Below are 144,179 nucleotides of genomic sequence, written 5' to 3'. Positions count from 1 at the left end.
TATCTATCAGATCTATTCCCTTAAAGCTATTTCTCACTTCCACTATATAATCATAAGGAATTTGATTTAGGGCATACCTGAATGGTCTAGCGGTTTTCCCTGCTTTCTTCAATTTAAGTCTGAATTTTGGTAATAAGGAGTTCATGATCTGAGCCACAGTCAGCTCCTGGTCTTGTTTTTGTTGATTGTATAGAGCTTCTCCATCTTTGGCTGCAAAGAATATAATCAATGTGATTTCGGTGTTGACCATCTGGTGATATCCATGTGTAGAGCCTTCTCTTGTGTTGTTGGAAGAGGGTGTTTGCTATGACCAGTGCATTTTCTTGGCAAAACTCTATTAGTCTTTGCCATGCTTCATTCCGCATTCCAAGGCCAAATTTGCCTGTTACTCCAGGTGTTTCTTGACTTCCTACTTTTGCATTCCAGTCCCCTATAATGAAAAGGACATCTTTTTCAGGTGTTAGTCCTAAAAGGTCTTGTAGGTCTTCATAGAACCATTCAACTTCAGCTTCTTCAGCATTACTGCTTGGGGCATAGACTTGGATTACCACGATACTGAATGGTTTGCCTTGGAGATGAACAGAGATCATTCTGTTGTTTTTGAGATCGCATCCAAGTACTGCATTTCGGACTCTTCTGTTGACCATGATGGCTACTCCGTTTCTTCTGAGGGATTCCTGCCCACAGTAGTAGATATAATGGTCATCTGAGTTAAATTCACCCATTCTAGTCTATTTTAGTTTGCTGATTCCTGGAATGTCGACGTTCACTCTTGCCATCTCTTGTTTGACCACTTCCAATTTGCCTTGATTCATGGACCTGACATTCCAGGTTCCTGTGCAATATTTCTCTTTACAGCATCTGACCTTGTTTCTATCACCAGTCACATCCACAGCTGGGTATTGTTTTTGCTTTGGCTCCATCCCTTCATTCTTTCTGGATTATGTCTCCACTGATCTCCAGCAGCATATTGGGCACCTACTGACCTGGGGAGTTCCTCTTTCAGTATCCTATCATTTTGCCTTTTCATACTGTTCATGGGGTTCTCAAGAATACTGAAGTGGCTTGCCATTCCCTTCTCCAGAGGACCACATTTTGTCAGACCTCTCCACCATGACCCGCCCATCTTGGGTTGCCCCGCAGGCATGACTTAGTTTCATTGAGTTAGACAAGGCTGTGGTCCTAGTGTGATTAGACTGACTAGTTTTCTGTGAGTATGGTTTCACTGTGTCAATACAGATAAACGATACAGATCCCTTAATACAATACAATACAATACAATATCCCTTAATACAATACAATCAATACAGATCCCTTAACCCTGTGTGTCCTCCCATTTCCTACTTCCTCTTGTCAGCCAACCCTTAGAATAGAGAAGTCCTTGCTTATCATCTTATCTGTTCCTTCACTTACATTTTATTATCTTTTATTTTACCTTCTTATGTCTCTCTTAAAACTGCTGTTATGGTGCTCACCCTTCACTTGAACTATCCAAAGAACTCTCCTCTCTCTGCTGCATAATTTACTGTTGACCCCTGGCTCCTTTCTTAAAGCCTCCTCTTGCTTTGTTTCCATGTCCCTGATGTTATGCTCTTGTTTATTCTGGGTCAGTTCTTGCTTTTTTTCATAGACTCTTCGGATGTTCACCAATGGGGTAAGAAAATTGGTTTACGATACATCCAGTGACATTCTTAAAGGAAAGGGGTGAACTCATCTTCACCGCTTCCCTTTAGGGAGAGCACAGTTGAAATGTCTGGAGATCAAGGAGAAGATGTGCTGTCTGGAAATCTTGGCCACTGAGGTTGGTCCACATGTTGAGAACGTAGCAATAGTAAGATACAAGGAATCAACGATAGTAATATAATTGCTCAACCAGCCCTTGTATTAATCATCTTTATTTTATGGTGTTTTGGTGTCTCAGGGCAGCAGGGGTGGATGGGTGGACTTGCTGACTGAGGACGCTGCCCCTCTCAAGGTGAGCTATTAATCATTCCTATTGTCATTCAATCACCTTTGTAAATTAAGACCCAGACACTAATTAGTCCTGAACTCTTTCGTCTCTGAACTTTATTGATATATGATGTCTGTTCAAATCACTGTTATTTTCAAGTATTTACATATTTATGCTTATTCTAACACAAACAAATATCACTGGTATATGTGTGGTGTCCTGAGGACAAAAGAACAGGATGAACCCACACCGACTCAGAATACTGGGACAGAAAGCACCAGACCCTTATCTTTGCCTTCCTGTCATGTTGCAACCCTTGCAGAATTCTTGAGCCCTCCTAAGTAGCATGGCCTATCCCCGCCATCCCATATAAGGAAAGGAATTCATCCTGTCCTTCTCCCTTCCCTTCTAAGGAAAGTATACATACCTCACCCAATCAGTATACATACCTTACTCTGTTTCTTTTTTCTTTATCTATAAAAGCAGACAAATGACCTATGCTCATTATGGGCTCTCCCTGACTGTTGGGAAGCCAGACCACTATTCTAGCAGTGACCCCCACTCTAATAAACTCTACTTTTAATCCATTCCCATGTCTGAAAATTCTTTTCAAACCTGCACAGTTTAGTATAGTTTAGTATAGTATAGTATTCGACCACAACAGTATAGTCCCTTCAAATATAGCATGTTCAAATCTTGTTCATCATTCTGTCCCTTCCAAACCTGCTCTTACTCCTATTATTTTTCTTCTCCAGACATTATTATGATGTAAGCAGAATTAACCAAGGCAGAAACCCAAGAATCATCCTAGAATGATTCTCTATCTTTATATCCCAAATCCAAGTAATATCCAAGGCTTTTACACTTTACCCAATCCCCTAAATACTTCTTAACTATATCTTTACCTTTCTTTGCATATTAACTGCCTCTGCACTGCAGTACTGTCCTCTGCTAATAAAGAGCACTTAAAATACATGTTACCTAAGAAAATACATGTTACCTAATACATCTTATTATGTATTAGGTATGTTACCTAATACATCTTATTATGGCCTGAGAACCCCTGTGGCCTCATCTTACTCTTCTACCTTTACTTTACCCTGCCTATTATTTTATTCTCTCCTTACCCCCAAGGCACAGGCCCGCTTTTCTGTCTCTTGAATAACTGATCGTATTTCCATTTTGGAGCCTTTAATTGGTTGTTCAGTCTGCTTGGAGGACCAGTTCTTTCCCCAGGCCACTCACGCAGAGGTACTCATACATCTATCACAATACTATGCTAATTTTCCTTATAGCAGTTATCACATCTGGAAGGACTTTTTGCATATTCTTTACTTGTTTGTTGTCTGTCTCACTTTTTGCTTCCTTGTTCATTTTTGTTTGTTTGTTTGGCTCCACTGGGTCTTTGTTGCTGTGCAGACTACTCTCTAGTTGTGATGTGCAGGCTTTTCACTGCAGTGGCTTCTCTTATTGCAGAGCACGGCCTTTAGGCCTGTGGGTTTCAGTGGTTGCAGCTCGTGGGCTCAGTAGTTTCAGTTCCCAGGCTCTACTGCACAGGCTCAATTGTTGTGGTGCATGGGTTTAGTTGCTCTGAGGCATGTGGGGTCTTCCCAGATCAGGGATTGAACCCATGTCTCCTGAATTGGCAGGTGGATTCTTCTACCACTGAGCCACCAGAGAAGCCCCTGTTTCCCTCACTTCTGCATAAGAGGTGTTCAAATATTTGTTGAATAAATCCCCCTCTTCAGACCTAGCCTCCCCTCAGAATGATCTAAACAGAATCTAACTATGAAATGATATTAATATAAACTTTGCAAGGTTCCACTCCACTGGGCATTCCTAACTTTCAGTGTACAAGCTAGGAAACACCTTGACGGTTTCAATCAAGGCATGGATTCCCAGACCCACTCTCAAGAGATCATGATTTGATATACCTAGGTAAAGTTCTGAGAAAACTCATTAAATGTATTTCTCAACAAGCACTTCAAGTGATTCTAAGGCAGATGACCCATGAAACATGCAGAATAAAAATTCACATTCCTTAACCTGGCTGGCAAGGTCTTCTATAACCTGGCCTTTAAATGGGAAATGGGGAGTTACGGTGCAGAGTTTCATTTGAGGTGATAAAAGCTTTATGGACGTGGACAGTGGTGATGCTGCACCACAATGGGAAGCTACTTAATGACACCAAAGGTACACTTTAGCTTAGCTCAGATGGTAAATTTTGCTTTATATATATGTTACCAACCTAAAAAAGGAAGCAATCCAAAACTATAATCCTTATAATTATCAACGCCCCCATAACAGGTATATATAACCACGTGATATTCAGTATGCTTTTGTTTATCTCATTGAATATTGTTACAATAGCTGCTTTAAACGAAGAAGGCAATGGCACCCCACTCCAGTACTCTTGCCTGGAAACTCCCATGGACGGAGGAGCCTGGTGGGCTGCAGTCCAAGGGATCGCTAAGAGTTGGACTTGACTGAGCAAATTCACTTTCACTTTTCACTTTCATGCATTGGGGAAGGAAATGGCAACACACTCCAGTGTTCTTGCCTGGAGAATCTCAGGGACAGCTGAGCCCAATGGGCTGCCGTCTGTGGGGTCACACAGAGTCGGACATGACTGAAGTGACTTGGCAGCAGCTGCTGCTTTAAAATCGCCTTGCAACACTGAGTCATCTCATGGTTGGTGTATGTGTTCTGTTTTTCCCCTGGGAATTGGTCACATTTCCCTGAATCTTTTGCATTGTGATTTTGGATTATATTCTAGACAAATTGCATGTTGCGCAAGTCCTAGGTTCTGTTATAAATCCTCTGGAGAATGCTGATGTCACTATTTTGGAAGGCATTTAACATGCTTAGGTTCATATCTTGAAGTCTCTCTGCCTCTGTGGGGGTAGTTCACATTTCTATTTAGTTATTTAAACCTTTGCTGCATTGACTTTGAGTCTGTCTCATATATGTGTTAGGCAGGAGAATTGTTCAGATGACTGAAGTTTCTGTTAAGCTCCCGAAACCTTGCTAGAGTTCTTTGGTTGTATATCATGCATAACTAAGTGGTTAACCTGAGACTATTTCAGGTTAGCACACAGAATTAGGAGAACTGTTTCAGGCACTCTTCCTCCCAGGATTTCTCCCAACCTCTCTGACCAGCTCACACTCCCTTTTCTGATTCTTCTATCTGAAGAGAAAGAATTTATCTCAGTCTTAGCTGCTTGCACCAGTGCACAACTCCATGGATTGGCCCTGCCCTGAGGGTAAAATTATAAGGAGGGTGAAAATAGTAAGTCTCTCTCCCAGCACTTGACTTCTCCAAGTTGCAACACACCTCCACAATCCTGTGCTTTGGTTTACTTTTCAGAATTTTCATGTTGACAGTGTTCATTCATTTGTTCTGAGTTTTTAAGTGTTATCAGCAGGTGAATCTGGTCAGACTCAGGTAACACCATCCTATATCAGAACCGGATGCTCCTCCCACCTGTTTTTTTCTATTTGTGGATGTTAGTAAGGTCTAGCCAGGAAGTAAAAACTGCTTCAGCTTTTTTCAAACCCAAGGACTTTAAACATAATTGATTGGTTTCACAGGTAATGGAAGGTCTGAGACATTTGAATGGTGATAACCCTGGTGGCTCAGATGGTAAAGTGTCTGCCTGCAATGTGGGAGACCCAGGTTCGATCCCTGGATCAGGAAGATCCCCTGGAGAAGGAAATGGCAACGCACTCCAGTATTCTTGCCTGGAAAATTCCATAGACTGAGGAGACTGGTAGGCTACAGTCCATGGGGTTGCAAAGAGTTGGACATGACTGATAAAGTCATCCTCAACCTAGAATATGTAGTGGCTCTATATTCATGAGATATTGAAGTTCCCCCATTCAGATTTTTCTTTTTTTCCCTATGCTACAGCCAATTTGCTTCCAAAGTCATTTTTAAGTATCAGTTTTTTGTGTAGCTAATTTCAGCTAAGAGTCTATTTTTCTGAAAAAAGAAATGAAAATGGAAATGCCATGATAGGTTTTGTATTTTCATTATATCCTCTTCATATCCTTTAATGTGAATGTTGTAAATCAGCCTATACATAGGGTCCTCAGCTAACACCTTATTGCTTAGAGCCAAGAGCCAAAGGGCTTAAGGGCCTCCCTGGTGGTTCAGCTGGTAAAGGATGCCCCTGCAGTGCAGGAGACTTGGATTCAATCTCTAAGTTGGGAAAATCCCCTGGAGAAGGGAAAGGCTACCACTCCAGTATTCTGGCCTAGAGAATTCCATGGATTACATAGTCCATGGGGTCACAAAGAGTCAGAAACGGCTGAGCAACTTTCATAAGAGCCATATACATTAACTCATTTACCCATACAAGAATTTTTTATATGAAGTGAAACAAACACAGGAATGAGCCACTATAATTTGTTAGAGGATGAGAATGGAGCCTGACTCTGTTAAAAGTGGTTTAACACAGAAAATATTTCTCTTGAGATAGAATTAGTCTGTGTAATTTTAGACCAGTTAACTGCTGCATAATTAAAGTTTCCAAATATGCCAGTGGTTCTCAAACTCCCCCAGCCCCAGTAGCAGTGATAAGCTACCCACGTGAGATAATTTCATCAGCAGCTGCTGATTTGGTTACACAGCTATAGCAAAATGACAATTCATTCCTTTAGCTTAACATTGCTCTTCATCACAGCTGAGTTCACCACAATCTAAAGAACAGTTTCTTCTCAAAGAACACAATTTCCCTCAGATTCCCCCCCGCCAAAATTTAAAATGATCAAACTGAAAACAATGCATGCATCTTTCTCATACATATGTTTTTAGTGGCACAGATTCACCTGGTGAGCATAAATACTGCAGAAAGCACTCAGAGCTGACATTTTAACATTCCCAGGAATATACATGAACTTGCTTTCATACCTCCACAGAAATAGTACAACCAATATATCGCTTTGCACAGGTGTCATTCGTCAGTCTTACAACACACAAGAAACAGTATTGTCTACTAAAAAATGTTCTCTTTGGATGTAAAACTAACCCAAAAAACCGTGTTAATTACAGTTGAGAAATGTAGGAAGTTAACTGCAATTATTCCAAAAAAATTTCCCTAAGCACACCTGGGGATGGAGGGGGAGAGAATAGAAGAGGTGGGGGATGATGAACTGCAGGGCAGATGGAAGAAAGGAAGTGGGAAGAGAATGTCAACTATGTCTTTTCTTTTTCCCCCACCATCTTACTTTGATTTTATCCTGATAATACCTATGGTTAATTATTTCGCCTAGATTTCACATGGCCCTCATGTAAAAAATGCACAAGACTTTACAACAGAATGTGTTTATGAAGGAAACATCAAGCATATATTTAACGTTGATTATTGGAGAAGGAAATGGCAACCCACTCCAGTGTTCTTGCCTGGAGGATCCCAGGGACGGGGGAGCCTGGTGGGCTGGCATCTATGGGGTCGCACAGAGTCGGACACGACTGAAGCAACTTAGCAGTCACAGTAGTCAAGGATTCCCTGGTGGCTCAGACGGTAAACATCGGCCTGTAATGAAGGAGACCTGGGTTCAATCTGTGGGTTGGAAAGATGCCCTGGAGAAGGGAATGGCTACCTACTCCAGTATTCTTGCCTAGAGAATTCCATGGACAGAGGAGCCTGGAAGGCTACAGTCCATGGGGTCACAGAGTCTGAAACAAGCATAACATCATAAAAGAATCAGTGTCTAATCTCCCCCAGACACTATTACAAGTTAAAGCCCTTGAACATCATTATCAGCATCAGTAAAAATTGATAAAACAGAACTTTAAATTTATCGTTGCTCTGTATCACTCTATAGAAATTTCCCCCATCTTGGGAGAATAGAAATGGCACCATTTAAAAAGATCAAATCAAGCTACATATTCAGGTTAGAGTCTTGCAGAAAACATTTGAGTAGACACTTCACAAAAGAAGATAAGTGAATGGCTAATCAGCATATAGGGAAAAAAACCTCAATATCATTATTCATCAGGGAAATAAAATTAAGATCCCAGTGAGATTCAACTCCAAACCTAGTTGAATAACCAGAATCAAAATGACTGACCATACCAAGGACTTACAAAGATATAAAGCAGTTGGGGGTCTTTTATGCTGATGGTATAAACATTGTAGGAAACACAGCTTAGCCTTTTCATATAAAGTAAAACATTTTTAGCAAGTGAAAGCCAGCAATTCCATTCCATTCCTCTTTGATTTTTTCCAAAGAGAAGGGAAAATGTATTTTACAAAAAAAAAAAAAACTAAAATGTCCATCAACACTTAATTGGGGCGAGGGGGGAAGGCGTAGTATATTCATAAAAGAGAATATTACTTGACAATAAAGGGCATTAAGCAACTGACACACAGTGAGGATGGATTACAAAAACTATGTTGAGTGAAAGATGTCAGACACAGAAGAATCCATAGTGTATGAGATTTATAAGAATCCATAGTGTATGAGATTTATAAGAATCCATAGTGTATGATTCCATTTACATGAGATTCTGAAAAATCTCTGTGAAACCACAGTGTCAGAAAGCAAATCAGCAAGTGCCAGTGGCAAGGGCAAGCTGGTAGACTAACTCCAAGAAAGCTTGTGGGGAACTGGGGGAGATGAAATGTTTATCTGGATGGAGTTAGTGGTTAATGAGTGTATACATTTGTCAAAACATCAGAATGAGAAGATTTGCTTTATTGTATAGAAATGCTAGCCTTAAATTATCTTATTTTCAAATTCTTGTACACCATCTTTAATAATTTTGACTATTTGCTAGCATGTATTGTGCACATAATTTTAGATATATCATCTCATGTAACCCTCCTAAAACACAACCAGATAAGATACTCTTATTGTTACCATCTTAAAGATAACATTTTAAAGATGATAAAATGGGGCTCAAAAATGCTAAGCAAAATTAATCTGAGAGGATGTAGTAAGTTGCTGTAGTATGATGAAACTCGATTCTCTCAGAACCACCATTCCACATTTTCCTCCTATAATTCTTGAGGATTTATTTTAACCAGCACTACTTTCTATGTCAGATTAAAGCTACTGATATTTTATTTTAGAGGTTGATATAAAAGCTCTCACTCATGACTTCCTCTGAAGAAGAAATTAGTGCAATTATCTTTACCCTGATTTTCTTATTACCTATGTATTATCTGCTAATTATTGTCTCTAAACTAGACGTTTTTAACTAATGTAGGTGAAATTAATTCTCTACCAACTATCTGAAAATAAATCTTTTGACTTTGTACCACTTCAATTACCTGTATCCTCCAAATAATATTTTTATCCTGCTTGTGACATCGATTTAGAAATATTCTGAATTTTCTTCTGGTCCCTCACTGATGAACTCATAATACTAGAAATGCCCTTTCACATACATACAGAAAAACATTGATTAGGGCTGGATTCTATTGTCAGGTTTGCACTTGGTTCCCATTAAGTTTATTTTATTTTTTTTATTGAAGGATAATTGCTTTATTTTGTTGTTTTCTGTCAAACCTCAACATGAATCAGCCACAGGTATACATATATCCTCTCCCTTTTGAAACTCCCTCCCATCTCCCACCCTATCCCACCCCTCTAGGTTGATACAAAGTCCATGTTTGAGTTTCCTGAGCCATACAGCAAATTCCCAATGGCTATCTATTTTACATATGGTAGTGTAAGTTTCCATGTTACTCTTTCCATACATCTCATTCTCTCCTCCCCTCTCCCCATGTACATAAGTCTATTCTCTATGCCTGTTTCTCCATTCTGCCCTGCAAATAAAATTCTTCAGTACCATTTTTCTAGATTTTGTATATATGCGTTAGAATATGATATTTATCTTTCTGTTTCTGACTTACTTCACTCTGTGTAATACGTTCTAGGTTCATCCACCCCATCAGAACTGACTCAAATGCATTTCTTTTTATGGCTGAGGAATATTCCATTGTGTATATGGACCACAACTTCTTTATCCATTCATCTGTTAATAGACATCTAGGTTGCTTCCATGTTCTAGCTATTGTAAATAGCGCTGCAATGAACATTGGGATACATGTGTCTTTTTCAATTTTGGTTTCCTCAGCGTATATGCCTAGGAGGGGAATTGCTGGGTCATCAGTTCAGTTCAGTTCAGACACTCAATCGTGTCTGACTCTTTGCGACCCCATGAATTGCAGCACGCCAGGCCTCCCTGTCCATCACCAACTCCTAGAGTTCACTCAAACTCATGTCCACTGAGTCAGTGATGCCATCCAGCCATCTCATCCTCTGTCCCCCCCTTCTCCTCCTGCCCCCAATCCCTCCCAGCATCACCATCTTTTCCAATGAGTCAACTCTTTGCATGAGGTGGCCAGAGTACTGGAGTTTCAGCTTCAGCATCAGTCCCTCCAATGAACACCCAGGACTGATCTCCTTTGGGATGGACTGGTTGGATTTCCTTTCAGACCAAGGGACTCTCAAGAGTCTTCTCTGACACCATAGTTCAAAAGCATCAATTCTTCGATGCTCAGCTTTCTTTATAGTCCAACTCTCACATCCATACATGACCACTGGAAAAACCATAGCCTTGAATAGACGGACCTTTGTCCATATGGTGGTTTTATTCCTAGTTTTTAAGGAATCTCCATACCATCTTCCATAGTGGCTGTATCAATTTATATTCCCACCAACAGTGCAAGAGCATTCCCTTTTCTCCACACCCTTTCCAGCATTTATTGCTTGTAGACTTTTTGATCATGGCCATTCTGACAGGTGTGAGAAGGCAATGGCACCCCACTCCAGTACTCTTGCCTGGAAAATCCCATGGACAGAGGAGCCTGGTAGGCTGCAGTCCATGGGGTCGCTAAGAGTTGGACATGACCGAGCGACTTCACTTTCACTTTTCACTGTCATGCATTGGAGAAGGAAATGGCAACACACTCCAGTGTTCTTGCCTAGAGAATCCCAGGGACTAGGAAGCCTGGTGGGCTGCCATCTATGGGGTCACACAGAGTCGGACACAACTGAAGCGACTTAGCAGCAGTAGCAGCATTCTGACAGGTGTGAGGTGATATCTCATTGTAGTTTTAATTTGCATTTCTCTAATAATGAGTGATGTTAAGCATCTTTTCATGTGTTTGTTAGCCATCTATATGTCTTATTTGAAGAAATGTCTGTTTAAGTCTTTTTCCCACTTTTTGATTGGTTGGTTGTTTTTCTGGCATTGAGTTGTATGAGCTACTTGTATATTTTAGAAATTAATCCTTTGTCAGTTGTTTCATTTGCTATTATTTTCTCCCATTCTGAGGATTGTCTTTTCACCTTGCTTATAGTTTCCTTTGCTGTGCAAAAGCTTTTAAGTTTAATCAAGTCCCACTTGTTTACTTTTGTTTTCATTTCTATTACTCTAGGAGGTAGGTCATAGGGAATCTTGCTTTTATTTATGTTATCAAGTGTTCTGCCTATGTTTTCCTTTAAAAGTTTTACCGTTTCTTGTCTTACATTTAGGTCTTGAATTCATTTTGAGTTTATCTTTCTGTGTGGTGTTAGGAAGTGTTCTAATTTCATTCTTTTACATGTAGCTGTCCAGTTTTCCCACACCATTTTTTAAACAGGCTGCCTTTGCCCCATTGTATATTTTTGCCTCCTTTGTCAAAAGTAAGGTACCCATAGGTGCTTGGGTTTATTTCTGGGCTTTCTATCTTGTTCCATTGGTCTATATTTCTGTTTTTGTGCCAGTACCATACTGTCTTGATGACCATAGCTTTGTAGTCTAATCTGAAGTCAGGAAGGTTGATTCCTCCAGCTCCATTCTTCTTTCTCAAGATTGCTTTGGCTATTTGGGGTCTTCTGTGTTTCCATATGAATTGTGAAATTTTTCTTTCTAGTTCTGTGAAAAATGTCATTGATAATTTGATAGGGGTTGCATTGAATCTGTAGATTGCATTTGGTTGTACAGTCATTTTCACAACATTGATTTTTTCTACCCAAGAACATGGAGCATCTCTCCATCTGTTTTTTGTTGTCTTTGATTTCTTTCATTAGTGTCTTATAATTTTCTGTGTACAGTTCTTCTGTCTCCTTAGTCAAGAAGTCAAAAGAATTTAATTCTTTTTGTTGCAGTAATGAATGGGGTTGAGTCCTTAATTTCTCTTTCTGATTTTTCATTGTTAGTATATAGATATGCATGTGATTTCTGTGTGTTGATTTTGTATCCTGCAACCTTGCTAAATTCACTGATTAGCTTCAGTAATTTTCTGATACTATCTTTAGGGTTTTCTATGTACAGTATCATGTCAACTGCAAACAGTGAGAGCTTTATTTCTTTTCTGATCTGGATTCTTTTTATTTATTCATTTATTTTTCTTCTCTGATTGCTGTAGCTAGGGCTTCCAGAACTATGTTGAATAATATCAGTGAAAGTGAACACCTTTGTCTTGTTCCTGATCTTAGGGAGAATGCTTTCAGTTTTTCACCAATGAGAATAATGTTTGCTATAAGCTTATCATATACGGCCTTAACTATGTTGAGGTAGTTTCCTTCTATGCCCATTTTTTGAAGCGTTTTAATCATAAATGGGCGCTGAATTTTGTTGAAGGCTTTTTCTACATCTGTTGAGATGATCATATTATTTTTATCTTTCAATTTGTTAATATAGTGTATCACATGGATTGATTTGCATATATTAAAGAATACTTGCATTTCTGGAATAAACCCAACTTGATCATGGTATATGAGCTTTTTGATATGTTGCTGAATTCTGTTTGCTAAAATTTTGTTGACTATTTTAGCATCTATGTTCATCAGTGATATTGGCCTGTAGTTTTCTTTTTGTGTGTTGTCTTTGTCTGGTTTTGGTATCAGGGTGATGGTGGCCTTGTAGAATGAGTTTGGAAGGGCTCATTCCTCCGCAATTTTTGAAAGCATTTTAGAAGGATAGGCATTAGCTCTTCCCTAAATGTTTGATAGAATTCTCCCGTGAAGCCATCTGGTCCTGGGCTTTTGTTTTGGGGGAGATTTTTGATCACAGCTTCAATTTCAGTGCTTCTAATTGGGTTGGTCATAATTTCTATTTCCTCCTAGTTCACTCTTGGTAGATTTAACTTTTCTAAGAATCTGTCCATTTCTTCCAGGTTATCCATTTTATTGCCATGTAGTTGTTCATAATAGTCTCTTATAATCCTTTGTATTTCTGCATTGTCTGTTGTAACCTCTCATTTTTTCATTTCTAATTTTGTGAATTTGATTCTTCTCTCTTTTTCTCTTGATGAGCCTGGCTAAGGGTTTGTCAATTTTGTTTATCTTCTCAAAGAACCAGCTTTTAGTTTTATTAACCTGTACTATTGTTTCTCTCATTTCTTTTTCAGTTATTTCTGCTCAGTTCTTTATGATTTCTTTCCTTCCACTAATTTTGGGGATTTTGTTCTTCTTTTTCCAGTTGCTTTAGGTGTAAAGTTAGATTGTCTATTTGATGTTTTTCTTGTTTCTTGAGGTAGGATTGTATTGATATAAACTTTCCTCTTAGAACTGCTTTCACTGCATCCCATAGGTTTTGAGTTGTCGTGTTTTCATTATCATTTGTTTCCTAGAAATTTTTTCTCTTTTGATTTCTTCTGTAACCTGTTAGTTATTTTAGAAACGTGTTGTTTAATCTCCATGTGTTTGTGTTTTTTACAGTTTTTTTCTTGTCATTGATATCTAGTCTCATAGCATTGTGGTCAAAGATGCTTGATATGATTTTAATTTTCTTAAATTTACTGAGGTTTGATTTGTGACCCAAGATGTGGTCTATCGTGGAGAATGTTCCATGTGCACTTGAGAAGAAGGTGTATTCTTCTGCATTTGGATATAATGTCCTGAAGATATTAATGAGATCCATCTCATCTAATGTATCATTTAAGCCTTGTGTTTCCTTATTATTTTTCTGTTTTGATGATCTGTCCATTGGTGTGAGTGGAGTGTTAAAGTCTCCTACTATTATTGTGTTACCGTCAATTTCCCCTTTAATGTCTGTTAGTGTTTGTCATATGTATTGAGGTGCTCCTATATTGGGTGCATAGATATTTACAATTGTTATATCTTTCTCTTGGATTGATCCCTTGATCATTATGTAGTGTCCTTCCTTATCTCTTGTAATCTTTATATTAAGGTCTATTTTGTCTGATATGAGGATTGCTACTCCAGCTTTCTTTTGCTTCCCATTTACGTGGAATATATTTTTCCATCCTCTCATTTTCAGTCTATATGTGTCTTGAGGTCTGAAGTGGGTTTCTTGTAGGCAGCACATATACGGGTCTTGTTTTTGTATCCATTTGTAGCCAGTCTGTGTCTTTTGGTTGGAGAATTTAATCTATTTACATTTAAAGTAATTATTAATATATATATATTCCTATTGCGCTTTCTTAATTGTTTGGGGTTGATTTTGTGGATCTTTTCTCTTGTATTTCTTTACTATATAAGTCCTTAACATTTGTTGTAAAGCTGGTTTGGTGGTACTGAATTCTCTTAACTTTTACTTATCTGAAAAGCTTATTTCTCCATCAATTTTGAATGAGATCCTTAATAATCTCATACAGGGTACAATAATCTAGGTTGTAGATTTTTCATTTTCAGTACTTTAAATATATCCTGCCATTCCCTTTTGGCCTGCAGAGTTTCTGCTGAAAGATAGGCTGTTAAACATATGGTGTTTCCCTTGTATGTTACTTGTTGCTTCTCCTTTGCTGCTTTTAATACTCTTTCTTTGTGCTTAGTCTTTGTTAATTTGATTAGGATGTGTCTTGGCATGTTTCTCCTTGGGTTTATCCTGTATGGGACTCTTTGTTCCTCTTGGACTTGATTGACTATTTCCTTTTCCATGTTTGGGAAATTTTCAACTATAATCTCTTCAAAAATTTTCTCATACCCTTTCTTCTTCTCTTCTTCTTCTGGGACCTCTATAATTTGAATGTTGGTGCATTTGATATTGTCCCAGAGGTCTCTGAGACTATCCTCAGTCTTTTCCACTATCCTCTATCTTTTCATTCTTTTTACTTTATTCTGCTCTTCAGAAGTTATTTCCACCATTTTATCTTCCAGCTCACTGATTCAGTCTTCTGCTTCAGATATTCTGCTATTGATTCCTTCTAGAATATTTTTAATTTCAGTAATTGTGTTGTTTGTCTCTGTGTGTTTATTCTTTAATTCTTCTAGGTCTTTGTTAATTGATTCTTGCAATTTTTCCACTTTGTTTTCAAGGTTTTTGATCATCTTTGCTATCATTATTCTGAATTCTTTTCCAGGTAATTTGCCTATTTCCTCTTCATTTATTTGGACTTCTGTATTTCTAGTTTGTTCCTTCATTTGTGTAGTATGTCTCTGCCTTTTCATTAATTTTTTTAACATTGTGTTTTAGGTCTCCTCTTCCCAGGCTTCAAGGTTGAATTCTTTCTTCCTTTTGGTTTCTGCCCTCCTAAGGCTGGTCCAGTGGTTTGTGTAAGCTTCATATAGGGTGAGATTTGTGCTGAGTTTTTGTTTGTTTGTTTGTTTTTCCTCTGATGGGCAAGGCTGAGTGAGGTGGTAATCCTGTCTGTTGATGATTGGGTTTGTATTTTTGCTTTGTTTGTTGTTTAGATGAGGCATTGTGCTCAGGGTGCTACTGGTGGCTGGGTGATGGCAGGTCTTGTATTCCAGTGATTTCCTTCATGTGAGTTCTCACTATTTGATACTCCCTAGCATTAGTTCTCTGGTTGTCTATGGTCTTGGAGTCAGTGTTCCCATTCCAAGGGCTCAGGGCTTGATTCCTCTCCAAAGACCAGCCTACGTCCAATCTACCAAGAGGAATTTCACCCAAAATGAAAGGCCTTTACTTGAGTTCCAAAAGCCAGTGCACAAGAACACAACAGAGATCTCTGACTCAGCAGAAACTCAGTATTGTCTGCCATGTGGACAGGCCTCCTTGGATTGCAACAGATGACTAGAGGGTCTGTCCTTGGCAGTGATCGCACAACTCTCCCACTAAGTTTTATGTTTAGTCCCCCTAATCGCTCATTTGAAATGCTTTAGTTCACTCCACTTACTAGTACATATCAGCCGATACCTACTAACTTATCAAAGCTCTGTAAAATACTCAACTTAAACTACGGTTTGTTCTAACGAGGCCCACGTTTATTTATATTTTAATTTTCCCAAAAAAAAAAAACCCTTATATCAAAACTTAAAATTTTGCTTATTTATATTTTCAGTTCAGTTCAGTTCAGTTCAGTCGCTCAGTCGTGTCCAACTCTTTGCGACCCCATGAATTGCAGCACGCCAGGCCTCCCTGTCCATCACCAACTCCACGTCCATTGAGTCAGTGATGCCATCCAGCCATCTCATCCTGGGTCGTCCCCTTCTCCTCCTGCCCCCAAATCCCTCCCAGCATCAAAGTCTTTTCCAATGAGTCAACTCTTCACATGAGGTGGCCAAAGTACTGGAGTTTCAGCTTTAGCATCATTCTTTCCAAAGAACACCCAGGGTTGATCTCCTTTAGAATGGACTGGTTGGATCTCCTTGCAGTCCAAGGGACTCTCAAGAGTCTTCTCCAACACCACAGTTCAAAAGCATCAACTCTTCGGTGCTCAGCCTTCTTCACAGTCCAACTCTCACATCCATACATGACTACTGGAAAAACCATAGCCTTGACTAGATGGACCTTAGTCAGCAAAGTAATGTCTCTGCTTTTGAATATGCTATCTAGGTTGGTCATAACTTTTCTTCCAAGGAGTAAGTGTCTTTTAATTTCATGGCTGCAGTCATCATCTGCAGTGATTTTGGAGCCCCAAAAAATAAAGTCTGACACTGTTTCCACTGTTTCCCCATCTATTTCCCATGAGGCGATGGGACCGGATGCCATGATCTTCATTTTCTGAATGTTGAGCTTTAAGCCAACTGTTTCACTCTTTAGTTTTCCTCAAAAAAACCAAAAACAAAAACCTTTAGATCTAAAGCTCTAAAAAGTTCACTTACCAATAAGTTTTTTCAGTTTTTAAAAATGTATAAAAAAATTAGGAGCTGTGTTAAATAACACATATCAAACAAATCGAGTAGGAATCAGAATTTTCAACTTTAAAAGTGGTTCTCTTCCATCGTCTCTTCAACAGACCTTATGTAGAAAACTTAGTTCTAAGTATTTTCAGATTCAATATATGATCTTTGCATAATAAGCTTTAAATAATTACCACATCACAGATAAGTCATTAATGGCTGATTTACTTCACCAAGTTAATTTGAAACCCTTGCCTCAGACAAGGATAAGACCAGTAATAACATGTTCCTTACACTGTAAAATGTATGTGTTATTTTTGTGCTTCTGTCAACACTGGCCAGCAAACGATTCAGTCCATATTTGTCTTGATTTATTTCCTAAGGGAAAGCATATTGCTCCCTCAAAGATGTAATCTCAGGTTGTAGAAGATAAGAAAGCTGAGGGAGATCTTCTAGATCTCTGGGGAAAAAAACACTGTAGCTTAGTCAGAGTTCCAATTATGATGACACCCAAGAAGCCCTTTCCATCCTTTATGGCCTAGCCTCTGGAGAACTTGAGGGTTGCTATTCTTACCACAGATGCAAGAGAATCAGCAGGGTGAAAGATGATAGACCCCCAGTTAAGGAACCTGCTTCAGATACTACAACCAGATAGTCCATCTTCAGATGTTATCTCAGCACTTTAAAGTCAGCAAATGTGTACAACACTTCAACAGTATATCCAAAGCAGACAACTGTATCATGGCCCATGCGTGTGCTTCTCATTCATGAGAACTGTCTCACTCCTTTATACATTTTGGAAAAAGCATCTCTCAGGACACAAGCACATCCTCTCTTGGTCTGAAACCCCCCTGAGTGATTTCCTCTGGAGCCAGAACAAGGTCAGTACAAACTCCAGAACTAACAGAGGAAGCCAAATCAATGATGTTCATCAGATATACATGTCCTCTCGAACATGCTTTAAGCATTTAAGAGTTTTTAAAAGCCAAATTTTCCAAATCCCTGCTTTGAGTAGACAATGAAAATGGGAGCCAACCTACAGCCAAATTATTATCACTGCTGGAGAAGACTCTTGAGAGTCCCTTGGACAGCAAGAAGATCAAACCAGTCAATCCTAAAAGCAATCAACCCTGAATATTCATTGGAAGGACTGATGCTGAAGCTGAAGCTCCAATACTTTGGCCACCTGATACGAAGAGCTGACTCACTGGAAAAGACCCTGATGCTGGGAAAGATTGAGGACAGGAGGTAAAGCAGGTGACAGAGGATGAGACAGTTGGATGGCGTCATTGACTCAATGGACATGAATCTGAGCAAACTCTGGAAGATAGGGACTTGTTTATGCAAGTAGAACATTGTACAGTGTATCACTGGCCTTGAATGACTGGATTTTAGTTCCTTCTTGGTTCCATGATCTAATTATAAATATATTAAACCTCCACTCATGTCCTCTGCACTTAGAACTAGTACCTTTTATCCAGCCCATAATTCTCCCTAGATGTTGGCTATTTTCAGGAGAAATTTAGTCACCCTAATCACATAGTTTCCAAAGTTAATGATTTCCTAAAGCAAGGGAATCATTATAAATGAGTCCATATTGCTTTGCTCTAATATATTTCCTGAGTTGAAATGAGTTTATGTACTAATGAGCATTAAAAGTAAATTTTCAGAAGCATTTTCAGGGCTGGTGTCTGGCTCAGACATTCACATTCTCTTGCAGGAAAGGAGACTGTAAGGAAAGAAGATATTATTTTTTTGAACTGAAGCTCAGTGAACTGATACATTAAATACAAGTGCTGGTGAAGCAATCAATATAATCATATTTAGGCTAATCAGAAAATAGTCAATACAAACCAAATTCCTCTATCATGTTATTTTTATTTTGGCCTTGACATAGCAACATGTAATCTCAGGAGCTTATTTCTTAACTTCAGTGTACAAGCAACAACATAAATACCAACAGGGTAAAATTTTTGGAAGAAAATAAAAATAATATATCCTACATGGATTTACAAAATGGAGCTATCTTCAGGGTGGGGGAGTTTGTTTTTATAAGGGTAGAAAGATACAGCAAAGTTTTCTCAAGCATCACTAATAGAATAAAATGAAACAGAGGATTAGGTATAATTATTTGTTGGATTTCATTTTACTTTTGGGAGCAGTGGGTAGGAGGAGGAGAGCTATCTGAAACTTGTTTCCTTAAGATTTTAAAATATATCTCCAGTGTGAGCAAGTGAATTACTGCACAATTTTCTGGGCCTTTATGAAGACTGTAGGTAATTCTGGCCTCCAAGTGGACATTGAACTAAATGATTTATATTACTTGTACTCATTCTGATGTGTACAAGCTGAGTAAAAATAAAATTTTAGACCTTTTAAAGAAATGTATTAAAGAAGTGACAGAGTTTAAAATTAATTTTTGTGCAGTTTTGCCATGTTATATCAAAATTTAAAGATTTAAGAACAGATTTGAGAATTTCAGAGCAAAATGTGACTCAAATATTCCCTATTCTCTTTGTTCCCTTGACTTTGTGTATTCTTTTAAATGCCTCTGGTGAGAGGAAGTAAGTCAGTTGGTAATAAAAGTGTGAAACAAAAATCAAAGTACATTCCTCGGTGTGTATGCCCAGAAGTGGGATTGCTGGGTCATAAGGTAGTTCTATCCATCAGCAGATGAATGGATAAGAAAGCTGTGGTACATATACACAATGGAGTATTACTCAGCCGTTAAAAAGAATTCATTTGAATCAGTTCTGATGAGATGGATGAAACTGGAGCCGATTATACAGAGTGAAGTAAGCCAGAAAGAAAAACACCAATACAGTATACTAACACATATATATGGAATTTAGGAAGATGGCAATGATGACCCTGTATGCAAGACAGGGAAAGAGACACAGATGTGTATAATGGACTTTTGGACTCAGAGGGAGAGGGAGAGGGTGGGATGATTTGGGAGAATGACATTCTAACATGTATACTATCATGTGAATTGAATCGCCAGTCTATGTCTGACGCAGGATGCAGCATGCTTGGGGCTGGTGCATGGGGATGACCCAGAAAGATGTTCTGGGGAGGGAGGTGGGAGGGGGGTTCATGTTTGGGAATGCATGTAAGAATTAAAGATTTTAAAATTTAAAAAATAAAAAACTAAAAATTAAAAAAAAAAAAAAGAACTTTTAGAAATTTAGAGAATATTTGAGAGAGGGTATAAGTTAGAAATTAAAAAAACAGCTTCATTAAGGTAAACTGCACATATTTAAAGTACATGATTTGATAACTTTTGATATATATGTATACTAAGATGTGAGAATTTAAATTTAACTAATCAAATTAAAATAAAACCCACTAAAATCATATGGAAATTTGGTATAAAATTACCCAACTTGATTTATAGGTAGTAAGATTTATGATAGTACCGATTTGTTGCACAATTCTAGAAGTTTATCTGTTAGGCGAGTTGCATCTCCAACAAACTTTTCTAAGGATTTTTTCATTTCAATAGCTTTATTTAGGATTTCCTTGCATCTGTTTACACGCATGGGATAAGAAGACTGTCATAAAAAAAAAAGTTCAATTGTTAAAAGATTTATAAGAGATAACAAAATCTTTTTTTTAAGATAACAAAACTTTGGTTGACAAAAATCAGCTTAAACAATATGCATGATGAAACTTTACAGTGATACAAATGTCCTGGAAATCAATTTGGCAATACTATCAACAGCCAAAGAAATGCTGCTATCCTGTGACCTGATGAATCCTCTTCTTAGGATCTACCTTGAAGAAATAATCAGAAATGAGAATACAGATGTGTCCAGATGTTTTATAACAGCAAAGAAAGTGAACAACCTTAATAATCCATAAGAACTGAACATAGATGGGTAACCATAATAGAAAATTTAAAAAATTGTTTCTTCAAAGGAATATTTAATAACATGGGAACATGATTATGGTAATAATCTTAAGTGAGAAATATGAAATTATATGCCTATGTAATCCAAATTTAGTGCTAAAATATGAAGAGATAATAAAAATACAAAAATACATCAAAATAAAAAAAAATCAAAGTACAAACCAAGAAAAGATAGTTATGGAGTTTTGTACTGGGAAAAAAAGACTGAAAAGGATAGTCTATGTGAATATACAACATTTTTAACAGAAGTAAGTGAATTATGAAACAAGCTCAGATTCTAATGGTTAAAGATTAGGATTTTAAGGAGAATTCTAAAATCAAACTCTATACTTCAGCTCACATTTCACGACCATAACTCAACCTCACAGTCATACTAGGTGATTAAAGAGGTTGGGAGATGCAGACTATATCAGTTGGCAGTAATTCACTCACTACCAGCCCAAGTTCTATGACAAAGGAGAGAATGGTTATCAGGTGAGAGCTAGCAATGTCTGCCATGTGTCTTCACACAACTCTTCTTGAAACACTCCCCTCGTTTGACTCCTAAATTGCAGTCATAATGCTTTGCTAACATAGCACTTGCTGATTTAGGAGACAATATCTTCCCCATCATCACATTTATCTATATATGACCTTGTAAAATAGACATGATTATTATCTCCCAACTCTACCAATAAGAACCAGAAGGCCCAAGAATTACCATAACTTGTCAAGAGTTAAGACAAGCATGAATGGGTTTTGTTTTTGCTTCTTCTTACTTTCATTCTAGACCCAGTTTGTTCACCATTCTGCCGCAACTTTAGGTTCATCTTCTGCCACTCAGATTATCCTTCTACTGTTTGCTCAGCTAACTTTCAGAACAAAGTAAAATCATAATTCACATTGACATAGCCTCCCACCTTGACCAAACTTGGGCTGAGGATCTCTGAGTCCTTATCTCAACAAGGACTTTGCCCTCACATCTGCCTAGCCCAGTTGTAGGAAGAACCCTGCCAAGCCAGTTTAGAGAGAACTTTTCCACCCTTACTATCTGAACATCCTCGATATCTGCTCAAATTCCTCATCTTTCTCCATCCTCCAAGTGATAGCTGATCGCCATGACCCCTGCCATTAGTAAGAATCCTATTCAGTCAGTTTAATAAGAATTACCCCACTTTCAGTATCTCTTCTCAGTAATTTTCTATTCTCTGACCCCTCTCAAACTGCTCCTTGGCCGTAACTCCCACTTGGCCTTGTTTTCAGAGTTAAATCTGATCTCTCTCCCCTATTACAATGGTCATGACACCTATTACAATAGTCCTGAATAAAATTGTCCTTGCTGTGCTGTGCTTAGTTGTTCAGTCATATCCGACTCCATGTGATCCCATGGACTGCAGCCCACCAGGCTCCTCTGTCCATGGGGATTATCCAGGCAAGAATACTGGAGTGGGTTGCCATCTTCCCAACCCAGGGATCAAACCTGCATCTCACGCACTGGAAGGCAAGTTCTTTACCACTAGCACCACCTGGGAAGCCTCAATATGTATTAAGGGATTTTCTTATTTCATATGATATGAGGGCCCAAGGCAGATGAAATAACAAGATCAAAGGGAAAGTTAAAATAGTACAAATTTATATAAGGGAATGTTGAGACACGCTGGAAATGGAGACAAACTGGTTTTTCCTTAGATGGGGCAGTCTCATGAAAATCACATAACAGATTTACACATCTCTCAGTTATCTACAACATACAAAGGAAGAGCTGTAAAATAGCTCAAAACCAAACAGTCACCAGGACTAGAATCTGATGACCTGAGAGAGTGTACTACAGATAATGAATAGTTTTTCAATGAAACACATTTTCCATGCATCTGTGTGTTATTCCTTAAATCAGTCCATGTATGGAGACTCATCGTTTTTTTTTATTACTCCTTCAGACAAAGCCTTCTATTTTATGAGTTAAATTCTCCTTCCTATACTGATAATGTCAAAATACTTACTGCCATCCTCTGTATGTCTCATCCACAGTAATTTAATGTTATGCTATGTTCACCATGGTACTTCAATTTTATATGTGGCATCTATATTTGAAAGCTCAAACAATATGTAAAACTTCAACTGTTAAAATTAATACTTCTGTGCATCCCATAAAATTAGACCTACTTTTCAACAGACCCACTTCTGCTATTGTCACAACTATTATTCCACTAACCCAGAATTCATCTCTTAGAATCATTCTAAATCTTCTAATTTGTGCTTCACGTCCAATAGTAATTAAGTTCTGCTTGTTTTTTCAACAAAAGATTTCTTAGAGGCGAGTTTCCCACTCCCCTTTATCATTCACTTAGTCCTAAATTGCTTTCTATTCTTTCCTCCCTCATTGCCACATCTATCTTCCATTTGTATGGCTACCAATTAATCTCTATAAACTACTTTCATCATGTAGCATAGATACTCAAGAATACAGTATAAAAACTTAAATAGGTATGGCAGCTGTAATTTTCAAAGGTGGCTTGTAACAATATCTCCATATACCCTTATTATTACATGATATTCTTTTCTGATTGCCTTAACCAAAAGAGTGCAGTGGAGGTGACACTACCAACATCTAATGCTGGGTCTTAAACAGTGAGATAGGTTCTACCCAGCTCTCTCTCTCTCCCTGTCTCTCTCTCTCTGGATGCTTACTTTTGGAACTCAGGCTCCACGCCTTATGGAAGCCCAAACCACATGGACAGGCCACATGAAGATATTCTGGTCAACAGCCTCAGCTGAGGTCCTGCCTACTGATCAGCATTAACCACAGGTCATGGGTGAGGAAATCTCAAAGGTGACTTCAATCCCAGTCATTGTGACAGGCACCACATAAAAGAGCCAAGTGAGAACCGCTTGGCTGAGGCTGGTCAATGACTAGAACTCTGCTGTGTGCGTGCCTGCTCAGTCACTTCAGCTGTGACCAACTCTTTGAGACCCTGTGGACTGTAGCCTGCCAAGCTCCTCTGTCCATGGGATTCTCCAGGCAAGAATACTGGAGTGCGTTAGCACTCCCTTCTCCAGAGGATCTTCCCAACCCAGGGATCAAACCCAGGTCTCTTACATCTCCTGTGTTTTATGCTACTATATCTGGGTGGGCTGTGCAGCAATGGCTAAGCAATACCATAGAGCAGGTATATCATACTGATGGCATCATAACCTAGGTTTTTTAATGTCAAAAAATAGCCAGGGCAGAGGTTGTAAACTGATGAATAGGTGTGGCATTTCTAAAATAGAAAGCTGTTTTGCAATAATAAAATCACAAAGGGAAAGCAACATATTTGACTACCAAAATATTTATAAAATTTTTATGTAAGAAAAATAGAAATAAATGCTAAATAAACAGTTCGAGAAAACATTTGATTATGTATGAAAAACCAAGTATCAGCACCTATATAAAATAAAGAGCTTATGTAAATGCTCCCCAAAACACTCAAGACACCAGACACAATTCATACTAGATGTAAAAAGTTACAGAGATTTTGAAAATATTTTGTCTTGGTTTGATATAGTCAAAGAAATGAAAATTAAAGGACCATTAAGATAAAATTTTATGTCTATTAAAATGAAAATAGTGGCATGAAATTCTGATGATATGGTAAAATTAATGCATTTATATACAACTACAAAATGACAAAATTATGTCCCTGATGTTCCTGGCTGTAAAATGATAATAAGTTTGGAAAGTCATAAAATATTCATAAGTAATTAATTCAGCAGAGAAAGAACAGCTACCCAGGCAAAGATATTCATTACAGTACTATCAAAAATGGTAAAAAACAAAATCAGTAAAATATAGGATGACAGGGAATAGTAAGTAAACCACAGTGCAACATCTAACAGAATACTATGTAGTTATTGATTATATTTGTAGAAAATTAAAAATACTTAATAATGGAATCTTAAAGAAAAGAAATAAAAAAACCATGTAAGTATATTCAGAAAACAAGGACTAAAAAAGAATATTTTGTAAATAGTTGTGTTCAGTTCTTGAAACTGTGAGCTATTATTTCTTTGCAAAATAGACTGTAATGTGAACTAATGGCTTTGTAATAATAACGAAGAAAATAATAGCTCAGTGACTAAACGAATGTAAAAATCTCAAACCCTAAAAATAATCAAGCTTTTAAAGGGTTTGTTTCCTTTATGATTGCTTCAGTCAAATGTTATCAATTAAAACATAATGAAATAAGTCTACCAAGTATATTATCTTGGAGAATGTTAAACTAGTATCTCACATTTTTACCATTTCCAAAAGAATTCAAAACTGATTATTATTCCAAATCAAAAAAAGTTCACAATGTGAACTGACATACCTAAAAGAATAAAAAATTAAAGGAATCATCTTGTCTCTACAATTCAAAAATTCTCATTTATATTGTAGTAAAAGTATATATCATATACCTTTCAGATAAGGATTATGATACAAATGCTTGAAGATGAGATAGAAAGGTAACAAGGTACAAACACCGAAATACGCAGACAGAATGCATACAACAGTTGTAAGCAAATAACCATCAGCAAACGGTAAATTCCTTTTGAGTGACCTTCAGTAAAAGGCACTATATCCCTCTTACAATGCAGATGCCACACAGAAGTCCTATAAGTATCCATCTGAGGAGAATTTAGAGGAGAATAAATAATAGAGAAGTCTATTGGGCTTCTCTGGTGGCTCATACGATAAAGAATCTGCCTGCAATGCGAGAGCCCTGGGTTTGATCTGTGGTTTGGAAAGATCCCCTGGAGAAGGGAACGGCTACCCACTCCAGTATTCTGGCCTGGAGAATTCCATGGACAGAGGAGCCTGGAGGGCTACAGTGCATGGTGTCACAAACAGTTGGGCCTGACTCAACATTCAGAAAATGAAGATCATGGCATCTGGTCCCATCACTTCATGGGAAATAGATGGGGAAACAGTGGAAAGTGTCAGACTTTATTTTTTTGGGCTCCAAAATCACTGCAGATGGTGACTGTAGCCATGAAATTAAAAGACGCTTACTCTTTGGAAGAAAAGTTATGACCAACCTAGATAGCATATTCAAAAGCAGAGACATTACTTTGCCAACTAAGGTCCGTCTAGTCAAGGCTATGGTTTTTCCAGTGGTCATGTATGGATGTGAGAGTTGGACTGTGAAGAAGGCTGAGCATGAAGAATTGATGCTTTTGGACTGTGGTGTTGGAGAAGACTGTTGAGAGTCCCTTGGACTGCAAGGAGATCCAACCAGTCCATTCTAGAGGAGATCAGCCCTGGGTGTTCTTTGGAAGGAATGATGCTAAAGCTGAAACTCCAGTACTTTGGCCACCTCATGCAAAGAGTTGACTCATTGGAAAAGACGGTGATGCTGGGAGGGATTGGGGGCAGGAGGAGAAGGGGACGACAGAGGGTGAGATGGCTGGATGGCATCACCGACCTGATGGATGTGAGTTTGAGTGAACTCCGGCAGTTGGTGATGGACAGGGAGGCCTGGCGTGCTGCGATTCATGGGGTCGCAAAGAGTCGGACATGACTGAGGGACCGAACTGAACTGAGTGACTTTCACTTTCACTTTCATGCTTTCATTTGACACATACACCTCTCATACATAAAAGGGTGGCCTTTTAAAAACACACTAAATGTTCATCTACAAGCTGTTAGGTCACAGATGGAAAGCTGATTTCAAAGACATCTTTCATATGTAAATTCTAAATAATTTACTCAAGAGCATGGCTTGGGCTAGAAAATATTGCCAGTCATGCTTCTGTATACAATTTCATATGCCAAGCCTGACAACCCATCTGTCTGTAGATCCTGTCCTTATGTGCGTGTGTGCTCAATAGCTCAGCTGTGTCCAACTCTGAGACCCCATGGACTATAGTCCACCAGGCTCCCCTGTCCCTGGGATTTCACAGGCAAGAATACTGGAGTGCATTGCCATTCCCTTCTCCAACGGATCTTCTCGACCCAGGGATCAAACCCTGGTCTCTTGCATCAGCAGGCAGATTCTTCACTACTGCCCACTTGGGACTGCCCACCAGTTCCTGCCTTTACCCTACTAAAATTCTATACATCCTTTGAACATAAATATACCCATGGAAAGTGACACAGGCAGAGCGAATCAAGAAAGTCTATTTTTTTCCTCACAGAGTAGAAGTGATTTATAGCCAGCTGAAAAACTAGTAGAGAGACAGAACAAAATATATTCTTTCTCATAGGTCAGTTAGATCAAGGTCTGAAACATGCTGACAAGCTCAATGGCTAATGCAATTAGCCATTAGCACACAGGCACATACCTGTGTGCCATCTGGCCTCCGAGGACTGACACAACCATGCATTTCCTTAGACCTGTGTGGTAACCAAGTTCATTGTAGGTGCAAATCTGCAGGATGTAATAAGCCCAGAGACCTTTAACAATGTCCTCAGAATGTCTAATTTATATTTTATTCAACAGCAAAATATATGAAAACCACAGTTTCTTTAAAAAGAAATCATTTAAACATAGTTCCTGGCACTCTCTGACATTCATTACTACTGAGACATAAGAAATTCAAATAAAGTATTGAGCAAAGCAACAGAAGCAAATTAATTATTTTAATGACTTTATATACCACTGCATGTAACGCCAAGTGTTTGCACATGTTGTCTCAGTTTATCATGATTATATGTTATATGAAGGAAGCAGACAAACAAAACTGCACATATACTAGGATTCCACTTATATAAATATTTAGTTAATGCAAATTCACTGAAAGTGATAAAAAAAACAAATAGTGATTATCTGGAGATGGCACAGAGGACAGGAAAGAGGAGGAATTAAAAAGAGTCAGAGGGAAATTTGAGGGGTGACATAGATCTTCATTATGTTTCATGGTGCACATTGTATCAAAAATTATCAAATGTACACTTTGTATGCAGTTTATTATGTCAATAATATGCCAATAAAACTATGTACAAAAATAAATTAAATGTTATTAAATTATTTTAGAAAGAAAGCTTCCAATAAGGTTGCTGCTAAGCTGCTAAGTCACTTCGGTCGTGTCCAACTCTGTGTGACCCCATAGACAGCCGCTCCCCAGGCTCCCCCTTCCCTGGGATTCTCCAGGCAAGAATACTGGAGTGGGTTGCCATTTCCTTCTCCAATGCATGAAAGTGAAAAGTGAAAGTGAAGTCGCTCAGTCGTGTCCAACTCTTTGAGACCCCATGGACTGCAGCCTACCAGGCTCCCCCATCCATGGGATTTTCCAGGCAAGAGTCCTGGAGTGGGGTGCCATTGCCTTCTCCAGTAAGGTTGCAGAGCATTAAAAACCCTCCCTTTTCTGGACTTGGGGACTTATAGTTTATCAAGGTAACATTCATATTTTTCATCTGATTTTCTCATCTGCCCTATATTGATAATCATAAATTATTTTTCTCTTCTCTTAGCCTCCTCCTGAATTACAGAGAGAACTGTAAACCAGATGCCACAGAAATTATGAAGGTGAGTATTCCTATTAATACTATTAGGATGAATAGCAGACCTTTGACAGTGAATTATTTCCTTTCCTTCTAGAATTGAGGTCTTCAGAGATCATCTCTTATCTTCTTGGCCTTGAAAGTTTGCCAATCTGAAAAAGAATATCTATTTTTTGCATTCTAAAAGTTTCCCTAAGAAGAAACTTCCACCAACAAAGCAATCATTTTTTTGTGTTTAAGAGGTCTTGCTTAGTATTTCCTATGATATATTCCCAAGTAGTAATTCCCAAGACCTAAAATTTTGGACCTGCGCACTTGCTCAGCACATATACAGGGTCATGCTTCTTCCAAATTTGCTAAAGTTCTCTGTGATCACAAATTCCCACTGCATGTAATGAATAACTAGTATAAAAATAGAGCCTCATCAGCTTTAGTCACAATTAAGCCTTTTATTAGATATGCTCTGTCTCCTTTTATTACTTACCACAGAAAACTATTTAATCAAGTACTAGATGTAGAAATGAATGCTATCTTTTCAAATTAGTTTTGACCAAAATCAGACTAATTTAGCTACAGAAGAGTGTTGACTCTACAGGTAATTATCACAAATTTCATTTGAGAAGGATTTCTTCTGCAGTGGTAAACAACTGCTTTCCACTTTAGAAGCAGATAGTATTTTAATAACTGCATGTGCCTGTTCTACTGCCTAGGGAGATTTTAAAGAGTCCTTTAGACAAGATCCATAGTGTCCCAACGTTAATAGATCTGATAGCAAGTAGAATTCTTCCAGGAAGTTAAAAAGTAAAAGCAGGGTTCTTCATATAGCTTTCATTTATTATATCCCAACACCCATTAAGAAATGACTTGGGAATGATTTCTTTGGGACGCACTGAATGATGGCTTTAACTCTCAGAGATAATCGCAGACCTGATATACAGAGTTGTCTCAGAACTCAAAATGTTGATTTCCTTTAGCCTATAAAGAGTGCCAAAGTTCTTAGCAGGGTACAGTCTGACCAAGGGAACTGACTCAGTTTTAATCTTTACTTAAAAGGAAATAAAATCTATGTAGTGATCATCTTGGTCATTTAAGCTGGTACCACTCTCACTTGATATGAACATATACAAATAAAAACAGTAGAAAACAGTTCCAAGAGATACTATAAGAAACAAATGATATCTCTGTAGAACATTGCAGTTTTTTTTAATGTGTTTCATAGTCATTATGTACCCGCCTCAAGACAAATTCAGGCAATATAATGACAACCCACTTCTTATAGAAGACAGAACTGCATTACAGAAGAATTTCTAAGTGACTTGACAGAAGCCACATAAGCCAGTATTTCAACCACAGAACCTCAATTTTCTGGTTTCAAATAGAGCAGTTTTTCTTACTTTTTGTACTATATACCTGATGGTTGCTTTATTCTGATTATAGCAACAAAATATGACCAAGGTAGAAAAATTTGCAAAAGTAAAACAATATAAAGTAGAAAATTAAAATTATCCAAAGTTCCATCAGCCAAACGAAACCTTGGTAAAATCTACATATCTACTGTCTCAAGTCAGATTTTCTAGAACATAAACTCAAATGAAGATTTTGTATGCAGAAGGTTTGGGCTTCCCAGGGAGCACTAGTGGTAAAGAACTCACCTGCCAATGCAGGAGACACAAGAGATGTGGGTTCAGTCCCCGGGTGGGGAAGATCCCCTGGAGGAGGAAATGGCAACCCACTCCAGTACTTTTGCCTGGAGAATCCCATGAACAGAGGAGCCTGATAGGCTATAGTCTGAGGAGGTCACAAAGAGTCAGACATGACTAAAGCAACTCATCTCGCATGCACGTGCAAAAGGTTTAATGGTTTATCCTCTGGAGCAATGCCTACAAGAGTGAGAGAAGCAGGTTGGACCAAGTGAAGAGTATATTTAGATCAAATCATTATTCTATACACCTTAAATATATACAAATTTTATTTAAAAATAAAAAGTGAAATAAATACATAGCATCAATTTCTTGAGGACTTCAGATTTATCTGGTTCTATATTTCCTTTTTAGTAGTTATCAATAACTTATTCTTAAAATATCTAACACCAATGTGAAACTGTGAGCTCACTAACAGAATAAAGACTTGAAAAATTATTCCTCATTGAAATGAACAAAAAAGTATATCTACAATTATTAGTCACTATTAATTATTAATCAAATCATTGATTATGTGTTGCAGATTGAATATTTTAAAATGAACCAGCCCTACTTCAGTTGCTCAAGGATCAAATGTGGGTGACAGATTCTAATTCAATTTGAAACCCACTGATTGAAACATCTGATGCTCATTTCATGCCTTGGAGCACTTATTAATTATTCAGGAAACCATGGGCCTCTGGGGAAAGGTAAGAAATTCAGGGACAATCGCAAGGAAGTGGGGACATTGTTAACAATAGCTTTAACTGTCAACTCTGGTCTAAATATTTGTTGAATTTAAGAAGTTTTTAGTTGTTCTGCAAAATGGCAGTGTATTAATTGACTTGACCATTCTTTTTTTCTCCATCTAGTCATAGTGCTTGGGTTAATATGTCTACAAATGCAGGCTACTTCAGTCAGTCAGTCAGTTCAATCGCTTAGTCATGCCCAGCTCTTTGCAACCCCATGAATTGCAGCACGCCAGGCCTTCCCGTCCATCACCAACTGCCGGAGTTCACTCAAACTCACATCCATCAGGTCGGTGATGCCATCCAGCCATCTCATCCTCTGTCGTCCCCTTCTCCTCCTGCCCACAATCCCTCCCAGCATCAAAGTCTTTTCCAATGAGTCAACTCTTCACATGAAGTGGCCAAAGTACTGGAGTTTCAGCTTTAGCATCATTCCTTCCAAAGAACACCCAGGGCTGATCTCCTCTAGAATGGACTGGTTGGATCTCCTTGCAGTTCAAGGGACTCTCAAGAGTCTTCTCCAACACCACAGTTCAAAAGCATCAATTTCTCGGTGCTCAGCTTTTTTCACAGTCCAACTCTCACATCCATACATGACCACTGAGAGTGCCTATTTACATGGCATACACCAAAAAGTGATCCTAATTTGATGAAAGGCTTGAGCACTCCAGTACTCTTGCCTGGAAAATCCCATGGACAGAGGAGCCTGGTAGGCTGCAGTCCTTGGGGTCGCTAAGAGTCAGACATGACTGAGCGACTTCACTTTCACATTTCACTTTCATGCATTGGAGAAGGAAATGGCAACCCACTCCAGTATTCTTGCCTGGAGAATCCCAGGGACAGAGGAGCCTGGTGGGCTGTCGTCTATGGGGTCGCACAGAGTTAAGACACTACTGACGTGACTTAGCAGCAGCAGCAACAGGCATTTGCCTCACCAGCTGGCACTGGCTGACAGGATGCAGATGCATCTTCATGAGACTCCTAAATGAACAGTAAAATTGGGAGTGGAGTCATCAAGGGTGTCTTTACTCTAAAAACAAGAAAATGACACAGCATACTTATTTGACACACTAAAACAGCCTTGATTCACAAATAGTGCTTGGGCATGCTTCATTGCTCTGCTGCTGCTGCTGCTGCTGCTAAGTCGCTTCAGTTGTGTCCGACTCTTAGTGACCCCATGGACTACAGCCCACCAGGCTCCTCCGTCCATGGGATTTTCCAGGCAAGAGTACTGGAGTGGGGTGCCATTGCCTTTTCCAGCTTCGCTGCTCAGTGGTGTCCAACTCTATGCAACCCCACAGACTGTGGTCCAACAGGTTCCTCTGTCCATGGGATTCTCCCAGCAAGAATACTGGAGTGGGTTGCCATCTCCTTCTCCTGATATATTCCCAACCAAGGGATCAAACCCATGTCTCCTGCGTCTCCTGCATTGCAGGTAGATTCTTTACCCCTAAGCCACCTCTCTGTTTAAAAATCTTAAATGAAACATTAAAAAAGACTGAAAATCTGTCTGGTACAGTCATGATAAAACTTTTTAAGAAGGGAGTTGGGAGGGGGGATGATTCATGTCAATGTATGGCAAAAACCACTACAATATTGTAAAGTAATTAGCCTCCAATTAAAATAAACACATTAATTTTTAAAAAGAAGGAAAAAACTTTTTAACAGAACACTTCAAGGGACAGCAGTATTTTTTTCCCACTTGATTCGTAATCACTCTCATTTTTGCATAAAGCAGAGGGAGATAATATTGTCCTGGGTAGAGAGGCCTAAAGACAACATGGCAGATTCAGAAAACTGGCAAGTGGAGATAAGTAGGTTCAACATGGTTACTTCAGCTAAAAATGCAGCCCTGCCATTTATAGTCCTTATGTTGGAGCATGATACTCATCATATACCACCTTGTAATATAACTATTATATGTAAAATGGGCTTCCCTGGTGGTTCAGTTAGTAAAGAATCTGCCTGCAATGCAGGAGACTTGGTTTGATCCTTGGGTTGAGAAGATTCTCCTGGTGAAGGAAATGGCAACCCACTCCAGTACTCTTGCCTGAGAAATTCCATGGGCAGAGGAGCCTGGTGGGCTGCAGTCCACAGGGTAGCAAGAGTCAGACATGACTTAGTAACTAAACCACCATAGGATATCATTGTTCTTGCTAAAACAGTGTAATAAAAAGATACAGATTTTATAAATGGATCAACCTGATTTGAAATGTAGGTATAATAATTACCATGTGATTGGCCTCAAGCAACTTACTAACTTCTCTGGGCCTCGTTTCTTCATATTAAATAAGGCTGATATTTACATATCAAGGTTGCTAAAAGAATTAAAGGAGATTACATATATATGATATGGTACATTTTATTATTATAGAATATATTATTAATTATTTGTAAATGTTAATCATCTGTAATCATTAATAATTAATGTTATATATTTATATATATTTGTCTGGCACAGGATAGGAATGTAATTAATGACAACTGTCATTTTTATTGTCATAATGTAATTTTGAGATTTACCCAAAGGCTAGCAATTTTGCAGAAAAGATGATAGAATTTCTTTGGAAAGAATAATGGATGAATGAATAAATGAATGAAGACATAAAAATGCCAAGGTTAATAAGGAAATGCAGGCTGTGTGCCATGCTTGTTCAGTGATACGGCAGCAACATTATAGATTACAAAGGAGGCCAAATGCTGAGGTTGTGCTTTGTTAATGAGGAAATAATCATTGTTTGTTTGGTTTAAAATGAAGCTTCCAAATTAATAGCCCTTATTTCTTTTTTTTTTCAAATCTTCTCAGGACGTAAATATACATACAGCAAGATTTTACTCATAGTCATGAAAGTAACCTTTCTACTGTTTGTTCCTTCACAGTGTATCTCAGTTTACAACTATACACTTATTTCTGTGAGCACTTGATTGAAGATGCTTCATTCTACTAAAGGCAAGGATTGGATCTCTGACTTACTTGCATAGTCTTAGTTTTTAGCACATTGACTAGTGTATGGTAGGCTTTCACAATAATTGTTTGAAAAACAAAAGTTCCCCTCTTCATATCCTAAAAACATGTCAAGGGATTGACATGATATATTTGGGTTTCATTTTCTTCATTAAATAACTAGGTTTTTTTTAAAATTGAAGTATAGTTGATTTATAATGTTGTGCCAGTCTCTGCAGTACAGCAAAGTGACTCAGTTATACATATATACACATTCTTTTCTTATGCATTCTTTTCCATTATGGTTTCAACATAAAAAACTAAGCTTTAAAAGAATTGTGTAGAATTGATAATTGATCATTTTAGACGTTTAGGCACTCCATTACTTGCATGTTACAGAGCTTTCAAAATCAAATGTCAGAAATGGAAACCCAAAATAGCATTCTGCTTTCAAGTAGGGGTTCTACAAAGACCGTCTCTGGCTCCAGCATTATTCAGCATAATCTCTTAAGATGCTCTTCGTTGCTCTGGTGGCACAGTGCTTAAGGAAACAGAACTAGAGCTAGTGACAGTCCCTGCTCTGGGCCATAATCTAATATTTTAAATGCAGAAGAAAATGCCAAAAGTAAAATCCCTTTCCTGAATCCATGGACTCAACTAGGTTATCCACTCTTAATGGGTTCTGGTCTCTGATATCAGGATCAGGAACGATACATTAAAACAAAATAAAAAATCAGAACTTGAAAGCAAGAGTATGTGGTATGTTTTCCAAGTAGAATAGCACTTACAGATGCAACTCATCATTAAATGCTACTACACACACACACAATTTATTCTATTCTCAAACAACTCTGAAGAGCCATAATATATAATAATTTCGTATAAAGATACCTACTTTCCATGGCTATTTTAAGGAATAACTGGGATCATATATGTGAAATGCTGAATCAAAACTGGAATCTCTTGGGACTTCCCTTGTGGTCCAGTCCTATCAATGCAGGGGTCCAGGGTTCAATCCCTAGTCGGGGAACTAGATGCCACAACTAAGAGTTCTAGTGCTGCAACAAAGAACCATCACAGTCAAATAAATAGATAAACATTCAAAACACAGAAAACAAAACTGGAATCTCTTGAATGCCCTCCGGAATGCAGGAGTGAGTACTTCATCCACGGGGAGTTAAGGAGATGAGCAGATCACTCAAGAACCATCTCTCATCTCTTTGAGAACTGAAGATTTGTATTCTGTTTGTAAGCCTCTTGTACCTTCATGTATATTCCAGATTCAATCATTTCTCATCACCTCCACCACTCCCACCTAGCGCTGGGAGGTGACTCCCACCATGTCTTTTATTGCCTTCCCACCTTTCCAAATCTGCTTCCTAATTTGGCTATTAACCACTGAGCACCCAAAGTGATCCTTTTACCAAAAAAAAAAAATCTGATCTGGTCATTCCCTTCCTCAAAACCATCCAATAACCTCACAATAAAATCCAAATTCCTTACCACAGCCTGACTACTGACTACCTCTGTAACCACACTTTCTTAAACTTCACAATATCCAATGTTATAGTTTGTATTTATTTATCACTGGTTTGGCCAAAAAGTTTATTCAGGTTTTTCTACAAGATATTATGCAAATTATATAAAAAACCCAAATGAAATTTTTGGACAAACCAATACTTACTTTATCTACTAGAACATAAATTCCACAAGAGCAAGGATGATGTAGTTTTTACTTATTTCATCCCTAATAGCTAGAGCTCAGGCACATAACAAACAATGACTATGTGTTGGATGAAAGAATGCATGGGTCTTCTCATCCATATTAAAAATCAGATGTATTCATGACAGATGAAGTCAGCAGAAAGAGAACGACTAATCATAGTTTCCCTGATGGCTCAGAAAGTGAAAAATCCATCTGTAATGCAGGAGACCTGGGTTCGATCCCTGGGTTGGGAAGATACTCTGGAGGAGGGCATGGCAGCCCTCTCCAGTATTCTTGCCTGGAGAATCCCCAAGGACAAAGGAACCTGGAGGGCTGCAGTCCATGAGGTCACAAAGAGTCAGACATGACTGAGCAACTAAGCACAATCATAGCTGTAAGAAAGACAGAAGACAGTTTTCAACGGCAAAGGAAATCAGTGGAGTCAAAATAGGGGGAAAAAATGAATCTAGAAACTTATACAAAAGCAAAAGTGAATTGTCTATTATTACATAGCAATAAAAACTATAACAACCATTTATCCACTCATAGTTCTGTATATCAGTCTAGGCAGATTTGATTAGTCAGGTCTTACTGGACTGACATTAAGTTGTCAGCCAGGCAACTCTAGGGAAGAATTCACTTCTAAGCTTATTCAGGTCGCTGGCAGAATTTAGTTCCTTGCCATTGTAAGACTGAAGTGTATGTTTTCTTACTAGCTATCATCTGGGGCTACTCTCAGCTCCCAGAGGCTACCCAATTTCTTGCCGCATAGCCCCTCCCTCTTCTAAGGTAGCTAGGCCATGTTTAATCCATCTCATACCTGGAATCTTTCTGACTTCCTCTCCTGCTACCAACCAGAGACAATTCTCTGGTTAGGCAGTCATTGTTTTCTCTGTTTCATGAATGAGGAAATCGGCAATTAAACAATTTGTCTGTAGCCCCATGAGGATTCATTGATAGATTTGGTACTAAAATTCACATTTCTTCATTCCCAGACCAGCATTCTATCTCTTTCGAGACCAAAAGCAGGAATGTCAGTAGACAGAGTCCTCCCCAGAATTTCCCCTCCTGGTCACGATGCACATCTTCACGGCCTGTCTGGATGCCTTGTCTATAGATAGCAGCAGTGTTTTAGATCATCTTGAATTGTTTGGTTAACGCTCTTAGTGCATTTCTGGGCTTTTGCACAGTACAGTGAAGGAAAATACCTTATTCTACAAAAAAAGGAAATACAAGATGAATTGCCTCTTGAATAAGAAAGATATGTCCCAAGTGAAAAAAGGACTCTCTCAGAATGCCATCTCTGACTGCACCAGCAAGGGCAATGGGCAGAAATATTATCAGTATACTTATAACAAAAACATTCAGTAAAAGAATTTGATTACCAAAATCTATTCTCACCCACAATTGATTTTTTTTCAACACAGCTTCCAGACAACTTAAAGATCAAAGAAAGCTGTCTATATACAGAATACTAAGTGACAAAACACAGAGAGCTTAAAAATGCTGACTTTGGGGGCAAAATGATTCAGAAACTGATCCCACTTTCATACCTACCACATATTGACTGTGTTTCTTTGGGAAATGTACTTACTTCTCTAGAATTTAATCTCCTCATCTGTAAATTCAAAATGAAAAAACTGCTTCCTTCAGAGTGTTATTGTGAGGCAGGCTTAAGTCAAATAATGTCTAGCATTTAACTCATCATAAGCACTAATTATATGCTTGCTATTGTTACTACAACTTAGTGTTAAAGAATATGTTTTATGTTTTTTCCAATATTTACTGGCATAAATATCACATATTGGATTAGTGATACTTATTTATCATCGTTAATACAAGGAAGGTGATGTGTGAAAAAAAATTTGTTTAAATTTTTATGTTTTTAAAAACAGTAATTAATTAGTAAGATTTAATCTCAGAAATAATGAACCATCTTGTTAGACAATTATATCCATTTGTAAACATAACTGCCAGAATATATATATGAATATATTTAACTATTATGTATCACCCAAAACAGTTTCTGCAAGAGAAAAGAGTGGGTGGAAGATGTGGCAGAAAATACTCATTTTAAGATTAAGTGTGAAATATGTTGGGAAATCACCATGGAGACATTGTAAACAGTCAAATAACCCCAAATCTAGCCAAAGTTTGGAAATGGAATTCTTCTGGATTTTGTAAAGCAGGACAACCTCATGCCTCAGAGCCTCAACAGTGAATAGAATTTTAAGGGAATTATTCTCCCTCCCTGTGGAGAAGGCAATGGCACCCCACTCCAATACTCTTGCCTGGCAAATCCCATGGACGGAGGAGCCTGGTGGGCTGCCGTCCACGGGGTCGCGAAGAGTCGGACATGACTGAGCGACTTCACTTTCATGTTTCACTTTCATGCATTGGAGAAGGAAATGGCAACCCACTCCAGTGTTCTTGCCTGGAGAATCCCAGGGGCGGCGGAGCCTGGTGGGCTGCCGTCTATGGGGTTGCAAAGAGTCAGACACAACTGAAGCAACTCAGCAGCAGCAGCAGCAGCAGCATTCTCCCTCCCCAAAGGTTGGAATTAAAATCCCACAGTTTGTCTAAATTATCAAATCAGTCATCAGCTGATTCATATCAATGTATGGCAAAAACTACTACAATATTGTAAAGTAATTAGCCTCCAATTAAAATAAATTAATTTTTTAAAAATCAGTCATCAGAAGACGTTTTAGAGAACAAATTTCAAGTCCTACCCTTTAGTAGTTTTAATTTTTAAAAATTGCCTAATTATCCTGGGAGAAAATGTAAGAAAGAGATTACTTTCAAATAAATTTCTCACCTACCTGCCCATCCCCACTCCCAGGCATAAAAGTGGTCAGAGTTGTCAAGATGGGCAATTTTCTCTTAGCTAGAGTTGAGTTCAACTTGAGTATTACCCAGTTTATTCCTAACCACGAACTTACAAAGTATTATTTTTCCATGTTTACAGAAGAGGAAACTGGTCTGAGAACGCCAGTACTTCTGCCCATGGTCACCCAGGCTCATCAGACTCTTAACACTTTAATAGAGCAAGAATCTGACCAAGGTAATGACATAAGAAACAAGGTCTAGTGAGAAGGAAAAGGAGGTGACGAAGGCCACAGGAAGATACAAGCAAGAAAGCACACTCATGGATGAGCCTGCACCGAGAGACAGTATAGCCAGGCCACCAACATTCCTGACCACCTGCTTGAGTTAGGTTTAATACTCTAGTTAGCTCAAACTGCCTGGAGTCCTGAATATTTAGCATTCGAGACTTAGTCTCTCTCCTAACACACTCATTTTCTGGTACAGTGTTTATATTATTTTATTGGTTCATGTTGAATAGTTCTAAAGTCATTTACTCTGAAATATGAAGACAGTCAACACTGTAATTATGGTAAGAGCCAGCGTACATCTTCCATCATTGCTATTGACATGAGTTGGTTAGAACACCCTATGATAGGCTACAGGGGTGTCATCTAATTACATGCTTTTCATGCTTTTGAAGTAGAGCAGGAATTGATCTTGTTTACCACTATGACTGTGAACTTCTTAATGGAATTAACTAAAACTAACATCCCAGATAAAGAAGCTGGATGTAAAATCTATACTCTACTGTCAAGATAAGGAAAGACAAATAAGAAAAGCACCATAACTGCCTTTGTACAGAAAACTCCTCTTGCAAATGAGTCTACTGGCAAAAAAGGAAAAAAAAAATTCTGATGATGCATAAAATATCAATCACAAGCTCCTTCAATATATTCTAAAACATAACTCAGTATTAAAGGAATTGTTTAGTTAGAAACCATGCTAGCAAAATAGAAGTAAATGCAGTTTTGGCTCTTCCAGAAACGAAATCTTGAACCAGTCAGCCAGGAATCTTCTGATTATCACTAGTTAAATCGTCTGCCTAAGAAAGCTTTCCAGCCTCTAATGGAAAGTAACCTCTCAGTAAGCGCTTGGATTCTTTGCCCAATACAACTTCCTTATTCCTGATCCCTTATGCCTTTAAAAGTCTTTTATTTTGTGCAATTCCTCAGAGTTTCTAACTGCTAAATTGGATGCTGCCTGATTCATAAATCTTTAAATAAAGGCACCAAGATTTTAAAATTTAAAAAAATAAAAATATATGCTTCATAAACTTAAAATTAAGATGCTAGAAAAACTTTTCCCCCAGAGACTATTGAATAATGTATTTCTGTAATGCCTAGTCTTAGTGAAGAGAAGAATATTGAAGATAAATGCAAAATGTACACAGCTTGGGCTTTTCCAAGGAATAGTTTAAAACGAAAAAAAAAGAAAGAAAGAAATTATTGCTCCCAGGACTTCCCTGCTGCTCTAGTGATTAAGACTCTGAGGAAACTAAGATCCCTCATCCTGGGTGGCCAAAAATCAATAAATAAATTTTAAAAATTAAAAATCTGCTGTAATATATATATTCCTTTATATTGGATTTCTTTCACTTAATATTTTTTAAATTCTTTCATGCTTTACTTGTATTAGCAGTTTGTTCTGTTTAATTCTGAGTCGTATTCCACTGTATGACTATACCACAGTTTTCCTGTGCATTTTCCTGTTGATGGACACCTAAATGTTTCCAGCTATGTCTGTGTTTCTGAAAAGGGTGGGTTGCTTTGGTACCCATCTGGTTACTCATCTAATATTCTGAAATCCAGCTTGAACCTCCATCGTTTATCAGCAAATAAACTACTGAAAACATGTGGTAAGTAGCGGAAGAGATACAACAGAGGTCAAGTCAAGGTCCAAATGAAGGCAAGTCACACTCAACACCACGCCCCTAGCCATTAGAGTATTTTTTTTTACATGCCAGAGTAAAAAAAGCAGTAAGAGTAGAGAAAAAAACAGATCATTTTCATTATATGGGAGAATGGCATTGAAACGTGTATAATATCATACAAGAAACGAATAGCCAGTCCAGGTTCAATGCAGGATACAGGATGCTCGGGGCTGGTGCACTGGGATGATCCAGACATATGGGGAGGGAGGTGGGAGGGTGGTTCAGAATGGGAAACACATGTACACCCGTGGTGGATTCATGTTGATGTATGGCAAAACCAATACAACATTGTAAAGTAATTAGCCTCCAATTAAAAGAAATAAATTTAAATTTAAAAAAAAAAGCCAAACAAAAAGTTTCTACTTAAAAATAAAACAATTTAGTTTGCTGCAGTACAACACCTATTTCATTGGAGATGATCACAGAAGGACCCAAAGAAGCAGCCATAAAAATATTCTCTACTCATGCAGATGAGTGGGGATTTTGTAAGATAAGAAACACATATTGGGCAATATCATATTTACCATTCTTAAAATATAATTTCCTTGCTCTGAAACTTATAACACCACTGTAATGTTTCAGCCTTATTCACTCAACAAAAAAATAAAGAAAAGTAGTTCCAATATTCTTAAGAAAGCTCCTTAACTTTCTTAATATAAAGTATTAGGTTGACCTAATAAAAGCTAACTAAAGGAAGAAGGAGTGGGAAGCTTAGCCTAACAAATTCTTGAAACTCTAAGAATTTCAAGAAATTCTTGTCATCTAAATTCATTTTATTTTAATTTGTAAAGAGACTACTGTCTCAATAATTCAATAAAATTGTATGTGCAACTGGAGGTACATATACAGTTTAATGTAGGATGTTGTAGATTTTGATGAAGCTAGAAGTATTCCAGTGCAATAGTATTTATATCTAAGGTGCCTCGAGTCTACCATTACTATAATACTTCTAATGGATTTGACATATCAATATAACAAAGTTCCTAGACAAAAATATAATCCTGGGCCTATAAAATTCTCTGAGAATTGGGAAAACAGTCAATCACAAAGGGCTTTTTTCTCTGAGTCACTGTGGCTATCACAAAGGATAACATTTCTCCTAATTCTCATCTTCAGAATATCTACAAATAGCTATAAAATTCAAAATGATAGTTTCTGTGTATACAATAGAGAGTGTATACTGTTCTGAGAACAGACTCTGTCCTCTGCTCTGTCAATCTTACATGCTCTTGAAAGATTCTCAAGAGGCTTGTAACACTTACCAAAAAATAAATCTATACGAGATCCCCAGAAGGATTTTCAAAACAAAATAGAGGAAAAGAGGGATAAAAGTTGGAAAGATTTTTGAAGTCTAGGGAAAAATAAATCAGTGTCATAAAATAAATGACCTGACAAGACTAAAAATTTTATTTCTCTCTGTTGAGTCCCAATGCTAGGTCCACCCCACTCCAGTACTCTTGCCTGGAAAATCCCATGGATGGAGGAGCCTGGTAGGCTGCAGTCCATGGGGTTGCAAAGAGTCAGACATGACTGAGCGACTTCACTTTCACATTTCACTTTCATGCATTGGAGAAGGAAATGGCAACCCACTCCAGTGTTCTTGTCTGGAGAATCCCAGGGACAGGGGAGCCTGGTGCGCTGCCGTCTATGGGGTCACACAGAGTCGGACACGACTGAAGCGACTTAGCAGTAGCAGCAGCAGGGAAAAATAAATCAGTGTCATAAAATCAATGACCTGACAAGACTAAAAATTTTTTTCTCTCTGTTGAGTCCCAATGCTAGGTCAGCTGTTGTATTTTAATTCTGCATCTAGGTGGAAAGGATTTGGAAAACAATGTAGCACAACTTAGTGTAACTTGAGAATACTTCATAGATTCTCCAAAGCCAGTTGTCATGTTTGGCTTTCCAGTGTGGCAAGAAAATACACTATAGTTCCTAGGAACACTTTTTGCAATATTCACTTTCAAACAAATGTCATGCCACAGAGCCATGTTGTGACTCCACAATTTGAAGACCCACGGACTTAAAGAGTTCCATACTTGTTGCTGTGTAGTCGTTAAGTCCTGTCTGACTCTCTTGTGACCCCACAGACTGTAGCCCACCAGACTTCACTGTCCTAAGATTTTCCAGATTTTACTGGAGTGGGCTTCCATTTACTTTTCCGGGGGATCTTCCTGACACAGGGACAGAACCCATGTCTACTGAATTAGCGGGCGGATTCTTTAACTTTGAGCCACCTCCTTTAATCTCAGTTGAGTGAAACCCAACCAGAGCATACAGAAAATCAAGGATTGGGAAATGTAAACATACATGACATATTTCTGTCTTTTCCTGAAACCCCATAAAGTATCAATAAAGTTTTTTTTTTAAATGAGACAATAGTAAAGATTTTTTCAGTTCAATTCAGTTGCTCAGTTATGTCCAACTCTTTGCAACCCCATGAATCACAGCATGCCAGGCCTCCCTGTCCATCACCATCTCCCGAAGTTTACTCAAACTCATGTCCATTGAGTCGGTGATGCCAGCCAGCCATCTCATCCTCTGTCATCGCCTTCTCCTCCTGCCCCCAATCCCTCCCAGCATCAAAGTCTTTTCCAATGAGTCAACTCTTCACATGAGGTGGCCAAAGTATTAGAGTTTCAGCTTCGGCATCAGTCCTTCCAAAGAACACCCAGGACTGATATCCTTTAGGATGGACTTGTTGGATCTCCTTGCAGTCCAAGGGACTCTCAAGAGTCTTCTCCAACACCACAGTCCAAAAGCATCAATTCTTCTGCGCTCAGCTTTCTTCACAGTCCAACTCTCACATCCATACATGACCACTGGAAAAACCATAGCCTTGACTAGATGGACCTTTGTTGGCAAAGTAATGTCTCTCCTTTTTAATATGCTATCTAGGTTGATCATAACTTTCCTTCCAAGGAGTAAGCGTCTTTTAATTTCATGGCTGCAGTCACCATCTGCAGTGATTTTGGAGCCCAAAAAAATAAAGTCTGACACTGTTTCCACTGTTTCCCCATCTATTTCCCATGAAGTGATGGGACCAGATGCCGTGATCTTCGTTTTCTGAATGTTGAGCTTTAAGCCAACTTTTTCACTCTCCTCTTTCACTTTCATCAAGAGGCCTTTTAGTTCCTCTTCACTTTCTGCCATAAGGGAGGTGTCATCTGCAAAGATAACATAGGTGGGAAAGAAGACAATAGCAAATATTTCACATTTGTTACCAGAAATATTCATACTAAAATAAAAATCCTAACTCAAGAGCATTTTACATAATAGATAGCAACACATTTGGGACAGATAAAAGCAGCTAGGAGAGAAGTAATTGGCACAGCAAAGGGAAGTGGCACCTTAAAAACTTGAAAGTGATTGTCTCTTGGGATCAGGACTAGACATGATAGGAGGACTCTTGCTTTTCTTAAAAGCCTTTAGCATCATTTACTTTATGGGCATTAATTACTTTATGAAAGTAAAACTTAATGTACTAAGTTAAAAATTAAAAGGGAATTTATAGGAAGGATAATAGCACATCTCATGTGAGGACTGTACTTTGTATATGTAAAGCTAAAACAATAATGTAAATCAGCTATATTTCAATTTTAAAAAATAAGAAAGACAAAAAAACTATAGGAAGGTTATTATGATAGTCACTAATGCTGTTACACAACTGTTTTCTGGTTCTCCCCAAGTCTGCCCTTATAGCACGTCCTTTATGATCCTTGTGCTTAAGTGCTACAACAAAACTCCTCTTGGTCAATGATTTTAGGAACAGAAGTGACATACGTCGTTTATGGGCTTTAATTATTGGTGAGAGACCCTTCAGACCTAGCTTATTTCTCTTTGGTATGGTGAGCAGTAACATTTGAGGTGGGTCTGTTCCATAAACCTGGACCCTTACATGCCTATGATGAACAGGAAGTGAAAGTGTTAGTCGCTCTGCTGCTGCTGCTGCTAAGTCACTTCAGTCGTGTCCGACTCTGTGTGACCCCATAGATGGCAGCCCACCAGGCTCCCCTATCCCTTGGATTCTCCAGGCAAGAACACTGGAGTGGGTTGCCATTTCCTTCTCCAATGCATGAAAGTGAAAAGTGAAAGTGAAGTCGCTCAGTCGTGTCCAACTCTTAGCGACTTCATGGACTATAGCCCACCAACCTCCTCTTCCATGAAATTTTCCAGGCAAGAGTACTGGGGTGGGTAAGCATGCCCTTCTCCAGGGGATATTCTTGACCCAGGGACTGAATCCATGTCTTCTACATTGCAGGCAGCTTCTTTACCATCTGAGCCACCAGGGAAGCTCATGATGAACAGAGCCCTCCACTTATCTGTGATAGACATCAGCATGGTCAAAAACAAGGCAGTGTTGTTTAAGCCACTGAGATTTGGGAGCTGTCAGTTATAGCAAAAGAGCATAGATCATCCTAACTTGTTTAGGAATACCGATGAACCTAAAGGGCAGTCAGAATCAGAGATGCTCTGTCTCAGCTCCTGTCTCTGACAGGAACCCAATGAATGTGGGTGTTTTTCTCTTTCCCTACATTTAGCAGCAAAATGGTTGCCAGTAGCTCCTGGGCGTCACGTCCCACAGTATCCATCAGCTGAAAGGAACTAACTTTATTCCTCATTTCTAGATCAGAAAAGCTTGGGGGAGTCACTACTCCTGAGCCAGCAGAGAGAGATCAATTTGTCAGAGTCAAGAAAGGGCAAATGACCCTGTAAGAATTCTGTAATGATGTGGCTGGGAAAGAGAGTAGAGCATATCTGTAAAATGTCCGAGGGATATTCCCAGGACAAAAGAAGTTACCAGGAAGACAGATAATAGGCAACCACTCTGAGTCTCTGTAGATTTACTTTATATGTCCTGAACGTTTTGATGTTTAATTAAGACAGTTAAACACCCATGATATAGTCTTTGCTTACTTCTATAGTTTCACCTTCCATCATTCACCACACTAGATAGCTTCATGGATCTCTGCATAATTTCCAAACAAGTCATACATTTTCATGCCTCAGTGTCTTTGACACACCCTTGAACCCTTATCCTCTTGCCCAGGTGTAACAAAAAAGAAGGGCTTCCCTAGTGACTCAGATGGTAAAGAATCCACCTGTAATGCAGGAGACCCAGGTTCAATCCTTGGTTCGGGAATATCCCCTGAAGAAGCAAATGGCTACCAACTCCAGTATTCTTGCCTGGAGAATCCCATGGACAGAGGAGCCCAGAAATTTGGCAACCTAAGTGCTTTGATTTTGGCTTCCCTCATAGTTCAAACAGTAAAGAATCTGCCTGCAATGCAGGAGACATGGGTTTTTCCCTGGGTTGGGAAGATCCCCTGGAAAAGGGAAGGGCAACCCACTCCAGTACTCTTGCCTCGAGAAGTCCATGGACAAAACAGCCTGGTGGGCTACAGTCCATGGAGTTGCAGAGTCACACACTACTGAGTGACTAACACCCACAACAGAGAAGGACCTGACTCCGTATTGGATTTATTCCTTTAGATGCACTTACTCATGCTGGCTTTGTACCTTTTGTGAAAGAATGCTGCCTACAAGCTGAAATATATGGGAAGCCCATTCTCAAGACTCTTACCTCTAAGTTTATAACACTTTAACCTTCATACAGAGATAAAAAGTTGCAGAACAAAAAATAACAATTGTCTTATTGGAGGTTTATAAGATCATTGTGGCTAGACCTAAATTGTCAGCTGTAAGAACTAAGAATTCCTGCAGCAAGCAGTTTGTAGCAATTAGCCACACCCCCTCCCCTTTTAGTATAAATACAAGCCCGAATTCTAATCCAGTTAAGACAGTTCTCTGGAACAGTAGTCCACCATTTTTTCTGTCTGCTGGCTTTCTGAATGAAGTTGCTATTCCTTGACCCAACAACTTGTCTCTCAATTTACTGTCTTGTCTTGGGAGCAGTACAAGCTTAGATTCAGTGACACAAGTACCCAAGTCTACTCATCCTGGAGTCAACTCAAATGATTTTGTCTGATCCCAGGACAGTTTTGCCATAGTGGAAAGAGAGTAAACTCTGGACTCAGAGAAACACAGACTGAACATTCGTTGTTCCATTACTAGCATATGACCTTGGTCAACTTACTAAGCTTTTTGAAATTTAATTTCAACATCTGTAAAATGATGATAATAATGACAAATTGCAGGGTTTTATGGATTAGAAGGAATATACATGTGTATAGTTCCAGAACAGATAAAAGTTTGAAAAATGCATATTACATATCTCATATGACATTTCAGTGCAATTTTCTACATATATATCTGCCTTCCATATCAACCTGTGAGTTTCTTGAAGAACCTGGCTTTATTCACCTTCAATGTGTGGTGTCTAGCATATTAGAATTACTTGGGGAGTTTAAAACAAATGATCATTGAAGCTTACCCTAAAGACACTGATTTAACTGACCTGGGATTTCACCAGGGCACTGATGGTGTTTTTCAGAGTCTTCCCCAGTGGGGTTAATATGCCATCAGGGCTGACAGCCACCATACTGGGTGCTCAAATATTTGTTGAATGAATGCTGTTTGTCCTACAATGCATTTCTAAGACTCAGCTAAACGTTTCATTTATATACAACATTCACCTTGTTTTGGAGAAGGAAATGGCAACCCACTCCAGTGTTCTTGCCTGGAAAATCCCATGGACAGAGGAGCCTGGTGGGCTACAGTCCATGGGGTCACAAGAATCAGACATGACTTACCGACTAAGCTTAAGCCTTCATCTTCTTTAACCTTAGTGAAAGCCTGTAACCTCACTGCAGGTAGCTATTTGATAAGACATGTTATTCTGTTGTATCTTGGAAGAAGCAAATGGTAGTAGACATGGAGCTCTAGGCTGAGTGAGGTCGAACACAGCTGATTGTTCCTTTTCTCTCTTGTGTAAGTAAGTACTACTGTCTTCAAAACGAGGTTAAGTTATCTGTCTTAAAAAGTCGGGGTGGGGGGGATAATACTGAAGACACGTTTGTGTTGGTTTTTGCCAAAATTCTTATTTATGCATTTCAAATTTCTAGCTAGCTTGCTGAGTATACATTACCTCCATCATGAAAATATTCTCATTAATGAAAGACCTTTCTGCTTAACACAGCAGATAATAATTTCTCCTCCTTCCAGAAATACCTCTGAAATGTGTGTAGGCTGGAGGCGGGTGGGGGGGGGATGGGTGTGGGGGGAATAAATTGATGTATGCTAGATACATGATGGACAGATATTCACAATAGATGTACATCAGCTGCTTCTAGTATCAAGGAATAGCACTGATATTGAATTTGCACTTCTCCTAAAGATGCAGTTGGGATTTATGCTGTTTCTTAGTTCATAATTAAAAGTGTGCAACAGCTAAAGAAGATTTTCAGCAGCTCCAAGTGCTGCCCATTATATGCATTCGTTGTCAAAGGGGTATTTATTGCCATGGATAGCAAAGCAAATAGATTTTAGAAAACTCTACACTATGTAATGGCTTTCTATTCTTTTCTTTTCATTCCTTTTTGCCTTTGATGTTCCTGAAGCAAGTGAATAATACACTACAATGTCTCCAAGACTTAAAAGGATTTGAAATTACAAAGAAAACCCAAGAGCAACTTCTTAATCCTTTCCCGACCTTCTGCCTCATCTTTAAGTAGCTGCCTCTGGATAATTAGTCTTGTGTGAATAGGAGACACAACAACAAAAATTAGATTTATTTTAGGATGGATGGTTGATCAAATCTAGATGATGTTAGTGTATTTGAAGTACTCCATTTTCATACTAATTTTACATAATAGTTTTGACAACAACTCAAACTGGTAGATTCACATTTTTTGTTTTAAAACAGCTAAGTCATCCCTAACCATCACTGAGACCATGAATTGTCACTTCTTTGGACCTCGGTTTCCAGGTTTGCACTAGAAAAATTGGAACGATTAAATTCCAGATTTCCTTAAACTTCACTGATTCGATGTTTCAAAGAGCCATACTCATCAAAGAAAAAGCAAAGTAAACCACCCAAGGAAAACAAAACAAATTATTGATCAATGATCTTTTACTCCAATTAAATTGGGTTTATTTTTATTTAAAATGAAAAAATTATTTTAAGTGTCTTGGTTTTAATTTTTATGTGTAAATATCAATAAATTTAACCACATATACAAAATTTCTGTGGCCTCCTCAAGATTTTTTAAGCCACCGTCCCTGGTGGCTCACTGGTAAAGAATCCACCTGCCAGTGCAGGAAACCAGGGTTTGATCCCTGGTCCAGGAAAATCCCACATGCCTTGAAGCAACTAAGCCTGTGTGCCACAGCTACTGAGCCTGTGCTCTGGAGCCCAGGAGCCGCAACTACTGAGCCCACGTGGCACAGCTACTGAAGCCTGCACGCCTAGAGCCCATACTCCACAACAAGAGAAGCCATGGCATGAGAAGTCCATACACTGCCAGAGAGCAGCCCCCACTCCCCGCAACTAGAGAAAAAGCCGTCACAGCACAGCCAAAAATTAATACATAAATAAAAATTATTTTTAAATGTCCTGAGATCAAAGTTTGAGAACTCCTAATTTAAAATATTGGAAACAATTGAGAGCCATATAAGTTCTCTGCACCTGTGTTTAACATTTTTAAAACAGTCATTCATTTTCCAGTTTAAGTAGATGGTCCTCCACATGTCATGGCCCTCCATATGCCAAGCCTGTGTCATCTGAGCCTGTTATCCTTCCTTCCAGGAACATCTACTTAGTTTACGGTAAGTGTAAACTCTAAGAATAAGAATCGTGTCTACTCTACTAACCATGGAGCCTCACACTAGAATTTAATGAATAGTGAGTAATCTGAAGTGGCATAAAGCATACTGTGAAATGCTCACATCACTTCTGAAATGCTCACATCACTTTCTTTAGATGATAAATCTTAAATGTAAAACAATATATACATGCAAACTCTCAGTTCTGGTCATAAATAATTTCAACGCCACAGTCCCCTACCCAGACAGTTGACATGGCTGAAGGAAACCATACAAGTATGCTAACCAGCCTCACTGAAATTTGAGTATTAAATTGAAATGAGTTCTTAAGGAACTCTGACAGCCGTACTATATTTCCCTAGACAACTATAGTATGCCTTCTCCTGTCCTTGAACAAGCAATGTTTCCCGTATCCTCACCCTTAACTGATGACTGTTTCCTATTTCACCACAACTCTCATCCACAAGCATCAGTCCTTTCTCTGCTCTCCCTCTTCCCACCATAGATAATACCCACCAGGGCTATGCTTCCAATAGACGTCATCTCTTCCCACTTGCTCAAAGACATCTTCCAGAAATTCCTTGCTGTCAATTGTCCCTCTCTACCAAAACATTTTTTTTTTCTTCAGATTTTATTTTATTTATTTATTTATTTTTTACTTTACAATATTGTATTGGTTTTGCCATACATCAACATGAATCCACCACGGGTGTACACGTGTTCCCAATCCTGAACCCCCTCCTACCTCCCTCCCCATACCATCCCTCTGGGTCAGTGCACCAGCCCCAAGCATCCTGTATCCTGCATCGAACCTAGACTGGTGATTCGTTTCTTATACGATATTATACATGTTTCAATGCCATTCTCCCAAATCATCCCACCCTTGCCCTCTCCCTCTCCCACAGAGTCCAAAAGACTGTTCTATACATCTGGGTCTCTTTTGCTGTCTCACATACAGGGTTATCATGACTATCTTTCTAAATTCCATATATATGTGTTAGTATACTGTATTGGTGTTTTGCTTTCTGGCTTACTTCACTCTGTATAATTGGCTCCAGTTTCATTCACCTCATTAGAACTGATTCAAATGTATTCTTTTTAATGGCTGAGTAATACTCCATTGTGTATATGTACCACAGCTTTCTTATCCATTCATCTGCTGATGGACATCTGGGTTGCTTCCATGTCCTGGCTATTATAAACAGTGCTGCGATGAACATTAGGGTACATGTGTCTCTTTCAGTTCTGGTTTCCTCGGTGTATATGCCCAGCAGTGGGATTGCTGGGTCATAAGGCACTTCTATTTCCAGTTTTTGAAGGAATCTCCACACTGTTCTCCATAGTGGCTGTACTAGTTTGCATTCCCACCAACAGTGTAAGAGGGTTCCCTTTTCTCCATACCCTCTCCAGCATTTATTGCTTGTAGACTTTTGGATCGCAGCCATTCTGACTGGTGTGAAATGGTACCTCACTGTGGTTTTGATTTGCATTTCTCTGATAATGAGTGATGTTGAGCATCTTTTCATGTGTTTGTTAGCCATCTATATGACTTCTTTGGAGAAATGTCTATTTAGTTCTTTGGCCCATTTTTTGATTGGGTCATTTGTTTTTCTGGAATTGAGCTGCAGGAGTTGCTTGTATATATTTGAGATTAGTTGTTTGTCAGTTGCTTCATTTGCTATTATTTTCTCCCATTCCGAAGGCTGTCTTTTCACCTTGCTTCTAGTTTCCTTTGTCGTGCAGAAGCTTTCAATTTTATCAGCTCTGATTTCTTCCATCTTGAATTTGTTTTTCTCTTGGCCCCGTTCCTGCTCCAGCTATAACTCAATCATTCTGCTTCCCTCTACATTATTTTATAAGATTGTTGATGTTTGCCACCTTAAAGTTCTATCTTGTTTTCTTTTAACCTCATTCCAGTCAAGCTTCCCCCTACCATGTACCAAAACTCTGGTTACCAATGTCACCAATGACCTCCACTTTGCCAAATCAAGCAGTGACCTCCTACCTGACCTTTCAAAGCCACCTGATGCAGCTGATCACTTGCTCTTTCTGAAAACAAGCTTCACCATTCAGCTTCCAACACGCCTTCCTTTCCTGGTTTTGCTTTCGCATCACTTGTTGCTTCTAAATCCCATTTGCTGATTTGTCCTCACTTGTCCAGCCTCCTAAAAGGCTACAGTGTTTAGCCTTGGGACCACTTCTCTTGCCTACCTAATTCTCACTTAATTAGTCTACGGTTTTACACACTATTTATACTTTGAGACTTAAATTTACAACTCCATACCATGATACCCTTCTGAATTTCAGACACGCGTATCTAACCATTTTCTCAATTTTCCAATCGGATGCCACACACTTTATACTAAACTCATCCAAAACTGACCCTCAATCTTCCCTCCAAAATGCGTTCCTACTTCCCATTGTCTTTCTCATTTCATTCATGGTAACTCCATCCTTCTCATTGCTCAGGTCAAAAAATTTGAGTCATCCTCAGTATTCTCTCATAACCCACATCTAATTAGTGAGGAAATTCCACTGGCATTGTCTTTCTCCAATTTGGGAAGGAGATGAGATTTTTCCTAAAGTTATAAGTATCATGTAAACTAAAACTCAGATACAAAGTTAAATAAAGTAAGGATTACTTATCCCTGTGGGCTTCCCTTGTGGCTCAGAAGGTACAGCATCTGCCTACAATGCAGGAGACCTGGGTTCAATCCCTGGGTCAGGAAGATCCCCTGGAGAAGGAAATGACAACCCACTCTAGTATTCTCGCCTGGAAAATCCCATGGATGGAGAATCCTGGTAGGCTACAGTCCATGGGGTCACAAAGAGTCCAACACAACTGAGTGACTTCACTCACTTTCACTTATCCCTGTATATAATTTTCCTACAAATGGCAAAAACTTGGATACTGGCCTTTTAGCTATGTCAATAAGGACGGTATGCAAAAATATCACTTGGCTCTTCAGTATATGAATAGAATGAAAGGAACTTGTCTGGACCAAAAGGCTCCCATAAATTTTGGGTATTTGAGCCTTCTTTGATCTTTATATACTGGTCATTTAACTTATATGAATAACAATCATTATCAATATTATCAAAATGTGCTGAAGTATCATTATCAATATTAACAACTTCATTATAAATTAATACCCAAAAAACTATTGATTCAGCAAGTAAATAGGTTTATATATGGATGCAATGTCCCCAAAATGTTGTATATTTGACTGCGCCATAACCACTTTCTTTTTAATGTGAGAAGAGCAATAGTTTATTCCTCAGTTTGAATTGTACTTTCAAGCCTAAGACATCCCATAAAATACATCTGAAAATGTCAATTGACTGTATTATTAATGAAACTAATGGTGTGGGTTCTTAATGACTTGTGCATACTCTGTGTGTATATGCTTAGTCTCTCAGTCATGTCCAACTCTGTGTGACCCCATGGACTGTAGGCCACCAGGCTCCTCTGTCCCTGGGGATTTCCCAGGCAAGAATACTGGAGTGGGTTGTGATGGCCTCCTCCAGGGGATCTTCCCAACCCAGGGATCAAACACAGGCCTCTCACATTGTAGGCAGATTCTTTACTGTCTGAGCCACAAGGGAATACTCTATTCCCTCTTAATACAATTGATAAGTCAATAAGATGGGTCTTATATTCCTTCTTTCCTTCATCCTGTTAGACTGAAATAAGTACTCAATTAGATGGCTTACAGAAAGTCATTCAGATTGAAGGTTGTTTCATCTCCCATCACATGAGCAACCATCCAGCTGTCCTTCCACTGCTAAGTGCATGATTGCCACTGTCATACATGCCCTTGACCTCCCAGGTGGCTCAGTGGTAAAGACTCACCTGCCAATGCAGGAAACTTGGGTTTGATCCCTTGCTTGGGAAGATCCCTGGGAGGAGGAAATGGCAACCTACTCTAGATTCCACACTGGTATAAAACCATGGACACAAGAGCCTGGCGGGCTACAGTCCATAAGGCTGTAAAGAGTCAGACAACACTGAGCACACACACACAAATATATCCCTGAAATCTTCAGACTCACGGGTCTGCTGCACTTTCCCAAATTTGAATATTTAATCCTTTGCTTAAAACTTTTTGTTGCATGTCTTGTAGTCAATCCAACGGGTTACACTTTTATTTAAAAGGGCTCCAAATCTGCACCAAAGCAAGCCATCCACTTAAAAACAAAAACAAAAAACAACCAAACCTCCCAGAAGAAATGACTCATTGGTCTCAGAGTGAAAATTAATTGTGTATCTCCTGAAAATTTTGTTTTTACCTTATGATTCCTGTGAATTGTGTAACTAGCCAGGTTTATTTTTTATGTAGGCTACTTATGGTCAAATTAATAGCTAACTCATTAACAAGCATACAGATTATTAGGTTATGCATATCATGGCCCCATTATAATCTATCTATGTCCTATATTTTTTCAATTTTATTTCTTTCACTACCATTATTAAATTCTGTAACCTTGGAAAATCTTCTGCAACTTCACAAGCCACTTTTGTCCATTCTAAAATAAGGTGGGGGTACAAGTAAATAATTGAGCCAGTAAGTAAATGGATGCATATATAACATACAGACATAAATACAGAAGGTTTACTGGAAGACCAAAAAGAAAGACAGCTAAAGGTTAAAACATAGCTCTCCTGTATTTCTTTGTTAGAGCAAATTCTAAAAGAAGGGTGTGAAAATGTATCAGAAGGGAACAGGAAGAGCATTTTGTTACTCATTCCAGGATAATTCAGAAGGAATGGGTTTCCTCCTTTAAGAGATTCCTAAACAAAAGCATATTGGATTATCAGCCAGTGGATCTTAAAATCAAAGAACTGATATAATACTATTCAATCAACTCAAATACAGTCATTATATACATGATCTTTCTGGTCATGCTAATTTTTCTTTTCTTCCAATATCTGACAAATCTGTTAAGCACAAAATCTATAGCAACTGATTTGGACCAAATGGCCAGACAGAAATTTAGTGTGGACAAGATTTATTTCACTCTTTCACACAGTTAACCCAACCTCTTTGTCTTATTTATAAGAAGAGATTCACTCTGTCATCAGACAAGCCTGAGGGAGCCCGAGAAGGATTAGACATCTGAAAGAAAAATATGGAGGAAGCACATTTCCTATGTGAAGTTTTTAGCACCACTTGTTTTCATGAGTAATTTTTTTGTTTTATTAAATCATTTTACTGTAGGATATTCAGTCTTATTGGGTGTTTTCTGAGGTTTTAGGGTAAGTGAGGTATATTAGATCACATAGAAAGAAGTGGGAAGAGGCAGCTGCCTGCACGTCTGATGACAGCCACAAGCAACTTATATCAGGACTGGAAAACAGAACTGCTTTTTTTATCTTGTTACCCATTCTTCAAGCCAAATGTTAAAAAATGAAGAAATTTCTGCATTTCAGACCCAGATTACTCTGTTAGAGAAAGCTGATTCCCAAGCAGGATGGGGAACTAGACACAATAGTTAATCTCTTTTTTTTTTAACTTGCTTCTTTTAAAATCCAATCATTTTAGCCCCCACTTTCTAATGTGTCATAATAAAGCTAAAAAGAGGCATTCATGCATGCTCAGTCACTTTAGTTGTGTCTGACTCTTTGCGACCCCATAGACTGTAGCCCACCAGGCCCCTCTGTCCATGGGGATTCTCCAGGCAAGAATACTGGAGTGGGTTGCCATGCCCTCCTCCAGGGGATCTTCCCAACCCAGGGACTGAACCCAGGTCTCTTATGTCTCCTGCACTGGCACATGGATTCTTTACCACTAGTGCCACCTGGGAAGCACCCCGCCCCAAAAGAGAGGCCCTACACATCTTCAGAAATGTGCATCAAATAGTACCAACTTGATGAAATATATTCTCATATGTTAACATTTCAGAAATCTTGGGTGAATTTTTTCTCTAAAAGTGTCGTCTTGGACTTCCATTTATATGTTTTCCAAACCTCAATTATACATCTTCATCATTTAAAGGAAAGTTACAGGGAAACAACTGACAGGAGTGGGTTTTATTTTTTTTCTCCCAGGAACTACCAAAAGAAAAATGCCTTATTAGCATGTAGCTCCTAATCATTTGACAGCCAGGGCAAGAAGTTAAACCATTTTCAAGAAGCAACTGATAAAAGGCTAGACTCATTAGAGTGGATTCAAAGGCTCATAGCTAAGTGGTAAAATATTTCAGAGGATCAAATCTAATAAACTAATAAGAAAGCTAAATGAATGCCATATCTACTATGCACCAATTTAATTCAATGTTGCACACATGGTAAACCTCTTAGCCCAACACTTGATAAAATAATTACCTCATTAAAGGAAGAGTGTAAGTACAGTTAGAAATCTTCATGGACTTGGGTTTTCCCAAGAAAAAATAAAAGCTTTATGTAATACATCTTCTCTTCATAAGAGAAAATGTAAACGTAAAAATGCCACCAGGCTTTGTTTGGAGAGCTGAAAATGAACTCTTAAAAAAAAATAAAATAGAAGCATATGGACAGAATTTTTTAAAAAAATATGACAATTTATATTCTTATTTGTTTTATTCTTGACTACAAGGAGATCAAACCAGTCAATCCTAAAGGAAATCAGTCCTGAATATTCATTGGAAGGACTGATGCTGAAGCAGAAGCTCCAATATTTTGGCCACCTGATGCAAAGAACTGACTCACTGAGAAAGACTCTGATGCTGGAAAAGATTGAAGGCAGGAGGAGAAGGGAATGACAGAGGATGAGATGGCTGGATGGCATCACTGACTTGATGAACACGAGTTTGAGCAAGATCCAGGAGTTGGTGATGGACAGGGAAGATTGGCGCACTGCAGTCCTTGGGGTTGCAAAGAAACATGACTAAGCAACTGAACTGAACTGAACTGGGCTTCTCAGGTGGAGCTAGAGGTAAAGAACTTGCCTGCCAATGCAGGAGATGTTAGAGTCGCAGTTTTCAATACCCTGGAGTATGAAATGCAAATCCACTCCAATATTCTTGCCTGGGAATCCCCTGGATAGAAGAGCATGCTGCTGCTGCTAAGTTGCGTCACTCGTGTCCGACTCTGTTTAACCCCATAGACGGCAGCCCAACAGGCTTCTCTGTCCCTGGGATTCTCCAGGCAAGAATACTGGGGTGGGTTGCCATTTCCTTCTCCAATGCATGAAAGTGAAAGTGAAGTCGCTCAGTCGTGTCCGACTCTTGGCAACCCCATGAACTGCAGCCTATGAACTCCTCCATCCGTGGGATTCTCCAGGCAAGAGTACTGGAGTGGGTTGCCATTGCCTTCTCTGGGTAGAAGAGCATGGCTGGCTGCAATCCACAGGTTGCAAAGAAATGGACATGACTAAAGTGGCTTAACATGTACTTATGGTTGTAGCAGAGTTTCAAGCTTTGTTTACCTTGTGAAATACAACATACATTTTCAGAAAATAGAACTACAGGGCCAGTTAAGATAAGGAATGAAGGAAGAATCCTCCAGGTAAAGGATAGTCAATCTTGTTGTACAGAGAAGCACCTGGGAGGCTTTGAAAACTGCCAATGCCTTGTTCCAACCTCAGGATTCTGATTTTAGTTGGTATGCATTCAATGTTTAGGCATCTAAACTTTTTTTTTTTTTTTTAAGTATTCAGAGACTTCCCTGGTGGTCCACTGGTGAAGAATCGCCATTCAATTCAGGGGGCGTGGGTTTGATCCTAAGATCCCACATGCCAGACAGCAACTAAGCCCATCATGCCCCACAACTACAGAGTCTGGGCTCCACAACCAGAGAGTTCATGTACTACAAGAAAATATCCCACATAACACAGCAAAGAATCCACATGCCACAGCTAAGACCGATGTGTCCAAACAATTTTTTTTTAAGTATTCAGGGTTCCTCTAATGTTGAAGCAGGGGTGAGAAATCACTGCTCTAAATGAGAGACCATATTGATTACTGGAGCACTCCAGAGGGTAAAAGGAGCCCCATTAATAATTACACCTGAATTAAAGAATAAAAACTGCCTGGGCAAACTGAGAGGTGTAGTCACTCTACAGTGCTGAATATATTTACAATGTCTCATGTAAGAGATAGAAAAAAGAATCCTTGTCATCGCTTGCCAAGTAGGAAATCCCTTGTTCCCAAGACAACACCTTAGATCTTTTGACAACTGGAATATACTCCCCATTATTTCTACTCACTATTTCCTGAATTCACAGATAAGAGTTGAACCCCTCTCCCACAGACAAGACCTTCAGATATTTGGAGATACATATTTTATTCTAGTTTTATTATCAGGGCTACTGTTATTAATATTGATGCTGTTAGATTAAAGATGATTTTTGTAACAGTCCATTGGCAGGAGTATAATAGGTTAATGATAACAGCTATTATAAGTATGTTGATTATGGTAGCTTGTGTAGCAGATACTTTCTTTTTTTTTCTTTTTTTTTTTTAATTTTAAAATCTTTAATTCTTACATGCGTTCCCAAACATGAACCCCCCTCCCACCTCCCTCCCCATAACATCTCTCTGGGTCATCCCCATGCACCAGCCCCAAGCATGCTGCATCCTGCGTCAGACATAGACTGGCGATTCAATTCTTACATGATAGTATACATGTTAGAATGTCATTCTCCCAAATCATCCCACCCTCTCCCTCTCCCTCTGAGTCCAAAAGTCTGTTATACACATCTGTGTCTCTTTCCCTGTCTTGCATACAGGGTCGTCATTGCCATCTTCCTAAATTCCATATATATGTGTTAGTATACTGTATTGGTGTTTTTCTTTCTGGCTTACTTCACTCTGTATAATCGGCTCCAGTTTCATCCATCTCATCAGAACTGATTCAAATGAATTCTTTTTTATGGCTGAGTAATACTCCATTGTGAATATGTACCACAGCTTTCTTATCCATTCATCTGTAGCAGATACTTTCATAGCTCATGGGTTAAACGTTTTTATTGTAACAGGAGTGATGGCTAGTATATTTACTTCAAAACTGATTCAAATCAGTGGTCAGAGGAAGCTGGTTATTACAATTATGGTTCCTAAAATGTTAAGATGATGTTAGGATAATGATAAAGATCATGGTATTCATTAGTTCAAGGTATGGGCCAGATAGCTTATTTAACTGGCCTTACTATAGGATAAAGTGTAATATGGTAGCAGAATGAATTTCAAATTCATAAGGGTAGGTTCAATTCCTAAAATTCTAGAAATAAGAGGATTTGAACCTCTATTAGAGTAACTTAGAGTTACTCTAGCAAAGTAACTTTTACCAGACATACTTCTTATGTTTGTAGAGGAATGCTTGATATTATATTTGGTAGTGAGATGGGTCAAATGCAGAAGGCTAGCGTTAACGATAGGAAGCTTTTTCAGAGTAAATGTATTAGTTGATCACATGAAAATTGAAGGTAGAGTGCTCAAATTCATACCAAAGATATTGTTAGTGGTAGCGCTGTGATAAGGCTGATTGTGTATAGTTTTGGTATGTAGGAGCTATAGAATGTGCCTAGAAATAGGATTGCTGTGAAAATGTTTATTATGACAATGTTGGCGTAGTCTGCTAAGAAAAACATGGTGAATGGGCATGCTGCATATTCTATGTTGAAGCCTGATACAAGCTCAGATTCTCCTTCTGTAGGTCAAAGGGGGCTTGGTTAGTTTTCGCTAGAGTGTAAATAAATTTTATTATAACTAAGGGTCATGATGGGACATTATTCATTAACATTCTTGTGTTGTGATGAGGGTCAAGGTGAAAAAGTGAATAGTGAAAATCGCTTAGTCGTCTCCAACTCTCTGGGACCCCATGTACCGTAGCTGGCCAGTTTCCTCTTTCCATGGAATTCTCCAGGCAAGAACACTGAAGTGGGTTGCCAGTCCCTTCCCCAGGTGATCTTCCCAACCCAGAGATCAAACCTAGATCTCCTGCATTGCAGGTGGATTCTTTATCCACTGAGCCACTTAAGAGGACTGATAAAAAAAAATCGTTGTTCATGTTACTCCATATGAAATTGTGCTACTGCTTATAGGGCTCTGATTAACACGTATTTTGAGTTGGAAGCTACCTGGATCATAAAGTGGAATGTGCAGCTAGGCTTGATAGGTTGTCATGCAGTCACTAAGTCGTGTCTAACTCATTGTGACCCCATGGACTGTAGTCTGCCAGGCTTCTCTGTCCAGGGAACCCTCCAGGCATGAATACTGGAGTGGGTTCCCGTTTCTTTCTCCAGGGGATCTTCCCACCCCAGGGATAAAACCTGCCTCTCTTAAGTCTCCTGCATTGGCAGGCAGATTCTGTACCACTAGCACCAAAGGTTTAGCTTTTATGCAATTACCAGATTCTGCCACCTTAACAAACCCTGATCATGGGTAAATCTTTTGTACATATTAATTTAATTAATTAATTATCATTAATTAGTTTTAAGGCATCTTTAAATTGAGCCTTATTTTTCTTGTCCTTTCATACTGGAAGAAATATATAATAGATAGAAACCGACCTGGATTACTCCGGTCTAAAGTCAAATCACATAGACTTAATAGCAGTTATACCATTGGAGTGTCCTGATTCAACATCAAGTTAACATTTAAAAATATATTAAAATTTGGTAATTTTAAAATTTGAACTGAAATTCTTTTCCCGGCAACCAGCTGTCACCAGGCTCATTAGGCTTGCTAGCTCTTCTTATAAATCTTCTCGCTATTCTGCTACATAGATGAGTTTGTTCTAATAAACTGTTTATAAGTAGCTAGTCTGACTTCAGGATATTTAACTTAGGTTCTCTTCGTTAAATGTTTTCTAGTCAAATCATTATGCAAAAGATATAAGTGGTAAACTTTGCTTTTTGTTACTTTTAATGCTTCTTTCATCATTATCTCAGGGTACTTTATCTAAAGCACCAGTTCAGTTCAGTTCAGTCGCTCAGTCGTGTCCGACTCTGCAACTCCATGAATCGCAGCACGCCAGGCCTCCCTGTCCATCATCAACTCCCAGAGTTCACTCAGACTCGTGTCCATCGAGTCCGTGATGCCATCCAGCCATCTCATCCTCTGTCGTCCCCTTCTCCTCCTGCCCACAATCCCTCCCAGCATCACAGTCTTTTCCAATGAATCAACTCTTCGCATGAGGTGGCCAAAGTACTGGAGTTTCAGCTTTAGCATCATTCCTTCCAAAGAAATCCCAGGACCGATCTCCTTTAGAATGGACTGGTTGGATCTCCTTGCAGTCCAAGGGACTCTCAACAGTCTTCTCCAGCACTACAGTTTAAAAGCATCAATTCTTCAGCACTCAGCCTTCTTCACAGTCCAACCCTCACATCCATACATGACCACAGGAAAAACCATAGCCTTGACTAGATGGACCTTTGTTGGCAAAGTAATGTCTCTGCTTTTGAATATGCTATCTAGGTTGGTCATAACTTTTCTTCCAAGGAGTAAGCATCTTGCACCAGAGGATATTTTAAATTTCTACCCCCTATACTTTAAATGTTTGGTGATTGTTTTATGTAGCTTGTCTAAACTAGTAGAATGGGAAGAGAGGTGTTGAGCTAGATTTAGTTCATAAAGTGAAGAAAGTGAAAGTTGCTCAGTTGTGTCCAACTCTTTGCAACCCCATGGGTATAGTGCATGGAATTCTCTAGGCCAGAATACTGGAGTGGGTAGCCTTTCCCTTTTCCAGGAGATCTTTCCAACCCAGGGATCAAACACAGGTCTCCTACATTGCAAGCTGATTCTTTACCAGCTGAGCTACAAATTAAGAAATCACCTAGGTGCAAACTAGGTGCTTCATTTAAACTATGCTTTGATTTATCCGAGCACACTTTCTAGTATGCTTAACTTGTTACAACCTGTCTCTTCTCATATGATTAGTATTTACTATAGATTATAGGAAATTAATATCAATACTTGAGGAGGGTGAACTACAGTGTTTCTATGCTTTTCATGCCTTTATTCAGTTGAACACTCTATTCTTAACTACTAAATCCTCCTTTGGTTTTTGGTTTTCATAAAAACTTTCATGAGGTGAAAACTAAATTCTTGAAATAGAAAATGAAGCCCATTTCTTCCCACCTGATAAGTTACACCTTGACCTAACATTTTAATGTATAATAATTATCCTTTTTAGGATTTGCTGAAGATGGTACATAGCCTGAAGTAGCAACAGTTGGTTGAGGTTTATAGAGAACTGGCTCCTCTAGACAGGAGGTGGGGTATCAGACTTTAATTGGGATAAAAAAAAATACTTTGCTTTTGCTTCTATTTTAGGTTAAAGTGTATTTAAAACTTTGATAGTTTTGTCAATTCAGATCACCAATACATGAATTTCTCAGTTGTATCAGAAATATTTTCTCTGTAAATATCTGCTAAATATATGGCAGTTCAAAATATTTTTTGGCAAGGAGGTGGAGACCATTTGGACCATTGTATCTATTTCAGATCATTACTTCAAATGCCGTGAAATGTTACACATTAAAAATGGAATTTAAAGCATGCTATATATCATCTCATTTTAAATGATTTTCCAAACTGATTGTCACCTTTTCCTAATTTTGGATTGTGTTTTCTATTTCAAAGTGCTATGTTGGCATGCTTACTTTTTTTTCTTCTTCTTCAAATCTGGATGCCCAACTGTCAAATTGCTAAAAGATGTTTTTAGATACACTCTTAAATTTTTGCTCTAACTTATTTTGCCAAAGCAACAGAGTCTTTATGACAGACAGAGATGCAGCAAACAGAGAAGAAACGATGAAATCTTGCCAAACAGGCATTTTATAAACTACTGAACACATGGAAAGGGCTGCTGATGCTGTCTTTCCAAGAGTTCACAAGTTTCCTTTTGCTTTTTCACGTTTCATATTTTAAATTTTGCTGCTGTGGGACTTCCCAGGTGGTCCAGTGGCTAAGACACTGCAGGGGGCACAGGTTTGATCCCTGATAGGGAAACCTAGATACCATATTCAAAAGCAGAGACATTATTTTGCCAACAAAGGTCCGTCTAGTCAAGGCTATGGTTTTTCCAGGAGTCATGTATGGATGTGAGAGTTGGACTTTGAAGAAAGCTGAGTGCCAAAGAATTGATGCTTCTGAACTGTGGTGTTGGAGAAGATCTTGAGAGTCCCTCGGACTTCAAAGAGATCCAACCAGTCCATTCTGAAGTAGATCAGCCCTGGGAGGATCAGCCTTTTGGAAGGAATGATGCTAAAGCTGAAACTCCAGTACTTGGGCCACCTCATGCAAACAGTTGACTCATTGGAAAAGACCCTGATGCTGGGAGGGATTGGGGGCAGGAGGAGAAGGGGACGACAGAAGATGAGATGGCTGGATGGTGTCACCGACTCGATGGATGTGAGTTTGAGTGAATTCCGAGAGTTGGTGATGGACAGGGAGGACTGGCATGCTGCAATTCATGGAGGTGCAAAGAGTTGGACACAACTGAGCAACTGAATTGAACTGAACTGAGGGAAACGAAGATCCCACATGTGGCATGGAGCAGCCAAAATAAACTAATTAAATTTTTTAAAAATTGTACTAAATTTCGCTTCTGGGAGCTGTGTTTAGAGTTACATTATTAAAATATATCCATGAATAGGCAGAATTTTGTGAGAAATTGTTAGCATTTTTACATAGCATTTTTAGCTCAACAACAGTGATATATAATTGAAACACTATAAATTCTGACACTTTTTGTTAGACAATTTAAAATATGGGTCTGCCATTCATTCACTATACGATTTTGAACAAATCACTTCTGATCTAAGTACAAAAGAGAATCATTTTTAACATTAAAAGGACTAGCCCAACTTTCAAAATTCAAATATTAATATGTTGTGGTAAATGCGCACTGGAGAGATCTCTTACCACTGCTATATTAATACTCCCTCATTTGCTCTTTTGATCACTTTTTAAAAGGCAATATATATTTGATTCAAAATGTTAAATGTGGTAGACTAAATAACGGTCCCACAGAAGATATCTATGTCCTAATTCCAGAAATGCATAAATGTTACCTTACACAGCAAAAAAATAATGATACTTTGAAGATATGACTTTGTTAAGGATCTTGAGATAGGAAAACTATTCTGTATCATCCAGATGGGCCCTAAATGTGATGACATATATCCTAAAAGGGGCTTCCCTGGTGGCTCAGAGGGTAAAGCGTCTGCCTGCAACGCAGGAGACCTGGGTTTGATCCCTGGCTTGGGAAGATCGCCTGGAGAAGGAAATGGCAACCCACTCCAGTACTCTTGCCTGGAAAATCCCATGGACAGAGAATGGTAGACTACTGTCCATGGGATCGAGGGCAGCAGACAGAGACTTAACACAGAATAGAAAAAGGCCACGTAACAGAGCAGAGGGACAGACAGGCAGATGGCATTACGACACTGTCTTTGAAGATGGGGGAGGGGGCGTGAGCCAAAAAAGTCAGGGAAAGCAGTTCAGAGAGGCCAGGAAGTGAATTCTCACCTAGGTCATCTGAAAGGAGTATGATGCTGTTGACACCTTCATTTCAGCTCGGTGATGTTTGTTTTGTATTTCTGTCCTTCACAACTATGAGAGAAACTGGCTCAAGAAATAGACATATATCAGGAAAGATAAAAGAGATTAAATTACAATTCTAGCTAGAACCACACAGATATCCATAATATTTCATCCCTAATATAAGAGAAAATGACAAAGAAGAATATAAGAGACTTGGAAAATGGTAAATCAACACCCAGGAAAAAAGTGAGTGAAAGGCCCAGGACTGCAGCTTCAGAGTAGATCTTGAAAGCAACCAGTCCATATTAGAGCAAAATGATGCAAAACTCCAGGAGAAAAGCCTCTGGAAATTAAAGAGAGGCCCATACTACAGTTACTATGAGTGAGAGACAAGAAATACCAAGAATGGGGGAAAAGCCAAAAAATAAAAGGGAAAAAAAAAAAACTACTTGAATTTCAAGGAACAAAATCAGTGCAAGAAATGGTAGTACATCAATCAGTATATGAAGCAAAACACCAGTATCGAACTGCAAGTCAGTGGCAGTCACGCGGAATGTACAGGCCATAAACAAGCATAAACTCAGGGAAAACTGCTTAAATGAGAAAGCAAATAGTCACAAATTATAAGAAAATAAAAAGATAAAGAAATACATAGTTAAAACACGAAGTTGCCAAAAATTACATCATAATTTTAAGAGACTAGTTGAGTAGGAAAAGAGATCCATTCTTTGAATATGATACTGAATACCCTCCTTGTACATCCACAAGTAGTGAGTGACATCTGCAGCAGAAATGCAGATGGGAATTATAATAATAGCTATTAAATAGCTTTGTGGTAAATAATAGACCATCATGACAATTTGAACATTGTTTATAATTTCAACATTTAGAATCAACTTACACACAAAGCATGAAAAATTTAATTACACCTGCAAGAAATAAAAGTATTATAAATTTTGGCAAGATCAAAGGAAAAAGAAAAAAGTTAGGAGTTTGTTGGCAAAGGGGGATTTAAGTGGAAGGAAGGTTGAGGGTATTAATACCATCATCCTAACACTGTATAGAGTCAAGAATTTGGGCTATAAATAAAGGAACAAAGGGAGGCTTAAATATTAATACAATATTTAGTGAAGGATTAATAAATTATTTAAAGGAGAAGTTCTCCTGGGAAAGAGAATGGCTACCCACTTCTCTAATCTTGCCTGGAGAATTCCATGGACAGAGGAGCTTGGTGGGCTACAGTCCGTGGGGTTACAAAGAGTCAGACATGACTGAGCGACTAACACTTTCACTATTCTTTTTCAAAGTAGTATTAGGGAAAGCAAAAGAAGAAATAATAATAGGAGAAAATGACCTGATACAACAGAATTAGATTCCATTCTATCATAGAAAGAAGTCAACATATAATGTCTAAAATGGATAACAAACAGAAACAAACTCACAGGAAACAGAGAACAAATCAGTGGCTTCCAGAGAGGAAGAGGGGCAGAATAAGTGAAAGGGATTAAGAGGTACAAACTGCTAGGTATAAAATAAATAATTTGCAATAATATAATAATGTGCACAGGAGAGGGAGTATAGTCAATTTTTATAATAACTTTTATGGAATGTCATCTATATAATATTGAATTACTATGTTGTAAACCTAAAAATAATATAATATTGTAAGTCAATTATACTTTAATTTTAAAAGATAATCAGAAAAAAGACTGCAGTATATTATTTAGCAATAAGGATGGTATCAACAGAAGAGCTTTATTTTTAAAAAAAAACTTTAAAAATGAAATGAAAGCTCAAAAGAAGAAAAAGACCAACTGTTAATATTTATTAAACTTGAAGATAAATATACAGATGTACTATCCTCTGTATTCTTCTAGAGTTGCACACACACACACACACACACACATACACAAAGGTTTTGGAGTCAAAACGATTCAGTCAAACCCATAGAACTCCCAGAATTATTAGTAACTACCTGTGTGACTTAGGACATCTTCACTTCTATGAACATCCTGATCTGAAAGGTCGGTAATACTCTCTGTGACATAGCACTGTTGTGAGAATTAAATGAGACTGAATATTTAAAAGGCTCAATATAGTTTCTGACAGCAGAAATCTAAATTAATGATAGCTTCCTTATAAAGGCCCTTCCCTTGGTATGTAGTTGGTATTAATAATATAAAACTAGAACCTGAGGTCTGCTCAATATACTAGCCCCAAAAGCAGAATTTCAAAGGACAATGAAAAAAGTCTCAAACTTTGTTTATTATCTAGGCTTTGTAAAACAAAGCCAAGGCAAGCTAAAGGTGGACCAACCTGATATAAATTTGTAAAATAACTAAGACAATCATTCAAGGAGCGGTTCATCAAAAAAAAAAGTACGAACAATTAACCCCTGTGTACCAATGGTGTCATTTAAATGTATGTTTCTGTAATAACCCCATAACTATTTTTAAAACTCCATGATTATATACAGCATATGTGCCTACTCATCCTGCATGCTAAATCACTTCAGTCATGTCCAACTCTTTTCAACCCTATGGACCAAAGCCCACCAGGCTCCTTTGTCCATGGGATTTTCCAGGCAAGTATACCAGAGTGGGTTTCCATGCTCTCCTTCAGGGAATTTTTCTGACCCAAGTATTGAACCTGCGTCTCTTATGTCTCCTGCACTGGCAGGTAGATTCTTTACCACTAGGGCCACTTGGAAAGCCCCTTATGTGCCAATACAAAGTAATTAATAAGTTTTTACTAAACACCAGGGCTTCCCTAATGGCTCAGATGGTAAAGAATTTTCCTGCAATGCAGGAGACTTGGGTTCAATCCCTGGGTTGGGAAGATGCCCTGGAGAAGGGAATGGCCAGTATTCTTGCCTGGAGAATGCCATGGACAGAGGAACCTGGAAAGCTATAGTACATGCAGTCGGAAAGAGTCCGACAAAACTGAAGCAACTAACACTATCACTTTCAAAGTGAAAATGAAAATCACTCAGTCTTTGCAGCTCTGTGGACTATACAGTCCATGGAATTCTCCAGCCCAGAATATTGGAGTGGGTAGCCTTTCCCTTCTCCAGGGAATCTTCCCAACCCAGGGATTGAACCCAGGTCTCCCTCATTCCAGGTGGATTCTTTGCCACCTGAGCCGCAAGAGAAGCCCAAGGATACTGGAGTAGGTAGCCTATCCCTTCCCCAGTGGATCTTCCTGACCCAGGAATTGAACTGGGGTCTTCTGCACTGCAGGCAGATTCTTCACCAACTGAGCTATCAAGAACGCTGTTCTTCAAACATCTACTAAAATGCTGAGTACTACAAAATAGTATCCTCCAGGATCTTATAACACAATGGAATACACACAAAAAGGTGCATACCACAAAGTTCCTGATAAGTTTCAAATAACAATCTTCAGCTTCAGATTTGTCCTTGAGAATTATAATTAAGATCTCCACTATTAACAAAGGCAGCAGGATGTTGCAGTGGAAACAGTGCTAGGATTGATGTCAAGAGGCCTGTTTTACAAGTCAACTCTTTGGGTGACTATGTTCCCAATTCATATAATCTCTCTGAAACTCCAGTTGTTCACTAGTATTATACTATGTAGCCCAACTACCACGAGTGTTATTGTGAATGTTAAAATGAGTTGCTGGGCATACACACCGAGGAAACCAGAATTGAAAGAGACATGTGTACCCCAATGTTCATTGCAGCACTGTTTATAATAGCCAGGACATGGAAGCAACCTAGATGTCCATCAGTAGACGAATGGATAAGAAAGCTGTGGTACATATACACAATGGAGTATTACTCAGCCATTAAAAAGAATACATTTGAATCAGTTCTAACGAGGTGGATGAAACTGGAGCCGGTTATACAGAGTGAAGTAAACCAGAAAGAAAAACACCAAAACAGTATACTAACGCATATATATGGAATTTAGAAAGATGGTAATGATAACCCTGTATGTGAGATAGCAAAAGAGACTCAGTTGTATAGAACAGTCTTTTGGACTCTGTGAGAAAGGGCGAGGGTGGGATGATTTGGGAGAATGGCATTGAAACATGTATATTATCATATGTGAAATGAATCACCAGTCCAGGTTTGATGCAGGATACAGGATGCTCGGGGCTGGTGCACTGGGATGACCCAGAGGGATGGTATGGGGAGGGAGGTAGGAGGGGGGTTCAGGATGAGGAACACGTGTATACCTATGGCAGATTCTGTTGATGTATGGCAAAACCAATACAACATTGTAAAGTAATTAGCCTCCAATTAAAATAAATAAATTTATATTAAATAAATAAATAAATAAAATGAGTTGACACATGAGAAATCACTCTTGAAGAAAACTGACTCTGCCTGGAAAGCTGCTCCCAGCTGTGTCCACAGCAATTGCTAAATGTTCATAGATTTCCCCAGAATGGATCCCCCAGTTTTCCTGTTCTTATTTCAGAAACTGATTTTAACCTTCTTTCTCCTTTCATCTAGTCCCCTCTCCTCTTGCAGTTACAAAACACAAGGTGAAATCAGCAGCATTGCCTTTGTTTCCATGGGACAGAATTGTCTTCATTTACATGTGTAAATGCCTAAGTCCAGAAGTAGGGCCGAGGACTCCTGACTCCCAGCCCATTACTCTCAAGTTGTTATATTGCATCTCTTTCCACTCTCAAAGATTAGAGCAGGAAAGAAAAGCACTTTCAAGTAGAAATTTAATACCCTCTTACCCAGAATTACCACAGCACCTCTGCTCAGCCACAGGTCAAGAGGTCAAAATTATCTTAATCCATATCTTGACAACACTGGTTTATCAAATAATCAAACTTCAAATAATCAACTTTTTCCTATTCTTTTTCCTCCCCTCTATATTCCAATGTTTAATGTGATTGTTTAAGGTCTGAAAATATTTATGACATATCAGTAAATACAGATCAGTTTTATTTTTGATCCAGTGTGGTTACTTTTAGAATTACATCCTTTAGGCTAAGGATTATGTGGGCACTATAGCGAAACTCTGCGGACTTGAAACTATCAAGACCTCATTGTCATCTGAAGCTCTCTAGAACTGATGCCTTCCAAATCCAGAGAGTCAGGGTGAACTTTGCATAGATAATCCTATTGGTACAAGCTCTTATAGCCTCATATAACTCCACATCTTTGTTTCTAGGCAACCAGAAAGACAGAAATATGACAACCTTGTATTTGTAATGCAGAATCATGCTGCTTCAAGATCACTTATTGTGATATTTCAGTACTTTGCTTAAGCTTAGGGGCTTACATTAGGCCCTGTTTGACTAAAAAAGGTAAAGAACCAGAATTTACTTTTCACTCAATCAACATTTATAAGGTTCTGAACTATATGTCAAATACCATTTAAGGAAGAAAATTAAGGCAAGGTCCTTTCCCTAAAATATCTTGCAGTTTAATGGGGAACTCTACATATAAATATCCAATTCAGACAGTTATAGTAAGCGTTATAAAATAGGAATTTCCACATTTTCTAATTTCTTCATTTATTTATTATAGTGTTTGAGAGCCTGCTATATGCCAGAGACTGGTATAGGGACCCAAACATAAATGCTGTATTGTATCTATCCTCCAAACTCACAATCCAGTGAAGCAAGGAGGAATAAGATACTGATTTTACATCATTATATGATAAGTACTATATTAGATGCTCAGATAAAATATATGGCAACACATAAGAAAGATATTTAGCCCTCATCCCCTTGCCTGAAATGCATTCTCCACCTCTCCCTTTACACACATTCTCCTTTGTCATCCTGGTAATCTGTTCACTCTAGAGGACTAAGGTCAGTTCTCAATTTCTCTGATGCCACTGCAGGAAAATTAGGTTGTTCTCTGCCTCATACATCTACCTAATGCTTTACAAATACTTAGTATATACAGAACTTTTTTAAGGAACGACTTTGCAATGAGAATATTGATCCTTTACTATATCACTTAGTTTTTCTAAGATCTCTGCCATTCTCCTTTAAGAACCAAGAAATTTTGGCTACTCACCATATAAGGACACTGACATTTAGTAGTCATTAAATTCAGTTCTTTACAAAAATGTCTAAACTACATAAATTAAATCTGACACAAGTACAGCTTATTTCCAATTTACTAGGAAACCATTCTATAGGAAGTTAGTACACCCAATTCAGAGGCCAGAATGCCTTGCCTGGTAAGATCCTAAATGAACATCAGTATTTCCAAGCTTAACACTAAATGTTTGGTTTTCTCCAGTTCTGTGAATTTTGAAGACAGAAACCTCTTAATGATATCACACTACACATCTGTCAGGCTTGCTGACTCACAGGAAATTCATATTCTCAATCCCATGGACTGTAGCCTACCAGGCTCCTCCATCCATGGAATTTTCCAAGCAAGAATACTGGAATGGATTCCCATTTCCTTCCCTAGGGGATCTTCCCGACCTGGGGGTTGAACCCAGGTCTCCCATATTGCAGTCAGACACTTTAACCTCTGAGCCACCAGAGAAGCCCATAAATTAGATTAACTGCCCTAAAATATCTGCTTATTGAGAAGTGACATTCAGCATCAGTTGCCTACAGAAATGGGGCTTCCCGGGTAGCTCAATCATAAAGAAATCCGCCTGCCAATGCAGGAGATGCAGGAGATGCAGGTTCAATCCCTGGGTTAGGAAGATCCCCTGGAAGAGGAAACGGCAACCCACACCAGTATCCTTGCCTGGATATCTCATGGACAGAAGAGTCTGGTGGGCTACAGTCCATAGGGTGGCAAACAGTCACACACAACTGAACGACTGAGAACACCTACTGAGATATTCAGTTCAGTTCAGTTCAGTCGCTCAGTCGTGTCCTACTCTGCGACCCCATGAATCGCAGCACGCCAGGCCTCCCTGTCCATCAGCATCTCCCGGAGTTCACTCAGATTCACGTCCATTGAGTCAGTGATGCCATTCAGCCATCTCATCCTCTGTTGTCCCCTTCTCCTCCTGCCCCCAATCCCTCCAAGCATCAGAGTCTTTTCCAATGAGTCAACTCTTCACATGAGGTGGCCAAAGTACTGGAGTTTCAGCTTTAGCATCGTTCCGTCCAAAGAAATCCCAGGGTTGATCTCCTTCAGAATGGACTGGTTGGATCTCCTTGCAGTCCAAGGAACTCTCAAGAGTCTAGCCCTAGAGAAACATCCCTCTCATCAACGCTCTCTTTGCTAAGTATTTTTAGGGAGTCTGCTTCTAGTTCTCTTTTATTTGTTCCTCTTCTTGTTTTTAGGTCTTTCAGTGCATGCAGTCTCAAAATTATATTACAGAATGATGGCAGTAAGGAGATACCCCTCATCCAAGGTAAGGAGCAGCGGCTGTACTTTGCTGGAGCAGCCATGAAGAGATACCCCAGGTCCAAGGTAAGAGAAACCCAAGTAAGATGGTAGGTGTTGCAAGAGGGCATCAGAGGGCAGACACACTGAAACCATACTCACAGAAAACAAGTCAATCTAATCACACTAGGACCACAGCCTTCTCTAACTCAATGAAACCAAGCCATGCCTGCGGGGCAACCCAAGACAGGTGGGTCATTGTGGAGAGGTCTGACAGAACGTGGTCCACTGGAGAATGGAATAGCAAGCCACTTCAGTATTGTTGCCTTGAGAAACCCATGAACAGTATGAAAAGGCAAAATGATAGGATACCAACAGAGGAACTCCCCAGGTCATTAGGTGACCAACATGCTACTGGAGATCAGTGGAGAAATAACTCCAGAAAGAACGAAGGGATGGAGCCAAAGCAAAAACAATACCCAGTCGTGGATGTGACTGGTGAGAGAGGCAAGATCCGATGCTGTAAAGAGCAATATTGCATAGGAACCTGGAATGTCAGGTCCATGAATCAAGGCAAATTGGAAGTGGTCAAACAAGAGATGGCAAGGGTGAACGTCGACATTCTAGGAATCAGTGAACTAAAATGGACTGGAATGGGTGAATTTAACTCAGATGACCATTATATCTACTACTGCGGGCAGGAATCCCTCAGAAGAAATGGAGTAGCCATCATGGTCAACAAAAGAGTCCGAAATGCAGTACTTGGATGCAATCTCAAAAATGACAGAATGATCTCTGTTCATCTCCAAGGCAAACCATTCAGTACCACAGTTATCCAAGTCTATGCCCCAACCAGTAATGCTGAAGAAGCTGAAGTTGAATGGTTTTATGAAGACTTACAAGACCTTTTAGAACTAACACCCCAAAAAGATGTCCTTTTCATTATAGGGGACTGGAATGCAAAAGTAGGAAGTCAAGAAACACCTGGAGTAACAGGCAAATTTGGCCTTGGAATGAGGAATGAAGCAGGGCAAAAACTAATAAAGTTTTGGCAAGAAAATGCACTGGTCATAGCAAACACCCTCTTCCAACAACACAGGAGAAGACTCTACACATGGATATCACCAGATGGTCCACACCGAAATCAGATTGATTATATTGTATGCAGCCAAAGATGGAGAAACTCTATACAGTCAACAAAAACAAGACCAGGAGCTGACTGTGGCTCAGATCATGAACTCCTTATTACCAAATTCAGACTTAAAATGAAGAAAGTAGGGAAAACCGCTAGACCATTCAGGTATGACCTAAACCAAATCCCTTATGATTATATAGTGGAAGTGAGAAATAAATTTAGGGACCTAGAGCTGATATATAGAGTGCCTGAGGAACTATGGAATGAGGTTCGTGACATTGTACAGGAGACAGGGTTCAAGACCATCCCCATGGAAAAGAAATGCAAAAAAGCAAAATGGCTGTCTGAGGAGGCCTTACAAATAGCTGTGAAGAGAAGAGAGGTGAAAAGCAAAGGAGAAAAGGAAAGATATAAGCATCTGAATGCAGAGTTCCAAAGAATAGCAAGAAGAGATAAGAAAGCCTTCTTCAGCGATCAATGCAAAGAAATAGAAGAAAAGAACAGAATGGGAAAGACTAGAGATCTCTTCAAGAAAATTAGAGATACCAAGGGAACACTTCATGCAAAGATGGGCTCGATAAAGGACAGAAATGGTATGGACCTAACAGAAGCAGAAGATATTAAGAAGAGGTGGCAAGAATACATAGAAGAACTGTACAAAAAAAGATCTTCACGACCCAGATAGTCATGATGATGTGATCACTAATCTAGAACCAGACATCTTGGAATGTGAAGTCAAGTGAGCCTTAGAAAGCATCACTACGAACAAAGCTAGTGGAGGTGATAGAATTCCAGTTGAGCTATTTCAAATCCTGAAAGATGATGCTGTGAAAGTGCTACACTCAATATGCCAGCAAATTTGGAAAACTCAGCAGTGGCCATAGGACTGGAAAAGGTCAGTTTTCATTCCAATCCCAAAGAAAGGCAATGCCAAAGAATGCTCAAACTACCACACAATTGCACTCATCTCACATGCTAGTAAAGTAATGCTCAAAATTCTCCAAGCCAGGCTTCAGCAATACGTGAACCGTGAACTCCCTGATGTTCAAGCTGCTTTTAGAAAAGGCAGAGGAACCAGAGATCAAATTGCCAACATCCGCTGGATCATGGGAAAAGCAAGAGAGTTCCAGAAACACATCTATTTCTGCTTTATTGACTATGCCAAAGCCTTTGACTGTGTGGATCACAAGAAACTGTGGAAAATTCTGAAAGAGATGGGAATACCAGACCACCTGACCTGCCTCTTGAGAAATCTGTATGCAGGTCAGGAAGCAACAGTTAGAACTGGACATGGAACAACAGACTGATTCCCAATAGGAAAAGGAGTATGTCAAGGCTGTATATTGCCTCTGTGCTTATTTAACTTCTATGCAGAGTACATCATGAGAAACGCTGGACTGGAAGAAACACAAGCTGGAATCAAGATTGCCAGGAGAAATATCAATAACCTCAGATACGCAGATGATACCACCCTTATGGCAGAAAGTGAAGAGGAACTAAAAAGCTTCTTGATGAAAGTGAAAGAGGAGAGCGAAAATGTTGGCCTAAAGCTCAACATTCAGAAAACGAAGATCATGGCATCTGGTCCCATCACTTCATGGGAAATAGATGGGAAAACAGTGGATATAGTGTCAGACTTTATTTTTTTGGGCTCCAAAATCACTGCAAATGGTGATTGTAGCCATGAAATTAAAAGACACTTACTCCTTGGAAGAAAAGTTATGACCAACCTAGATAGCATATTCAAAAGCAGAGACATTACTTTGCCGACTAAGGTCCGTCTAATCAAGGCTATGGTTTTTCCTGTGGTCATGTATGGATGTGAGAGTAGGACTGTGAAGAAGGCTGAGTGCTGAAGAATTGATGCTTTTGAACTGTGGTGTTGGAGAAGACTCTTGAGAGTCCCTTGAACTGCAAGGAGATCCAACCAGTCCATTCTGAAGGAGATCAACCCTGGGATTTCTTTGGAAGGAATGATGTTAAAGCTGAAACTCCAGTACTTTGGCCTCCTCATGCGAAGAGTTGATTCATTTGAAAAAACTCTGATGGTGGGAGGGATTGGGGGCAGGAGGAGAAGGGGACAACCAAGGATGAGATGGCTGGATGGCATCACGGACTCGATGGACGTGAGTCTGAGTCAACTCCGGGACACGGTGATGAACAGGGAGGCCTGGCGTGCTGCAGTTCATGGGGTCCCAAAGAGTCCGACACGACTGAGTGACTTAACTGAACTGCACTACCAAATGCATAGCGGAGTTGTTGCAGATCAAAGTATTTATTTAAAATATCCAAAAGCAGTTTCCCCTCTCTTGGAAAGCCAATTTAGTTGCTCTTCAAGACACATTTTTATTAGAGAATGAAACACACACAGTTTCACACACATTTATAGTTCTGTGTATTCTGGTTTCAACAGAGTAGTTCTCATTTGGAGTCTGTCATTGAATTCAGTTAAACTTCATTCTGGAGCTGGGGTGGAGCTATCTGAAGACTTAACTGGCTTAGACATAACACCTTCAAGACCTCTCAAGATAACAATTTCACTCACATATCTTTACATTAGCTGGGTTGACTGGAATAGCTGAGAAACATCCACGCATCTCTATTTCTCCATGTGACCTCACTGCTTGGCTGTCTTGGGCATTTTCTCACAGCATGGTGGCAGCTGGCTTCTCCCAGAGCTCTTGTTTCCAAGAGACCTAGGTGGAAAGCTGCAAGGCATCTTAAGACCTTGCCTCATTCATGTTGATGTGTGGCAGAACCAATACAATATTGTAAAGTAATTAGCCTCCAATTAAAATAAATAAATTTAAATTAAAAAAAAAAAAGACATTGCCTCAGAGATGAGGCAGTTCCACCACATTCCACTGGCTAAAAAGGAGTCACAGATCCATCCCAGATTCAAGGAGAGGGGACCAATCAAGAACATATATACTGGGAGTCATGGCTCAAGGATGGGCCACCTATGGAGACCAGGTACGTCAATCTCTAACGATATTTAACACTGAATTTTAAATTATATGTATCAAATTGGTGTTGCTCAAAGAATACAAAAAAATAGGTAACTCAGTGGATTATATAAGATAATGTCTCACAATGAGAGTAGTAACAAATGAAAATGTATTTGATGCTACTTTTCTGTATTCATGTTGTTGTCGTTTAGTCTGACTCTTTTGTGCCCCCATGGACTGTAGCCCACCAGGATCCTCTGTCCAGCGGCTTTCCCAGGCAAGAATACTGGAGTGGGTTAACATTTCCTTCGCCAGGGGATCTTCCAGACTCAGGGATCGATCCTGAGTCTTCTGGTTGGCAGGCGGATTCTTTACTACTGAGCCATGTGGAAAGCCTGTTTCTGTATTTATAATTCAAATAAATAAAATCTATAGATAATTCTTAAATCTTCATTTATGTCAGTATTATCAGTCACTATTTCTTTAAAATATAATTTTATAAATCAGTTAAAAGGTTGGTCACAAAAAAAAAAAAAAGCACCTGATACATTTGAGTTTTCCCTCTTTTGCTTCAGTACATGTTCTAACAAGCAGTAGTGGGCAGGCAAAAAAAAAATAGTATTAAACAATAACATAACTAAAAGTTGCACAGAAAAATGAAGAGAGCTATTTCTTCCTGTGACTACTAGAAATGTAACAAAATGGGCCACAAAGACTTGAGGGAGCCATGGACATTAAAGGGAAATAATCTCTTTACCACAATATAAAAAGACATTCTTCAACTATAAATGTTTATATTTCCCTGCTGGAAAGGCCTTTGTTGCTTACAGTTGAGATCAGTATGACTATGCATACTAATAATATGGCTTATTCCAGCACTCACTATTTGGTTAGAATTTATAACTTGATTTGGACCTGACTAGATATATGATTCTGTTGACTAATCCACTTCTGCCTTAAAACAAGCAGATTATGTTTGTCAGTTTTTGAATGCTATTAGGTTAATTCAATTTAGGAAAGCTAATTGGGTTAGTGTGTTATTTTTAAGAGGAAAAATTATGCCTCAGGTACAGAGTAGAGATATGTGCCTTACTGAAGTGTTTATAGTCAATGAACTTCCCTTTCATAGGATGTATAGGCATAAATAGAATACCTGCCATTTTCCTGCAATTTTGACAAATCTGATGGGAGAGCAGAGTTTGTAGGTTGCCTGAGAATAAATATCGTAATTTTTCTGATTATGTTAGAAGAAGAAAGAACAGGTAATATGACATGCTTTGTGCTGGTCTGTGTCTTGAGGACTCATTAAACCTAAAGATTATTCATCACACGGTGAGTTTAAATTGATCTTTATAAAACTCCTCAAAATGTCAGTTTAAACATGCAAGCATGTTGTTTTCTAAGAAACAAGAGTTTAAGAGTAAAAATTCGGATGATGCCTTTAGTCTTTCATGCCTCAAAAACAGATTTATGACTAAACTGTATGGACATCATTCTCTTTTTCCAATAACTATATATTGTGTTCCCTGTCTTAACATGGACAATAGTGCTTCAACAGAGGAGATAAGTCACAATTCAGGTAGTTTGTTGCATTATAGTATATTTTACTTTGCAAATTTTCAGGAGAAATAAATGTATTTTTTCTCTTTTGTAAATATATCCACCTTCAAATTAAGTAACAGTATTCAGATTTTTTTAATCTATAGTAATAATCTCACTTCAAATCATGATGCTTTTTATCACTGGTTTTGGGGATAGGTAGCTGTGTAATATCAATCAGAAAAAAAATGTATTAAAAAGATAGATGTTTCTGTATTTCAATTCTATTAAAAGAGACAGATTAGTCTGTAGAAATGGAATCTATTAAGCCAGTGAATATTTAAAATTCTCCATGTCACTCTGGAGGAGCAAATGGTTAAGGACAGGAAGTCTGTAAAAATATTTACTTCTCTGTGACTCTGTGAGGTAAGCAAGGAATGAAGCAGGAAATTGACAATGGAACAGAGAATTCAGCTTGCAGTAAACCATGCAGGCCAGATTCTTGGTTGTCCTGGTAACAGTGCCACCTCCTCATAACAAGGATTTGATGATGAGAAAAGACTTAAGCAAGTGAAGTAACTACAGACTAACAGGACAGCAATACATGGTCTGGATAAGGGTTAGCAAATTACTGACTATGGCCTCTTTTTGTGTAGACCTCAAGCTAAAAATGTCTGGACATTTGTAAAGGTTTCTAAAAACAAAGCACAGAAGAAGAGGATGAAGAGCCCACATGTGGACCATGAGGGCTAAAATACTTTCTGTTCCCTTGCAAAAAGAGACTGCAGACCCCTAGACTATGTCACTGTACCCTGAAGGACAACTGCAGAGAGGTGGAGGAGAGGTGTGTGTGATACACAAAGAATAGGAACGCAAGGAGCATGGGCTTGGATTTTGCTTCAAGGAGTTACAGTGCACTTTTTGTGTGCTTGAAAATAACCTAGGTATTAGACACCTGTCATCTCTCAGGCTGAATCTGGTTGTGGTGGTGGTTTAGTCATTAAGTCATGTCCGACTCTTTGCAAACCCATGGACTGTAGCCCAGCAGGCTCCTCTGTCCACGGAATTCTCCAGGCATGAATACTGGAGTAGGTTGCCATTTCCTTCTCCAGGGGATCTTCCCAACCCAGGAATCGAACCTGGGTCTCCTGCACTGAAGGCAGATTCTTTACCAACTGAGCTATAAGTTGTATCTGGTTGTAATCAATTTAAGTATCTAAATATCTGTAGATTCAGATTACTCAAACATAATAGTCTTGTAAATACTATGAACTGTTCTCTTAAACTAGTTCCTCATATCTTCTCTTAGGAAAAGCTTAGAAACCTATAAACTACAATACCCATACTCTCTTGCAGCCTAAACTCTAGACACAAATTAGGTTTCACTACTTGGATACACTCAGATTTGAAAAATAAAAATTATTGTTACTGGCAATAATGACATGATGCTTAAGAGAGTTCTGGTGACTGGAATAAGTGCCCAGTTTGCTGATTGTGAAGGCATTGTAAGAGTAATAATTGTGGAAGCAACAGTGGCTGACAGAATTTTGTGTATCTTGCTCACAACTATGAAGATCCGTGGGTTTTCCAGGTGGCTCAGTGGTAAAAAAAAAAATCCACCTGCCAATGCAGGAGATGTGAGTTTGATCCCTGGGTCAGGAAGATTCCCAGGAGGAAATGGTAACCCACCCCAGTATTCTTGCCTGGAAAATTCCATGGACAGGGTAGCCTGGTGGGCTGCAGTCCATGGGGTCGTAAAAAGTCAAACATAACTGAGCACACTGCACACAGTATGATGACCTGTTCTTCTAAGCTGTTTTACACACATAAATCCCACTACTGAATCTCTTTCTATGTGAAATTGGAGTGATCTACACTTTATGTGCTAAACCTTGATTGCAACAGCAAGTCAGCTGCTATTATCTATTAATAACTACACTTCCCTCCTCAAGGATTTCAGTGATGAAACTGATTAAAATGCCCTTCCTACCCCGTCTCTGATGATTTGCCTTCATCAAAAATACATTTATGGAGACCCTGGCTTTTAAGGTTACCTCACAGTTCTACCAAACTAAAGTTGAACTTGAGTAATAATACCTGTAAACCTCTTTTTGTAGCAGACAATTGTACAGGCATAATTTTGAAGTTCATACTAATGTTTAATGTTAGTACCAACATATCATGAACATTTCAAATTCATGGTAACTCCAGCACGAGAAGGTTCATACATTTCTCAAAACACACTACAAATGCAAAGTATTTTGCTGAATATAATCAAATAAGCTGCAGTCATATACAATGCACACCAGAAGGGAATGGACACTTAGGTCAAGAACACGTTAGAGCCGAGTATGAGGCTGTGTGCCATAACCCCAAGTAGAAAATGTCAGCAAGAATATTTAGCAAGTGTTCCCATAAAAAAACCCAGAATGCACATCAGGGTCAGATAGATAGTCCCCAGTGAAAGCAGTGAGAAAAATAATAACAGTGAGAACCAAACAACCATGCTCTTTGGAAAACTAAGAGGCAAAAGGAGCAGAATAAATCTCTTACCAACTATCAGCTACTGTCTTTACCTTAAAAATATCCCATTTAAAGAGCCAGCATGGAAACAGCTATGGGTCATTCCTTGTTGTACCTTCACACACTTGGGGAAATTTTTTTCTCAATAGATGACAGTACCCACTCATCTGTAAGATACATATATGTTCCTAGCTGAAACTATATTTAGTAGAATATAAATCCCATATATATGCATTCAATCTCTGCCATTATTTTAAGAGTTGTAGAATCAAGATATACAGAACAACTGCAAATTTAACAATGACTTACATTAAACTGGCTTCCCTGGTGGCTCAGATGGTAAAGCATCTGCCTGCAGTGCTGGAGACCCGGGTTTGATCCCTGGGTTGGGAAGATCCCCTGGAGAAGGAAATGACAACCCACTCCAGTATTGTTGCCTGGAGAATTCCATGGACTGAGGACCCTGGTAGGCTACAGTCCATGGGGTAGCAAAGAGTCGACATTAAACTAAACCGTATTAGGATACCTCTAATCTCAGAAGACAGAATATCAAAATTTGCATTATGTGGTAAGGCCATGTGGAATAACAAATATTGTGCTTGGTTGTTGAGTTGTGTCTGAGTTTGCCACCCCATGGATTGTAGCCTGCCAGGCTCCTCTGTCCATGGGGATTTTCCAGGCAAGAAAACTGGAGTAGGTTGCCATGCCCTCCTTCAGGGAATCTTCCCAACCCAGGGATTGAACCCAGGTTTCCTGCATTGCAGGCAGATTCTTTATTGTCTGAGCCACCAGGAAAGCCCCTACCACTTACACAGAGGAGAAAAAAAATCTTATTCTTATCCCTTAAGATAAGGAGTTGAAAGATGTAAACTCAATGAAAAGGTGATAACCTCCAAACACCAGCAAGTATTGGATCTCATCTAACCAGTAAAATGGTTCATCCTATTCCCCGAAACTACTTTTTTACTACATTCAATTTGTCTTATTTCTATCACTAACACTGTAAGTTATTCCATTTATTCATTCGATCAATATTTATTAAGCGCCTAAATTTATACTTAGTGTATTAAAAGGCAGACATCATTTTGCCAACAAAGGTCCAATATGGTTTTTCCAGTACACGTTTAGTCACTCAGTCATGTCCCATCTCTTTGTGATCCCATGGATTGAATCCCTCCAGATTCCTCTGTCCATGGGATTCTCCAGGCAAGCATATTGGAGTGGGTTGCCATGCCCTTCTCCAGGGGATTTTGCCTATCCAGGGATCAAACTCAGGTCTCCTGTATTACAGGCGGATACTTTCCTGCCTGAGATACCAGTAGTCATGTACGGACGTGAGAGCTGAACTATTAAGAAGGCTGAGTGCCTAAGAATTGATGCTTTCAAATTGTAGTGCTGGAGAGCACTCTTGAAAGTCCCTTGGGCTGCAAGGAGATCAAATCAGTCAATCCTAAAGGAAATCAGCCCTGAATATTCATTGCAAGGACTGCTGCTGAAGCTCCAATATTTTGGCCACCTGATGCGAAGAGCCAACTCGTTGGAAAATACCGATGCTGGGAGAGATTGAAGGCAATGGGAGAGGGGGCAGCAGAAGATAAGATAGCTAGATAGCATTGCTGACTCAGTGGACATGAATCTGAGGAAACTCTGAGATAATAAAGGATAGGGAAGCCTGGTGTGTTGCAGTCCATGGAGTCACAAAGAGCTGGACACAGCTTAACAACTGAACAACAACCTTATATCAAGAACTGTACGAGAAAATGAAAATACAGTGGAAAAAAGAACAAGAAAATCATGATGTTCCTGCTCCTCCTGGCTAGCAGATCTTGACACACTCTTAATGCAAAATCCCATCTGCCCCACCCCTGAAAAAAAAACTGCCAGTGACTAAATTTTTTCCAATGTAGTAGTAGTAATTCCTTTTAGCTTCTAGGTCTATGAGATTTGCTTGAAAATACAATGAATGGGTAATCAATGTTATGAGGTTGGAAACAATGTACTCTGGTCAGTTTAAAATAATATTTTTCCTTTATACTGCATTTTCTATTGCCTTGTTTATAAACACAAAATATGTATCCATTATGAAGCTTAACAACCATCTCCCTACTGTATGGAATTTTGGTAGGAGAATCATTTATTTGCCTCATCAGCACCCCTTACCAGCATGACTCAGAGACTACAGTTCCTAAAATCAGAAGCTAGAAAGAAAATACTGTTGTTCAGTAAGAATATGTTTTATCTTGGTCCATATGTCCCACAATCCAATGCTGGAGTTTACATATTTCCACATCTTAGGTCAGAGCATGCTAATGCCCCTACAAGGACAACTAGAAAAATCGAATAAACCGAAGTTCTAGGGAAGATAGAACATTTTCTTAAATTAGCTTACAATCACCCAGTGTGTGCAAGTTCAGTCAAATCTGGCTCTTTGCGACCCCATGGACTGTCACCCCACCAGGCTCCTCTGCCCATGGAATTCTCTAGGCAAGAGTACTGGAATGAGTAGCCATTCCCTTCTCCAAGGGATCTTCCTGAAAAAGGGATCGAAACACCGCTTCTTGCACCTCCTTCACTGGCAGGCAGATTCTTTGCCACTTGCACCGCCTGGAAAGCCCTACAATCACCCAGTGCTTAGCCACTCAGTCGAGTCAGACTCTCTGCGACCCTATGGACTGTAGCCCGCCAGGCTCCTCTGTCCATGGGGATTCTCCAGGCAAGAATACTTGAGTGGGTTGCCATGCCCTCCTCCAAGGGATCTTCCCAACCCAGGGATCAAACCAGGTCTCCCACATTGCGGGCAGATTCTTTACCACCTGAACCACCAGGGAAGCCCACAAATACTGCAGTGGGTAGCCTATACCTTCTCCAGGGGATTTTCCTGACCCAGGAATTTAGCCAGGGTCTTCTGCATTGTAGGAGGATTCCTTACAGCTGAGTTACCAGGGAAGCCCATGATGTGAGACTGTAGGAGACATGCTTTGCTTTCATAGGCTTTCTTTCTCACTCCTCAGCCTCTGGCACAGCTCCAAAACTTAGCAAATGTCCTTTAGAAGAAACACACAGTGCATTTGAGGCACTGGGAGATAATAAAGGACAGGGAAGCCTGGTGTGCCGTAGTCCATGGGGTCACAAAGAGTCAGATTCAACTTAGCAAGTGAACAACAACAACCTTATACCAAGAACTGTGCCAACTGATTCGAAACATCACATGTTTTTTCATAACCACTAAATAAGATTTTATTCTCATATTTTTATTGTTTCTATTTCAAATTAACAGAGTATTTTCCAGTACAGTACGAAGAACCTTTTTCCTTTGAGTAATTGAGTGGAAGGTGCAAGCCTGACTCTACATTGGCCCCAAGACGGTGTATATGTACTTGCTAAAAATGAGAACTACCATGGCGGTGATGGTTCAGTCATCAAATCATGTCCAACTCTTGCAACTTGATGGACTCCTTTTGCCAGGCTCCTCTGTTCCCAGAGGAGAGATTTCCCAGGCAAGAACACTGGAGTGGGCAGTCCTTTGCTTCTCCATGGGATTTGTCCAACCCAAGGATTGAATCTCTGTCTCCTGCACTGCCGGTAGATTCTTTACCACTGAGCCACGAGGGAAGCCCGAGGGTACCATACAGCTACCCAAAATCAAGGATTTGATTGATCTGATACTAACATCTAATCTTCATAAGCCATTCAAGTTTCACCAACTGTGTCAGTGGTATCCCTTATAACAAAAGCATCTATCTCAAACTTGTATCTATTTGTAGTGTCTCTTCAGAGTTTATCAATCTGAAACAGTTTCCCCATCTTTCTTTAATTTTTATGACAATGACATTTTAGAAGAGCCCAGGCTTATTTTTTTGTTGCTGTTCTTTAATTTGAATTTGCCTGGTTTGTCCTTATGATTTGATACAAAAAATATACCTTTGCCAAGAATATCATAGAAGTGAGGTGTTCCTCTCATTGCACCCTCACATAGCACCTGATTTTGATTTATTCTGTTACTGACAAGGTTATACATATTTTTTCACAATAAAAATACAGAAAAATATATAATGTGCATTGATTCTATACTTAATATTTCAATATATCTAATAAATTTAAATGAGTTCACATCATGTAAAACTTTTTATTTAACCAAAATTAAAAAGTCATTTCTTTTCCCTTCGTTTTTCCTGCAGTCCTTAGTTTTAACTTCATATTATATCCATGTACCTATGACAATCATTCCCATAAGGGGGTGGATCCTCCCCACGGAGAAGGGTCCCTACTCACTGGACTTGGAGAAGTAGGACATCTCGGGTCTGGGGCTTCGGCCTGCAGCCTCAGAGACGTGGGCCACCAGAGGCCAGCATGCCTGGAGAAGGATGTTGTCTCAGTCCCTTGCTCTCTTTTCACCCAGCCAGGTACAACCAGTCTCTCTCTCTCTCTCTTTCTTTCTAACTTTGTACCCAGCCCCCAAGCCAAAATCTGATTACATAATTAAGTACTTAGTAAGTATTCTCCGATGCTGATTTTTAATGAACTTGGCTGGTACTGCTTCCTGTTTTGAAAGAAACCAGCCCATTTAAAAAGCTAGTCTGTGCCCCCAGTACGCACTGTGTCTTAGAAATCAAATGGGCATTTTAAACCATTTTAGAAGGGAAAATAATTATATGTAAATAGGTTAAAGTTCTTACAACAGAGAAGGTAGCTATTGAAAAAAGAAACTTGGGTAGCAGAATATGATTCTGATACCAATACTGTTGTTAAACATCCTTTAAGGGTCTCAATAAGCAATAACTTTATAAAGTCATTATCCCACCATCCCCTACCCCAACTAGTCTATTTTGAAATTAAGGATTTTCACACATGGAGTTTCTTAAATAAACACCTGTGTTGTAAACAGATTTTATTTCAGCTTTCTTAAAAGTGGTGATTCAATTGTTGACTTGCAAATTGCTAAAGTCCTTATTCACAAAAAAAGACTCATCAATTTTAAAACAAAAGGTCAGTATATGAAATAGTCATCATTCTGACTAAATAAAGATTTATAAACACATTATGGATTTTATTTGCTGCAATTATATGAGAGCTATTTCTCATAGAAGCAGAAGTTATTATCTCCTTTACTAGTATAGCATTAAGTTTTTCTCAAGAAATAATTTGTTTCATGTAGTTTCATTTATCAATGCTGAAGTTTACAATGTCCAAATAAAAGAATAATGATAATTTCCATTTGTAGGTTTAAGTTTTCAAAGAGTTTCCATATATTTGCTTCTTTTGATGAAGACAGTCTTGTGACACAATGTTGGTAGGTTTTATTCCTCTATTTTACACATAGCTGAGGTTTAATGACTTCCAGTTGGTTATCCGGGACTTCACAATAAAAGACCTCCATCTTAAATCACATTTCTGTTCACCACCTTCACACTAGTTCTTATAGCTATGATGACAGAAAACCTTTATTCCCAGTTCACCGCTACTTACAACCTGTTTCATTAGCAAGAAAGAAGGCTGGCAGGAAAAGTGTATGGAATAGGAACATCTCAAAGAACATATTTTATGGTGATCATGGACACTTTTTACATAAAAATAAATAAAAAGTCCAGAAAAAAGAGAGGACCCACAAAAGGAGACCTATCATTTTTACAGACGTCATCCTATTTGGTCTTTATAGCATACCTGTGAGGTAGCAGGTAAGAAAGAGGTTAACATGACTGCTTATTTGGTAGACAAAGAAACCAAAACTCAAACAATCAATTCAAAAGTGGTGTGGCTCCTCCCAGAATTCTGGAAATAAAAGCAAAAATAAACAAATGGGATCTAATTAAAATTAAAAGCTTCTGCACAACAAAGGAAAATATAAGCAAGGTGAAAAGACAGCCTTCTGAATGGGAGAAAATAATAGCAAATGAAGCAACTGACAAACAACTAATCTCAAAAATAGACAAGCAACTCCTGCAGCTCAATTCTAGAAAAATAAATGACCCAATCAATAAATTGGCCAAAGAACTAAATAGACATTTCTCCAAAGAAGACATACGGATGGCTAACAAACACATGAAAAGATGCTCAACATCACTCATTATTAGAGAAATGCAAATCAAAACCACAATGAGATACCACTTCACACCAGTCAGAATGGCTGCGATCCAAAAATCTGCAAGCAATAAATGCTGGAGAGGGTGTGGAGAAAAGGGAACCCTCCTACACTGTTGGTGGGAATGCAAACTAGTACAGCCACTATGGAGAACAGTGTGAAGATTCCTTAAAAAATTGCAAATAGAACTACCGTATGACCCAGCAATCCCACTTCTGGGCATACACACCGAGGAAACCAGAATTGAAAGAGACACATGTACCCCAATGTTCATCGCAGCACTGTTTATAATAGCCAGGACATGGAAACAACCTAGATGTCCATCAGCAGATGAATGGATAAGAAAGCTGTGGTACATATACACAATGGAGTATTACTCAGCCATTAAAAAGAATTCATTTGAATCAGTTCTGATGAGATGGATGAAACTGGAGCCGATTATACAGAGTGAAGTAAGCCAGAAAGAAAAACACCAATACTGTATACTAACACATATGTATGGAATTTAGAAAGATGGCAATGACGACCCTGTATGCAAGACAAGAAAAAAGACACAGATGTGTATAACGGACTTTTGGACTCAGAGGGAGAGGGAGAGGGTGGGATGATTTGGGAGAATGGCATTCTAACATGTATACTATCATGTAAGAATTGAATTGCCAGTCTATGTCTGACGCAGGATATAGCATGCTTGGGGCTGGTGCATGGGGATGACCCACAGAGATGTTATGGGGAGGGAGGTGGGAGAGGGGTTCATGTTTGGGAACGCCTGTAAGAATTAAAGATTTTAAAATTTAAAAAAAAAAAGAAAAAAAAAAGTGGTGTGGCTGAGCTGGGATATAGTGTTTGTGGTGCCTGGGTTTTCTAGGCCCAAATCCTAAGTTATTTTACTTCATTGATATGGAAGATGAACAAAAACAGAGTGGATTTTATTACCAACATTATCTAATATTTCTGTGGACTAATGATGAGCTCCCACATTGAACGAATATTTTCCAATCTGAAATTTTCAATTTTTACTTCTAGCAAATATTTTTTGATAAATATTACTCCCAAATAGTTCTTGTTTGAAGATGCTCAGCTGAATTCAGAAAATCCTTCATTCTCACTGCATGTGTGCTAAGTCGCTTCAGTTGTGTCTCTTTGTGGCCCCATGGACGATAGCCCACCAGGCTCCTGTGTCCATGGGATCTCCCACATTGGAGTAGGTCGCCATTGCTTCCTCCAGGGAATCTTCCCAACCAGGGGATGGAACCCCGTGTCTCTTACGTCTCCTACATTGGTAGGTGGATTCTTTACCTCTAGCATCACCTGGGGAGCCCAAATTTTCACTGCAGACATCTGTAAAGATCTCAACTAGTTACTGAGTAGAGGAACTTGGTGTTCTTCTCTTTCTTTTTTTCCCAAAGGATAAAAATGAAGAGTTTTCTCCCAAGAAAAGTGAGAAGTAAACCCATGGCTGATTCATGTCAATGTATGGCAAAAACCACTACAATATTGTAATTAGCCTCCATTTAAAATAAATAAATTTTTTTAAATAGAAAAGAAAAAAAAGCAAGAAGCTGAAATATTTTCAGACAAAAGGAATGCTATTAAAAAGATGGGATATACACAACTAAATTCTGAGGTAACATTCTCTGTAACTAGAGACAGAATTCCCCCCTCAGTAATTACATACATAGTGTTTATGGAAAGCTACTTCTCACTAAATGAATAAATCATGGTTTCTAAGTGCTGGACATACCCATGTTCAATGTACAGGTCCTCTTGGAATCTTGTTCTCTTGAACCACGAATTTCAGCCTCTGGCTGCCAAGTATTTTTATGTCTTCAATAAACTAAACTGAACCAAGCTATTATTACTGAATTGCAAACTATCAGAAACGAATGTAGCTGTTGGTATATCACCATGGGAAATAAAAACTGATTATGTTCATTTTGCACGTAACCTAGGCAGTTGCATTTGGAAGCAATCAACATTTGGCAAGGGCTGCTTCAAATCTGGAGAGGTTACACAGGAGGTCTCAGCACAGGTTCTGTTCATGCTTTGGATTCCTAAGTCACCTGCCCACAGACGTGTTGTGCAGGAATTGAAGAATCCAAGCCATGTTCCAGGCTGCAATAATCTCATCCTTCATGCACACAAAAGTGAGCCCTATTTTTTTTAAGTTATGATAATGAAATAAAGCAATGAAGGCTGGGCAAAAGCAACACGGATGGACTGCATGAGGTGAAAAAGCACCAATGGAATTCATGCTGTGAGCATTCCATCACCAAGGAGACCATAAAAGAAATACAATTTCCAAAGAAACGTTGACTTTAAAACATTTTGCTAAAGAGAAAGAAAATAATTGTTTTTCCCAACACAATATCTACTAAGTACTATGATTATTACCTAGTGTCTTCAGTGGATGCCAGAAATAGGCATTTAAGGCTAGACCCAGATTAGAGCAATTATCGACTTAATTACCAAAGTTTCTCCTAGCCTAGGAGCTAAATCATAGCTGAGTAATCTGATACAGCACAAGATTCACACACTTTGCAAAGTGTTTCAGAAGATGCATACACAAAACTTGAAGGCTTCCTCAAATTTTATCTTACTCTCTGTTGAGAGAATAAAATTAATGTTTCTATTATCTATTTAACAAGAGCATTAATCTCCACCTAATATATATTACAGATTATACAATCACAATACATTATTCTGGCTAATTTTTCTACTGCTACAGTGATGATATTCTTCTACTTCAGAAAGAACATAACCCCCATGCAATAAAGCTTTATTTTTTCCAAATAGAAATGGATTTGTATTCAAGCCTACTGACTATGAGATTAGAACAATCTGAATCTACCACCTTACAACATCAGGTTCTCTCCAAAGGTCTTGCTCAAACCAACCAGCCAAAACTCAACAAATCTAAAGGAATAGGAAACTTCACTTTCCTTTATTAAGAAAATAAACAATATTCTAAAAAGGAAACAGACAGACACAAATAGAAAACTGTCTAAACCATACCAAAAGAGTACTGGCATTTTCTTTTCTGGGTCATGCCTGTATACAGAGCCCTCTGAGTTATTTCCAAATGATTTTAAAATGACAGCTACAATACTGACCTCCCAAAGATGCCTACGTCTCAATGCATGGAAACCTAGGAATATGTTACCTTATATGGAATTAAGGCTGAAGATGGTATTAAATTTGCTAATCAGCTGATCTTAAAGTACAAAGATTAACATGGATTGTCCAAGTGGACTCAATATAATCAAAAGAATCCTTAAAAGTGAGGAGTGAAGCCCAAGAGTTGGTCAGTGATGTGAGGATTATTTCTGACATTGTTGAATTTGAAGATGGAGGAAGGAGGCGCCAGGTCAAAGAATATAAACAATCTCTACAAGACATCTCTGCCTTGGAAGAGGAAATGGATACCCTCCCTAGAGCCTCCATAAGGAAAGACAGTCCTGTTTATATCTTAATATTATCCAGTGAGACCCATGTCAGACTCCTGACCTCCAGCACTGTAAGATCATAAATTTGTGCTGTTTTAGGCCACAAAGTTTTGTTACACCATCAAATAGGAATCTAGTACACCAACCAAACTAAGATATCATGAACATTTCCTTCTCTAAATTGATAAATATATAATCAGCAGCTTAGCACAATATAAGGGGTGTTTGAGTCAAGTTTGATATGAAAAAATACATCTGTTTTCAGTCAAGAGGCTCTTTAGGATGGGTCTTTATCCTGATCCTTCCATCACATGTTTGCACCATTTTCTAGGGCAATGTAGGCAAATTTGTCTCTGTTAGGGGACAAATATTAAATACTTAGGGCTTTGAAAACTATGCAGTCTCAATTATTAAGTACCTTACTCTGCCGTTTCCTGGTGGTTCTGATGGTAAAGAAACTGCCTGCAATATATAGGAGACCTGGGTTCGATCCCTGATTCAGGAAGAACCACTCCATGAGCAACCCACTCCATTTGCCTGGGAAATCCCATGGATAGAGGAGCCGGGCAGGCTACAGTCCATGCAGTTGCAAAGAGGCAGACACAACTGAGCACACATGCACACTTATTCCTGGAATACATTAGAGACACGAATAATTTTTCAAGAAGAGGGAAATTATCCAAAGCCAGAGGAAGACTGAAACCAAAGCTAAAAAGCAGAGATTTCCAGCTGGCATTTTTCTGTCAGTCATTACTTAATTACACAGCCCTATGTTCAAACACCCAATCAATCTCTTCACACAGTCATTTAGTACTGTGTAAATATGCACACTCTCATCCGGTTAAGTCCTGCTTTTTCCTATTAAGGATGGCATGTCAGACCTACATGCTTTATTTTTTAAACAGTTCCTAACCATTTTTAACTCTGATTTATGCAGCCTCAGAAGTGTGTGTCTTCTCAGTCAGGCAATTCACAATGCCTTTCCATCAAAAGTATTAAACATTCACGGGTTTTGCATCTGTCTTTTCCATGCTGATTATCAATCTTGTCCACAGCTCTGAAGAACATCTCTGGACGCATTAAAACCAGAACACTGCCCAGGGGTTTTCTTCTGCTCCCCTGAGACCAGAGCTCTATATAAGAAGGACTTAACTCATTCATTCGTTCAACAAAGCTTGCTGGGCATCTTTTGTGTGTCAGGTACTGAGTTAAATGCTAAAGATACGCAATGAATAAGACAATCACAGTCTTTGGCCTCATGGAGCTGCCAACATGATGTCTAGAATCGCCACCTATTGAGGATAAGAAAACCCTTTAGTATCTTCTGCCACTGTTTCCTCTGAACAAAAAATATTCTGAAGGGAACTCATGGTAAATTCTTCATGAATTTACCTAATATCTAATTACAGTGTCATCCATACTGCAAAGATAAGGATATTGTTGTGGCCAAACTTTGGTTCCAATGTCAAGACTAATAAGATCATTCACATAACATGAAAGTATTAAGATATTTATTACTTACACAATGAGACTTTCCAGGGAGAGTTGGGGCAAGCAGGTCTCAAAATGAATTGAGATAGCAAAGACAGGTAAGTGACTTTGGGTTTTATAGTAGTTAAAGGTGGGGCTAACCATAAGCGTTCTCATAGGTGTAAAGGCCTTGGGTTTGAATTTCCCACCCACAACAAAAGTGAGTAAGCACAACCTCTCTTGGTTAGATATGGGACAAGAGGGAAGGAAGGAGGTGTGGGGTTTGAACGCTATCAGAAGTTAAGATCAAAAATGGAATCAGAGTCTTTATTACAGCTACTATCATTATTTTGTTTTAATAAAGCCAATCTACAGTGATTGGAAGAAAGAACCTTATGCATCAGCAGTGGATCAGTAAGTAATAATTTTGGAAGCCAAGAAAGAGGAAAGTTAGTAGCAAGTTCAGTTCAGTTCAATTCAGTCGCTCAGTCGTGTCCGACTCTTTGCAACCCCATGAATTGCAGCACGCCAGGCCTCCCTGTCCATCACCAACTCCCAGAGTTCACTCAGACTCCTGTCCATCGGGGTAGGGTCTATCTGAGAAGAAGGCCAGTATCCTGGTGGAGAAAAAAGCACTCTCCACCTACAAGTGTTGAAGGATAAGTCTGGTCCTAAATAAGGCAATAAGGAACACATACTCTCTCACATACACACATCACAGACACACACTGATACCAGTGAGAACTTTAAAAGATCACAACAAAAGCTACCCCATCTATTAATAGAAGTAAGGAAAATGGAGCGTACGCCAATTAAGACTATGAGGTTCTTGAAGTCACAGTCTTCTGCCCACAGCTCTTCCTCACTTTACTTCAACGCTGACCTACGGGTGGATCCTACTTCCTACTGATCCCGGCACTGGGTCAGATTCCAAAATGTCATGGGGGCTGCCTTTCCTAGATCACAAATCTGAAAAAGCAAGAGGTCCCTCCATCTCTGGTGGGCAATTGCTCCTCTAAAGAAATTCAAACTAGTCAACACCAAGTTCATTGAGTTATTCTAAACTGCATAAAAGTGATATCTTATGAGTAGCATGTTATGTGTGCATGCTCAGTCGTGTCTGACTCTTTTGTGACCCCGTGGACTATATTCCACCAGTGTCTTCTGTTCATGGGATTTCCCAGCCAACAATACTTGAATGGATTGCCATTTCCTCCTCCAAAGAATCTTCAGAACTCAGGGATCAAACCTACATCTTCTGTGTCTCCTGCATTGGGACTTGGTGGATTCTTTACCACTGCACCACCTGGGAGGCCTCAGCATGTCATACATCTATGAAGTAAGTCACAGAGTGCTACTCCTGCTATTCCCATTCATTGTTTTCAGTTCCATTATTTTCTTTCTCCTTCTCTACTACGATTTCCATCAATTGCTATTATGTATTAGATCTATTCGGAGAAGGCAATGGCCCCCCACTCCAGTACTCTTGCCTGGAAAATCCCATGGATGCAGGAGCCTGGTGGGCTGCAGTCCATGGGGTCACTAAGAGTCAGACACGACTGAGCGACTTCACTGTCACTCTTCACTTTCATGCATTGGAGAAGGAAATGGCAACCCACTCCAGTATTCTTGCCTTGAGAATCCCAGAGACGGGGGAGCCTGGTGGGCTGCTGTCTATGGGGTCGCACAGAGTTGGACACGACTGAAGCGACTTAGTAGTAGTAGTAGTAGTAGCAGATCTATTATTATTTGTGTTACTATGTGTTATACCAAACATCAGTTATAAGTGAAAAGGGGGGCTTTCTGGTGGTTTAGACAGTAAAGAATCTTCAAGAAATGCAAGAGACCCAGGGTTTGCTCCCTGGGTTGAGAAGATCCCCTGGAGAAAGGAAATGGCAACCCATTCCAGTATCCTTGCTTGGAGAATCCCATGGACAGAGGAGACTGATGAGCTGCAGTCCATGGGGTCACAAAGAGTCAGACATGACTGGGCAAATGACACTTTTACTTTCATATTGAATATCAGTTATAAGTGAAAAAATACCATGAACATCACAAAAGAACAGAGATCTGTTTTATTGCAAAAAATATGCCACACTTCATTTTTTAAGATCTCATGCATATCAGCCCATATGTTCATTTATTCATCCAACAAATATTTATTAACTACCTACTATGGATTGGCATGTGAACTTGTTCCCAGTAAATGAGTCAGCCAAGAATGGAAATGTTAATATATTTAAATGTCAATATTGCATGTCAATATTTGTCTGAATAAGCATGGTCCCAGCACAACCACTGTTGTCACAAAGCATGTGTATAGACCTCTAGAAACAGACATTAAGTGGGAGTGGGATGTGTATCTACCTTTGAAAGAGTTAAAGCTTAGGCAGGCAGTCCAAGGCCCTTTAAGGAGGATGGCATCACTGACTCGATGGACGTGGGTCTGAGTGAACTCCGGGAGTTGGTGATGGACAGGGAGGCCTGGCATGCAGCAATTCATGGAGTCACAAAGAGTCATACACAACTGAGCGACTGAACTGAACTGAACTGAACATTCCCACTCATGCTTTACTTAAGCCTTATACAACAATGTATCTTGCCCGAGAAATGGCCTTTCTTTAGGTCTAGAACTAAGGATCACACAGCACAACATCTTACTCATGGAAATGCTTTTCTTAGGCTCTGTGTTAATAACTATAATTGTGACAAACCTTGCCTAGGAACCTGTTCTTCAAGACTTGTACCCCTGATTACACAGCAACAGTATATCTCGCCCAGAGAAGGTGCCCAGAACCAGTTCTCCCTGGCTAATCTTGTGCCAAACTTGTCTCAGGATGTATGCCTTGGGAAAGGGTCTGTTGGAACTCTTACAACCTTGAGATATTCTTTTCATCTGTTCTCAGCAGCTAGTTGAGAAGTATATAAGGTCCTACTTAAACTAGTGAGGTGGGTACACTTTCAACCCCTTTCTGATGTCTATGTCAGAAGCTTTCTCTGTCCTGTCACTTTAAATAAAATTTTGCATACAAAGTTCTGAGTGACTGAGACCTGTCTTTGGTCCCAGAGTTAAATCTTCTCCTTTGGAGACCACAAATCCAACGGCACTGTTCACCATAAGCTATCATCTTAGGGGCTTGTCCGTGATCTTCAAGACAAGGTAAGGACACTTAGAGCTCTAGTTCTTTTGTTCTCCTAGTAAAAACGTTTTCCACTTTACTAACTCTAGAAGTCGTGTCTAACTCTTTGCAACCCCGTGGACTGTAGCCCACCAGGCTCCTCCGTCCATGGGATTCTCCGGGCAAGAATACTGGAGTGGGTTGCCATTTCCTTCTCCAGGGGATCTTCCCAAGCCAGGGATCAAACCCAGGTCTCCCGCACTGCAGGTAGACGCTTTAACCTCTGAGCCACCAGGGAAGCCCGATTGGAAGATAGAGACACACAAAACAACAAGTGCAAAGCGAGAGTAGAGCCTGGCTTTTGCAGTTCCGTGGCGCCTCATAATGCCCCAAAAGGGGAGACTTTCAGGGGTTTATAGAAACCTGCCAGTGCCGAGAGGTACCCAATGTCCCTGCAAGGGGAGCAACCACAAATGGGCCAAGCATGTGGACCGAATTTTCCTTTCTCGGTCACCTTTTCCCAGTCTCTTTGACTATTTCATAACTGTCTGGAGAATTGAAACTGCTAACCTAATCTGTGGAATCATAGACTTTCAAGGAACTTGCAATAGATGCTGTTACTGTGTACTATTACTTAACCCCAAATTTGGATTGACAGTTATCAAGTACCTAGTCTTGCTAAAAGCCAAAATTTACACGTGGGTTGTCTTTACATGCGCTGCAGACAGGAGAACATTTGGGAGCTGGATGGAACTCTGGCTCCAGGAACATCTCTCAGACTGAAGGTCCCTCTCTTAGCTGCCTGCCTCAGGCAGCAATGATCTGAAAGTGAGTCCTTGTCGTGGCCATACCTTCGGTCTATATGGATGGAGACCCTGCTGACGACTGTGAGATTTCTGAGGACACAGGTTGGGAATCCTAGGATCTGGTCAGATCGGAAAGGCAATGGGCTTCTTCTTTTGGTGATGCTGGCTCTTAGCAGACCACAGGAGGCTCTCCGGTGGCTTCTGTCTCAACTCCTTAGATATTCTTTCTGTGGAATCTGTGGAAATGAACTGGAAGGATTGGCCCTAATAGCTCAAAGACAAAAATCCCTTTTTCCTTGCTGGCCAGCCTTTTACCACCTCTTTTGCTAGCATATATCAGCCTGGGTGGCATCAGAGGAGCAGAAAGCAGACAAAGATTTTAATAGTGAGAAATTGGACATCAATTTGGGATGCCATCAGGTCTACCCTTGGTGCACCTCCACCCTGCCTCGGTGGTAGAACCCAGAGGGACGATAGTGAGACACCCGTGTCAGTAAAGGACAGGTTAACTCCAGCCAGGGAAGGAAGCTTAGTGGAAGACCTGTCTCCATCCCCATCTAGATCAGAGAGGGACACCTCTGGTAGAAAAAAGCCATGGCACTGGGTGCCGCTTTTTTCTCTCTTACAGATGGTAGCTAACAGTTCCAGAACCACCCCTTTGAATTGTATCATGGAAAAACTGGTATAAGTTTGATCCCCAGAGTCTAAAAAGTCCCTTATATGCAGGTTTTCTTTGCTTTAAGAGAAAACCTCACCTGCCCAGAGAGACAATCCCTACTGGGACAACATCTTATCAGTTAAGTCTATCCTTGTCATTAGAGCTAATTTGAACACTCTCAGTTTAAATTTTAGCTACGAAACTATGACTATAAAAAGGAGAGATGACATTTTTGACACTGAATGGCCATGATATTCTTTAGACTCCTGAGAAAACTGGTTAAAATTAAATCTTTTTGAAATTGCAAAACAGGTTCTTTTTGCACATGCGATTAGGAAAAAGCTGGCTTATTAAAACATTTTGGGGAGGGGGAGGTCCAACCCTGCCTGAGAAACAAAAGCATGCCTGAGGAAAAGCCTGAAGTTAACTCTTATCATGTCCTTGAGATACACAGCCACTCTGTCTGGGACTCCAGCCATGGGCAAATTGGTAGAACTTCAAGCCAAAGGGGGAAAAAAAGGGCAAAGAGACATTTTAAATTTCAAGCAGAAAGCTGCGAGGTCTCTGTCCAGATTTATGTCTGTCTCCATCCTTGGACAACATTGCTAAAGGCTAATTGTCAAGGAGCTCAATTTAATTGTCCTAAAGAGAAGTAAGCACTTAAAAATCAAATAATTCTAAATTCAAGAAAATTAAACTAAAATGAATTTCAGGTTTGTGTGAACTGGGAAATATTCGCTATTGAATTGATCCCTGGTATCGAACATTTGTTTATTGATTTTTTTAAATTTAAATTTATTTATTTTAATTGGAGGCTAGTTACTTTACAATATTGTATTGGTTTTGCCATACATCAACATGAATCCACCATGGGTGTACATGTGTTCCCAATCCTAACATAGACATTATGAAGATACTTTTACTAATGATATAGCTTTGGGTGATTTATATAAACCAGTCTATGAAATGATATGAAGTACAGTTCATGGTTGCTGAAAGAAAGTAAGACGTGTGTTTTCAACAAAAAGGTATAAAGAATGGAATTACATTCTGTTAAGGAAAAGGGAAGTAAATTTGAACTTACAGGTGGCTGTTCTCTGAATGGGCAAATAAAGTGATAAATACAGAAAGTATAAAAAAGGTTTGTGGTAAGTGAAAAAAGAGGTTTGTGCATGGTACAAGTTTCTTAAGACATTAAACTGCCTTTGAAGTCTTATTGTTACTTTGACTAATTTAATAACTATTGTTTCACAGTGAATATAAGCTGGTACAAAACTGGAATTTGGTTTTCTCTCCCTGTTAAAAGAATGAAGTTTTCTTAAAATGTGGCTTTTGATAACAGACTATGGCACACACATAGACAAAGTTCATTCTGACTCTACAAAATTAACCCCTCATCAGGGAATTTAAAATGGATAAACAATGGCTATAAACCAAATAGCTGGGGCTATGAGAAATCCAAGATAGCTACTTGGCTTTTCCTGGATCCCTGATAAATCTCACTTTTACTTGATAAGATAAAGCTTTTTCTGGCTTCTGGGCTAATATCTCACAACGGGAAAAAAAAATGGTTAAAATGTGTTTTATACAATCTCCAGTGATTGGGGCAACCATTTTGCTGGACAGGTCATACAGACATTGGCAAAACACTTCAGCAACTTCTTGGAGACTATCACTTTCACTGACATCCTTGGTCGTCAGGCAGGGAAGACAGAACAAAGGGATCGGTTGCATGGGATTGAACAGACTGCTAAATATGCTTACAGTTCTCATGACTTTTTGTCTGACATATTACTGGCTTCTAATCTTTGTTTGCAGATATAAAGAGGCTCTTCTCCTCAAGTTACTGATGGTTTAAAACAATTTAGTGGTTTATACCGGTGGGTAAAATTAAAACATTTTTCTTTTCTCTCTTCCTTGCCCCTCCAGAAATTGGAGATACTTGGGTTCTGAACAGCTTTATCAAGGTAAAAAAGATTGTCTCCTGACATATACAGAAATCTCAAAGCATACTGAGGAGCTCTAAAAGAAAAACCCACACAACTGATGTCACACCTATGACATCTATTATGTTTCACTGAATATTAAGTTCTAGTTTTCTTAATTAAGGTCTGTATTTATTAAGACTCACTTTTTAGATAGTTTCTTGTGGTTATGTTACATTGCTAAGAGGTTTAATTAAGTTATTAAAAAGGACACTCTGAGTTTGTCTCTAAAGATTATCTCAGTAACTAGTCTTTGAATAAAGATCAGATGCTCCAGAGTCTACAACCAGGAGACTAACAGCAGGCTATAGTCATTTAACAAGCTAAGTCAGATGATCTGGAGATGTCACTGGGCTATACCTAATGGAAGTCCTTGACTTAAGTTATGATTTTACTATTATTGCTAACTATATTGTTTCCTTTATTGCCTGCTTCAAAAAGTGTTGTCCCTTACACTGTCAAGTGTGTGACTGAGACACACAATAATGATGGTGTACAGTTCCATTTGGAATCCATAATTATAATGGTGTGACTCTGTATATGAGAAGAAGTAACAAGAGGGAACGTTTTCCTGGACCAAGAGACTAGTGAGACAGGTGCAGTCCAGAGACTTTCGCTACTCACAGGGCCTAGTCCAGTAACAGCACATTGAGTGGAAATGAAATCAACAGACCTGGGAATGAGCCTTCTCAGCACATGGGACAAGATGGTCATAAAATCCCCCTCAAACCATGGTCAACCTCAAGGCCATAAAGGAGCCCTGCGACTGGAAACTGGCACTTGCCGTCTGCCTCTCCAAAGATTAAATCATGGACACTACAGTCGCTGATTTTCAACATCCCCTGAATGGAATTCAGGGCGGAAATCAGACATTAGGCACTCACTCTGTGCTCTAGAAAAATGATCAAAACAGGCCTCCAGATAGATATTTTCAGGTACAGATTTTCTTGAGCCAAAATTCTTGCTTCTTCTTATACCTAGAAAAAATACTTAAATTGTCAATGGTGACAACTACTTTGGCTTATACGTAAATATTACAATAAGAGGCTAAAGCCTACTTGTACTAACTTAGACAACTGGCTATCTGGCTATAAGTGTCCCTAAAACATCTGCCTACATAGGCTTTCAGACTCAATCTTCTAAAAATAAATGGTAAGATTTATTTTGTCTGTTATGGTTCAGGTTGTCACTCTTTCAACTGCTTCTAATTGGGTTTGTTATACCTACATTCAAAATGCATAAGAACACTCCAAATGGCTCCATTCTTATAAACAAGACAACCCAAGTGTTGACTCTATCTAGAACAGGATCAAAGTTACTACCAAATGTAACCAGATTCTTACTCTTGGTTGATTGCTGATTGCAATAATTCTTTTACTGATTTTTGGTCTCTGTCTTTTAATCTGCTTGTCTAGTTTGTTCTTTCTAAAGGAAGCCACTGTATATGGCTTCCCAGACAAAGTAGCAGGGATGCAGAGATTCTGATCACTCTTCAGAATGGACTCCCCTGATATTCTAGATGCAGATATCTGTTTTGGTCACAGATACAGTCTTAGCTTACAAGCCCTCCTTGGTGGAAAACTATCTTGACTGTAATCATTGTAATCATCTTATTCTTGCTGTTTGCTCCTTATATGTGTAACTGTATAATGAACTTTGTATCTAAGTGGCTTGAGGCATTTAAGTTACAATGATTGTTCATGCTCCCACAGTTTCTACTGCCTCCTCTAGCTATTACTCAGGGCTCCTGGATCAGAGACCCTCAATATGAGGATAAGGGGAATATGTTGCTTCAACAGTTTAAGGTCTGTGCCCCTTACCAGCAGGAAGAAGTTACGAAATGATTTTTCCACCCCTTTCCCTGGCAACCATATTCTCCTAAAAGTAAAAGGGGGAAGTGAAACAGTTAAAGCTTAGGCAGGCAGTCCAAGGCCCTTTAAGGAGGAGGTGAACACTCTCACTCATGCTTTACTTAAGCCTTGTACAACAATTTATCTTGCCTAAGAACTGGCCTTTCTTTAGGTCTAGAACTGATGATCACACAGCATAACATCTTACTCATGGAAATGCTTTTCTTAGGGTCTATGTTAATTATTATAATTGTAACAAATTTTGCCTGGGAACCTGTTTCTCAAGACTTGTACCACTGATTATACAGCAATAGTATATCTCGTCCAGAGACAGTACCCAGAACCTATTCTCCCTGGCTAATCTTGTACCAAACTTATCTCAGGATGTATGTCTTGGGAAAGGGTCTGTTGGAACTCTTACAACCGTGAGGTATTCTTTTTATCTATTCTCAGCAGCTAGTTGAAACAGATACAAGGTCCTGCTTAAACTAGTGAGGTGGGTACACTTTCTACCCCATTCTGATGTCTATGTCAGAAGTTTTCTCTGTCCTGTCACTTTAACTAAAATTTTGCACACAAAGTTCTGAGTGACTGAGACCCATCTTTGGTTCTGAAGTTAAATGTTCTTCTTCAGAGACCATGAATCCAATGGCACCATTCACCATATGCTATCACATTGCTCCTCAGTAACTGGAACCCAGAGATTAGGGGCACTGTGGTCCTCTGCTACACTCCATAGAGCTTTGAAAAGTGTGGTAATATTACCACATGTTACCATTGGAATGAAAAATGAGTATTTTCTTTCAAAGCATGTTAGATGCTTTGAATGCATCTAACACAATGATGTAGATAAGACATCAGACATTTTTTAAAACTAAGATTAACCTAGATGTCCATCAGCAGATGAATGGATAAGAAAGCTGTGGTACATATACACAATGGAGTATTACTCAGCCGTTAAAAAGAATTCATTTGAATCAGTTCTGATGAGATGGATGAAACTGGAGCCGATTATACAGAGTAAAGTAAGCCAGAAAGAAAAACACCAATACAGTATACTAACACATATATATGGAATTTAGGAAGATGGCAATGACGACCCTGTATGCAAGACAGGGAAAGAGACACAGATGTGTATAACGGACTTTTGGACTCAGAGGGAGAGGGAGAGGGTGGGATGATTTGGGAGAATGACATTCTAACATGTATACTATCATGTGAATTGAATCGCCAGTCTGTGTCTGACGCGGGATGCAGCATGCTTGGGGCTGGTGCATGGGGATGACCCAGAACGATGTTATGGGGAGGGAGGGGGGAGGGGGGTTCATGTTTGGGAATGCATGTAAGAATTAAAGATTTTAAAATTTAAAAAATAAAAAACTAAAATTAAAAAAAAAAGAAAAATTACATTTAACATCAAATTTATTAGTAGGAAAACTATGATTTAGAAATGCATCCTGATACTTATGGGTTTAAATATCACAGATGAATTTTCACATTTAAGAATGTGAAAATGCTGTTCACAAAATTATAGACTAAAAATCATATGAGGAAAGAAATGTACTAGGTTATATTGACTATACCCTCAGCATGGGTTTTAAAGAAAATACTATGAATATTACCAGCTTGAAGCAAGTGCAGCTTGTTGCCTAGAAGAGAGTTAGCGATGTAAATACAATGAATATTTTTATAGTCTTTCCCCTTGAAACAACAGTTTTTTTAAAAGAATTATCATATAACAAGGAGTCACATTTTAAGGTCACAGATCCATTTGTAAAAACTGTAAATTTATATTTCTGTAGCTCATCTTGCTTTTGTGCTCCTGTGCCCATGACAGCAGCAGGCAAGGGATGGAGTAGGGAGACAAATTTATAAATTGCCACATAAAAGTAATTCAGTCTCCTCCAAGTTAACATGTCCCTTTCAGTTAAATTTGTTCTAGTCCAAGTTAAATTTTCTCTCAGGGAAAAGTTCACCCTCATCTCCTCATCCTCTGTGGGCAGGGAAAGGATGTCAGCCAAGAAGGGGCTTTGGTCCATGTCATTCTATCCTCTAGGGGGGCTTCCCAGGTGTCACAGTGGCAAAGAATCTGCCCAGTGCAGGAGATGCAGGGGTTCGATCCCTGGGTTGGGAAGATCCCCTGGAGGAGGAAATGGTAACTCACTTCGATATTCTTGCCTGGAAAATCCCATGGACAGAGGAGCTTGGCAGGCTACAGTCCAAGGGGTTGCAAAGAGTTAGAAGCAACTGAAGCAACCGAGCACACACAGCTGTCCTTTATCCTGAGGCTCTGGCCCTAGTCTGCAGCTGTTCTCTGGGGGTGAGGCCAGTCCTGCTTCTAGTCATCACACTGCACACAGTGCTGAAGACACTGGCTTTTATCACAGACTCCCTCAGTAAGATGCCTTCACTCTCCAGTGATAAGCGGAAGCAGGACCAGCCCCAGTCAAACATAGCACTTCTCAACAGGTTGCTCAAAAAATGGGAACAAGCTTCAGAACTCCTGTACTGAGCATTTTTCCTTCTTCTCAGAAATAAGTAATGCTCTGAGACACACCTACTTCATTTTCCAATGTGAAGTCCCTTCAGGATACATTTAATTGGTACTTTTATGCCAAATGTGGTCACATATTTCATTTTGTTTCTCTGGTTGATATAATAAATGTGTGTAGAGCTCTCGGTTTAAAAGTTCTGCAGTGCTGGGAACAGTTCTCTCTATCCTGTATGCAACTTCACAAGACCCCACTCCAGAGAAGCTCTGAGACTAATCCTTTGCTGTTTATTCAAGTCCAGACTCTCGTGAAAATTGAGGTTACAGAATTTGCTATCTATTATTTTACAGGTTACATACAATTTTGTTTGTTCTCCTAGGTTCATATGTTTTGGGGAATGTAAAGAGATTTCAGTTATCGTAACTAGCTATGTTGCTCCATATGTTACCTGTTTAGGGGGAATTTGTTGAAACTTCCTTTTTGCCTAATCCATGACCAAATTTGATAAATTTTCCATATGTTCTTGAAAAGACCATGACTTGCCTTTTTATTGAGCACAGGAGCCAACTTGTTAACTGTATTAGTAAAGTCATCTGAAGCTTACTAAATTTTCCTGTGCAGAAAAGTGTTAAAATAAACCATTAAGGATATAGATTTGTTAAATATAATATATGTGAGTTTCCAAAACAAAATAATCTATTTGAAGAAACTTTTAAACTAAGAGCTCTACACACATTTATTATATTTATTAACCAGAGAAACAAAATAAAAATGTGATAGCACTTGGCATAAAAGTACCAATTAAATGTGTCCTGAAGGGAATTCATGTTGGGAAATGAAATCGATGTGACTTAAAGCATTGCTCATTAGCCAAAAAGGCCACCTTTGAAAACCATGGCTTAATAACAGTCCAAAATGGCCTAACCTTGATATCTGTGCATTACCAAAAGATTTTATCTAGATGTCAATTCACCTAAAACGGCTACTGCTCCCAGGGCGTACCACGGTTCTGCCATTTTAGTTCCGTGACTTCTGACAAAGTCTTATTTGAGTCCAGTAAATCTCAAGAAATCTTTTGGTACAAGATATAAACTTTCAAGACTTAAGAATGTCAAAGCAACTTTTGCCAGCTATTTCATAGAGTTCCAGGGAAACTGAACTTCAAGGGATTTTGTTGGTTTTGTTTTTCTAGGCTTGGGGTTTTTTTTGGTTTTTGTTTTGATCATCAGGTTTTACTGATATGAACAGGGTAGCTGGCAATGGAAGACTATCAGCAGACAATTAGAGAGACATATATTTTAAAGGTAAGTTTTTCATCGTTTTCTCTGTAATAAAGGGCACAGCATTAAGACACTAAGATTTCAAGCAGGCCTTTCGGGGTCACTGCAACATGTAATTGGATGTCCTGATATTTGGTTGAGGAGTGGGTAGGCCCTAGTGTTTCCCTTTAATATTCTACTCTATCAATTCATAGACTATCATAGGGCTTGAAGCTTAAATATTTTGTCCCTTTGCTAATGGCTCTGCTGTTACTCTGTGCAGATGGGAAATAAAACACTTCTTAAGTCATGGAAGACAAATTAGTTTTTCTCTAATGGATAAAGAGAATTTCAATACCTGACATACCATATAGAATAAAGGGCAGGCAGTTTTTTCTAAGGTGCACACATTTGCATTCTAGAGCCCTTTCTGACTAGTTTTCTTGAACTAACAGAGAAATAGGGCATTCAGTTACGCTTTTGAATTCACTCACTTTTAGACAGCATATGACTTCAAGAAGATAGCAGTAGGATCAAGAGTCCAGCGTTCTTGTCTAGACAAGGCCATTGGAGGTCATAAATCATGACTATGGGATTGCTCTAGTCATCCATTCAAGTGGAGTCCAGCTCTCAAATGGCCTTGAAGCCACTCTGACAATCTTCTCAAAGAGGCCTCACTAGCAGAAATCAAAGTTTAAAGAGGGGGTAAAGTGTTTTTACGTCAGGAAGTCCCTATGTAAATTCCAAAAACAAAACTGGGATGAGAGTATATTTACCAATGTGGTTCAATAGCCAGCCTTAATTTCAAGAAGAGGATGTTTTATTATTAGCCAAGCCTATTTTTACCAGCAATGTTTTCACTGTTTTACAAACTTGGTGATGGGGTAGAAGTGAGATGTTAGGAAGAAAATGTTAGCTAGAACTGGCTTGTTTTTCTGAGGGTCATACCTCCTGTGACAATAAAAGCCAATATCAGATGTAAATCTTCTCTATTATTTGAAAGATGTATTTTTCTTCTTTATCCACCAGAATGGGAAAGGATGGATGTTGCTCCAAAAGAGTTCCCTCTGGTGCTGTTACCTTAAGCTATTTCTTTACCTTCTTTAGATAGACTATGACCTGCCATAGCCCTTTAGGCTTCAAGTGTATACTTGGTGCTTCCTTGATGCCTGGGGGTAGAGAGGGTGACAAGAAGGAATGACAGAATGAGTAAGTCTCACAGTCACAATATTTTCTGTTGCTTTTCCCTGAAATAAATAAGCCTTACTTTTGTTCAAATTTACTTTTTCCACATCTAGCTCAAGTTCAAACATTAGGTAGTCAGACTATAAAACTTAGCTATATATATATATATATATATACATATATATATATATATGTATATATATATGGGGAAAGATAGTCTTTGTAAAGGGACATCAAATCTTTTTTTTTTTATTTTAATTGGAGGCTAATTACTTTACAATATTGTGGTGGTTTTTGCCATACATTCACATGAATCAGCCATGGGTTTACTTGTGTTCCCCATCCTGAACCCCCCTCCCACCTCCCTCCCTATCCCATCCCTCAGGGTAATCCAGTACACCAGCCCTGAGCACCCTGTCTCATGCATCAAACCTAGACTGGCGGTCTATTTCACATGTGATAATATACATGTCCCAATGCTATTCTCTCAAATCATCCCACTCTTGCCTTCTCCCACAGAGTCCAAAAGTCTGTTTTTTTACATCTGTGTTTCTTTTGCTGTCTCACATATAGGGTCCAGCAATCCCACTGCTGAGCATACACACCGAGGAAACCAGAATTGAAAGAGACACGTGTACCCCAATGTTCTTCACAGCACTGTTTACAATAGCCAGGACATGGAAGCAACCTAGATGTCCATCAGCAGATGAATGAATAAGAAAGCTGTGGTACATATACACAATGGAATATTACTCAGCTATTAAAAAGAATGCATTTGAATCAGTTCTAATGAGGTGGATGAAACTGGAGCCTATTATACAGAGTGAAGTAAGTTAGAAAGAAACCAACCAATACAGTATACTAACACATATATATGGAATTTAGAAAGATGGGGACATCAAATCTTAAAGGTGAAATCGGAAATCTTATTCGAAACAGCACATTTTATTTTTTTTAAATGGGATGCTTTTTTCTCACCTCTTGAGAATTATAGAATGCCATTCACCATGCCAGTTCTCCTTCTATTGCTTACATTTTTATTGTCAGGTGAACTTGTAAATCAGGCAAAGCTATGGTTTTTCCAGTGGTCATGTATGGATGTGAGAGTTGGACTATAAAGAAAGCTGAGTGCTGAAGAATTGATGCTTTTGAACTGTGGTGTTGGAGAAGACTCTTGAGAGTCCCTTGGACAGCAAGGAGATCCAAACAGTCTATCCTAAAGGAAATCAGTCCTGAATATTCATTGGAAGGACTGATGCTGGACCTGAAACTCCAATACTTCAGCCACCTAATTCAAAGAACTGACTCATTTGAAAAGAGCTTGATACTGGGAAAGAGTGAAGGCAGGAGGAGAAGGGGGTGACAGAGGATGAAATGGTTGGATGGCATCACCAACTCAATGGACATGAGTTTGAACAAGCTTTGGGAGTTGGTGATGGACAGGGAAGCCTGGCATGCTGCAGGCCATGAGGTCACAGAGTCGGACACGACTGAGTGACTAAACTGAACTGAACGGAAATCAGACAAGATGAGAATGCTTATTATTTAAGCATAGGCCTGGTAAGCATCACTGGGTTGGTGGGAAGAAGTACCTATATATTGTGCTGATTCTAGATTTCTTTCCTTTAGAGTGTAAAATATGTTTTTTGCAATCACAAAATATGACTAACTACAAGCAGGTTCTGGAGCACCATATTCAAGAGATGTGCAGAAAGCAGCTTCATGGGGGAATGCTTTCTTCCCACTTAATAACCATTTCTGCTAATTTAAGGTTAATACAATTCACGCAAGAAAAGAAACCAAAGTTTGGCTATGGATTCAACTGCTTTATCAGGGGAGGAGTTATCTGCTGTTGAAAGACCAAAAATGGAGCCTGGTAGCAGAGGGTGAATGAGACAGGTAAAATTCTGGAGTTCTAATCAGGACATGAATACTGAACTATAGATGATATAAATTCTCACCTACATTCTTTGAGAACAGAATCATAGATAAATCATTTTTGCACCTGCTTTAATGCCACCCCCCAGGCGATTTTATCCATTCCCATGACTTTAAATGCCAGTGTATATTCTGCCAAGGAATGTATGGTGACGGTGCTTTAGTTGCTAACTAATGTCCAACTCTTTGTGACCCCATGGACTGTACCCCACCAGGTGCCTCTGTCCATGGGATTTTCCAGGCAGGAATACTGGAGTTGGTTGCCATTTTCTTCTCCAGGGGATATTCACAACCCAAGGATCGAACCCGCATCTGTTGCATCGTCTGCTTAGAAGGCTGATTCTTTACTACTGAGCCACCTGGGAAGCCCCAAGGGCTGTATATTGACATTTAAATGCTTTATTTCCAAATCTGCATATGTAGGCTACCCACTTTGCTGAGTTCCATGCTAGTGTGTCTAAGTGGCTGATCAGCATATTTACTAGGACTCTCAAAACTAACATGTTCAAAACACAATCCTTGATTTCCCCCCCTGAAAACCTGCTCCACACAGCAATTTCCATTCCTGTACATAAAGTGAAAAGTAAAGTTATTCAGTCGTGCTCTTTGTGACCCCATGGACTGTAGCCTGCCAGGCTCCTCCATCCATGGGATTCTCCAGACAAGAATACTGAAGTGGGTTGCCATTCCCTTCCCCTCCTGTACATAAACCAGCACCCAATTTACTGAAACCCCAGATACAGATGTCAGCCTCATTCGGCCTTCTCTCTTGTATCATCATCCACTCATTCAGTTCATCAGCAAATTCTGCTGGCTGGATCTACAAATAGTACTCTGGCCCACCCACTGTTCCCCACATCCATTACCACCACCTGCACCCAGCCATCATGACTTGCCTCTTCCACTGCAGCAGCATAACTGGTCCCCCACTTTCACTTTTGACCTGCCAAAAACTGTTTCAAACATTGACTTAAAGAGTAAACTGAATAATATTACTGCACTTCTTTGTCATTACAAACAGGAAAAAAAAAAAACCTCATCACCCTCATCTAGAAACCCTTACCTAATCTAGCCTGGACCAATTCTCAGGAAGTGAGACCACCAGATGGGACTGACAGCACGATCTGTGGTGGGGAAGCCAACCTAGCTTTTAAAACTGTTTACAGACCTTCAGTGAGAGGGAATGTGCTGAGGGAAAGGCGGTGTGTAGCTCATTCCCAGATACTTTTATAAGGATAGGAGATTTTTCATTTATAGTACAATCAACTTGAGAGGAAAGAAATTCTTAAATTAATTCTAACTTAATGCAAAAAATCTAAGCAGCTGAATTGTAATTCTTCTCTGGCTCTGAGCATAGGGTCATGATGGGGATCTACCTGGAACTATCCTGCAACCCAACAGCATAAACCCCCACCTTCCTTCATTTCAGAATGTTACCTCTGACTTGTGACCACTTTATCCTAAAACTGCCTTCCTACAAAGAATTTGTGAGAAGATCTGCCTTAGCATTTCATTTCTCTGTAGTGTCCCCATCACCACCATAAATCAGTTTGTATTTTGCTGAAAGTTTGCCAAGGCATCATCCAGGGAGCCCTTACTAATATTAGCTGTAAATCCTCCTGCTCTTAATCAAATTCTCAGATGCTTTATTGCCTGAACTATATACTGCATGTAGCCTAAAACATTCAAGTTTTTAACCAAACCCAGACCAATAGTGGAAAATTTTAGAATATGGCTGTGATGTGCATTCATTCATAGCTGTTACAGTGCTGCTTCTGAGAAGTTTCAATGGTGGTGTGAGTTTCTCAAGGGTTGCAATACTCTCTCCTCTGAAGTAATCTGAAACATCACTAATGAGTAACTTGCAAGAGTATAAGTCACAGCAACCATCATTCTTAAAGAATATATTAGTCCACCAGGGCTCTATAACAAAATTCCACAGACTGCATGACTTAAACAACAGAAATCTCTTTTCTCACAGTTCTGACAGCTAGAAGTTTGAGGCCAGGTGTTAGCCAGATTGTTTTTTGGAATGACATCTCTTTATGAGTATTTGTTGGAAGGACTTTTGCTGAAGCTGTCAGGGATCAAGACCATCCCCATGGAAAAGAAATGCAAAAAAGTAAAATGGCTGTCTGGGGAGGCCTTACAAATAGCTGTGAAAAGAAGAGAAGCAAAAAGAAAAGGAGAAAAGGAAAGATATAAGCATCTGAATGCAGAGTTCCAAAGAATGGCAAGGAGAGACAAGAAAGCCTTCCTTAGTGATCAAAGCAAAGAAATAGAGGAAAACAACAGAATGAGAAAGACTAGAGATCTCTTCAAGAAAATTAGAGATACCAGGGGAACATTTCATGTAAAGATGGGGTCAATAAAAGACAGATATGGTCTAGACCTAAGAGAAGCAGAAGATATTAAGAAGAGGTGGCAAGAATACACAGAAGAACTGTACAAAGCAATCCCACTGCTGGGCATACACACTGAGGAAACCAGAAGTGAAGAGACACGTGTACCCCAATGTTTATCGCAGCACTGTTTATAATAGCCAGGACATGGAAGCAACCGATGTCCATCAGCAGACAAATGGATAAGAAAGCTGTGGTACATATAGACAATGGAGTATTATGTAGCCATTAAAAATAATACATTTGAATCAGTTCTAATGAGGTGGATGAAACTGGAGCCGATTATACAGAGTGAAGTAAGCCAGAAAGAAAAACACCAATACAGTAAACTGATACATATATATGGAATTTAGAAAGATGGTAATGATAACCCTGTATGCAAGACAGCAAAAGAGACAAAGATGTATAGAACAGACATTTGGACTCTGTGGGAGAGGGAGAAGGTGGGATGATTTGGGAGAATGGCATTGAAATGTATACTAGCATGTAAAAAATGAATTGCCAGTCTAGGTTCGATACAGGATACAGGATGGTTGGGGCTGGTGCACTGGGATGACCCAGAGAGATGATATGGGGAGGGAGATGAGAAGGGGGTTCAGGATTAGAAACTCATGTACACCTATGGTGGATTCATGTCGATGTATGGCAAAATCAATACAGTATTGTAAACTAAAAAAAAAAAAAAAGAATTAATTAAAAAAAAAAAAAAGATCTTCACGACCAAGATAATCATGATAGTGTGATCACTCACATAGAGCCAGACATCCTGGAATGTGAAGTCAAGTGGGCCTTAGAAAGCATCACTATGAACAAAGCTAGTGGAGGTGATGGAATTCCAGTTGAGCTATTTCAAATCTTGGAAGATGATGCTGTGAAAGTGCTGCACTCAATACATCAGCAAATTTAGAAAACTCAGCAGTGGTCACAGGACTGGAAAAGGTTAGTTTTCATTCCAATCCCAAAGGAAGGCAATGCCAAAAAATGCTCAAACTACCACACGATTGCACTCATCTCACACACTAGTAAAGTAATGCTCAAAATTCTCCAAGCCAGGCTTCAGCAATACGTGAACTGTGAACTTCCAGATGATCAAGCTGGTTTTAGAAAAGGCAGAGGAATCAGAGATCAAATTGCCAAAATCCGCTGGATCATGGGAAAAGCAAGAGAGTTCCAGAAAAACATCTATTTCTGCTTTCTTGACTATGCCAAAGCCTTTGACTGTGTGGATCACAAGAAACTGTGGAAAATTCTGAAAGAGAGTTGGAAGAATTCTGAAGAGTTGGAATACAAGACCACCTGACCTGCCTCTTGAGAAACCTACATGCAGGTCAGGAAGCAACAGTTAGAACTGAACATGGAACAACAGATTGGTTCCAAATAGGAAAAGGAGTACGTCAAGGCTGTATATTGTCACCCTGCTTATTTAACATCTATGCAGAGTACATCAGGAGAAATGCTGGACTGGAAGAAACACAAGCTGGAATCAAGATTGCTGGGAGAAATAACAATAACCTCAGATATGCAGATGACACCACCCTTGTGGCAGAAAAATTGATGCTTTTGAACTGTGGTGTTGGAGAAGACTCTTGAGAGTCCCTTGGACTGCAAAGAGATCCAACCAGTCCATTCTGAAGATCAGCCCTGGGATTTCTTTGGAAGGAATGATGCTAAAGCTGAAACTCCAGTACTTTGGCCACCTCATGCGAAGAGTTGACTCATTGGAAAAGACTCTGATGCTGGGAGGGTTTGGGGGCAGGAGGAAAAGGGGATGACAGAGGATGAGATGGCTGGATGGCATCACTGACTCTATGGACATGAGTTTGTGTGAACTCCGGGAATTGGTGATAGACAAGGAGGCCTGGCGTGCTGCAATTCATGGGGGCGCAAAGAATCAGACATGACTGAACGACTGAACTGAACTGAAAGCTCCAATACTTTGGCCACCTGATGCAGAGATCTGACTCACTGTAAAAGACCCTGATGCTGGGAAAGGTTGAAGGCAAAAGGAGGAGGGGGCAGCAGAGGATGAGATGGTTAGCTTGTAGCACCAACTCAATGGACATGAATTTGAACAGACTCCAGGTGATAGTGAAGGACAGGGATGTCTAGCATGCTGCAGTTCATGGGGTCACAAAGAGTTGGACACAACTTAGCAATTGAACAATAACTGTCTCTGTCTGCTTTGCAAACAGTATCTTCTCTCTGTATCCTCAGTGGCCCATCCTCTGTGCACCTCCAGATAGATATAATCTCTGATTCTCTTCCTCTTATAAGAACCCTAGTCCTAGTGAGTTAGGGGCCCCACTCATATTATCTCATTTAAACTTAATTACTTACACTGGGTACACATATGTTGACACATGAATTAGAAGGGGGGCACAATTTAGTCCTTAAAAAAAGATATTAGCAGTATTAAGAGAGGTGTCTTAACAGAAATGTCTAGTTAATCCCAAATAATCCAACACAGCTGAACTATAAACTAAAAATGGTGTCACAAATGTGGGGGTCATGGAAACTGAGCTGAACTCAGTTCAGTTCAGTCACTCAATCATGTCCAACTTTTTGCAACCCCATGGACTGCAGCATACCAGGCTTCCCTGTCCATCACCGACTCCCAAAACTTGCTCAAAGTCATGTCCATCAAGTCGGTAATGCCATCCAACCAGCTCATCCTGTCATCCCCTTCTCTTTCTGCCTTCAATCTTTCCCAGCATCAGGGTCTTTCCAATGAGTCAGTTCTTCATAACAGTTGGCCAAAGTATTGGAGTTTCACCTTCAGCATCTGTCCTTCCAATGAATATTCAGGACTGGATTATATGGACAGAATTGTAAACCTAGTTGATGCCAGTCAAAACAAAACACATCAAAATTTCAGCTTTAAACAAAAGAATATGTTCTATTTTTACTGCTAAAATGAAGTCTGATTATAAAGTAGGTCCAAAATTAAGTACATAAGGATGTAGATTTTTACTTTTTCCTTTTCTTCGGAGATAAGAGGGTCTGTAAGAATAATTTACTAAATAGCACTCCAGTATCTTACTAACTAAAGAGTGACTCAGGCCATGCATTTACATTCACAGAACTTCTAGATGTCTCATAAGTCAACATATCACATAAACAACACTGTTCTTGTCCTGAATTAGCTAGGTGGAACATTGACAAAGTTCAAATTGCTAGAATACATGCTTTATAACCTGTGCTTCACTTTGAGTATCTTGAGCAAGGGATGCTAGCTGGCAACTCTTTTTCCTTTGTTGATTCTGTGGTATAACCTAACTGTTCAACCATACTAGTAACTCTAACAATATCCAAAACTATCTCATCAAATTTATGAGATCACTAGACCTTTGCAAGCCTTATCTCTTTTAACTGAAGTCAAATAACTGTTTCTTCAACACTAAGAGTTGCCCACCTAAAGTCTGTGACCTAATTTGCTTAGTTAATGAGAACAGTATGTCACAGTAGATGGAATTTATCTGAAAATAAAAGCAGCAAATATAACTGAGCTCTCTTTCCTGACAGGGTTTCTCTGAAACACACTTTGGACACCATTGATTGAAAAGGAGATAGTTTAGTTTTCACTAACACTTCCGGCATTTGTGTTCTTACGTGCATAAACAATGAGACCAATATATAGAGTTAGTCATAATCGAGACTGTTTACTTGTTGTTTAATTCCACTCTTACATCCAAGTTAATGTTATAGCTGAAAACTGGCATATCTAAAGATGGCTACTAAAATAACCCAGGCTTCAGATAAGAACTTGGAGCTAAGGAAGGTATAGAGTATTTGCTTATTAAGATCGAATATTAAGACTTTCACAAAGCTATACTAAGCCAAGTTATTTTTCAGCTGGAGGCTTATTGAGCTTCCCTGGAGTATTCTATAAGTAAAATAAGGCCTCAAGTGTCTATGAAATCATGAACCTTTTCACACATTAATTTGCAGGAGGATAAATAAATTCCTAAATCTAAATCTAGGTTCTTTTGCTGTCTCTGAAATGCAGTGCCAGCTTTACTTCCTAGCAGATCATTTTACCAGCCACTGTCAACAAATACTGTGGCCTTTTATGTGCCAAACACTGCTCTGGCTGTTGCAGCTGACAGCCTGGAGGAACAGATGATAAATAAGTGAAAAGGAAGACTAAATTCCAGATGGTGATTTTATTCAATGAAAGAATCAAGGAGAATAATGAGTTCAAGAGTGATGGGGAATAAGGACCATACTATAAATAGGGTGGTCAGGAATGCCCTCTCCGAACATGACACTTAAGGGGTAAACTGAAGGGGAAGGAATCATTCAGGTGAAGACATAATGGAAGGGCATTTCTAAGCTGTTGAAAAGCCCTGAAGTGAATACAAATACGGTGTTCCCTTTTTTTTTAATTGGAGGATAATTGCTTTACAATGTTGTGTTGGTTTCTGCTGTACAACAACACGAATCAGTTATAACTATATATATATATATATATATATATATATATCCCCTCCTCAGTGAGCCTCCCTTCCAGCCCCCCACCAACCCACCCCTCTGTGTCATCGCAGAGTACCAGCTGTTGTATAACAGCTTCCCACTAGCCATCTATTTCACACAGGGTAGTGTATGTATGTCAATGCTACTCTCTCAATTCGTCCCACTCTGTCCTTCCATCACTGTGTCCACAAATTTTCTCTACATCTGCATCTCCATTACTTCCCTGAAAATAGGTTTATCGGTACTATTTTTCTAGATTCCTTATAGATGTATTAATATGCAATATTTGTTTTTCTCTGTCTGACTTATTTCGCTCCGTATGAGAGGATCTAGGTTCATCCACCTCCCTACAACGATTCAGATTCATTTCTTTTTATGGCTGAGTCCTATTGCATTGTATGCATACGTACCACAACTTCTTTATCCATTCATCTGTCGATGGACATCTACGTTGCTTCCTTGTCCTGGCTATTGTAAACAGTGCTGCTGTGAACACTGGAGTACATGTGACTTTCTGAATTGTGGTTTTCTCAGACATACATGGTGTTCTTGGGGAACACCGAGGAGGCCCATGTGGCTCAGAGTACAAAGCAAAAGTGGTAGGAATGGAGCTGATGTCAGGGAGTTAATCTGCCAACAACTGGCCCGCTCCTAATGCCTACGGGTAGAAAGGACGCTACAGAAGAATATGTATAATTTCCTATCTAGGAACACAGAGAACCAAAACCAGAACTTAAAGGGCAGTGGAGGAACAGAATGACTTCCTCTGTGCTCCCCTAATATTGTAATTTTTTTCTTTTCACAGCAAACTTTTTCTTCTTAAGCAAGGGCCAAAGGCCACATGGTAAATGGTAAATATTTTCGGCTTTGTGGACAATAAAGTCTCTGTTGCAACTATCCAACAATGCGTTTAAAGAATAAAGTTAGCCAAAGATGATACATAAATGAATGAAAGTGACTGTGCTCCAATAAATTATAGTTACAAAAACAGGTAGTGGGCCAGATTTGGCCTGGAGGCCACCTCTAGAGTCTCTAAAGAATTTCCCATCTGTGCAGCTCATATCTACATCAAAAACATGATCATTCTAACATAATGTCTCTTTAAAAATACTAGGATACTTTTATTGTCCAGTGTTAACTGGAAAAGAAATACTTTATGAAAGATTTGGGTTCCAAATATTTAATAGTTAAATTAATTTGCACATCCTCAACTGATAAATGGTATCAAGAAGGCCCCCTACACTGTGCTTTCATTATCTCACTTTGCCCATCATTCATACAGATTGCTTCTGGGTCATTTCATCCTCCACTTCAAAATAACTCTTGATACTAGGCAATCGGCCATTAATGCAGCACATATATCTTCCTGAAGTCTAGATGAAGAATTTAATGAACTTACAGGACTCAAAATAATCACCAGTAGAATACATTTTTCCTAAATATGTTATTACCAGCAACTTAATGGTAGTATATTTCCATATATGCTACATATTGGGGGGTATTCTACTAGATTCTATGGTAGAATACAAAAAGAACTAGAAAATTCATCATTGTTATGTTATCATATCCCATTACACTCCAAACCTGATTTAAAAGCAGCCAGGAATCAACACTGGGTAAGCAATTGTATGTCATATCCTAACAACTTGCTATATTTTATAATTCCCATTACACAGATGCTAACATCAAAACTGACTGAGATTACATTAAATATTACACAGAAGCAGTAGCAGGATTGAAAGTCACGTTTGTTAGACTTCAGTCCATTACACCCCAATGTGCTCAGAATATGAAGAAACTCTTCATGAGAAACTTGGATGAATTTATTTCTGCTGAAATGAAGCTGACTCAGGTTTTGAAAGAAAACTAAGAGACCAAAATGACTCATCATAAATCTACTCTGTCTAGGGAACCCTATTCTGATAAAAGTATAATCATTCAAAGCATTTTGGATTTTTTTTTCTTTTGTATACAAACAAAATGGTAAGTAAGACACACACTGAAAAGCCAGTTTTACTCTTTCACAAGCTTAATTTTCCCCTGTTTAAATGCAATATAAATAAATTTAAAGTAATATAATTCAAACTGAACATACAATTTTTCTCTGATACTTCTCTCTAAATTATTTATAGCTATTTCCACATACATAATCCACAATGAGGGGACAAAAAATCATCAATATTCAGTATACTCAAAAGAAAAAGGTGCAGGCCTGGTAAGTACAAGAGCTCAGAAAATAACTCAAACAATAACAGTATTAATGAAATAACTTAGCATTCTAAGATGACTGATTTAAAGGAAGATATTTATTTAGAGGTAAAAGTTCTGGTATATCTTGCTTTTTTTAAATATGTTTTCTGCATCAATGTTAGAAGCATAGCAAGCATGTTAGAAGCAAACATTTAGAAAATATGTTTAGACTGTGCCAAGTACTAATACTTTTTAGTGATTTCATGACTTTGGTAGAAAGTTAAATTCATTTTAAAAACACTATCTCCAAAATCTGATGAGGGAACATTTCATGAAAAGATGGGCACAATAAAGAACAGAAACGGTATGGACATAACAGAAGCAGAAGATACTAAGAAAAGGTGGCAAGAATACACAGAACCATACAAAAAAGATCTTAATGACCCAGATAACCATGGTGTAGAGCCAGACATCCTGGAGTGTGAAGTCAAGTGGCCCTTAGGAAGCATCACTACAAACAAAGCTAGTGGAGGTGATGGAATTCCAGTTGAGCTATTTCAGATCTTAAGAGATGATGCTGTGAAAGTGCTGCACTCAATATTCCAGCACATTTGAAAAACTCAGCAGTGGCCACAGGACTGGAAAAGGTCAGTTTTCATTCCAATCCCAAAGAAAGGCAATGCCAAAGAATGCTCAAACTACCGCACAACTGCACTCATCTCACATGCTAGCAAAGTAATGCCCAAATTCTCCAAGCTAGGCTTCAACAGTACGTGAACTGAGAACTTCCAGATGTTCAAGCTGAGTTTAGAAAAGACAGAGGAACCAGAGATAAAATTGCCGATATCCGTTGGATCATAGAATAAGCAAGAGAATTCCAGAAGAACATCTACTTCTGCTTCATTGACTATGCTAAAGCCTTTGACTGCGTGAATCACAACAAACTGTGGGAAATTCTTCAAGAGATGGGAATACGAGATCACCTGACCTGCCTCCTGAGAAATTTGTATGCAGGTCAAGAAGCAATGGTTAGAATGAGACATGGAACAACGGACTGGTTCCAATTGGGAAAGGAGTATGTCAAGGCTGTATATTGTCCCTGCTTATTTAATTCATATGCAGAGTACATCATTTGAAATGCCAGATGGATGAAGCACAAGCTGGTGAAAAGACAGCCATCTGAATGGGAGAAAATAATAGCAAATGAAGCAACTGACAAACAACTAATCTCAAAAATATACAAGCAACTTCTGCAGCTCAACTCCAGAAAAATAAACGACCCAATCAAAAAATGGGCCAAAGAACTAAATAGACATTTCTCCAAAGACATACGGATGGCTAACAAACACATGAAAAGATGCTCAACATCACTCATTATTAGAGAAATGCAAATCAAAACCACAATGAGGTACCACTTCACACCAGTCAGAATGGCTGTGATCCAAAAATCTGCAAGCAATAAATGCTGGAGAGGGTGTGGAGAAAAGGGAACCCTCCTACACTGTTGGTGGGAATGCAAACTAGTACAGCCACTATGGAGAACAGTGTGGAGATTCCTTAAAAAATTGCAAATAGAACTACCTTATGACCCAGCAATCCCACTTCTGGGCATACACACCGAGGAAACCAGAATTGAAAGAGACACATGTACCCCAATGTTCATCGCAGCACTGTTTATAATAGCCAGGACATGGAAACAACCTAGATGTCCATCAGCAGATGAATGGATAAGAAAGCTGTGGTACATATACACAATGGAGTATTACTCAGCCGTTAAAAAGAATTCATTTGAATCAGTTCTGATGAGATGGATGAAACTGGAGCCGATTATACAGAGTGAAGTAAGCCAGAAAGAAAAACACCAATACAGTATACTAACACATATATATGGAATTTAGGAAGATGGCAATGATGACCCTGTATGCAAGACAGGGAAAGAGACACAGATGTGTATAATGGACTTTTGGACTCAGAGGGAGAGGGAGAGGGTGGGATGATTTGGGAGAATGACATTCTAACATGTATACTATCATGTGAATTGAATCGCCAGTCTATGTCTGACGCAGGATGCAGCATGCTTGGGGCTGGTGCATGGGGATGACCCAGAAAGATGTTCTGGGGAGGGAGGTGGGAGGGGGGTTCATGTTTGGGAATGCATGTAAGAATTAAAGATTTTAAAATTTAAAAAATAAAAAACTAAAAATTAAAAAAAAAAAGAAAGATTGAAGAGAGAAATATCAATAACTCCAGATATGCAGATGACACTACCCTTATGGCAGAAAGTCAAGAGGAACTAAAAAACCTCTTGATGAAAGTGAAAAAGGAGAGTGAAAAAGCTGGTTTAAAACTCAGCATTCAAAAACTAAGATCATGGAATCTGGTCCCATCACTTCATGACAAATAGATGGGGAAACAATGGAAACAATGACAGACTTTATTTTCTTGGGCTCCAAAATCACTGCAGATGGTGACTGCAGCCATGAAATTAAAAGACGCTTGCTCCTTGGAAGAAAAGCTACGGCCAACCTAGACAACATATTAAAAAACAGAGACATTACTAAAGGTCTGTCTAGTCAAAGCTATGGTTTTTCCAGTAGTCATGTATGGATGTGAGAGCTGGACCATAAAGAAAGCACCAAGGAATTGATGCTTTTGAACTGTGGTGTTGGAGAAGACTCTTGAGAGTCTCTTGGACTGCTTGGAGACTAAACCAGTCAATCGTAAAGGAAATCAGTCCCAAATATTCATTGGAAGGACTGATGCTGAAGCTGAAACTCCAATACTTTGGCCACCTGATTCGAAGAACTGACTCATTGGAAAAGACCCTGATGCTGGGAAAGATTGAAAGCAGGAGGAGAAGGGGATGACAGAGGATGAGCTGGTTGGATAGCATCACTGACGTGATGGACATGAGTTTGAGCAAGGTCCAGGAGTTAGTGAAGGACAGGGAATCCTGGCAAGCTGCAGTGCTTAGGGTCAGAAAGAGCTGGACACAACTGAGTGACTGCACAATTATAAAGATGATAGGGGGAAGGTGGAGAAAAAGAGAAAGAAAGAGAGCCAAGAGTTAATCTTCAGTATAACAAGTACTATCCTGAATTTTGCCTCTGAAACATGTGCTTTTACACCTAATCTTTTTACCTGAGTAATTTTTTATTAATTCTGTGTTGAAGTTATATTATTTCCAATATGTTGATTAAGGGATATATTAAAAGTAATTTTGTCTGTTTTTCTTTACTTGTTGATTACCAGAAATTTTCGAAATTCATTCACAACTGATCATAGATTTTTTTCCTACCTAGTCCACAGATAACTTCACAATTATTCTCAACCATCTCAACTTCACCATTACCAGCTTAAAGTTGGCACTAAAACCAAGCTCGTTTCCTATTGCAGGAGATGGTACGTGGTCATCACTGACTCTAGAGAAGAAATGGAGAAGAAATCCCCAGGTAATTCGGTTTATTGGTTTGTACTCCCTCTGCCACCACATGTGAATCAGTTCAGAGAGACACTGCAAAACATCCTATTCTTAGAGGAAGGGCAGGGCCCAGCACCAGTGCTGATTGAGTGGTTATGACATTTAGAAAGCAGAAAAACTCTTTTGAACTAAACATCATCTCTTTTGCATTTGAGAGCAAAATGAAGTGCACAGAGGTTAAGGAATTTGTCTTAAGTCCCAGAACTGGTGACTGCTCAACTAAATACTCTAAGTGGTTCCAATTTGCAAGTAGGAAAGCCATTGTCCTGAATTTTATTGTTGTGTTTACATTTTCTCTTGGTTTGTTTCATATTTACAATGTGTACTATAATAGCAGCTGTAAATAGTGATAATGTTTTCAAATGTTATGACTCCAATTACTGTCTCTTTTTTTAAATTGCACTGGCTGCTGTCTCTGAAGAGACTGGGCAGTGCTAGTTAGGGAAATTTTTGCTTGTTTCAAGAGTCTATGGGAAAAACAATTCTCACTTCTCCAACAAGATTCATGTTAACTTTGGGGGTGAGCCAAAGACATTTTTATTAAGTTAAGAATATTTTATTTAGACTTTTAAGCATGTACATTGACTTCCTTAACAGTTTTATTAAGATACAATTCATATACCATTCAATTCAACGGCTTTTAGTATATTCACAGAACTGTACACCATTACTACAATCTCATTTTAGAATCTAACATTCATCACCCCCAAAAAGAACCTCCAGACACATTTGGTATCACTCTCTATCCCAGGCTATCCCCCCATCCTAGGCAATCACTATAATCTACTTTCATTTATTTGCCTGTTCTGGATATTTCCTATAAACAGAATCATGCAATACATGGTCTTTGGTAAATGACTTAGTTTTAATTTTTCTATTGCTTTTTCAAAACACTTGGAGACTGATTATAAGATTCATCTTAGGTCTCTTACTATGATGAAGTATACTGATATAGTTTTTTTCATTAGAACCATCCTCACATTCTAGGAATGACCTCTGTGTACTGACTACTGGTTTCTCTCTGTTAGTAATATGTTTAGAACTTTTATGCCAATATTGAGTTTTATATTGTCTTTTGTGCTAGTCTTGTTGGACTTTTGTAATGATATTATGCCTAGTGTTTCATAGGAGGATTTAGAAGCATTTCTTTGTCATTTGGCTCTGGAGCAATTTAAATAGCATTAGATTTTTCCCGTGTGTAATTGTCTAGACAGAGTCCTTTATAGAGCATCAACTCTTTGACAAATTATTCCTCCTATGTTAATCATCCTTTTGAATTTTCTCCCTTTTCGGGAATCTTTTTTGGTAAATTTAATCCTCCTAGAAAACTATCCATTTCAAGATTTTTCAAATGTATTTCCATGGGGTTTAGAAAATTAGCCTTCTATGATTCATTTCATCTGCCACTGAGAGTATTTTCTCTCTCATTTCTTACTTAGTATATTTGTCCTTTCTTCCTTTTTTCTTGCCTAGTTAACTGACATTTATTTCATATCATTTCTTGTTCAAAACCCAGCTTCTCAATATATATACAGCTTTGCCACTTTTTAATTGTTTATTGGTTTCTACTTTACCTTATTAATTTTGTATTTCTATTTTCTTTTCTGTCTTTTTCTAACTCCTTTAGTTACCTGTTCAATTCATTTATTATTGTGCTTTCCTATGCATTAATATAAGTACATAATGATTTATCCTCTGACCTTGCTTTCACTCATGTGAAAGCATAACCCTCTGTGCTATTATGGAGTGTTTTCATTAGCAATATACTTTGCTAATTCATATTTATTAATTATTTAAGAGAAAATATCTAAATTTCTATATACTGGGACTTCAATTATCTAATTTTACTGTTTTATGTTATAGGATCTATATCACACAATTTTGTCTATGCGATTTTATTTTACTATAATTATTGAAGCTTCCTGTGTGGTGTATGATATGGTCATTTCTTGTGACTATCCCATTGGTAGTTAAAAAGAAGACATATTGTCTTTTTTAAGGTACAAATTTTAATATATATCAAATAAATCTAACAAGTATATCTTGTCCTTATATTTTTCATATCCTTGGTTATTTTTGCCTACTTTATTTGTTGTCCCCTTGACTTTGTTATGAACTGAAAAAAGGTGAGTTAAAATCTTTTATGACCATTGTGTTTCTATTTCTCCTTATTATTTCCCTAACATTTCCTTTATGAATACTGTCTATATTATTTAGTGTCTATTATTCATAACTGGCTTCCCATGTCACTCAATGGTAAAGAATCCACCTGCCAATGCAAGAGATGCAAGTTTAATCCCTGGGTTGGGAAGATCCCCAGGGGGAGGAAATCGCAACCCACCCCAGCATTCTTGCCTAGAGAACTCCATGGACAGAGGCGCCTGGTGGGCTACAGTCCATGGGGTCACAAAAGAGTTGGACACAACTTAGTGACTAAACTACAACAACAACAGTTTGTTAACTATTACCTATTTACTAGAAACTGTGTCCATTAGTAGTATTGGTACCTTTTTTAGTGTGTTTCTTTTTTGCCTTAAGTTATATTTCAATAAACCCAATTCTCACTGTTAGCCCTTCTACCAAAATTTTCTCATCACTTGGAAAACTGAAGTTCATCCCCTCATAATCTCTTCTACAAAAGCTCATAAGAACAATATTCCCTGAGTATAGTTAGAAGCAGCAAAGGATGGACACAGGAGTATCAGTGAGTTCCAGTCTGTCTTGCTTTTCCAGTTCAAGTCTAGCTTTTCCTGACTACCAGCCATGCAGACTAATAGCAAGCCCAGGCCAAAAATACAGAAGCAGAAGCGATGAGGGGCCAATAATCCTCCACTAACTTTGACACTAACCCTCTTCATGGCCCCACTTCAGGAGCTGAATATGGTTGCTTACACATCCACCACCACATACATTCAGTATCAAAATATATAGATTCTGTCATTGAATTTGCTGATTTTTTTTCTCTCTTTATTTCCATGACCACTACCTTGCCTTGTTATATATTTCATAAAAAATATTACAACTTCCCTACCTCTGGTCTAACTTTTCTTTCTAGAACAAATTTTACACAACTGTTACAGAGCTCTTTATTGAATATGAATCTGATAATACCCAAACTTTTCCTCAAAACCCTTCAGTCAGATTCCATGGCCACTGGAGAAAATAAATGCATCTCTGAATGACATAAGATTCCCACTGTGACTTGGTGTCTCCCCAGCCATGTATCCAATGTGGCCTCTCACATCACTGAAACACACACTGCTCCTTTCACCTGGATTTTTACCTGCCTAAAATATCATCTCTCTGCCTGGATGTCCTTCTACATTCTCTCCCTTTGCTTACAAATTTCTACTCTTCCTTAAAGCATCTTTTGAAATATTACCTTCTCTATAAACCCCAACTATGGTGCTGGAGAAGACTTTTGGGAGTCCCATGGAAAACAAGGATATCAAACCAGTCAATCCTAAAGGAAATCAACCCTGAATACTCATGGGAAGGACTGGTGCTGCAGCTGAAGCTCTGATAATTTGGCCTCCTGATACGAAGAGCAGATTCATTGGAGAAGACCCTGGGGCTGGGAAAGACTGAAGGCAGGAGGAGAAGGGGATGACAGTGGATGAGATGGTTGGATGGCATCACCAACTCGATGGACATGAATCAGAGCAAACTCTGTGAGATAGTGAAGGACAGGGAAGTCTGGCGTGCTGCAGTCTGTGGAGTTGCAAAGAGTTGGACACAACTTAGGAACTGAACAACAGCAAATAAACCCCAACACAGATCTAGAAGCTGCTTTTCCTGTGTCCCACTACAACTGCATCCCAAGTTCCCATGCTTCGGGCTGGTGCACGGGGATGACCCAGAGGGATGTTGTGGGGAGGGAGGTGGGAGGGGGGTTCATGCTCGGGAACGCATGTACACCTGTGGTGGATTCATGTCAATGCATGGCAAGACCAATACAGTATTATAAAGTAAAATAAACTAAAAATAAAAAGTTAAAAAAAAAACTGCATCTACATTAGACTGTGAGAGACAATGTACTTCATTGTTTGAGTCAAGATTTAAAAGAAAATGAAGTATAAGCCTGCATCTTCCTTCCCTAAATTAGAGACAGAAAATCAAGAACCCAGGAGATTTTACAAAGCAGTGGTCTTTGAAGTGAATTTCTTTACCAAATAAAATTCAAACAGGGGAAAATTCACTAGCTGAGAGCTAAATGATAACTTTTTTTAACTGTATTGCTGTTTACTACCCTAGCTTGTCAAAGTCCCAGAGGCTCTAGAGGTAATAAACAGGTGTTGCTGTCCTCCCATCTTTTCAAAGAGCACCGGTCCTGTCCTCACCTCGTGCAGCTGGATTCTGCATACCAAACCCCATAGGTGGAGCACAGTGCCCACCCACATGAGCCAATCTACCATTCTATGGTAATATGCTCTTTGCACAAAACTTTGTACAAAGGAATAGGATTGAGGTTCAGTGACTAAGAAAAGGCTTTGAAGTGCAAGGGATTAAGAATTAATCTTGGTAGCTGCTAGGGATCATTTGTAAATAGATCTCTGCAACTTGGAAATCATTTTCTGAAATCAGCAGTTGTGTAGCAAATTTGGATTCACCTGGTCCTCATAACACACTCCCTCTCATATGCTACCACTGACTTCAAGTCTTTCCTTGCAACAAACAGAGTTCCTAAGTGTTTCACTCCAACCCCAGGTGGAGATTTCCATGTAAAGCAAATATAATGTGATCATAGAAAGAAATCTATCATAGAAATTTGCCAGCTTGAGTGGTTCGAGCAGAGAGTTTTTGAAAACCAATACAAAAAAAGAGAAAACCCAATAGGACCCAAATATACATTCTGAACACAGAAATGAAAGTGAGGGGTACCTCCAGGGAAATGATGTGAGTTCCCATCCATTCTTTTCAATGACTCAATAGAAGTTAATTGGTCGTTTTTTTTTTAATGCAAGTAAATAGACTGATGACTAAACTGAGCACTGAAGAACTGATGCTTTCAAACTGTGGTACTGGAGAAGATTCTTGAGAGTCCCTTGGATAGCCAGGAAATCAAACCAGCCAATCCTTAAAGGAAATCAACCCTGAAGCCCCAATACTTTGGCCAACTGATGCAAAGAGCCAATTCACTGGAAAAGACCCTGATGTTGGGAAAGATTGAAGGCAGGAGCAGGAGACAGCAGAGGATGATATGGTTGGATGGTATTACCAATGCAATGGACATGAGTTTGAGCAAACTCCGGGACGTATGAAGGACAGGGAAGCTGGTGGTCTGCAGTCCATGGGGTTGCAAAGAATTGGAGAAACGACTGAGAAACTGAACAGCAACAAAAGACTGATGACAGCATGCTCTATGAGCCCACAGAAACTGCCATCAGAAACAGTTTACAAGTGGGAGATGGATCAAAATGATGCTAGGCTCCCATCTGCTCATGAACACATCAAAACTACAACCAGTGCTTGCTTTAACAGCACATATAGTAAAATTGGAATGACACAGAGAAGATTAGCATGGCCCCTGTGCAAGGATGACATGCAAATTCCTGAAGCATTCCATTTTTCTAGACAGCCTCTTCAATAGATGATGCTGGGGAAACTGGACAGCTACACGTAAGAGAATGAAACTAGAACACTTCCTAACACCATACACAAAGATAAATGCAAAATGGATTAAAGACCTAAATGTAAGACCAGAAACTAGAAAACTCTTTGAGGAAAACAAAGGCAGAACACTTGATGACATAAATCAAAGCAAGATCCTCTATGACCCACCTCCTAAAGTAATAGAAATAAAAACAAAAGTAAACAAGTGGGACCGGATTAAACTTAAAAGCTTTTGCACAGCAAAGGAAACTAAAAGCAAGGCGAAAGACAACCCTCAGAATAGGAGAAGATAATAGCAAATGAAACAACTGACAAATGATTAATTTCCAAAATGTACAAGTAGCTCGTACAACTCAGTACCAGAAAAACAACCAATCAAAAAGTGGGAAAAAGACCTAAAAAGACATTTCTCCAAAGAAGACATACAGATGGCTAACAAACACATGAAAAGATGCTCAACATCACTCATTATTAGAGAAATGCAAATCAAAACTGCAATGAGATATCACCTCACACCTGTCAGAATGGCCATCATCAAAAAGCCTACAAACAATAAATGCTGGAGTGGGTGTGGAGAAAAGGGAATGCTCCTGCACTGGTGGGAATGTAAACTGATACAGCCACTACGGAAGATGGTATGGAGATTCCTTGAAAAACTAGGAATAAAATCACCATATGACCCAGCAATCCCACTCCTAGGCACATACCCTGAGAAAACCAAAATTGAAAAAGACACAGGTATCCCATTGTCCATTGCAGCACTGTTTACAATAGCTAGAACATAGAAGCAACCTGGATGTCAATTGACAGATGAATGGATAAAGAAGTTGTGGTCCATATACATAACGGAATATTACTCAGCCATAAAAAGGAACACACTTGAGTCAGTTCTAATGAGGTGGATGAACCTACTAGAGCCTATTATACAGAGTGAAGTAAGTCAGAAAGAGAAAGATAAATATCGTATTTGAACACATATATATGGAATCTAGAAAAATGGTACTGAAGAATTTATTTGCAGGGCAGCAATGGAGAAATAGACATAGAGAATAGATTTATGGACATGAGGAGAGAGGAGGAGAGGGTGAAATATATGGAGAGAGTAACATGGAAACTTACATTACCATAAGTAAAATAGATAGCCATTGGGAATTTGCTGTATGGCTCAGGAAACTCAAATAGGGGCTCCATGTCAACCTCGAGGAGTGGGATAGGGTGGGAGATGGGAGGGAGGTTCAAAAAGGAGGGGATATATGTATACCTATGGCTGATGCATGTTGAGGTTTGACAGAAAACAACAAAATTATGTAAAGCAATTATCCCTCAATTAAAAAATAAATTATTTTTTTTTAAAAAAGAACTATACATAGAATGTCTCTCGCTAAAACCCACCTGGAGACTAGCAGGACAACCAAGGCTATAAAGGAAGATGCACCCATTGAGTTTGGTGGGAAGGGATGAGAAGTGATGTGGTCACGACCCACACCCCACACCCACACCACGACACAGAAGAGGAGGGGAATAGCACAGGCTCAGGCTTCTCCCCGTGCAGAGCGAGGGGCTCAAGCCACATGTTAGACATTACATCAGTGGAAAGACAAGCCCCTTTAGCAGGTTTGAAAACCACTGGGACTTACCAGAGGAAGAACCCGAGACTCTGCTCTTACACAGCACACACACATTCGTGTTTACACCCAGTCACAGAGACAGCAGACTGAAGACCTCCCGGGGTTCTTGCTGACTTGCCAGGAACACCCTAGGGCAACCCCCAGCCTGTCCCAGACTCCCACTCCAGCCCCTCCTGCTCTAGCTCTGCTCCTCACTAAGGCAGAGGTGGCTGTAGTGTGACACCAACCCCGCCATCCCCGAGGCAGCCTCTAACCAATGCACACATCAGGGGGAAAGTGAAACCAGCACGGAAGGGCAACCCCAAACCCTTATGCCCTAGTCACACCCAAACCATGGCTTCTCTGCAGGCTCAGCTGGTAAAGAATCCGCCTGCAATGTAGGAGGCCTGGGTTTGATCCCTGGGTTGGGAAGATCCCCTGGAGAAGGGAAAGGCTACCCACTCCAGTATTCTGGCCTGGAGAATTCCATGGACACAACTGAGTGATTTTCACTTTCACACCCCAACCCAAGGCTGAGAATGCCATCACATAACCAACTAGCTGAGGTCTCCTACTCAGGCCCTCCAGCCCCAATCCTGCCCTCCCTAGGCAGTGACAACCATTGAGCATAGGAGAAGCCCTATTTACACCAGACTCTGGCTCTAGCCCCACCAACTCCAGCTCTACTTTCCACTGATGCAACGATGACCAGCACACACCAGGGGAAGACACCGCTCATGCTTACCTTCGATGCAACTCCAAAGGCACATGACACAGGCAAAGTTGACAAGGCCACACCTTCAAGCCAGGACAGGCAACTGTTTCACCTAACTTCATAAAAAGAGAGAGAGAGTTAAACACAATGAGAAGACAAGAGAGTATACTTCAAAGAACAAGAAAAAAAATCTTGAGAAAAGCCTTAATGAAACCAAAATAAATAATTTACCAGATAGAGTTCAAAGCAAGGGTAATAAGAAAGCTAACTGAACTGGGGGAAAGAAACAAGTTAATATTTCTGATGAATATAAATGCAAACATTCTCAGCACAACATTGGCAAACCAAATTCAACACCATGTAGAAGGGATCATACACTGTGATCAGGTGGGATTTATTCAAGAGATGCAAGGATGGTTCAAAATCTGCAAACCAAACAATGTGATAAAAGAAGGATAAACATACAATCATCTCAATAGACACGAAAAAAGGCATTTGACAAATTTCCACATCCATTAGTGACAAAAACTCTCATTAAAGTTGATATGTAGGAAAATAGAGATAGCGTACAGTGGCAGAAATACTAACTTAAAGATTGGGTTCTGAATTCAAACTTAATCTCACTGAGCTGAAACACAATTAGAATACAAGCTATGTCATAACAACAGCTCTATCGATTCAAGCAATTCATGAATTTCACTGCTGAACATTTCCAAGTATACCTCCTTTTTACTATATATTTGACACACTCTCCTCTCTTCTCTCAAAATAAATGATATCATTTTAAAAAATCTTGAGATTACAGCTACTGAGATCTTTTAATTTTCTATGTTGGTATTTTCTGTTTAAATCGCCTCCTCCTTGCATCACTGGTGAGGGAAGTTACTTACCCTAGGGTTACACAGAGAGCCATAAGACATCCAACTCTAGACAGATGATATCAGCAACAATTATTTGTCACATAAAGGCATAGTCCAGAGGAGGAGGACACTATGCAGGGCCATAGGGCAGTTTTACTTAAGAACAGGATAGAATGAACAACCCAGGCTGTGGAAGGCAGATTTTGTAATATGGAGAAGGAAGGAAATCCCAAGTTTTCCACAAAATGATGTAATTTGTTTGTTTGAATAACTTGTGGGCTGCCAGGGAAATGAAACCCACTACTCAGAGATAAGCAGGAACTGCACTTGGTTTCTCTGATACAGAGGGTTGCTGGCTGGAAGGTTTTATCTGCAGAAGCAAAGTAGAGAAGGGAACTTGGATTGGACAACACAAGTCTCTTCCAACTTCCCCCAGATGTCAAGGCAACACATAATATTAATTTTAGGTCTGATACCACACTTAAATATACAGTTGTAACTAAAGAAAAAGTTGGCTTAAAGCTCAAGATTCAGAAAACAAAGATCATGGCATCTGGTCCCATCACTTCATGGGAAATAGATGGGGAAACAGTGGAAACAGTATCAGACTTTATTTCTTTTGGCTCCAAAATCACTGCAGATGGTGACTGCAGCCATGAAATTAAAAGACACTTACTGCTTGGAAGAAAAGTTATGACCAACCTAGATAGCATATTCAAAAGCAGAGACATTACTTTGCCGACTAAGGTCCGTCTAGTCAAGGGTATGGTTTTTCCAGTGGTCATGTATGGATGTGAGAGTTGGACTGTGAAGAAGGCTGAGCACTGAAGAATTGATGCTTTTGAACTGTGGTGTTGGAGAAGACTCTTGAGAGTCCCTTGGACTGCAAAGAGATCCAACCAATCCATTCTGAAGGAGATCAGCCCTGGGATTTCTTTGGAAGGAATGATGCTAAAGCTGAAACTCCAGTACTTTGGCCACCTAATGCAAAGAGTTGACTCACTGGAAAAGACTGTGATGCTGGGAGGGACTGGGGGCAGGAGGAGAAGGGGACGACCGAGGATGAGATGGCTGGATGGTATCACGGACTCGATGGACGTGAGTCTGAGTGAACTCCGGGAGTTGGTGATGGACAGGGAGGCCTGGCGTGCTGCGATTCATGGGGTCGCAAAGAGTCAGACACAACTGAGTGACTGAACTGAACTGAACTGAAAAAACACAAACTCTACAGATTCATCAGGCATAACTTTAGTCTCTATCACCTGTGAAATTTCTTAGCTATTCTCTCTCCTGAGGGAAAACTACATCCTCTGATCAATTGTACCTACAGCAATAGGGGAATTATTGTTCCTTTACATCCCTGACAAAGACTCAGGTTTATCACTGTCCCTCTGTACCCAAGAAAGCAGCTACTATTTTGTTAACTCAGCATGTCAACCCTGTCATGTAGCTAACAACTCTTATCCCATAGGTGTAATTTGTTTACAATAGTAATGAAGGTATACCCATGGCTTCAATACAGCTCTGGGGATGTTCAAAATGGAACATCATCAGTTACCATTTCATTCTTATTGCAAGATTTCAAAGCACTTAAGCCTCATGCTTCTTGAAAATTATTCTGAGAAATAATTTGCCCTCCGATACAAGGAAATTTATGCTTGTGAACTGTGGTGTTGGAGAAGACTCTTGAGAGTCCCTTGGACTACATGGAGATCAAACCAGTCAAACCTAAAGAAAATCAGTCCTGAAAATTAACTGAAGGGACTAATGCTGAAGCTGAAGCTCCAATACTTTGGCTAGCTGATAAGAAGAACTACTCACTGGAAAAGACCCTGATGCTGGGAAAGATTGAAGGCAAGAGGAGAAGGGGACAACAGAGGATGAGATGGCTAGATGGCATCACCAACTCAATGGACATGAATTTGAGCAGGCTCCGGGAGTTGGTGATGGACAGGGAAGCCTGGCATGCTGCAGTCCATGGGGTCACAAAGAGCTGGACATGACCAGCGACTGAACTGACTGACAAGGGAAAAGAGGACCAACACTACCTCTGTGATGACTATGTTGGGAAGATGCTTGAAATTACACGAAACACATTGAACAGATAAGAGTAATTAACCCATAACCACTAGATAAGCGCTTTGAATATGACTGAAAGGTTTAATTTCTTTATCCAGATTAAACATGCCCCCAGAATATTACTCACATTGTTCTTTTTCATGATACAAAAGTAAGTAATCCCTCCCAAATGATCACAAATTCTTAATTTTTAAACACCTGAATTGATGATATTGCACTCTATTTTGGAACTTTTAAAAAATCCTATAAAAAAGGGCCTGGTTAATAAATGTCCCATAGCCTAAGGGACTTCAACATGGAATCTTTCTCAAGTATTGTTAATAACAGAAACAAAACTACATTTCTTTACTCAAAATGTAGCTTTATATAGAGGGGTTATCTAGGGACACAAGATTTTGGAAGAGTACAAGCATATGAAACATCATCCATTCTCGCTTTAAATACCAAAATGCCAAAATCATTCAACTCTAGGAATGCTATCAAAAGTCAGAATCTTCAAGTAAATGAGCTGGATGCCTGTTAAGGAGTATAGGGGAAGGAAATGAACACAAAATGAACTATAATCAGGAGTCACCTGGCTGAACACATCTGATATCAGCTTTCAGGGTCAGAGCTACACATATTATTTACAGCAAGGTGCACCTGCTCTACAAGCAAAAGCCTGTGATGGTTTTCTGACCTCCCAGGTTGGGTCATGCCGACATACCAAAACAGATCTTAGTCTCCATTCCCTTAAAAAATGAATTTCTAAGCACTTGTGCTTCATCTGTGCTTCTCGACTTTCTTCCCTCCTGAAATTCCACTTGTTAAAGTCTGAAAGGTAATTTAATGTTGTGTAACTTTTGATTTATGGTTCTCCCCTCCTTCCTTGACACACAACTAGTACTTCTCTTTTATTTCTACCACAAAATAAATCATATGGAATTCCAAGAGAACTCTATCCACAGTTGGTCATTTTTAAAATCTCTGATTGGTTTCTATTGAGAAGTAAGACAAAACATCTAAAGACAGGCGAGAATTGTAGGGATGAGAAACAATTGAATAGCAAACTCACAGGCCAATAGTCAAATGATTTCTATAAGTAGGCAAAGGTGGTATAGAAAAGTTTGTTTCAGGTAGCCTTTGGTCCTTTCTTGTTTTCTTTGTCACCTCCTCTATTCCTGACTCCCCGGCCATCATTTTCCATAAAATGGGATAATTTTCATAAGAATACCTAGCATGTGGTTGGATTATAACACTCAATAACTTTCCTCTTTGCTTTGCCATGTACATACATATAAGATGAAGTCTAATAAATTTATTTACATCAAGATATCAATGACTTAAAAGTTCTGTCTTTGTAGCAGATGTGTTCTGTTGTAAGTCTGCCATGTACCTCTTCTCCCTCTTACACCAGTTAAATGTCTACTGACTTCAGAAAATTTCCCTTGCTCTTTTTCATACGTTCTTGGTAGGGCTGCCAACCATAGCACATCATCCTTACCCTAGTAAGGGCCAGTGGTCTATGGTAAGTTAACTGGATTCTACCTCCCTGAAATCAATCTAGAGCAGAGATTCTGAAGGGCAGAAAATCAATTGGCACCAAATTACTCATTGCTAGAAGCCAAAGAGAAATTCCACAGTTTCTGCAATTGACAACAGCTGTCCTAGCTCTGTGCCTTTTCTGAGCAAGGGTTGTTCACCTGTCTTCTATTCACTTCAGTTTCCTCACAATATCATGTCTTTTGCTTCAGTTTCCAGGCATATGCCCAAAGACACTTTACCTAACGCACCCTTCCCCAGATGAGGAAGTAGAGAAGAGCTTGCCTTTCTCAAAAGAGATCTAAAAGTCAAGATAATCATTCATCATCAAGGGTCAGAAAGAGATAAAAGTGGACAGAAATTTGGGTGGAGGAGTGAAGTTCACACTCCTTGACTAATACTGTATCCCTGACTTTTTGTGTTTATATGTGAACCGCATTAAAAATTTGCAAAGATTTTGCAATGTATGTAACTCTGTAGTCTTCAAACCGTTGCTTTCGTTTAGGGGCTCTGCATTTCCCCTGGGGCCTCAGAGTCTCTGCTGAGTCTTCTGCTTCCAGTCAGCTAATGAGGCAAAGAGAGAGAAGGTAAAGGATCACATGTGATGAAAAGATAATCCTGCGAGTGGCAATCACCATTTCCACACACATTCTGTTTGAAAGAATTAGTTACATGGTCCTACCTATGTGCACTCAGATTGGGAAGGTAGCCAAGATGTGTGTTCAGAAGGAAAAAGAAGTTTATGAGTTTGAAGCTAGCTATCTGCCACCACTTCACCCATTACACAGTCTAGCAATATGATATAAGCATTGTGCTTCTAAAAGCTATAGTTTGTGGTTAAACAATACTTCAGTTCTTACTTTAAAATTTTTCATCAACAGATAAAATATAAAATTTCTATAGCAGAGAATTTTAGAAGTTGCTTAGTTTCCTGTTGCTCCTTGTTCCTCTCTCCATGCATATAGCCTTTTGGTTATTTTCTCTATGATTCAGCTCCCATATTCATGGCCCTAATTGGAGAAAAGAATAAGCTGTTTCTTATGCATTGCCCAGGTGGACAGATATGACAAGTAAAAATAAGTAAAGGAGTAAGTAAATTTGTGTTATCTCAACAAGTTCCTGTAAAGGTTCCCTTTGGCCATCAGAATCTATAACCTACCTCTGTGACTCTGGAATAAAGCCTTAAAAAAAATCTCCAGTTCATGTCTATGCACATGTCCATAGCAGAGAACAATTAAACAATTGCTTAAAACTTGGTTTCATTCATTCTTCTTAAATAAAATGAAACATTCTCTGTGTATGTATCTATCTCCTATCTCTCCCTGTGTGTCTCTCTGTAGATGGATGGATGGATAGATAGATTATATAGACGGATGGAATCTTTCTCTGTCTTGGATTAAGAATAAGTAAAAATCAAATTTCTGGTTTGAAAGGTTAACTGAGCAGATAGCAAAAAACTGGTTATGAATTTAAGCTACTACATACAGAAAAAAACTAAGTGAGAGCTGTTTTCATCTGTATGCACATACAGATGAAATCTTTATGAGTTTTACAAAATCATGAAATAATGCTAAATAGTATGATGCATAAGAACTTATATGATGACATGATCCTCTACATAGAAAACCCTAGAGACTTCACCAGAAAATTACTAGAGCTAATCAATGAATATAGTAAAGTTGCAGGATATAAAATCAATACACAGAAATGCCTTACATTCCTATTCACTAATAATGAGAAAGTAGAAAAAGAAATAAGGAAACGATTCCATTCACCATTGCAACGAAAAGAATAAAATACTTAGGAATATATCTACCTAAAGAAACTAAAGACCTATATATAGAAAACTATAAAACACTGATGAAAGAAATCAAAGAGGACACTAATAGATCGAGAAATATACCATGTTCATGGATTGGAAGAATCAATATAGTGAAAATGAGTATACTACCCAAAGCAATTTACAAATTCAATGCAATCTCTATCAAGCTACCAGCGATATTTTTCACAGAACTAGAACAAATAATTTCAAGATTTGTATGGAAATACAAAAAACCTCGAATAGCCAAAGCAATCTTGAGAAAGAAGAATGGAACTGGAGGAATCAACTTGCCTGACTTCAGGCTCTACTACAAAGCCACAGTCATCAAGACAGTATGGTACTGGCACAAAGACAGACATATAGATCAATGGAACAAAATAGAAAGCCCAGAGATAAATCCACACACCTATGGACACCTTATCTTTGACAAAGGAGGCAAGAATATACAATGGAGTAAAGACAATCTCTTTAACAAGTGGTGCTGGGAAAACTGGTCAACCACTTGTAAAAGAATGAAACTAGATCACTTTCTAAGACCGCACACAAAAATAAACTCAAAATGGATTAAAGATCTAAATGTAAGACCAGAAACTATAAAACTCTTAGAGGAGAATATAGGCAAAACACTCTCCAACATAAATCACAGCAGGATCCTCTACGATCCACCTCCCAGAATACTGGAAATAAAAGCAAAAATAAACAAATGGGATCTAATTAAAATTAAAAGCTTCTGCACAACAAAGGAAAATATAAGCAAGGTGAAAAGACAGCCTTCTGAATGGGAGAAAATAATAGCAAATGAAGCAACTGACAAACAACTAATCTCAAACATATACAAGCAACTCCTGCAGCTCAATTCCAGAAAAATAAACGACCCAATCAAAAAATGGGCCAAAGAACTAAATAGACATTTCTCCAAAGAAGACATACGGATGGCTAACAAACACATGAAAAGATGCTCAACATCACTCATTATTAGAGAAATGAAAATCAAAACCACAATGAGGAACCACTTCACACCAGTCAGAATGGCTGCAATCCAAAAATCTGCAAGCAATAAATGCTGGAGAGGGTGTGGAGAAAAGGGAACCCTCCTACACTGTTGGTGGGAATGCAAACTAGTACAGCCACTATGGAGAACAATGTGGAGATTCCTTAAAAAATTGCAAATAGAACTGCCTTATGACCCAGCAATCCCACTTCTGGGCATATACACCGAGGAAACCAGAATTGAAAGAGACACATGTACCCCAATGTTCATCGCAGCACTGTTTATAATAGCCAGGACATGGAAACAACCTAGATGTCCATCAGCAGATGAATGGATAAGAAAGCTGTGGTACATCTACACAATGGAGTATTACTCAGCCGTTAAAAAGAATACATTTGAATCAGTTCTGATGAGATGGATGAAACTGGAGCTGATTATACAGAGTGAAGTAAGCCAGAAAGAAAAACACCAATACAGTATACTAACACATATATATGGAATTTATAAAGAGGGCAATGGTGACCCTGTATGCAAGATAGCAAAAAAGACGCAGATGTGTATAGCAGACTTTTGGACTCAGAGGGAGAGGGAGAGGGTGGGATGATTTGGGAGAATGGCATTGAAACATGTATACTATCATGTAAGAATTGAATCGCCAGTCTATGTCCGATGCAGGATACAGCATACTTGGGGCTGGTGCACGGGGATGACCCAGAGAGATGTTATGGGGAGGGAGGTGGGAGGGGGGGTTCATGTTTGGGAACGCATGGGCACCCGTGGTGGATTCATGTCAATGTATGGCAAAACCAATACAGTATTGTAAAGTAAAATAAAGTAAAAATTAAAATTAAAAAAATAAAAGAACTTATATGGCAGAATTATACAACATAGATAAAGATGTATATGTGAAGTTCAAGATCGTGGTTTGCACTAAAATGAAAGGAGGGGCATACAGGAAGGAAGGGGTAAGGGGGCAATTTAAGTTTACCTACAGAGATTTCTTTTTTCCCCTAAAAAGGAAAAGAACTTTCCAGAAAAAAACATAGGATAAAATCTTCATGATGCTGAGATAGGCAAAAATTTCACAGACAGGACACAAAACTTACAGGCCATAAAGAGTTAAATTGGACTTCTAAGTTTAAACTATCTGCTGTTTGTAAAACATTACTAAGATAAAGGAAAATTGGGGAAAATAATATTTACAATGCATGTATCTAACAAAAGACTTGGATCCAGAATGTATGCCTTCAAAATTATGACAAATAATCCTGTTTTTAATGGGCAAATGAATGATGAAAAACTGCATGATAAAATGCTCAGCATCATTAATCATCAGGGAAATGGAAATTAAAGCCACAACAAAACAGCTCCAACCATGAGAAATACCTAAAATTTAAAATGTTGAAAATAACAAGTACTACATGAGCATATAGAGCAACTGGAACTCTAATACATGGCTGGTGAGAATGTGAATGAGTACCACCACTTTGTATAAATGCATGACAGCTCCTTTTAAAGTTGATGACTTATCATACAACCCAGAAATTCTCCTTTACCATCTGAGCCACCAGGGAAAATGTGGCTCCCTCAAAACAAACAAACAAACACATGTCTACACAAATATTTGTAAATGAATGTCCATACACATATAGCCTTACCGATAATAGTCAAAACCTGAAAAAAAAAATACCCATGAACAGAGGGATGGATAAATAAATTTTAAAATATCCATACAACTGAACACTACTTAAAAAATTTAAAAATGTGATTAACTGATAAATGCAACAATATGGATGAATCTCAAAAACATGCTGAAGAAAGGAAGTCAGATACAAGTAAGTCATAATGTATGATTTAATCTAGCTAAAATTCTAGAATACAAATAAACAGATTAGAAAACTGGAGTGGGGAATTTGACCAAGAAAGTGCAGAGGAAAGTTTTGGAGGTAATGGACGTGCAATTTTTCTCGACTATGTGGTGGTTACACAGATATATCCCTTTACCAAAATTCATCAAACTAGATGATCAGAGTAGGTGCATTTTATTATGTATAAATCATACCTCAATAAAGTTGTGTTTTAATTTGAAAGTGAAAGTCATTCATCCATGTCCACTCTTTGCAACGCCATGGACTGTAGCCTCTATCCATGGGATTCTCTAGGCCAGAATACTGGAGGGGGTTGCCACTCCCTTCTCCAGGGGATCTTCCCAACCCTGGGATCGAACTTGCAACTCCTGCAGTGCAGGAGGATCCTTTACCATCTGAGCCACCAGGGAAAATGTGAAAAATATCAATACTTAATTCTGAATTTTGAGTGCTGTATCATTTAGGGTCCTGGCAAGAAGCATGGCAACCTAACTTGGGATTTGAAGAAACTTTAAGGAAGAGAATATTAAAGGATATATGGGCAGAAATAAAGAAGCAATATATTAAAGAATTCAGGGGCTTGCAACAACAGGCCAAGGCAGGAAGAGGAATCTGAGTTATCTGAATCCACATGAGCACTACAAGCACCAAACACAACCTCTCCCATCCTCTCAGACACAGGAAGGAGGTAAGAAAGAACACAGACATTTGGATTTCTTAACACTATTGGAGAAGAGGTACTAGGTAGCAGTGACCAGAGATAAGACTAAATAAGTTGGGTTTTTTTTTAAGAGGGCTGTTTTTTTTACAGATATGAATCTGTAGGGCTTTATAAGCCAAAATAAGGAGTTTGATCTTTAACCTGAATTCACTTAAGAGTTTCATGTTTCAAAAAATGCATGAAGATAATTCCATTTTTAAAAATTACTCTGATTTTTCTTTCTTAGATTCTAAAAATGGAATTGCTACTAAACAGGAATTTTTTCTTAGAGTATATATTGTACAAGTTTGATTTTTTTTATTTTAATTGGAGGCTAATTACTTTACAATATTGTGGTGGTTTTGTAAAATGGCATTAAACAACTTTTGTATATGAAAAAGTTAGTATATATTGTAGCATTATTAATAATAGCAGTAAAATTAGTATTATATATAAACTTCTGGTGAAATATCTTCTAGTTGTTTCAACTGTTTTCTCAAGCTTAGTCTTTGTTTTTTAATTTGATTAAAACTACTGAGTATTTATTTTCATAATTTAATTTGCTTCCCATTTGGAGAAAATGTTTTCAGAAACATTTTCTTCTTCATTGACTTTTTAAAATATCACTTTTAATTCATCTGAAATTAACTTTAGACTGTCATAAAATATGACAGCTATGATTATGACTGTGTAGCAAAGAAGACTTAGCAGTTTCTACTGTGTCTTGCACATAATGGGCCTCAATGGTGATATAAGATTTTGTCAGAGCCAATGATTATAATAATTTGCCCATGTGCTTTCATGTTGTAGGCATCACTTCTATCATTAATTACACTGGAGTATTCATAGCCCAGTGTTACAATAACAAGATGCAGTCATTTTTCATTAATTTTTAAAATTCTGTAATCTATTAATCATGATCAACCATCTAAAGTTAACTTTTAAGATAATGAGCTACTTTAAAATTTTAATTGATTCATGAGTCATCTGTGAATTTTTAAGGGCAATAAGTGAGTTTTATTGCCCTACATACCAAGAAGAAACATGCTACTCAGAATGTCTCCTCATTTACCTGGAAAGGAACACCTTGGCAAATTATTTAACCAATGAGGATGTTCAATCCCATGTTTTCACGGCTCAGAATCTTTTGTTCAAGAACATGGGAAAATAGGGACTTCCCTGGTGGTGTAGTAGCTAAAAGACTGTGCTCCCAGTAAAGAACACAGGAAAATAAGTCCAGTGGAGACATTTGTGGTAAAATGACAGAGAGAAACTGTTTCTCCAGGATACCTCTGCTCTTCATTATTTAGCAGTAACAAACATGAACACGAACCAGAAAAGTGCCTGGAACCAAATTTAGAGTGAATGAAAAACATAAACATATCTTGACATCATCAGTAGCTATATCTTAATTCTAAACCAACTCACCATATCTCTAGACCATAAAGTTTCTGCCTAGCATAATGGGGAGCCCCTCCATTCCAGCTAATGCAGCAAAGCCATACAGGAAAGAGAACAAAGTGTCTGGGAGTAGGTGGGTTTATAGACAGGAAGCCACAATCACTGGGTGAGAAAGAAGCTTTGAGAAAGCAAATCTCGAATGTCCATTCTTTTACAATAAACACTCAGATTTAGGTTATCTCTAAGAACTTGGGGACTATGGTATAAAAAAGAAAGGAAAGATTCTAGGCTATTAAACCAGTGAATGACCAAGTGCAGAATCAGCCAGAGAGACAGCACTTAACATGTCTCCAGAAAGCTCAAATGTAATAGTCCAGACATGCTGACACCTCCAGCATCTGCCATGTATGTGGGCAGGGGGACAGGGAAGGGCAGGGGGACAGGGAAAAACAGAGGGGTGATCCTCAGCAGTATCTCAACATCCCTTATAAGGATGTGGGAAATGTTTCTGCAGGCAGAGAAGAAGCCCAGTGGATACCAACCTTTGATGCTCCTCAACACTGTCCCCAAACACAACTCATTCCCATTACACCTGCTGTTATTAGAAGCATCCATTCCCAAGAGGGTGTGTTTCCTGCCCCTCTCTACAGACAACATTGCAGAATATTGCAGCAGCCATTTCTAAAAACCATGTAAAACATTTATTCAATGTATCTATTTCAGCTTTGGGTGAATAATACATTCAACATAGTGCAGAGAGTAATCAATACCAAAGGCTATACAATGAAAAGTCAGTCTTCCTCTATTGCCGATCCCCAAGTTCCCTCCCCAGCACTGCTGCAATTTCATATTTCATGAGCATCCATCTGGAGATATTCTAATATAACATCACAAATTATAGATATATACTTTTCTTTAAACGAATAATAGCATTTGTATAGATATATCAAAGAGATCTCTCATTTTGCTTTCAGCTGGCTAGGATTCGATCGTGTGGCTCTACCACAGTATTTATCAGTTAAGTGTGTTAGTCACTCAGTAGTGTCTGATTCTTTGTGACCCCATGGACTGTAGCCTGCCTGGCTCCTCTGTCCATGGGATTTCCCAGACAAAAATGCTAGAGGGGGTTGCCGTTTCCTCCTCCAGGGGATATTCCTGACTCAGGGATTGAACCTGGGTCTCCCGCATTACAGCCAGATTCTTTACTGTCTGAGCCAGCAGGCAAGCCCTAAATAACCAGCTCCTATCCAACTTTTGTTCCCAATCTACAGCTCTCTGTAGACGAGGCTACAGTGGGTATCTGTGTGGATTCATCATTTGATAACTGTGTAAATAAATATGTAGGACAGAATTGCAGGGTTAAAATGACTATACTTGTAATTTTTGTCACAGATCATTTGGAGCAACCAATAGCTGAGCATAGCTATTAATACTTGCATATCTTTTAGCCAGATCTCTGGTTTCAGTTTCTACTTCTGCCGCTTACTTTCATCACAACTAAGCAAATTAGTTCTTTCTAGATCTGTTTCACCATCTGCAAACAGAAATGAGAATTGTACCTGCTCTACAGGATCATTGTGAGGAACTGGTTAATTAACATATATAAAACTCAGGACAGTACCTGACACAAGATAAGTACTCAAAAAAATGGTAATTCTTATTATTGTTCTATTATTAACTCTTATCGCATATAAGTTTGCATTATAGAATTTTCTTCATCTTTGCTAATCTAATAGCATTTTCATTTAAATCATTGTGGTTTTATTTATTTATCTTTATTTTCTATCTTGTAAAGTACTTAAGTATGCTTCCAGTCGTGTCCGACTCTTTGCAACCCCATGGACTGCAGCCTACCAGGCTCCTCCGTCCCTGGGATTCTCCAAGCAGGAATACTGGAGTGGGTTGCCATTTCCTTCTCCAGGAGATCTTCCCAACCCAGGGATCGAACCTGGGTCTCCCATATTGCAGGCAGATTCTTTACCATCTGAGCCACTAGGGAAGTCAATTATTGTTCTATTATTAACTCTTATCACATACAAGTTTGCATTATAGAATTTTTTTCATCTTTGCTAATCTAATAGCATTTTCATCTAAATCACTGTGGTTTTAATTTATCTTTATTTTCTATCTTGTAAAGTACTTAAGTATGCTTTCATAAGTTTGAGTCATCTGTAATTTCTTTCTGTGAACTATCTTCTTATGACTTTTGCTCTTATTTTTATTGGATTATTATTGCTTTATTAATGAATAAAAAGTCTCTACATATTAAGAAAATTACTTTTTGCCTATGATATGTAATTAATTTTTTCTAAATTTGTAATTTTTATTGTACTTATAGTTATTTTTCCCATGGAAGTGTTATTTTCAGTCAAATTTATGGAAAAGTTTATGAATGGCTTCTAGTTTTATATGACATTTACAAATGCTTTATTATTTCAAAAATATTTAATTTTAGCTATGTTTTAGCATAATACTTTTATGACAAATATTTTACATTAAAATCTTTGCTCCATGTGAAATTAGGATAGGAGCCAATTTTTTTTTTTCCAGATGGCCATGCTGTTGTCTCAGCACCATTTGTTGAATAATTCATCTTTTCCCCCTGATTTTTCAATACCACCTTTAACACACACCAAATTCACAAATATATTGAGCCCGTATCTGGACATCTTACTGTTTTATTGAGCTACACAGTATTTATACAAGTGCCAGTACCAGCCTTAAATTATTATATAGCTATAATACATTCAATATCCTGCAGGACTAACTATCCTGTGAGTACATTCAAAAAGCAATAATTTTTATTTGCTTCTTTAGAAATTCCCTAAAATTTATGTTTATTTTAACATAAGAAAGTTAGAACAGTTTTTATAGTTCATATAAAAATCCTAGTGTAGTTATTAAGGAGAATTTTAACACATTTATTTGGAGAGACTAAACATCATAATGATATTTATTATAACAAGCATCATAATGATATTTTTCTAAGAAGAGACAACACTTTTTTATTTGAGTGTTCTTGGATAACTCAATAGTATTCTGATGTTTTACATTTCTTAAATTTATTGCTAGGTATTCAGTCTCTTTGTGGATGTGGTTAATAGGTGCTTCCCTTCAATTGTACTTTTCTATTATGTTTTAGTTTGTATATAGGAAGACAGTTTCTTCTTAATATACTAACCACGTCACTGAAATTTCTTATTGCTATAATAAGTTTTTCAGGTAAATCACTTAGATTTTTAATCCATACAACCATATTACCTGCCAATATTTTGTCTTCTCTGTTATAACTTTTACATTCATTTATTTTCTCTAATTTTATTGCATTAGCTATATTTCAGTCAAGAATGATATCATAATGAAAATTTTCTTTTGTTCCTGAATGTAAAGGAATGGTTTCTAGATGTTCTAGATGCTGCTCTTTTATAAATATGGAACAAAATTATATTTTTATTATGTTAAGAATATTTTGTTAGTATATTGCATCATATTATCAATGAAATGAATCGCCAGTCCAGGTTCGATGCATGATACTGGATGCTGGTGCACTGAGATGAGCCAGAGGGATAGTATGGGGCGGGAGGAGGGAGGGGGATTTAGGATGGGGAACACGTGTATATCTGTGGCAGATTCATGTTGATGTATGGCAAAACCAATACAATATTGTAAAGTAATTAACCTCCAATTAAAATAAATAAATTTATATTTTTTAAAAAAGTTTCTTATCAAGAATGGAAGATGAATTATATCAAATGCTTCTTTAGCAATAAAGAGATGATCACATGTTTTCTCCTTTTATTTATTAATTTGGTGACTTACAGTATTACATATTTTGATACTGAGTTATTCTTACACTCAATAGTCCTTAACTCAACAGCAATCTTTACTGGCTCTAGGATTCTAATCTTTCATTTTTGTTCTATTCTTGAGGGGTTTTGTCAGGATATTGACTAGGGGGAAAACTCCTCAAATTCTATAATGTATTAAAAACACTAGTGCCCTAATAAGGACCTACTGTAGAGCACAGGGAACTCTACTCAATACTCTGTAATGGCCTATATGGGAAAAGAATCTTTTAAAAAGTAGATATATAAATATATATATATATATTTATATATACACACACACACACACACATATATATAATATCTATAACTGATTCACTTTGCTATATAGCAGAAATTAATGCAATATTGTAAATCAACTATATTCCAATAAAAACTTTTAAAAATAAAACTGTAAAAACTAGGAGGGGGTGAAGAGCACACTTTATTTCTTAAGTTACTATTTTTTCCATGTTGAATACATATAAATAGAAGTTATATCCCTTAAGAAAATTAAGATGAACCCTCCAAGTAGCAACGGAGGAGGAATGTCTATGGGAGGAAGAATCATTGTGAATCTCCATGTACTCAGATTCACCTTCCTCTGGAAATTTCCCAACAATCCCCTTTGCCAGCAGTGCTTCACCAGGAAAGATGTTATTTTTTTTTCCAAAGTTATGCCCAGATGATTATATAAGAATGTTAGGGCTTTTTTTTTTTTCAATTTCCTAATCATGAATGTAATAAAGCAGAATTAGTCAAATAAATTTTTAATAAGAATTGAATATTAACAAAAAGAAAATAAACAGTGAGTTACACACACCTAGCTATTCTGGCAGAGAAGGTAATGGCACCCGACTCCAGCACTCTTGCCTGGAAAATCCCATGGACAGAGGAGCCTGGTGGGCTGCAGTCCATGGGGTGGCTAGGAGTCAGACACGACTGAGAGACTTCACTTTCACTTTTCACTTTCATGCATTGGAGAAGGAAATGGCAACCCACTCCAGTGTTCTTGCCTGGAGAATCCCAGGGTTGGGGGAGCCTGGTGGGCTGCCGTCTATGGGGTCGCGCAAAGTCGGACACAACTGAAGTGACTTAGCAGCAGCAGCAGCAGCAGCTATTCTGGCTTATGGATGCACTTTGTTCTCAGGAGCTATCAGGTTGATTCTCATCCTTGTGGGCCACCGAAGGGAAAAAGAATACCTCAAGGAATCTCCACATTTTAATCTGAAATTCTCATTCTTAAATTCCTTCTCCCATTTGTTTCCATGCTATTTCCATTTTGAATGATCTCACATGCCAAAGGTGAAGCCCCACACTATGAAGGTCATTTGCTCACTAGCCCTCTTCCTCAAAGCAAGGATACCAGGAAGAGCAAAAACATCAAAAAATAAGATGGGAGGGGACATTCAAGAAGTGATTTAAAATATATCTCTTGAAACAATTCTACTTCACTTATGGCTTGGCGTTAGTAAAATGACTGTGCCTATTCCACTTAAATTGACTTTTATACTTTCTGGGAATTAAGGAGGAATCATTACTGGAGGAGGAAGAATACAAAATGTTACAAAAGAAAGGCTATGGCTCTCCACCAGTGTTACAGTAAAGCTCTTTTTACTACACTCTTGCACTGTTGTACGCATCAATGTGATTCACAATAACCAGCAACATCCTAACTGATGCTGCTAAAACTATGGTGATGACCTACATCACTATCAAGTCCCATGGAGTGACACCTTAAGCTCAGTGTTTCAGTTAGCCTTCCAACCAGTTCCCCATCGTCATCAAAATAGACTCACTCCATGTTACTCTACCCAAGAAAAATCTCAGTGTGCCAAGGGAAGCATTTTTTTTTCCTTTTCAAAAGTGTAGCTATTGAGAATAAAATGCAGTGATGTGAAGTGCCAGTTTTCAAAAGCAAATATCCTGCTATAAAGAACAGTTCAAAAAGAACAGTGGCACAAAGCAAAATATGTCTTGCTTCACTTTTCTTGGTTTACATTGATATGAATGAGGAGGAAAGAATGAAGTTATATAAAGAAACAAGGGATGTGGTAGAGGGAGGTGGGCGTATTACACAACTGCACTAAATTCTTCAACCCATACTTAACAGGTGGCACCTTGTCTTGTCTTGTGCTCATCCTCAGTCATGTTTGACTCTTTGTGACCCCATGGACTGTAGCTCCTCCATCCACAGGGTTTTTCAGGCAAGAATACTGGAGTGAGTTGCCATTTCCCTCATCAGGGGGTCTTCCTAACCTAGGGATTGAACCCAAGTCTCCTTGGTTCATGCATTGCAGGTGGATTCTTTACCCACCGAGTGATCCAGGAAGCCCCCAATAGGTGGCATATTTACATTGCAAAGTATGTGCAATATGACATTTATATTATTTTAGCTCAGGTGATATAACAAAACACCATAGACTGTGTGGCTTAAACAACAGACATTCATAATGGTTCTAGAGGCTGGAAAGTCCAAGATCAAGATGCCAGTAGAGTTTGTGTCTGATGAGGCCCCTCTTCCTAGTTTGCAGATGGCTACCTTCTTGCTGTTTCCTCACATGACAGAGAGAATTCATGTCACTTCCTCTTTTTATAAGGGTACTAATCCTACCATGAGGGCCCCACCTCCATGACCTAATGTAACTCTAATCATTTCTCAAGGGCTCCTCCTCCAAATACTATTGCACTGGGAATTTATGGCTTTAACTTATGAATGAGGATTCAACCATTCATTCAGTCCATAGCATATATGAAGTATATATAGTCACACATTTCTACATATGAGGAAATGAAATGAATACACTATGAAATCATACCAGTGGCAAGTCCTTGGCCTCACTAACTATCCAATAAAAGATCCTCAACTTTTGGCATACACACAGAAAGAACTCAACAGAAAACTGATTTCCTCTGAGTGCAGGAGCTAAGATCTGAAAAATACTCATCAGCTAACATGAACCACTAAAAGTGAGTTACCTACAAATAAATCAGACCTAGTAAATCACACCTAACAATCGTCACAAGTGTTTAAGCTAAAACTGCCTTTATTCTTCATAGCTCAAACATTGCTTACATGAATGGTAGTTGATTTCTTCCAGTTAATCTCTATAGTGTAGCTACATTATGTAGAAGAAAATTTTGCAGGCTGGTCTAGCTGCAATCTATTAGAATAACATGTTTCTCAGAAAATGATTTCTAAATCCCAAACAACTAATTTTAAAGAAAATCTTTATAATACAGACTCAATATAAATTAATGACCCTGAATTTTAGAACCTTTGGGTTCCTAAAAGTGCACCATTTGAATAAGCCTAAGACATGTGTGAGAATCTGCTGGAGAGAAAGTAAAGCACACCTTAGTTCCAAGTGAGTCACAGAGGATTGACATCTCTCTCAATGTCTTCCAGCCAAAAAAATTTTTAACCAATTTTAAGGGGCAAGAGACAATTCCTAAGTCATATGTGATACATCAGAATATAATTTTTAATGAAAAAGAACAGATGGTAAAAACAAAATTATCTAGGGCCTTGTCATATGTG

General features: G+C 38.8%; 1 non-coding gene across 1 annotated transcript; it reads left to right on the top strand.

Moving 5' to 3' along the window:
• The first annotated feature begins 123,102 nt into the window (after positions 1-123,102).
• Positions 123,103-123,209, top strand: LOC138428555 (U6 spliceosomal RNA). Its single transcript, XR_011252495.1, has one exon. It is a non-coding gene; the product is annotated as a U6 spliceosomal RNA (small nuclear RNA).
• Positions 123,210-144,179: the final 20,970 nt, after the last annotated feature.

Source organism: Ovis canadensis, chromosome 23 (assembly GCF_042477335.2).
Source record: "Ovis canadensis isolate MfBH-ARS-UI-01 breed Bighorn chromosome 23, ARS-UI_OviCan_v2, whole genome shotgun sequence".
Taxonomy (NCBI): domain Eukaryota; kingdom Metazoa; phylum Chordata; class Mammalia; order Artiodactyla; family Bovidae; genus Ovis; species Ovis canadensis.
Note: the sequence above shows the minus strand (reverse complement) of the source record. Positions and strands in the feature narration are given on the sequence as shown.